At 37.6% G+C, this 121896-nt stretch overlaps 3 protein-coding genes across 6 annotated transcripts; 2 read left to right on the plus strand and 1 right to left on the minus strand.

Moving 5' to 3' along the window:
- Positions 1-12213: 12213 nt before the first annotated feature.
- Positions 12214-43915, plus strand: DYNC1I2 (dynein cytoplasmic 1 intermediate chain 2). Of its 4 annotated transcripts, none has more exons than XM_075093442.1 (17): positions 12214-12347; positions 14064-14181; positions 16133-16247; positions 19729-19819; positions 23399-23458; positions 24644-24759; positions 33162-33251; positions 33513-33675; positions 33768-33867; positions 34404-34529; positions 35531-35677; positions 35989-36102; positions 36475-36608; positions 37625-37769; positions 38617-38757; positions 39781-39906; positions 40620-43915. In XM_075093442.1, the coding sequence occupies exons 2-17, from the start codon at positions 14074-14076 to the stop codon at positions 40731-40733; spliced, it is 1890 nt and encodes a 629-aa protein (XP_074949543.1). In that variant the 5' UTR covers positions 12214-12347; positions 14064-14073; the 3' UTR covers positions 40734-43915. The 4 variants fall into 4 exon arrangements, with proteins under 4 accessions (XP_074949543.1, XP_074949544.1, XP_074949541.1 ...); XM_075093440.1 differs by having other exon boundaries at positions 12293-12422; XM_075093443.1 differs by lacking the exon at positions 23399-23458.
- Positions 43916-44543: 628 nt separating this feature from the next.
- On the minus strand, positions 44544-94055 carry SLC25A12 (solute carrier family 25 member 12). The gene is made up of 18 exons (XM_075093445.1): positions 93938-94055; positions 93351-93404; positions 88303-88445; positions 82982-83097; positions 74004-74143; positions 71130-71276; positions 69940-70078; positions 68503-68596; positions 67793-67877; positions 62534-62618; positions 61997-62155; positions 58740-58792; positions 58470-58550; positions 50036-50176; positions 47946-48084; positions 45546-45704; positions 45262-45352; positions 44544-44749 (listed from the first exon to the last, which is right to left on the minus strand). The coding sequence occupies exons 1-18, from the start codon at positions 93947-93949 to the stop codon at positions 44560-44562; spliced, it is 2028 nt and encodes a 675-aa protein (XP_074949546.1). The 5' UTR covers positions 93950-94055; the 3' UTR covers positions 44544-44559.
- Positions 94056-95759: 1704 nt separating this feature from the next.
- HAT1 (histone acetyltransferase 1) lies at positions 95760-116635 on the plus strand. The gene is made up of 11 exons (XM_075093446.1): positions 95760-95868; positions 96754-96825; positions 99567-99642; positions 101384-101504; positions 107259-107438; positions 107674-107795; positions 108296-108400; positions 108739-108845; positions 110975-111126; positions 112407-112523; positions 116228-116635. Exons 1-11 carry the CDS (start codon positions 95862-95864, stop codon positions 116393-116395), a joined length of 1227 nt encoding a protein of 408 aa, XP_074949547.1. The 5' UTR covers positions 95760-95861; the 3' UTR covers positions 116396-116635.
- The last annotated feature ends 5261 nt before the right edge of the window (positions 116636-121896 follow it).

The following is a 121896-nucleotide window of genomic DNA, read 5'->3' on the forward strand; positions in this document are numbered from 1 at the left end:
AGGAGCAGCGTCCGCAGGGACCCCAGCTGGACGAATCAAGTTGACGGCGGGACCACAGGTTTAATCCCGGGACATCACCTTAATATTACAGGTGAGCGGCTGGGGCAGTAAGCATGGGAGCTAATCTGTCTGCCGAAGAAGAGCAATTGTTAAGTTACTGATTCAGTTATTGAGCAAGCGAGGCATTAAATATGATAATTTTAAAGTAAAGTTATTAATGAAATTCCTGCAAAAGCATGGGGCTCCATCAACAGTCTTAGCAGTGTTTGATGTTAAAACATGTGAAGAAGCAGGGACAACAGTATGGGAGGCCGCCTCCAGGGGGGATGAGACTGCCAAGGAGGTGATGACCACCTGGCGGCTGGTGTTGGAAACGTTAAAGTCCTGGCAAGCAGAGAAAAGGGTGCAAACCATAGCTGCGCAGACGGTGACTGGAGGTGAGGACAAGGGCGGTGGGACTCCCTACGGGAGAAAATGACTTAGTAGATTTAGATGCGGACATGGAGCCCTTGCCGTCGCCCCTGTTAAAGCCGACGGCTCTGCTGTCCATACCGCCCGTGACAGTTGTTTTACAGCTGCCAACGTCCTTTGACCCCCGGGACCGATGGAAACAACTGCAACGAGATGCAATAAAGGAGGAAGGGGCGGCAGGACTAGTCTTTCCAGTATTGATCAGAGATGGAGGACCCAATGAGTGGGGCCCTTTTCAATGGGATCTAATAAAAGAATTAAAAAAAACCGGTAACTACATACAGGCTTGCAGCTCCATTTTCCCAATCTCTGCTTGAAAATGTGATGACAGGGCAGTTATTTTGTCCGTTTGATTTACGAACAATAGCGGCTATGATATTAACCCCAACGCAGAAGTTGTTGTGGGAGCAAAACTGGAGGGAACTTTGTGAACAAGCTGCCCTTCAAAATTTAGAATGACGGCAAGGAGACCCTCTTTTAGGGGCAGGCATATCACAGTTAATGGGCACGGATCCCATAGCGGACCCACGCCTACAGGCACAGTTGGATGAGAATATACTCTGACAGTCTGCCACTCTCGCTCTTCAAGCTATGTTAAAAATTCCAGAAGCCAGAAAGCCGACTCTATCATTTACTTGAGTCCAACAGCAGCCAACTGAACCCTATATGCAGTTTGTGGATCGCTTGCAGGATGCATTAGTCAAGCAGGTAGACAGCAGAGAAGCAAAAGAAGCACTGCTGTGGAACTTAGCCATAGAAAATGCAAATACCGACTGTAAAAAGATATTACAAACACTGCCAATCAATACTAACCTAGTGCAAATGATAGAGACTTGCAACTGTGTAGGCTCTATTGCCCATCAAACGCAGTCCTTAGCATCAGCCTTTGCAGCAGCTTTAACAATGAACAGGGACACGAAGAAGTGGTGCTGCCGCTGTGGAAGCCCAGACCACTTAGTTATTGAGTGCCCTCAACAAAGACAAGGAGGAGGAGCCCCTAGCACACCCGCCACGCTGTCCACACTTTGCCCACGGTGTGGTAAAGGACGCCATTGGGCAAGCCAGTGCAGATCCAAATATGACGCAGATGGACAGCCCCTGCCAGTGCAGCAGGGAAATGGGAGACAGAGCACAGGGCGACGTTGTGCAATGACACAAGCTCCCTCGTCACAAGAACCAAAGCGGGGCCCCCCGATGGGAACAGCATCACATGTGACAGTTGTACAATCTCCAACTCCGCCTGGAATGCAACCACCCCCCTTACCACCGTGGGCACCCTCTCCACCAGCACACGAGGGAGTGCTGGATGTCACCACAGTAGAAGACTCAACTCTCTGGGGCACACACGTACATCGCATTCCATTGAATGTGAAGGGGCCAGTTGGGGGAGGGTGTAGTGCACTGTTGTTAGGTTGTTTCAGTACCACCATGACAGGCCTGTTTGTCCTCCCCAGAGTAATTGACGCTGATTATAGTGGCCAAATACAAGCTATGGTTTGGACACCGGCCCCACCGCTGTCAGTTCCAAAAGGAACACAGATTGCACAATTAATACTTTTTCGAGCAATAGCACCGCTAGCCAGTGAAACAAGCCACGGCTCTGCTGGGTTTTGGATTGACAGGGCAACCAGCTGTTTTTTGGATGTCAGGTATCACAGACATTGTCCAACCATACATGTAACCCTGTGGAATCCTACTGAGCAGCCACAGACGAGCCAATGCAAGATGCTAGTAGATACAGGCACAGATGTTACAGTTATTGTGGCCAAAGATTGGCCTTCCACATGGCCTACAACATCCCCAGCTAGCGGATTAGTAGGAGTCAGAGGCCTGTCCAGCAAATTTCAAAGTTCTACAATCCTCACGATAAAGACCCAAAGGGAATGACATGTACTGTTCGTCCTTATATCACACCGATTCCCATCAGCCTGATGGGATGTGATGTGATGGGACAGTGCAGATTTACCATCTCCACCCCTGAAAATTTTCAGTAGCGGCCATTGAGGTGCAACTGCCACTCCGCCTCAAATGCACAAGAGAGACCCCTGTATGGGTGGATCAATGGCTGCTTACCCAGGAAAATGTCACAGCCCTACAGGAGCTGGTCCAGGACCAGCTTGTGCAAGGACACATAGTACCAACAAACAGTCCATGGAATTCACCAGTATTTGTAATCAAAAAAAGAAGTGGTAAATTGAGATTGTGTTGCATAATTTACGGCAATTAAAAACAGTCATAGAGGATATGGGCTCGTTACAACCCAGCCTACAATCACCTACAATGATTCCATCCAATTGGAATATGATCATTGCCAATCTGAAAGATGGTTTTTTTACCATCCCACTGCACCCAGATGATGCTCCAAAATTTGCTTTTTCAGTGCCAAAACTTAATAAGGGGGAGCCAATGGATCAATATCACTGGACTGTACTCCCTCAGGGAATGAAAAACTCCCCAAAAATGTGTCAGTCATATGTTGCAAAGGCAATTCAGCCAGTTAGACAATGTTATCCAAATATTTACATGTACCATTACATGGACAATCTATTGTTAGTGGGGCCAACTCATACTGTGCTCAAAGAGGCCCTTCAGGCCTTAAAGCAAGCACTGCAGGATGCAGGACTTCCGATAGCCCCTGAAAAGATACAGACAGAACCTCCATGGAAGTATTTAGGATGGAAAATTTTGGAACAAACCATCCAGCCTCAAAACGTGGGAATAACCGCCAATATTCGGACCTTAAATGATGTACAGAAACTATTAGGTAATATTAATTGGATTCAAACCCAATGCGGCATTGACAACGCCACTCTTACTCCCCTGTTTGACCTGTTAAAAGGAGACACCGATATAAACGCACCACGAAGTTGGACACCAGAGGCACAACAAGCACTACAGATAATCAACGACAAACTGTTGAATCAACAATGCCATCGTTGCAGTGAAGACATCCCACTCACACTGTTTGTCTGTAATCAAGAGGAGCAGCCTCTTGCTATAATTGGACAGTGGGATCCATGACATAATGACCCTCTCATTATTCTAGAATGGGTCTTTTTACCCCACCAACCTACCAAGACCATTGCCACACAAATAGAAATGTTTGACGACCTTATAAAAAAGGCATGGGAGAGAATAGTAGAGCTTGCAGGGGAAGAACCAACACTTATTGTGTTACCTATAGTAAAAACATATTACCTGGTGTATTCAAAATAGCCTAGAGTTACAATTAGCCTTAGCAGGCTTTAGTGGAAAGCTAGATACGCATCTTCCCCCACACAAGATGTTTACCTTTTATTATAATGTTAAAATAGAAAATCGACCATTGTGTCAAAGACAGCCAGTTGATGGCCATACAGTATTTACCGATGGATCAGGGAAGTCAGGCAAAGAAGTGGTAACGTGGGACGAGAACGGAGTCTGGAAGCATGATGTCAAGATTCTCCACGGCTCACCACAAATAGTGGAGCTGCATGCAGTCAAAATGGCCTTTCGATTCTGGCCTACCGCCCCTCTTAATATCGTTTCTGACTCCCAATACGTGGTGGGCATGGTTCAACAAATAGAAAGAGCTCATCTTAAACATATAACAAAGCAAACCCTATGTTTAAAATTTAAAGAACTTCTTTTTTTAATCAAACAGCGGAAACACCCCTATTGTATAGTTCACATTCAAAGTCACACACAGTTACCGGGTTTTCTTACACATGGTAATGCCCATGCTGACATTTTAACTAATGTAACCCTTGCTGCTCCCATACCAAATGTATTGGAGCAAGCACAACTCTCTCATGATTTTTTCCACCAATCAGCAAAGGCTTTAGCGAAACAATTCTGTATCACCGTTGCTGACACCAAGTTAATCATGCAAACTTGCCCAGACTGTCAAGCCTGTGTGTCTTCCCCCACCTTAGCGGTGAACCCTCGAGGTTTGAATTCCCTCCACCTGTGGTAAACAAATGTCACTCATATTCCTGAGTTTGGATGACTTAAATATGTTCACGTATCTGTTGATATGTTCTCTCATGCAATATGGGCAATGGCCGCCACTGTACAGACATGTACAGGCCCATTTCTGAGCCGCTTTTGCTGCACTCGGAATCCCAAGTGAAGTTAAAACTGACAATGGCCCAGCCTACAGCAGTAGCTCACTTAAAACCTTTTTTCACAAATGGGGTATTCGCCATGTTACTGGCATTCACCACTCCCCTACCCATCAAGCTATAGTAGAATGAACACACCGCACAGTCAAACAACTGCTCCAGAAACAAAAAAGGGGAGATAGCCAAGAAACCCCGCACAACCAATTAGCAAAAGTATTATATGTGATGAACCATTTGTCACTACCATTCCAAAACGATGATACCCCACCTATAGTAAAACACTATAAATCCATGAGCAAAGCCCTAACGTCTATTGAACATTCAGAACAGCCCTTAGTAATGATAAAAAATCTAAACACGGACCTGTGGGAAGGCCCTCATCCATCAATAACTTGGGGGAGAGGGTATGCTTGTGTCTCCACAGGTTGCGGTCCATGATGGCTTCCGGCAAAAGGAGTGAAACCATGGCTTGTGGCCTCATCACCTTCCTCACCATCATCAGCCTCTGCCATTCATGGGTCTCCATCCAACCACGAAAAAATGTCTGGGTTACCCTCACAAACTTAACGGGACAGGAGTCGATATGCCTGTCCTCAGGCAGCGCAGATAATCCCTTTACAACATGTCTTGTGGGGACTTATGGTTGACTGGATGGGGAATCACAGGATGGTTCAAGGAAATAGTAAAAACAGCTATAGTATTTCTAATAATATTCTTAATTTTGCTTTTAATTTTGCCATTCTTTTGTCAGTGCTTGCAGTGAGTAATAGAGACAACAGTAAAAAATGTCTGGCTAATACAAAATAAAAATGGGGGAGATGTGGGGGATGAATTTGCAAGTAACTTAGCACAGTTAGGCACGTCCTTGAACTGAAGCATCACGGCAGTAAAAAACAGAGACAGGAGTGTGGGAATGCCAAGAATGATTTAAGTAAGCAAAAACAAATGAGATAGTGCAAATAGAACAGCCTATTAGAATGTAGCAGAAGGCACGTGCTTAGAGCTAGCTGACGAATAACAGAAATTGTTTGTGTGCGTGATTGTGCGAGGAATGTGTTGAAAAGATATATAAGCAGTGAAAAGCTGACAATAAAGGTCTTCTGCAAAACATCTGTCAGGAGTCCGTGACATTCATCCCTGCACATACCAGCAAAATATACCTTAATTGCAGGAAATTGTATACTTTGAGCCTTTAAAAACCTGAAATCAGCAGTCATTTAAATTTCTAACATTATATAATGTGTGCGTTTCATTGTCTTATGGTTTTCTTGTGTCTTGAAATCATGTGTCATGGGAAAGATGTACACTTACTTAAGTCTATACAAGTTCACACATATATATTCCATTTACAAGCCTTACAGAGGCCTTTTGCAGTTTGTTCTCTTTTTCTGTCTTAATACAGATGCACTACTGTAATCAAGGGCATTGAATGATATACCATTTAAACCTAAACAGATTACTTTTTTCAAATTTTTTTTAAAAACAAACTACTTGCACAGATCAGACTATTTCACAAGAGAACAAAATCCAAACTACTTGTCAAATAGATTAAATAACAGGATATTATGTGGATTGTTTACTGATATTATATGTGGTTTGAATTTAAAACTTTTTTCTATTATTTTTTCATAGGAATGCACATGAATTTTGTCGATTCTCAGTGACTGATTTTAACATTTTTGAAATGTGACGAAAACGTGAATCAAATTAAAATAGAGTTTAGCTGCAAGTCTTCACTGACAGCCAATCAGATTTTAAAAATAGAAGTTTTCCTGCATAAGAACTGTTGCAAGATCCACAGGAAATCCCCTTACAAACATTCCCAATTATATGAGGCTTAAACACCACTGTTAGCATATTACCTCTGTGAACAAGGAGGATGAAGTTCTGTCATACTCTGGTAAATATTCAGCCAGAGAAGGGCTACTTCCAGTTTGGACTAAGTCTCTATAGATTTGTTTGGGACATGGAACGCACCACTGTTATCTTGTCCCTTCTCACAGCATTTGCTCTGTGACTTGTGATATGTTGCAGCAGGGTGCTTACTATAAACCAGATGGCTGCGGTAAATGTTACAGGAGATTTACTATACCATCTCCTTTCTGCTGAGGTGTTTTATAAATATGGCCTAGGAGCTTGGGTTCTGCTAGTAATAAATACATTTCCAACTATCTACTGCCTTGCAACTTATATTAAAAGATTTATTTAAGGTAAAAAGTAGGAGATACTCTGAGAAAATTTTTATATTAAAAATTGCTGGTTATATGTTTCCTCTATAGTTTAATTCCATGTAAATTTTCACACCTTCTTCCAACACATTAGCAAGATTCTTATTAAAGCTCCAAAAATGGAAGAAACTACTTACATTGCTATTAGTAGTAAAATGACTCCATGGCACCAGTCTTTGCTGAAGAGAACTAACTGATGCTGTGAGTCAGTGACTCAACTAATTCCCAAAAAAATGTAAAAACATGAAAAGTTAACTGTTACAGTTAACAGTTACAGAAGAATAAATATTACTTTGTGGTAAGAATAGAATACCAGAACCTAGGAATCCTAAATTCTGATCCCTGTGGTCTTGCCACTTACTCTTTTTAACTCACCTATTTCATCTGTAAATAATTACCAAGTACTTGATATGAGTAATTATTTAATATTTCTAGATTGAGATAATTTAATGTCACTAGACGAAAAGTGCATTAATTTTCAGTACAACTTAGTATTTTAGTATGCCTTTGTACATATTAATTCTAGTCTAAAATATACTTTAAGATTATATAAGATATGCCATTTGCTTATATACAGAAAAAAAAAATTTGAATTCTTAATGAAAAGTTAAAAAAAGCCCCTGAAAAGAGTGAACACTTTCTCCCTCCTTATTTATCCTATTATCTTTTTGGCTAATAACACTAACATAATACATACAAAAGGAACTCTATTATCATTGTAGCAAATATTGAAACATATTCTTCCTTGAGTGATTATGCAAAACTACCATTGAAGGTTAATGGGAGATAGGTGCACAAACTGAAGGCACACTATAGCCTGGCATACAACATATTTGAAAATAGTTCCTTTTGGCTGATCTCTTGGCAGTTTTCACACCCCCTCTTAAAACCGTTAGAACTAGTGCAGGTTTTGGTGCATTACAGAATGCCTTAAGAAGCTCCCATTATCTCCTCTCCTCTTAACCACATAATAGAAAAAAAATGAGAGTACCATACACAGAACATACTGAGGAAGGAGAACTTACCTTGAAATTTTTCAACTGGTAAACCTATTTTCTATAATGCTTAGCAGTGAATCACTCTGAAGTGCTGGACCATTCACTGGTGTATGTGTTTTGTGCCAAAGGTTACCAGATTGCAAAAGTGTTCTCATCTCAGAAAGGACCCATAATTCACCATCACCTTATTTTGACAAAACAGAAAAAAAAACCCGTCCATCTAGCAGGAACAGGAAAGGGGGGAGAAGGACTGAGAGAAACCTACATTAGCAATGCAGCACGTCTTCCAAGGGAAAAGCACATACTATTAAATGATACTAGAAAAGTTGTATCTTTATAGTATGGGATGAGATATTCCTGATTTTTTAGTCCAGTAAGTTTGTAAGGTGGACTTTTAATTTTCCTGAAATATGAGAAAAATAGAAAATTAAAATTAAGCCTTAATGGAGAAAGGTAGGCCAGCTGCCTTTTCCCAGTCTCTCATATCACTAGAGTGGACAGGCAGCAGTGGCAGTTAGTTTAGGAGACAACTACCCTCTCCAGCATAGATCTTGGCCTCATGGTCCAGAGCAAACGACTCTTCTCCAGCAGCACAACGAGGTGACAAAGCAAGGTGAGGGCCCACTTGCCAACTTCAGCAAAGCTTTTGACACTGTCTCCCATAGCACCCTCACAGGCAAGCTTAGGAAGTGTGAGTTCCATGAGTGGACAGTGAAGTGGATAGAGGACTGGCTCAACCACAGAGCTCAGAGGGTCATGATCAACGGGGCAGAGTCTGGTTGGAGGCTTGTAACTAGTGGTGTTCCCCAGGGGTCTGTGCTGGGCCCAGTCCTGTTCTACATATTCATCAATGACCTGGACGATGGGACAGAGCAAGTTTGCGGATGATACCAAGCTGGGAGGAGTGGCTGATACACCAGAAGGCTGTGCTGCCATCCAATGAGACCTGGACAGGCTGGAGATCTGGGCCCAGGGGAACCTCATGAAGTCCAGCAAAAGCAAATGTAACGTCCTGCACCTGGGGAGGAACAACCCCATGCACCAGTACAGGTTGGGGGTTGATCTGCTGGAAAGTGACTCTGCTGAGAAGGACCTGGGAGTGCTGGTGGACAGCAAGCTGACTCTGAGCCAGCACTGTGCCCTTGTGGCCAAGAAGGCCAACATTACCTGGGCTGCATTAAAAGGAGTGCAGCCAGCAGGTCAGGGAGGTTATCCTCCCCCTCTACTCTGCCCTACTGAGGCCACATTTGGAGTGCTGCATCCAGTTCTGGGCTCCCCAGTTCTAGGAAGACAGGGAACTACTGAAGAGAGTCCAGCAGAGAGCTACAAAGATGGTCAGAGGACTGGAACATCTCTCTTATGAGGAATGGCTGAGAGACCTGGGTTTGTTTAGCCTGGAGAAGACTGAGAGGGGATCTTATCAATGCTTGTAAATAGCTAAAGGGTGGGTGTCAAGAGGGTGGGGCCAGGCTCTTTTCAGTAGCGCCCAGTGACAGGAGAAGGGGCAATGGGCATAAATTGGAACACAGGAATTTCGACCTGAATATGAGGAAAAACTTATTTACTGTGAGGGTGACAGAGCAGTGGAACAGGCTGCCCAGGGAGGTTGTGGAATCTCCTTCCCTGGAGACATTCAAAACCTACCTGGATGCGTTCCTGTGTCCCCTGCTCTAGGTGTCCCTGCTCAAGCAGGGAGGTTGGACAAGATGATCTCTAGAGGTCCCTTCCAAGCCCTACCATTCTGTGATTCTGTGTGAATGATATCTTCTTGTGTTTAGTCTGGATTCCTACCCATCTGCAGCAGAGACCTGATTTATCTTTATCATTGCTTTACATGTCTCAAAATAACTTCTCAGCAATACACTAATTCTGTTTATGTGGGTACACAATCACTGTTAAAGCTGGTGTTCACACCTTAACCAAGCCATGTTCAATCTAGACCCAATGCATCGGATGGGTGCATACAATCCCCTACAAGCAGTTTTCCTGGTCCTAGACAAAGAAAAGGTCGACCTCACAGTATAACTTCCCCACGTTCTTAGAGACCATTATAAAATTGGGGTTCACTATACCAAAAGATACTGTCACCAGGAAGCTGAGGCTAGAAAACACTCACTTGTAAACATCTACAACCAGTATGCTTTCTCAAACTTGTCTGTGCACTATATACCTCAAGAGCCTTCCAGTTGATGAAAAATGTATCAGATTATTTGAATTTAAACTGCTGTTATTTGTGAGATCAATGACTGCTAAAAATCACAAATATATTTGTCTACAGTTAACATTCTGTCAGTGTTTATGTCACTGCTGAACTGACCCAGACAGAGCTATTTGAAAACTACAGCTATCATTTACAAAGAAAAAGGGGTGTGTCAGTTCTGAAGGAAATTAGATGCAGTTACTGTGTTCTAAAATGAAAGCCTAACGTAAAAAATAGTAACATGATGTTCAGCAGGTATATGTAGGTTCAGGACCAAGAAATACACTTCAGTGTTGAAGATCAATTACCAAAAATCAACTGACTAAATTAATTACAAATGTGAAATATCTGGCTCCTACATGCATAATTTTAAATGTAAATTGAAAAATATTACTGGAAAGCTTCAAAAACAAAATTAATATTTTATGGCCAAACAAGAAGCACATGAAAAATACAGAAATAAAACACATAGTCCTGTTCTCAAGTGCACACATTATTTTAAGTGATATTAAAAAATTCTGACAAATAAATTCAAAGACAACAGCTGTTCGTGGAAGTTCATTACTATCATCTTCACATTTCCGTCTGAAGAGAAATGCAACCCTTCTCTTGCACATCATACAATTTTCTTTGACAGTTTCACTTACAGTTTCTGAAAGGTAACACCCATACTCTTATAAAATGCATAGGCGTTATTCAGTGATCAGAAGGCACCTAGACAAGAGTTTTTCTAGTTTTTCTATAAGGTATAGCATGAACCCTGACTCACATGGAAGTCTACGAGAGTAAATAATCAACACCAATTCCTGCAGCAATTGAAGTTCTCCTGGGAGCTACCCCAGCAAAGTACTAGCTAACATGTTCAGTTTATGATACATAACAGGATTGTAGCCTGACAGAGCTTGACTGCAAATGCAGTCTTTTTGCAGTGCTTGTCAGCAGGAGTTCAGAAATATACTTACCAGACATGTTTGTAGATCCAGCGATTTTAAATACATTATACCAATTTGTAATAGCAGAAAATTTAACCCTCTCTGGAGCTGATAGCTACTGCCTCTAAGAACTTCATTTTGTAGTGTTGTGAACACATGCTCCACTTGAACCGTACGAGTAGTCCATATTAACTCTGCTTTGGTAAGCACAGTTTTGGAAGATCAGCAGTCTGAGGAATCAAGCAATTAATTGAGATCATGGTCAGTAGCACTAGCTCAGCAGTTACAAAAAAAAGGTAGAAAAACTTGATATATGTTTCTACAGGATACAAGTGGCAATAACTAATTTAGGACTACAGGGGAACAGCAAAGTCACTACCAGTTGGTACTTGTGTCAAAATGAACTGTGTACCTTCATTCCTGCATTTCCGCACTGACGTGGTTTGGGTTTGGCACTGCTTTACCCTGTTGAGCACACAGTGAACCAGTCTGTTGATGTATAATGCCACATCAACCCGACAACCAAACTCCACTTACTGACATCCACGCAACACAGATTTAGTGGGGGTAATTTTGTCCCTAGCCAGACACTCACAGCAAATCAGGCTTTTATATATTTTATCCTCACGTCACTGAAGTGATGATGGCTACCAGCCTGTCTAGCCTACGATTGAAATCACACAGTTCAATCCGTGTCCGCATCGGGCTGACTGGTCTCGCTGCTTGCCCGCCGGCACGGCGGTGGCCGGCGCGGATCCCCACTCCCCGGGAAGCCTAGCCCAAGGAGGAGGCTAAGGCCCGCCGAGGCGCCCCGCCGGGCCCAGGCCTGCTCTCCTCAGGGCCCTCCTCAGGGCCCCCCGCCAGGCGAGACCGCGAGGCGCCACCTCACGCCCCATCGAACTGCCGCCGCCAGCTGACCGCAGCAGAGCGCGCATCGGCGCGCGCCCGCCGGCCCGCCCCCTGGCGCGCGACGGCGCTCTGTTCCCGGACCCGCGGTCGCCACTGCCCCCAAAGACTACATCTCCCATCATGCAATGCGCGGGTGCGCCCAGCGGGGCGCGGGGCGTGTCGGGTGTCGTGGTTCTCAAGGCGGCCTCCCCGGTGGTCGGCGGGAGGGGTTTTGTGTTCAGTCTCTGGAAGCGCTGCGGTTTCGCGTTGCTCCTCCTGGCAGTGCGAACGGGTGGGGCGTTGGATTCTGAGCGCACCGCGGCTTCGTACAAGCCTTCTTGTTCTTCCGCGGTGCCTGTGAGTTCCTGTGTATCCCGCAACGCTTTCGGAGCTGGTTCGGCCCTCGGCGCCCGCCGTAGGCCGCTGCCTGTCAGCTGTCGGCGCCTTTGTGAGAGGAGCGGCGGAAGCGGAGCGGGGCGCGGCGCGGCGGCCGAGGGTGGCTGGAGCAGGAGGAAGCCCCGCTGCAGGTGCGCGGGGCTCCCGCGGCCGTCTCGCTGTGCCTGGGGCTGCTGTCCTTCCCGGCTGCGTGCCGCTGCCTCCCGGTGGGGACCCTCCTCATTTCGGCCTCGCCCGGTGGAGCGAGGGGCGCGGCGGCGGGGCGGGGTGGGGTCGGGGTCGGCCCGCTGCGGGGAAGAGGGTGCGGGCGGGCTCCGGGGGGCGCTGGCGGCGCTGCCTTTGGCCGGGCCGGGCCGGGGGCGCGGTAGGGCCGTGTCGGGCTGGTGTGCGCTGCCGGGCCCCCTCCCCGCTGTGGCCCGGGCGGGGCTTGCGTCGGGAGCCCGCTGCGGGCCGCACCGGTTCGTACCGCTGTTACCTTAAGGTGGAGTGGGCAGCGCCGGGCCCCCCCTGTGCCTCCCCCGCCCCTCCTCTCTCCTCTGGGACGGCTCGGTTTGTGCCGCTTTGCTTTCCTGGCTCGGCATTGGAAAGGCGGGTGGGGGCGGGAATCCGTGGTGTGGTGACAACGCGCCTCCCTACTGCTCCTTTTAAGTGGCACGGGATTGCCATTTGCAGTCGCCGACAGTAGATGTTTTAAAAATTTATTTACTAGTACGTAAGTGTTTGCAGGCAACATGGAGGAATACACACATTTACGCCAGTATGCATCCTACTAAGTATATTGGGAAAGGTGTATGAGGCTTGCATCATTTTGCATCCTTTTCTGTGCTTAGATGTGCTATGCAAACACTTGCAGTTACTCTTAATTTTGAATTACTGAATAGTTATATTACTAATGCTTAATCTGGTGTCATTGTTATCAAGCATAGTGTAAAAACAGTTAGAGATCCTTTATCTGTTGTAGAATCACTTCTGTACTTTCTTTACTGACTTGCATTTGCTTAAAAAGAGTAAAATTAAGCTTTTCCTCACTCGGCCCATTCACACAGTTTTTCATACCTGTGTCCTGAATCCTTGTTAAGTTCTGAAGTGGTTTTTTTTCCCCACCTTTTGTTTATTGTTGACCTTCTTGTGTGTATTTAACTGAGCTAGCTATGTAGCAAAACTTTTTGTAGAATTTTTTTTCTTCAAAAGATCCAACAATTTCTTAGCAGTGTACAAAAAGTTTGGTGAGAAAAGTTGATAATGCACATATTTTACAAGGTTTTTTGACCATCACAGTTGTACTTATTTTTCCTTACAATTTATATTAATCCTACTAAATCTTCTAATAAATCTGTATTTTTGAATCCTACAACTGTATGTAGAAGCATGTATAGCTTACATAGTGTTAAGTTATAGCATGCCAATATTTAACCTGTTGAAGTGGAAAGTAAAAGATAGCTATTTTGTTGGTACTCTCCTTGCTGTTTTCAGTCTCATAGTTGGCTCTGTAGCTGTACAGAAATCTAGAGAAAGATCAGATAGTCCCATCTTCAGTACCTAACACTTCCTTCAAAACAGTTCTTTCAGACAGTGTCAGAACTACCTTAGGAATGGACACTGTCAGCTTATCAGTTCTGTCTTAAATCAATCCCTTTAGTACTGAGAATGTGTTAAGTGAAAGAAATGTGGAAATAGGAATGCGATTTCTTCTTAATTATTATTTTAAGACTTCTCAGAGTTCTGATTTTGGTAAGCTAGTGTAGTTCCTTTAACAATAGCTTCCTTAAAGGAAATCTGCTATCTTTTAAAAAAAAAAAAAAACAAACAAACAAAAACCAAACAGTAGTATGATTTGTGTTGATCAGTGTTTCAGCCATGTCTGACAAAAGTGAACTGAAGGCGGAGTTGGAGCGCAAGAAGCAACGATTAGCTCAAATCAGAGAGGAGAAGAAAAGAAAGGAGGAAGAAAGAAAGAAAAAAGAAGTAAGAAATAATTTTCTCTTTGACGTTTGACTGTTTGCATATGGAACTTTCCCAAAATTTAAGGGTAGGTTCACTTAATCATTTGCTACGTGTTATTCAGGGAGGGTCTATTTAATGGTCTGTTGCTGATGCAAATGTAGCACTTTTGTTTTCTGACGGGAGCAAACACCTACTGTTTTCTTTAGAATTATCCATATGGTAAGTTAGACTGTAATTTTTTTTTAATCCTACACTCTCATAAAGTTTCGATTTCTAAAGCTACTTGTGTGCATGGGACATTGTTAATCAATTTGCTGTAAAGTATTGCACAAAAGCTCTGCTTAATGAGTTGTGATGGTGTTACTTAGAGAACTCATTTCTGAAGTGCATTTCTGAGGATGTCTGTATGAATTGTCTGACTGTCAGTATTATTATTATTGTACAATGTGCTACATTCTTCTACTCTTTGACTCATCTTTAGCCTGAATTTTAAAATCAGAGCAGCGCTCAGGATGTATATGCTACTCGTGTGTTAGACCTGGTTTGTTAAGTCTTCTGGACTTCTCTCTGCTGAAGTATGTGACAATCAGTGATTTATTACTGTTTTTCTCCTGAATGCAGATTATACCTCATAAAAGAAACTTTTGCTGGAATATTCTGGTGTTAGGGGTACTTTTTCAAAACTTCCTGTGTTTTGGTTATGACCTTGTAGGCGTTCTAATTAGCATATGACCAAAGACTGGGCAGCTGTCAGCTACATGATTCAGGCAAAAAGGAGAGGGAAATACCTCAAATCATGTTCTGATGATCTTGTACACTACGTACTGCCTGTATCTGAGATTCCACATGTGATGCAATAGCTTATCAGTTGAGAACTTGCTCTAAAATTTGGGAATTCCTTTTTTAAAAGGAATTGTGCAGTAGATTAGAATCATAATGTGCAGTTGTGTGAGGAGCACGACTGTGTCTTTAATCATGGCATAGGGATAGAATAGGTTGGTCTATGTTTCGGTCTAGATTTTGCTGCTTATATTAAAGGCTTGTATTTGTATTATTTATATTTATAAAAATAATCATTTGCCAATGACTGGGTTGTGAACATGTTAAGCTGTGAATTATATTTCTGTAATTGGATGAACAGTTAAATGAGTGTGGGAAGATACGGAGTGTTCAGCATCTTTCACAGTAGGGCTTGTGTTATTTCTAAATCATAAGGATGGGGGTGTACTTTTTATTCTTTTTTTTTTTATGAAATCTAGCAGATAACAGAACTTAAAACTACTTAAATGCACTGTAAACTTGAAGTTACTGCAAAGTGTTTTTTTAGACTTCTTCTATTTTTTTGTGAAACCTGAGTTTCAGAAGAAAGCTTTCTCACTAAGCAGCTTGTTGATGCTTTTGTTTTTAAAAGTAGCTTAAAATGCACAGACAATCATCACTTTGACATTTTATAGGTAATTTCTTAATTGCTACACACTTTATGTGCTCTATCTAGTCAAGCGTCCTAATACTTTCTTGACCAAAGAGGGGTGTGTCTTACTGTCATTCTAATTCTACAGTGTTTTATTTGACACAGTTATTGCCATTTCAAAACTGGAACAATATGACTGTGGCTTTAAAATACTTTTTATACACAGGTACATTTTTTCCAGTCTTTGCATTTTACAGTGCTTAGCATTAGTGTAAAAAAAAAAAAGTATCCTTTGTGTCAGCCATTTTGACAAGTGAGAAGACACTTTTATGCATATTATATGTCTTTTAAAGACTGTACCAAAGCTACAAAATTTTGTGATTCCCATCTGTCGTTTAGTTTATCTACAGAAAGGACCATTAGAATTACTAGAGTCAAACATCTAACCTGTGTGGTGATAGGTTTTTTCATGCTACTGAAACCTATGAGATCGCAAAAAACAAATGGAACAGTTTTTAATACCTGTTAAATACTATAACTTAATTATTGAATTATTTTTAGACTGATCAGAAGAAAGACATTCTTCCTGTACAAGAAGAATCTGATCTTGAAAAGAAGAGAAGAGAAGCTGAAGCATTACTTCAGAGCATGGGCTTGACACCAGAGTCTCCTGTTGGTAAGAATGTTAACATTAGTTTGAGATAGATGTTTGGGAGTTTTTTGTTTGTTTGTTTTTGTTTGTTTGTGGTTTAGGTGGTTTTGGGTTTGTGGTTTTTTTTGGTGTGGTGGTTGGTTGGTTTGTTTTTGTTAGGATTATGGTATTTGTATAACTAGCATGAAAATTCTATGGCCCTCTTTTGTGGGGTATACATGTCTGTTATAAATGTCAAGTGATCTGCTTCAGTACACTTTACTAGTACTATTTTGTAAAATATGTGTTTTACACTTAGTGGACTATTTGGAGTCCTTTAGTTAAAATATATAAATACTATGTATTTCTTGTTCTTTTTTCTTTTTTCCGATTTCCCCTGTACGGTATTCTTCTGTTTTTTTTTCCTTTTTCTTTTTCATAATGTCAAATTTTAATTCTGATATTTTTGTACAGAGTTGGCTTGTTTCCTTTCTGCATCTTTTACACCCTAATTTTCTTTATCTCAAGTACCTGACTGACTTTGATGGAGTAATAGCAAGGCTAAGTATAAAATTTAACTATCAAGGATGATAATTCATATATGTGCCACTGTTGGATGGGTTAGCATATTGGTTGTTGCTTTTAAATAGCCACATCTCTCTGGAAGATGAAAGTAGCAATTCAACTCCACTTTCGCCTCTAGCTCTGAAATCTGAGGGATTTAAAACTTATTTTTCAGTTTGGCTCAGTGGTGAGGATCTATTTCAACTGGGTTTGCAAATAAAAAATAATTTTTATAAATGCAGTATAGCTGTGACTGTATTTTCATGGTTGCTTTTGCGTAGTCCTCAAGTGTTCAAAAGTGAACATGTAATAAACACCATTACAGCTTCTCCCATTCCAACAGCCACAGCAGTCATTTTTAGTAGTTTAGTAGTAGTCTCACAGTTTAGAAACAGTGTTTTAAGTAATCAGTTCTTATTCACCAGAGATATTGTTTGGCAGACTAACAGTTCAGTATTTTCTTGTGTGAGGTCTTGTGAAGGCAGGTGATAAGACCCTTGCAGAAATGCAAGTGGTAGTGGTGGCTGGGTTTTTTTAGATCTGTGAGAGAGAATCTAAAAACCACAGGACAGTCAGTCCTCAAAGCAAGTCATTGCATAAACTGTTCTTGAAAAGCTCTTTGAGGTGCTGGTGTGTAAGACTGGGGCACACCCCTGCGAGTGTTGTTTAATTCCATTGAGCACCTACTTAACCACACCCTTCAACATACACAGATTCACAGGAAATCAAGTCTGTTCCCTTTCAAGATAGCTGGATTTGACCTGGATCCTCAATCAAGCTAAAATGTCCTACTCACTACCTCTCAGCGGCATGCCTGAGGCACAGGCTAGCTCTGCTGACTGGATGCTGGCAAAGTATGATAGTACAGTGATCATACGCCTGAACTGAAGGTAACTCACAGCTGACCAGCTTGGTGTGCAGATAGCTTGAGCTCACATTGTCAGTGTAGGTGGATAGCTTGAAATTAGATTCCTTCATAGAAAATTTGTACCAAAAATTCCTAAGGCAATTCCTGTCCCATTAACTGCCAGAAAGAGGTAGCTCTCTTATGGCAGAAGGGACCTTAACAATATAAGTATGCTTTTGATATCTGCCATACTCATTATATAAAAAAGCATACGTTAGTGAACCAAAATAACTTTCAAGAGGTATTACAGATTCATCCTCTATTGGGATAAGTGGAATTTTAGCTGGTCTTTTTCATAAGACTGTTGGTCTTTAAATAGGTTTCACCTCACTAATGGGTAGACTTTCTTGAAAGCAGTGTGCATCACAAGAGGGCACTGTAGCATCAAAACTAAGCTACTGAATTGTTTTGGCCATGCTTGCTGCTAGATAGAGCTGACTGACTTTGTAAATGGTAACGAGGTATGTTTCTAATGTTGCCTCTTCAGTTAAGAAAGGGTGACATTAAGATGTCATTGTTTCTGATAACACTCAAAAAGAATGTAGGAATATAAAGGCCTACGGGTGTTTCCTTTAGAAATTGTTCAGTAGGTGGTGATGATGCCTTGAAGAATATACATGTACACTCTCATATATATATACACACACATATACACCTATATTTATATGGATATATGTATAAAGTGAAAGTATGTGTATGTATGAATTTATGAAGTATAACTCTAGATGTATATAAAAGTCTCTCCTGTAGGAGGAATGAAGTTTTAATAAATTGAAGTATTTGCTGTCATACTTGTAAATTTAGGGTAGAAGTTTTTTTCAACCAGAGTCATGTCTCTCTTTTGGGATGGGATGGAAACATTCTTCAGCATTCACAATATGCTTGTGATTTCAGGAAATTATCTAGAAATGTTGCAGATCTAAATTCAGAATTCTCCCCTGCCTGACCCCTGACAGAGTGGATACCAATTTTTTTATATATATATATATATTAAAAATGTGTTCAATAATAGTTCTAACCATTATAGTATCTAACTATATTAAGTATCTAATCCATATAGTATCTAACTATGAAAGTTCTAATGTTTCATATATATATAAAACTTGTGTTCAGTTGGTTAAAGGTTCTTTTTAAGGGTTGGTAAGGAGTAAATGTGTTCTATGAATTTTTTACATATTGCTGAAAGCTGAGGCATATAAGGACCTTCAACATACACCCTGATCCTTAAGCATAAACCTGAGTTTCACTAAATAACAGGTTTCACTATTTATAGAAAGAAAAGTTGAAAGAAATACTGCAATAGCTTTGTGTTTGTATCGGATTACATTACATCATTCACTGTTATGTATCAGTTCCAAAAACCATGTTGCTTTTTAAACGGTAATTGCAATCTTCATCTACATGCTAAAAATGAACTGACTTTAAGAAGTTTCAATATAACTAGACTGTTTGTCAAGTAAGAAGAAAGGAAACACGAAAATCCTCCTAAACCCAACACTAGAAACTTTGTTGTAATACACAGGATTTATGTTCATTTGATTCAAACTAGAACAAAAATAACAGCATGCTTTATGACAAAACCATTTTATTGGTCCATGCTTCAGTGATTATATATTTTGAAACAAAGTTACCAGTTAAATACATTCAGTGTCTAATTTTCAAGAAAAACTGGTATCAAAGCTATCTTAACAACTGTCTTCCTTTTATGTTTAAGCAATGCCATTTAGTGGAAATCACCCTTTGAAAATTGATGCCATCATTTGTCAGAAGTTCCGTTAAAAATCTATTTTCAATTCATTTTTTCTTAAATGTCTTTCCCTCCATGTCTTTTTGAATGCACCTGATGCATAAATGCCAAACAATTGCATGAAAGTCCAGCATGAATTGTTAACATTGTCTTTTCCCCTCTCTTTCTACTGTTCATTTTCATCCATGTATTTTATGTTTGCCATCACGTTTTTTTTAATACTTCATGTTAAATTAATTTGAAAACATCCTAAGCTGTGCAACCTCTGCGAGTAGTAACAGCGGATACCTGTCTGTTTCACTATTTAGTCCCTCCTCCTACCTCTCCGTCTTCCAAGTCTGTGAGTACGCCAAGTGAGGCTGGAAGCCAGGACTCTGGTGATGGCGCTGTTGGATCTAGGTATGTTGCTTTCCTTGTCATATTCCTTTGCTTAATACTTGTATTCTGAATCATTAAGCTTTACCAGAAATCAAGGTTAATTACTTGATTATAATAGAATAATACAAGGTTACGGTGTTATTGAATCTGTGAACAGGGACTGTTTTACAGAAGTACTTTAAAATTTGAAATGCAGCTACACTTAGTAATTTGAAATTGCCAGCACTAACATGGAGTTGTTTAAACTTGCAAGTTAAAAGTGAAATGAGTCTGAATGTCTTGTGGTAATCTTGCTGTAAGCATGTATGTCTCAGGGCAATAGAAAACTGGAAAAGTCCAACTGGTGGGCTCTTCCCAGCTTTCTCTAAAGGGGGGTGTGTACGGATGATAGGCTGTTTCCTTTTTTGCTCTATTCTAGTTGGTCTAATAAAAGATACTGTCTGTAAACTTTGCCTTGCTTCTGATTTTAACCTTTTTCCTTACTCAGAACAGTATTTCTTGTTATTTCACCTTGCAGTCATCCCTGTAACACAACTACACCACTCACAGTCCCTCTCATTTGGCTAAAACATAGCACCATGTTAGTACACCTGCAGGGTGGGTTGGTTGTTGTTTGTTTTTTTTTTTTCAGTTCCAGTGCTTGCTACATCTATTTGACCATTTTTTTGTGCATGACAATTTGAGGAAATGCTGCTCTAAAGAGAGCCAGATAAATACTTCTGTTAAACTAGGAGTTTAAAGTGGTGATGTAGGGGTGATAAAGTGGGAAGCACTATTTCCAAATGGTATGTCTACTGTTTCCCATGCACAGTCTCCAAATCAGAACAGTATTTGCCTGATTGATAACTCATATTTTCTCAGCAAATTAAGTTAATGTACTTAAATTTTACTGCGTATACGTTGTGAATAAAGTTTAGTTAAAGCACACTTACTAAAGCAGTTATCAGTTACTTTTGTGCTTATATATTTTAGAGAAAGAATGAATACTTAAACTGCTTTGGAACACCTTTTAAAAAAGATTGCAATGACGTCTTGTATGCGTGTGGATTATGCATGCGTATCTACATACAACCTTAATCTGAAAAGACTCAAGATTTTAATTACCTGACCAAAAGCTACAAGCGCTATACCTGGCATTTCATATCAATATGAGACACATTAGAAAGACAAATTCTTCCACTGTGCTTGATAATCTTAAAACAAACCTTTTCATACTGGTATATTATTTCAGTTCTTATTTTTGGTCTGTGGCCATTTGTTCTCTGGTCATGCTGCAACTATACTTTACGAAGGTGATCACCTCAATTAGTTTAGTCTTTTTTTCCTCTGTGATGCAGAATCTTGCCAGTAACTTTACTTATTTAGTAATTAGTAGAGCAGCGTTCAGACTGTGTTCCTGTTGTTACTTCCATCTGTTTTGCTTTATTTTCATCATAAAGAGTTTTGGTTCCCAGTTTGATACTGTTCTTTCTATTTCCTCAGTTAAGAGTATAAATTCAAGACTGGAAGTTAATAGTTATTTTACTTTCAGCTTAGGTGGGTGCTTCATAGAATTGGTTGAAATGCAGAAAATACTTTTAGAGATATAGGAAGCATTAGGAATATGCCTACAGAGAAGTTTGGGCATATGTGAAAGATTAGGAACTTCTGTTCACTGAAGCCTGTAGATAAAGCCATTTAACTTAAGGCATAATAAACATCTGGAAAGCAAAATTAACAGTATTTTACATCATTTTGGTACACATGCAATAGGTGAATGTTATCTCAGACAGTTACCTTTATTTTAAAAGAAAATTTAATTTGAGAAATATTTAACGGTATATCCTGTACTGCTTGTTGACCTGAAGTATTTTAAAAGGCAGACTATCCCTGGTGCCACTGAAGTAACTGCTGAAAGGTAAAAGAACACTTTGAAAGCAGGAAAGCAACCTCAGTAAGGGCTAGGTCTTAAGCAGGCACAAAAGTTGGAGCCTTTTAAGTTTGTAGCTCTTTCCCCAACTTTCTCTCAAGTGGGACTGAAAAAGTTGAGGAAATGTTCGACAAGTATTGTGGTAATGCAGCATTTGGATCTGTAGATAAGCCACCCTTTGTAGAAGCAACATGAAGGTTGGGGTGGTGGTGGTTTGATTTGCCTTTTTGTTTTCTTTTTTAATGCGCAATTGAACGACATATGAGCAATATCCAGCTTGAAGTCTCAGGCACTAAATTAAACTCCAAGCTTAAACCTATTTGGGCAATAAAAATAGCACAGACCTAAAAAATAAGTGTACTCAGAATAATTGGCTTTATGGTGAAATGGTGTATTTTCTGATGCATAACAAATATGGAAAGGTTTTAGAGATCTAGGTATTAAGCTGTTGCTGTGGATGCAGTAGCAGTTATGTAGAATGATTTACTAAATATGAAGACAGTGGATTTGTAATTCTTAATTAAACTATAATTATGCTTCTAATGCATACTTACTACGAGAAGAAGGTAGTGCATGACACACCCATATTTATGAGTGTTTATGGCATCACCTGTACACTTTTGAGATCAACTTTACCTTCAGGAGTTCTGCACCTGGTTTATAAGAACATTTCCATCTAAGGGATGGAAATGGAAAATTAGCTTTTATTGACTTACCACAGTAAAATATTACATATTCTTTATTTTTAATTTGTTTATAAAACATGATTTAAAATAAGAATCTAGGCATCTAAGAATTTCAGAAAAATATTGCATGTTCATCTGTTAATCCCTCTCTTACGAACTTGTTATAAAATTCTGCCTAAGCCTGGTAGAAGGCAGTAGGCTAAATGAAAATTTGTGAAGGGGTGAAGGCTAAAAATGAAGGAAAGGGAAGATTTATTTCCCCCTTCATATTTCTTCTGCTACAAAAGTGACTTGAAATGGATCTGTTCTGTTCATTATTCCCCATGACTTTGAAATGTGTTATTAACATAAAGCCCACTATTTCTAAGAGATTTAAATATCTCAGATGAAGTTGGCTCTAAATCAGATGACACTTACAAGCCCAAGGCAGTGCTTAACCCATAATTACTGCAGTGTCACATCTTGGAAACTCTAGCAGTTCTCTATCCCAGTGGAAATGCATTTTTGCCTCTCTACCAAAAGGCTTATGTGTTGACTCATTTCCTTTACCAGTATGACAGTTTCCTCCACATATTTACTGCTCTGGGCAAGATTGCATTACGTTAACAAATCTGTCTTCGTATGACATGAACAAATCTGAACAGATTTAAAACAGAATTTGAAGTTTTTAATGGTTCTTGTCAGCATTTAAAATATTTTTATTTGCTGCTCATAAAGGCTACATTTGATTGCAGATCCTTAACTTTCAATCTTCAAAATAATTCAGTTCTTTTCTAATAGCTCTGAATGCCATGTTTGCTTTTTAACTTTTGTATTTACTGCATGTATTATTGCACTGAATGGTTGCTAAATTTCCCTTTACGGATGTTACATTGCTTTGTTTCTTGTGAACAATGAAATAACTATAAGCTTACTGTAACTCTAGCATTTCATAGTGTGTTTTTGCTTCACTAATCTCTGGCCTTTTTTGCTAATGCTGCATGATTGTTCAACCTGGGGTATCAGGACGCTGCATTGGGATACTGATCCATCAGTTCTTCAGCTTCACTCTGATTCCGATTTGGGGTATTGCATAGATTTCTTATATTCCCTCTTTCATGTACTTATGGATAATAAGAGTTTATTTTTTCTTTAAGACTTCAAATTGTTGTTAAGAGACTGTTCTGTGAGTAATAGAAATTCACTGTCTCTAGACTTAGTGCAGTTTGCTTGCAATGGGGAATTTTTATATTATTTAATATACGCAAGATGCTTATTTCTAATAAAACTTATTTATGGTTTTTTTGAGTATTTCTTTGGCAAAATATAAACTTTTAAAAGTTATTTTCAAAATAAAAAGCTTAGAATAACTCTATTTAAAAACAGAGTGACTCCCATATTTTCTTATAAATATGTTTATAAAAGCTGTAGCTCATTATAAGCACTTACTAAGGACCATATCATGCTGTAAGAATTATGATTCTGACCACTAAAACCTTTCAAAAGGGATTACTCTCTATTTTGCTTTTGTCTTAGGAGAAGGGTGGATAATAAGAAACAATTTGATATAGGTAAATTGTTTGATCGTTGCAGTATTACTACAATAATTCAGTCACTGTAACTTCCTATAAAAACTAGTTTCAGTATGTAATGTTATGTGGGTTTTGGAAGTATATTATGCATTGTCATTTGTTACTAGCTATATCTGCATTTATAAGATATTCCATAAGCTGAAGTTAGAAAGCTCAGAGGTTTTCAGTATCGTATTCTGGAGTAATGTATTATGGATAAATCACTTGTCAGTGCAGATTTGCTGTTCTTAATTCTAAATAGTATCTTAGAGGTAGACAAAGAAGGGCAGCAAAGTTAAGGACTAGGAAATGCTGTTTTTTAAGCTTCAAAATCCTAGAACCACTGCTGTACAAACATGACTCGTGAACAGATCTGTCCAACTGAAAATATGGATATGTCACATAGCAGTGCCCTAGTCAACCACAAAGAGCAAAACTTTAAAATTGTACCCTGTAATGCAGATATTATATATAAATATTTGCATACCTTCCTTTTTGTTGCAGATGTATAAATAGCTGCTGATTTTAAATAATAATAAATTTTAGTCATAATCATGACTTTTTCAGAGTTAAGTTTCCACTGGATTAAGTTTGTCTAAGCAGTGCTTTGATATGACAAGTTGGGTGTTATTCTAGGCAAAATGTGAAGTAATTAATGAAGTTAAAAAGTTTATCTGATTTCTCTATTAATTTTATTTAGACGTGGACCTGTTAAACTTGGAATGGCCAAAATTACACAAGTTGACTTTCCTCCTCGAGAAATTGTTACGTATACCAAGGAGACCCAAACACCTGTTATGACTCAGCCAAAGGAAGGTGAATGGTTAACTTCTTGCTACCTAAGTTGTTATTCTTTTATTTCATTATGATAATGATGACTGACTGAATTAGAGCAAGCACTTGTGATCTTGAAACTTGATAAAGTAGAATGAACATTGATGTGTGAGATAACTGATGTAAATTCAATTATTAAATTCATACAGGTCTTGCTTAAGAGTGTTACTGTCATTCTGCATCTTGTTTAACAGTACTTTTATTACTAACACATGGTATTCCCTCACTCCCAGTTAATGTTCAGATTAGAAACTGAGTTGCTTAATTAGCTGACAACTGATAAATAAAAGTGGCATTATCTTGCATTTATGACATTTAAGAATCCACACATAACTTATCGAAGGCTGTATATCCTTACAACAAAATTAACAGCTAAACTCCCCACCCCACACTTTAAGAATTTGAATTTTTATACCTGGAGTTTATACATTGAGTTTTAAGAGAAGGAACTAATTTCTTTTTAACCCATGCACTTTCTGTTCTCAGCATTGCACATATGCTTTCCTTCAGTCATGATTTGTTTGCCTTTAAATTGCTGGTGTTTCCAGAAACTGTATAATTTAACTGGAAGTGCAATACAGCTGATATAGAGTGTAAACCATAATACAAGTGATGCAGAAATGTTGTTGCTCCAGTCTACATCAATATGCTGCTGTTGTCTGGAGCATGTCCTGAAGTCACTTTGGAAAGTTTAACTAGATGCAGATGACACTTTGAATGAGATTAAGTGAGGCAGGGAACAGGAGGAGAAAAAAAGGGACGTAAATTGCAACAATACTTTGTGTTGAGAAGTTTCTTCCCTTCTTATCTCTGGGTGTCCGATATAAGCGATCAGTGTGTCTTCAGAACACAAACTACATCTTTCAAATTTCATTATTCAGTGAGCCAGAATAACAGAGGATATGCTTTTTCTCTGTGTTTCTTTTCCATTCTTCATTTTATCTGTAGCCCTGCACGGGTAGGTGTTTTGGGTTTTCCTGTTTTTATTTTTCCCATCCCCTTACCTTTTCCTTTCTCTAATCCCCTCAGGTTTTTTCCTCCCCTCTCAGGTTCATGGAGTCTGAAGACTTCGTTCATAGTTTGTGTGCTTTAAGAGTTTTACTTCTGCTGCCTGCTGTCAGTGGAAATTGCCTAGGACTGTATGATCTTAGTTTCACACTCGGTGGATAGGCAGTAGTTGAGGTTTACTGCAGTGGAGATGGAAAGGTAGGCCATCTGTATTTCTGCATCTACCAGAAAGCTCTTTCAGTACAGATGTTGTCTCCTGCTCCATTCCACCTTAAAAATAATACTGTTTTCTTGAGGGCCACCATCATTATTTTATGTATGTGTACTTCACAACAGTTGCTTACAGATGCTTCTTCATAATTCCAATGTCAGGGATCTTTTTAAGGTCTGTCTTAAGACTGCCTAAATACATTAATTATTAAACTCTATGTTCATAGTTTATGATTATGTCTGAAATAGGAAATGGGTTAAAATCATGCTGCCTCCATAAAGAGAGTCAGTAGGTGAGAGATTTTAATTACGGGAAGAAAATTTTGAAGTCTTTGCTTTTGTCGATTGTTTCAATGTGCTGAATTTTCAGAGTGCAATTAGATAAATTAAAATTAGATGCATTCTGTCTTATTGATTCTTGTTTCTTCTCACAGTCTGAGGGGGGTTTTATTTTATTGAGTATAGTCTAAACTAAAGATAATCTTACAAAATACACTTGAAAGTTGAGCTTGCAGCTGAATTTACACATACAAGTAATCTTCAGTAGCTGCCTCATCTAGCAACAAGTTGCATCTCGGCTAGGTTAGCTCCAATGTTCACACTTTCTATAAAACGAAGTGGACTGGACCTTTCTTAATTATCAAATCTTGAGGTTCTAAAATGGCGTTGGAGCTGTGCTTTTGAACAAAGGAAAATAGAAGCAGGTTTATTAGATGTGTTGTGCAGTCATTCTGCAGGTTTAGGTCCACTTGTGCTGTAGGTTGAATTGTGCTAACACTGATTTGGGGGGGCAGGAAACAACAAAAAAAAACCCCAAAACTAAAAAAACCACTTCCACTTCTGTGTGCCACAATGGTTATGTAGTTATATTGTAACCTGAACTGGGAAACATTCAAGCTACAACTAATCTGTCTGGTGGGACAGATAGGAAGTACAGGAAAAGTAGTGTTGAGCTAAAACAGCTCCTAATTGTCATGGAAATCTACATGGCAACACAAATGAAGTGACGGTTATATGGGGGAGTTTTAAGTCGAGGACATGAAAAGTTGGCCTTTGGAGTTGCCCATTTTGGATTCAGTGTAACAAATAGTTACATTTAAATAATGAGTACCTTTCACCTGACCAGTTCACATTTTAAAACCAGAAGGTCACTCATATCAGAAGCTGATAGACTGTATTCAGTAGTTGAGAAATCTGAAATAGGAAAATCCCATAGTTAGAGAAGGGAGGTAGACTAAGTTTATATGTTCGTGCTTCTGTATAGTGCAGACATGTTGCACCACCCTAGACAACATTCAAATATTAAGTAACTCCCTGCCACTGTATTACAGATGCGAGGCTGCACCTGTTTTGAGCCAATGGTCCTCTCCATTAGTAATGAAAGAATGACCAGTTTGCATGCAGCCCTAGGTGCTAGAGCTAGAATGTGACCTCAGTGCTAGTGGCACTATAGCCTCTTTATGCTAAGACAAAAAGTATCAGTGCTGGAATTACAGGTTTTCCACATTTCTTCACCCCACCCCTTGGAAGTGTTATATCCAAAATAGCAGATAGCCTTGTCTTTCTCTTATACAATGCCCAGCTCTTAATTTTAAATTGTGACAGCTTCCTTAGGAGATGGAGGCATTTAGTGTGCTGACGGTTCTCACAACTTCCATTATTTTACTGCAGTACTAAAAGTTGATTTATGATGACCACAAAGTATTTGAAAACTGCCTGTCTTAGGAAGATTGATTCCTTTTGATTTTATTGTTTTACAATATCATAAAGTGTCTCTCCTAGATATCTCTCTCACTGTAACTAGAGATTGAGACATCTTTAGAACACAAAGTATTTTGTCACAGGAAATCATCTGCTGTATTTTGAACAGTATGGAATATTAAATTTCCCCTTAATTGAAGTGAATAAACAGGTTTCACAGTTGTTATAGGAAGATGCCCACATCCAAAGTAGACTTAGAAGGTAAATCTTCAATACTTGTTTTATGGGCTTTTCATGTGATGTATGTAACCCACAGCTGCTCTTTCCTGAAGGTCCCATGTATACAAGTAAGTGACTAAGGATATAGAAGAGAAACACAGTAAGAAACAGTGTCAGGGGTGGTGGACTTGGTGCTCTCAAACGTCTTGCTTTGATGGAAATACTGACATGTCTGTCTTCAGTACTACTTCTCCCCACCCCCTTTTTGTTTTTTTTGTTTGTTTGTTTGGGGTTTTTTTCCCTCCAGAATTTTCAATAGCCTTAGTTTTCTAACCCTACTGTTTCTGTAGCAGCTGTATGTATTGTGTGAAAGGGACAACATGAAATCATTAAGTGGTTCATTGTTCTGAGGAATATAGCAGACAAAATACACCCTTTTTTTTTTTTTCTCGTTCTCTTGGCATGTCCTGTTTCTGGTTTTGGGGCTTTTGTCATTCTGTGATACAGTAATGATGGCCATCTTTTTTGTTTAGGGACCAAATAAATTTATTTTGGCTTGCTAAACATGTCATGCCATACTTGGTCTGTTCTCCCTTATTTCATAACTAATAAGCCTAACTGTCTACGTCTCTACACCATTATTCACTTCAATAACTTTTGTTACCACCATCCTGTGTTTAGGCTGCTCCATTCCCCAGCATCCTTGTTCTGCCATCCCCTTTTCTAGTATCTAAATCCATTTCTCACTTCCCATGATGCTGTGTGTAACACTGCCTGCTTCCCTCATTGTCCAATTTTGGTGGACATGTTTTTTAGTTAGTGTGGTCAACTCTTTTTAGGGCTGTTACTTAGCCTCTATTTGGCATGCTGTATCAGGCTGCAGATTTTCAGATCTACTCTCTGAAAATACATTTGAAATTACATTCCCTGCATACACTCATTTCTTTCTAGCAGGCAGCTAGATGCAATTCAGATGTGAACTCTGGCATATGTCTTAATGTTCTGCAGGCTCCATCTTGGCTGCCACACAGAGTACTGTAATCATTTGTGCTAAACTTCTTTTTCTTATCTGTTCCTTTGTGGTTTGCTAATATATCGTTTAAATTAGCATGGAAATAAATTTGTCACCGGAACGCCCAATAAAGATGTGTAAGGAGTCCCTGAAGCAGTTAATCCAAAGAAAGATAGGCATGCAGGGGAATATGATTCTGCTCAACTGTTACAATTAAGGCTTTTTCTGGGCTAAGGGGATACTTGTTGTTTAGTGCTGCTGTACAATATTGTGCATGTGCAATCACAACTAATTGTAGACAGTATTATTGCATTAGCTCCACTCTTTGAGGAATTATAGTCTGGTAAAGTCTTCAAGACACAGAATGAAAATATTAAGCATTTTTGTCCTTTTAATTCTGACTTAAGCTGAGTAGTAACAATTTGGTATACAGGATTGGCTTCTTGAATGCTGTTACAGTGAGTGTAGCGTTTTTACATTTTAATATTTTAAATAGTAATGGGCCCTTATATTCATGTATTATCCTGTACATGCCTTAAATGTACAGTGAAAAATATATATAGGAAAACTTGATATGAAGACATTCGGCTTAACAAAAGCCACCCATTTCACAGATGATTTAACTTTGATTAACCTACTCCACAGCGACAGATTACTGAGACAACTGGAACTTCACTCTATAGTGTTATTGCTAGGTGCAGCCTAATTTACAGCACTGCTTTTCTTTCTGGCTTGCCAAAATACATCATAGTTCTGATGTGGACTCGAAGTAAAAATTCAGTGGTTCATTAAACCTGTTTTTAGCATTCATTGACAAGAAATTTGTTGCATAAATATAGCAGCTACTTCAATAGCAATCTTTACTGCTCAGTTTGTAACCTTAAATCCCCTGTTTGCCTGTCAGAAATAACATGGAGTTAATCCCTTAGCATATTAGAATGAATAATCATCAATCTGTTGATGTGACATAGACTCCCATTTCCTGTCTTCATGGCCCTGTGACTTGGGGCCTAGTCTTAGGAGCCTTTTTTAAATGTGGAAATTGTATTTGATAAACTGACAATTGAAGTGGCATAAGATGCCAGTAGGTACAGTCAATAATGAATAAGGAGGATGAAGTTAGGCAGTGGCTTCAAGGTTTTCAAATGAATGTAGCTGACTTGAAATAACGGAGTACACCAGTGTATCATGGGTTCTTGACTTACTAGATGTGGAACTTTTCAGAAATAGTACATCCAATCTTTCAGTGCTTGCTGGGTAATATATTACTGTTATGACAATTCTTTGCATATACCAGCACCTGGCCTGTTATTAAATAAATTTAAGTTAAAGGAGAGACAGGAAGAGTAATAAAACAAAAATTTCTTATTTCTTTTGTTGTCAAACAGCTTCATGCTGCCTTTTTTGATTGCAAGCTTCTGTGAGAAGGCATCCTAACTTTGGGTAGTGAGATCAAGAAACTTTTATATGTGGGGGTTTTTTGTTTTGTGGTGGTGTGGTTTTTTGGGTTTTTTTTCCCCTCCAGATCCTGTAATGAGAAAGTTTGCATATGACTTTTCTTTAGAGAGAAGGCTTTAGATTTATGTAGTTACAGATAAATCACAGTGAGATGACATGTTCAATTTCAAGTCTGATACTTTCAGAATATTAAAGTGCTATATCCTGCATTTAAATGCAGTAATATCAGATGGCTAAATGCAGTAATATCTGCTGGCTGTATGCAGTGAAAGTACTATGAAGGAATTTAGATCTCTGTATAATATATGCCATTTATGTTTCAAACATTAAAAGGCAAGAGCAATCAACTATATGATCTTTTGAATAAAATATGTAGATTAGTAGGTCACTTAGCACTAAGGGGTTGACCATCTGCATTTGACGAGAATTTGACTCCTGTCACTGAAAATGGTACTTAGAATCAGTGTAGTATGACTAAAGGGGGATTGGGCTGAAATTTCTAATTTGGGACTTTGAAAGCTAGGATAATGTATCCAGGGTGACCCAAAACCAAATTTCTGAATTCAAAAGCATCATTTAAATCTGCAGGATTGATTGGCAGAGCGAACAAGAAGGGGATTTTTATCCAAGTGGCTGTAATGTGAATATGTGGTCCTGTGTTTGTTGTTCTCAATCATGTGTTAACTCCTATTACAGTTTTTAATTAATAAGTGTTCACACCTATAGTGATTTGACATTAAGTATTCCATCCTTCAGAATTACTACAAGTTATACAGTTTTCGGATTACTAGTCTGCTGTACATGTGAATCCATCTAAAAAGGAGCAGTGTCTTTCTGTTTCTCTGCGTGATTATTTTTCCCAAAAAAGCTTTCATTTTTTTTAAGTAGCACAAAAGCTGTAATTGGCATGCTTTGTAAGGAAGTGTCAATGTGCAAGAGAGTGGGGATCACTAAGAATTCTTTTACGCGTTCTTTCCCCTTTGCGCCACCGCCTCCTCAGCAGGGTCACTGAGATCACTAGCTTTTCTTGAAATGGCCATTTTCACTGGCAGGTGCATTATACCCTGTATTTTCAGATTGTTTTTCCATTCTGAATGTTTGGCAGGTTGATTGCTCTGGCTGCATTGACGGAGAAAGGGCTGACAAATGCGGTTGGGCTGGCTGAAAAGACAGTGATTACTGTTTTCCTTTGTGGCTGATTGAGGCCCTTGAAAGGAAAGATTTTAACCTTCACCATTTGGTTCAAAAGTATGAGCATATATTGAAATCATTCATGCCATTTATCCTAGTTCTGTAAACTTGTCAGAACGTAAAAATCGCTCAATTTCAAGTAATGTAGGATTGGCATACGTCATTATCATTTTGATTAAGTTGGAGTTTGTATTATTGTGTGCATTATACAGTGTCATTTAAAGCTTTCTTTCCTGCAGGTACAGTTATATTTTTATTGCTTATACTATGGAGTTAGAAAGATTTTCAGACCTCTTTAAACCTATCACTATGTGTGTGGTTTGGCAGCTGGTATGGCCTACAAGCTGTATTTTGTTTGCAGGGTAAAGGCTTGTCTGTAGACCTCCTGGAGTGCTGGTAATTGCACAGGCTTGCCATTGGGGAAAGACATGATTGGAAGCAGTCAGGCAGAAAAATGTTGTGCCATCCCATTGCCACCTCATAGCAGAGAGACAATCCTAGCAGTACCATCTGGTTGTTGCTATCTAGTCAGCTGGCCTGGCTGCTGGGACCATGGCTTGGCAGCTGGTTCCCATCCCTTGACCACCCTTTTTTTTGTGTGTGTGCATGTGTATTTTTTTTTAACTTTTTTTTGTTAAATAACTTTGGGCATGGGTCAGGGAGATGGCTGCAGCAAACAAGCCTAGTCCCTGTTGAATACTGTCTCATTACTTGTGATGAGGCGTGCAGCAGACTCCTGCTGCCATTCCCTTATAGACAGATGACATAGCTGTTTAACCAATAAAAATAGTCTTTTCACAAGCTTATTCTATAAAGGGGAATGAAGAAAAGCCAGGAAATGCATATTCCACAACACTAAGTAATTTAAAGTTATGTTCTGGTTTACACTGTTCACAGAATAAAATGTAGAAATGCAAAAAGTGCTGTAAACCTTGTCAGTATTCCTGAACATTAACTTAAATTGTTATTCATTGCAATTAGGGAAAACACATTTTGCTGTAAAGTTCTCATTGCTAAACATGATACAGATAATGAGACTTGCATTTAGAATGACAGAAAAAATGTAATCTCCCTGCTATTATCTTTAGCAAAATTTGCCTCTCAGAATAGCAACCTGAAAGCTAATGTAAGCCATCTTCATGCCATATGAACACCCATTAGACTCTGATGGTTTCAGATCACAAGTAAGCAGCTGCTCTGTAGACTATTTTAGACATTTGATTTTTCTTTATTCTGCAGCATTAATGTGTCAGTATGTTACGCAGAACATGCATCCACCACATGGTTCTGTGTGGAGTCATAAATGCTTGTAAGAGAGATTTCCACTTTGGATTCTTTACAATTTCTTGTGTATCTTATTTCAGTTTATACAACTACATAATTTAGTATAACTAAAATCCAGTTGTAGACAGCGTACCAATGATCTTTTGGTTTGAGATGATGTTATCCTGGGGAGTATATTTTACAAATATAACCATTTTAAGCTAAATGATACCATTTTACAACAGCTTATTTGAGAGTCATATGGAATGTTACTGTTCCTGTTTAGCAACATTGACAGTCTCACTATAATGTTTCTCCTTAGATGAGGAAGATGAAGATGATGTGGTTGCACCAAAGCCGTTAGTTGAACCTGAGGAAGAAAAAACATTTAAAAAGGAGGAGGAGGAGGAAGGTACAGTTCACCTCAAGATTTCCGAGTGTGCCGTAAAGAATGGCATAAAAAATGTTTTAACTTCTTTCCATTAAGTTGAGATTAATTTGATTTACATTTTAACTGTCAGCTAGCAAAATATAAAATGTAAAAATGTATTTAAAGTCTATGGATGTTAGGAAACAGATTTTCCAACACAGTGATAAATACTCTGTTTTTCTTTCTTGGAAAGAACTGGTGAAAGTACGCAGTCCAGGAAACACATGTATAATTCTTTTCCAGCTGCCCCTCACGAACTGACAGAAGAGGAAAAACAACAAATTTTGCATTCTGAAGAATTTTTAAGTTTCTTTGACCACTCCACAAGGATTGTCGAAAGAGCCCTTTCTGAGCAAATCAACATTTTCTTTGACTACAGTGGAAGAGACTTAGAAGACAAAGAAGGGTAACATGAATGTTGAATACTTTACTGTGAATATGCAATATTTGTAATTGAAAAAGTGATCCAAGCTTAATATCTGCTAATTGCCTTTATAGAGAGATTCAAGCAGGAGCAAAGCTGTCCTTAAATAGGCAGTTTTTTGATGAACGTTGGTCAAAGCATCGTGTTGTCAGTTGTCTGGACTGGTCATCTCAGGTAAAAAAATAATGCTTACGTTAAGCCATTATCTTTATAAATTCGTCTAGTTCTATGCACTTGACCCTTCTATAAGTACAATTGATACAGGCTGTATTTCTGAATGTGTTCCTTACATGCTCCACAGTTTGCAAAAAGTAAACAGAGCTGTTCATCTTTTGTAAAAAAATAGCAAAATGTTTGTATTACGAAGAAAGTCTTTGGTATATTTGTTTGTGGTTTAAGAACTACTTTGTAGAGGTAACTGTTAGCTTTGCTAAAAAAAGCTCACTTGAAAGTACTGGTTTTTACATTTAGAAGCAAGTTATGATGAAAAACATAACAAGACTCTAATATGTATGTCAATGCTGGTTTATGAGCTAAATTTGAAACAATTACACTTAACAGACAATTTCTCATTTATATATAATGTAAGGTGGCTTTTGGTTTTTGGTGGGTTTTTTAAACCTATTTCAGCAAAGAAAAACAAAGATTCTAGGGTTGTCTGGACCATTAGCTAGTTATCCTGCTTTAAGTCTCTTTTACTTACCTTACAGTACCCAGAATTACTTGTAGCCTCTTACAACAACAATGAGGATGCGCCTCATGAGCCAGATGGGGTTGCCCTTGTATGGAATATGAAGTACAAGAAAACTACCCCAGAGTATGTCTTTCACTGCCAGGTATGAGTCTGTCTCAGGAGGCTAAAGACTTCATGTTGATGAACTTGGACAAGTACCTTTCTTATGCTTGTCAACATAATGATTTCATTGGGCTGGCATTCACTTCAACCATATGTATTTGCTAACAGATATCATTTTAGAAACATTATTCCATTTCAGAATTTCTGAGATCATTCAGAATTCAGTCTTTTTTGAGAACTCATTTTCTTATTTTATTATATTTTAAAACAAAAAAAACCTTCTTGTGTAATGGTTGAACCACAAAGACTATTTGTATGTAAGGGGATTGAGTGGGATTGTATACTAGTAGAGCTTAGTTTACTGAATAAAATGGAAATGGCCTGAGGAGATGGAGCAAGGATGAAAACCAGAAACATATGCATCAAGAAGGCAGCAGGCAGAGGTCTTCTAGTAGTTTTCTGAAAGATAAAAACATGCAAATCTCTTCCATTACGCCACGCCTGGGATAGCCACTTTATTTCCAAAATACCATAATTCTGAAAAATTACATAGTTGAATCAAAATTTAATCCCGTGTTGTCAGATTACTGTCAAAGCCCAGATTACAAAAGTAGCTTTATTGTATCAAACCAGATTTGTACATCCTCTAAGAAAGTGACCCACAGGATATGGCAAAACATGATTAAAATCTTGTGCATTTCTGGGCCTTCCCTTTCTAATAAACTATGGTAGAAGGAATAAAAACGTATACATATGAAAGAAAAGAGGAGGAAAACTTCATTTTATGAATACAAATTAGAACTAAAAGACTGTTAGGGGTTCACAAAGGGTTTGTAAATCCTTAAGTAATTGGACAGTGAAATAGTGTATAGAATAAATCTAGGCAAAGAACTTACTCTGATATTTGGCCCCATTTTCATTAGTTTTAGACATTAGCATTGTTGAATGATAGGGAGGTTTTGTGTATTTTGTTGTTTGGGGTTTTTTGTTTGTTTGGTTTTTTTTGTGTTGTTTTTTTGTTGTTGGTTTTTTCCCTTCCAGTCAGCAGTGATGTCAGCCACATTTGCAAAATTTCATCCCAATCTGGTGGTTGGTGGCACGTACTCGGGCCAAATAGTGCTGTGGGATAATCGCAGCAATAAGAGAACCCCAGTGCAGAGAACTCCACTTTCGGCTGCTGCGCACACGGTAGGGGATGAAATATCTTCAAGGACTGTTCCCTATTGAGATGTATTCAATCTCTAGGAAACTCTGTCCAGTGCACTTGATTGATAATGCATAAATGTTTATGTCCACATCTTGCCAATGCTGTCGCTGAAGAACCAAGCTAGTCATAAAAATCAAAGTGTTAGAAAAAAAAGTTTTCTTTGTACTGTACTGTGATCGATCTTTTATGCTTTGTCAAATGGTGAAGTGGTATATTTTACTGTATAGTAATTATACCAGAATTGATTATTGCTTGGAAATTCCTTTTTCTGATGGTACTTTATGTTTTGTAGCACCCAGTGTACTGTGTAAATGTTGTTGGGACCCAGAATGCTCATAATTTGATTAGTATCTCAACTGATGGGAAAATATGCTCTTGGAGTCTGGACATGCTTTCCCAACCGCAGGTAAGATAATTTTGGATATGTATAGTGTCTATTCCAGATGAATATATTGTAAAAACTTAATGAACCTAAAAAGCATTTATTAACACTTTCCCAACACGCAGAATTATACTTGATAAGAATTTGATAAAATATTTCCCCACTCATGAAATTAAATATTGTCTGTTGATCCTTTTGCATATTTTTGTTAGGCTTGTGTTAGTGGTGAAAGCAATTTTAACAAGAAGTAACTTTCTTATTCCTGCCCAATTCTGTGCAAGTAAAATATATTTTAAAAAACCCTCTAGTACTGAAAAATCTAAATTATTTTGTAGATATTAATATTTCAGTGTTGTTTGTTTGTTTTAAAGTAAGTGGCTGATATTTTCACTACAGGATAGCATGGAGCTGGTTCACAAACAGTCCAAGGCTGTGGCCGTTACTTGCATGTCCTTCCCTATTGGAGATGTCAACAACTTTGTTGTTGGCAGTGAAGAAGGCTCTGTGTACACTGCATGCCGTCATGGCAGGTAAATACAAACTTTAATTATTCAAAGGAAATAAAAATGGTGAAAGGATGAGTCCCTGCATGCTTTACACTCCTAAAATTATTTATAGTGTGTGTTTACTCCTTTGTCTCGAAGGAGTTCAAAATAGCTGTATATGAATTCCAGTGCACACTTTTTCCTGAGTTAAAGAGCTTCATTAAACACAGAAGTTGGAATATTCAACTGGTACTGTGCTGCCTTCAGTGACCAGGAGTTGGCTCTGTTGATGAGGGCAGCGTAGGTCACTGCAGTTTCATTCATTTGAATTGTAGCAGAACATCCCAAACTTCCTATCGGTTCTATAGATAATTGTATAGTAACATCACGCACAAATCTCAAATTGGCTAGCTTTTCTCCTGCTGTTCAATCTATTTTGAAATTGTCCGACTGTATCTTATCAGTTGCTTTCTTAAATATAACTGAGTGTCCAGGTTTCATCTCAAATACACATCACCCTTGCTGCACAGCTTTTTCGTTCCAAACTACCCAAAATTGTATCACTTTTGTATAACATCCTTCCCATCTCTTCCCCCCTTCTTTTTCATCGCTTCTGATAGGAGACTGTTAGGGATATATTGTTACTGGTTTATGTCTGAACTCTGTGTCCATAAGGTACATGCAACTGTGTTTAAGTCAGTGGGAGTTTTACACTTGTTCCTGAGGACTGGATTTTGTTCTTTGTACGAAAGGAAGTTTTAGCTATTGCTTGGAAAACAAGGACATTAAATGTGTGGACTGGTACCTGGTGAATGAGTCTCTTCTCCCGTTGGTATATTTTGGCACTTACAGTTATCAGAAAATAGATGTTGAAGTTAAGGTCCATATTCAAGCCTGGTCTTTGTGATCCTGTTGTGATGAAGCCTTTTGCAGTGGGCTAACATCAATGCAAACCAGCAAAATCATCTTGTGGCTACATTTAAACTGCATTTCAGTGCTGTCTCTGTCTGAAGATGTATGGTTTCCACATAAATTAACCTTGGTTATATATTCTAAAACAGCAAAGCTGGAATCAGTGAGATGTTTGAAGGACACCAGGGACCAATCACAGGTATCAACTGCCATGCAGCAGTTGGACCTGTAGACTTCTCACATCTTTTTGTCACCTCTTCTTTTGACTGGACAGTAAAGCTTTGGACAACTAAGGTAACTTAAATAGCTTGTTCAGTGGTTTTCTTCATAGTCCTCGACACAAGGTGGTGCTATAATGTAAGCTACTTAAGAAACCAGTAAACTGAAGTCAAATCATGTGAAGCTGTCTAGGTTCATAGCAGCAATCTTGCAAAGAGGAGGCGGCCACTGAACAAAACTATAGTTAACAACATACAGCTTTGCTTTTAGCTTGTACTTCATTTGTATACTTCTGATCCATTCTGTTCATCCTTTTGCCCTTTGTTATCAACAACTACAATGTAATCAAATGTAAATCATGTTGAAAAATCAGTTACTTCATACATACTTCATATGCATAAGGCAAATGTTTTGCCACAGTTTTGTGGAGGACTAAGGGAGAGCACCAAAACTTATGTCAGTTAAACTCCATGAGGGTCACAGTTGAAGTACCTGTCATTCCCACTGCCAGATTACCTCTTTCTCTGTTAGTTTGATGCCCTGAGAAATGCAAAGCAGAGGAAGCAGAGTTAGAATCTCCCAGTAATAGTCTGAAGTGCTGTCACTGAATTATTGGCTCGATTTACAAGACTGTTAATACATTAAATTTACACGGTCTTACAATATTGCCTTGCTACTGGTTGTTTTATAGTAGCAGCCAGCAAAAAGGCTGCATGGTTTGTAAAGCGTCCCTTTAATAATAGCATTATATCTTTGCTGCTTTTTGCAGAGGCATTTTTTTTTAAAGTAAGTAAAAATGTGAATCACTTTTTAGTTGTTGCTGATAATGCTGTTGAGAAGTTCTGGTTTTTGTTTTACACATTAGCTTTATAATTTTGAAGTGCAGAGTTGGGTATTGCATTGTTTTGTTTTCTTTTTTCAGAATAACAAACCTCTTTACTCCTTTGAAGACAACTCAGATTATGTTTATGATGTGATGTGGTCTCCAACTCACCCTGCCTTGTTTGCCTGTGTGGATGGGATGGGCAGGCTTGACCTGTGGAATCTCAACAATGACACTGAGGTGAGGCAGTCAGGTTAACAGTCAAATGTAGCTGGAAAAGCGTTCATACACTTGGAAAAAAATGTCAGTACTTTACCATAGCATTTTGGTTTGAGTTTTTGTTGTTCGTAAATATTACATAGTTCCAGTAGTTTCTGCTTAATATAGTAGCATTCCTTGATTATGAGGTTGTAACTCAAATGACTCCTCATAATAAAGAACAGCAGCAATTAAATCGTTTAACCTGTAACAAGAGTGCAAAACATCTGTTGGTGTAATGCTGATTGGTGTTGTGAAAGTGATTACAGACCGCCCCCCAGTACGGTCCCGGCAGCCTATTGCTTAACAGTGTGAACAAGCCTGTTCCCTGCACACCACCATTGTTCCCATCACTGTATTACTATTGCCACAGTGATACTGCAGTGAAATTGTGATTTGTTTCTAAACTTAAAGAATTGAATGTTTGGGTATTCTGATGTGAGTTATAAACTTAATCGTAGTATAAATCTTTTCCAAGACTTAAACCTGTTGGAGGTAGATGAGAGCAGTAACCAGACAGATATTCACTACTTATATCTCACCTTCTTAAAGCTGCATATAGAAGAAAGAGCAGTTTTGTAGGAGCATATGCCAGCCTTTGCCTTCAAATTGGAATTATCCAGTTCTAGCCTTTGGACAGGATTTGACCTGCCAAAGGAGCTTGTTTCATCCCTGCCCTCTGTCATAATCTTTCTTAAGATCCCAGGGCTCCTCCTTGCCATCTGACAAGACATGTCTATGCCTCCTGTCTTGTGACAAGAGTGCAGATGTGGTTTTTGATAGAGGATGTTTGTACTTTGGCCAAGGGACAGAAGATGTGTTGCCTGGGTCCTGCCACTGGTGATAGCTTAAAGCCACTGAGAGTCTGAGATCGATGTACCCTGCCTCAGCTGAAATGCTGGGGACTTCTTTTGATACAACAGTGAGGGACTAGGTGTGTTCTGTCATCTGTAGCTTATGGAATCCTCATGCATTTTTTTAACAATGTGTTTTAAATGGATGCAGGTGCCAACGGCAAGCATTACTGTGGAGGGCAATCCTGCTCTGAACCGTGTGAGATGGACACATTCTGGGAGAGAGATTGCTGTAGGTGATTCAGAGGGACAAATAGTTATATATGATGTGGGAGAGGTATGTATGCCGTGCATTGTGCAAAGTACATTGCAAAACACTCAAGTTTCTTTGACTTTTACTCTTATTTAGCAACTCGCTTTTAACTTTTTTCCCCTGTGATTAGAGGAATAAGGTTTAACTTTTATTTTCAAACTAATGTTTCCTTTTTGTGTCTACTTTGGGTATTCTAGCATAACTCGTTAGCACGCTATCTGGCAGCCAATCAAAAAGTAAAAACATTATTGTAAGGGTGGTGAAATAAGATGAAAGAATCAATGGGTTTTTTTGTAGAGATTTTATCTTGTTACTGTGGCACATGTGAATTCTGACCGTAACTTGAAGTACTGAACAAAAAATTTTGCAGTGAAGCAGTCTTGACTTGTTCCTACAGGGAAGTTGTTGCTATTGCAAGTATGTGTGCTGCAGTAGTATATAACAAATTGATCGGATGAGGACATGGCTTTACTATTCCCCTTTAGAGGCAGTCCCCCAGATGGGGACGTATCATGCAAGGTTGTAATAGTATCATTACGTACTCACATACAGGATTTTCAAATTCTGCTTCTTCCATTAGTTAGAGCTTTTGATGTTCAGAATATTTTAAAAGTTATACTGAAAGGTAAGCTTTCCTATCGGAATATCTTCTGAACATTACTTAAGCACTCTGCTGTTTACAATGAGCTCAGTTTTTATGTATCAGTAGGTTTAAATAATGTTCTCTTTGTCAACAGCAAATTGCCGTTCCTCGCAGTGATGAGTGGACTCGATTTGGTCGAACACTGGCAGAAATAAATGCTAACAGAGCTGATGCAGAAGAGGAAGCTGCAACCCGCATACCAGCGTAGTATAAAATAGGCAGCAGTGGTAGACCTGTGAATGATTTGATGCAAATCTTAAAACTAAGCATGTGTCAGTTCAAATAATAGCTTGAGAGAAATATATGGATTCAACTATGGACTTTGAAAACATATTAAGATCACTGAAAATCAGACCTTGCATTGTCACCTTTTATATATGTCAATTGCAAGCACATTCTTGGATTTGTGTAACTTTTAATACAGTTAACTTTGACTTTGCAAGGAACTTCTTTTGCTGAAACACTAACCTGGTGTAAATTTGCTATTGGGCTTCTGAAATTTCCACTTTGTAACAAATAGCATCTCTTTCAGAAAATTAAAAGTTCTGTTTCTAAATTAAACTTTCTATATTACACAGACTAACCTTCATTAAGTAGTAAATCTCTGAAGCGTTCTTTAATTTGAACTCTTCGAATTACCCATGGATATGCATGCATATATTCCAAGTAAGTTTCATTGTTAATATATAGATAAGCCTCAGGCTCTGGTAGTGGGTAATATATGTGGATAAAAATTTGTCTGTAGTTACAAACTTATTTGATAATTGGACCTGAATTAATGAAATACATACTTAACACCAAGCTCTCTTGTTTGAATTGGTGTATTAAAATGTGAGATTTAAATATTGTATCAGCACTTGTCAGCTGCCCTGACCCCTAATCTGTGTCCCTTCAGGAGTCTGAGTGTTGAAAGTTCCTGGGAGCGGCTGCTTTCATTTTACTAAACACATCACAGATTTGTTTTCTACCTGCAACCTCCACGCTTCCTACCATGACAATCAACCAAAAGGAAAAAGGCTACTGTTGTCAGATTTCTGTCTTCCAAAGGATAGGGAACTAGGTTTTGACTTAATTTCTACAGTATAATGATTTGAATTCTGTTAAATATAGACTTGCTATTAATTTTCCGTAAGAAGTTAAAGATGTTTTCATTGCTGCTTAGCATTTTTATTGAAACAAAACCTCTCACTGGCTTGAAACAGAATGGTTGGAATTTCTGGTAAAGGTTATGTTTTCTGAGTACATCTATCTTGGGAGACTTTATAGTTTCCCATCAAGACTGGTTTTGGTTTTTGGTTGGTGGTTTGTTTGGGGGTTTTGGTTTCTTCCCTGCCCCTCCCCCCCCGCCCCCTGTAAATACTCTGACTTGTGCTATTTATGCACTAAACTAAGGACTAACTAACTTGGGACTCTAGGTATGTTTCTGGTATTCTTAATCTGCTACAAGCTTATCGTTTTCCCAGAAGAGCTGTTCTATATGCTTAAAAATAGGAAATAGGTTTATATTCCTTCAGCAGCTTTACGTCCAGAAATATTTTCTTCATTGCTGATGTTTTAAGGTGTTTTTTGGTGGTTGTTTTGTTGTTGGTTTTTTTTTTTTCTGTATCTCTTTGTCTCAGTTCTGTTATGAGCAGCTCAGAGAGACACAGGCAGCAGTAAGAGCAGTTCTCCCTTCCCAAGGTTCTCTCTCAGTGGGTCTGACAGTGAAATGTGCTTAGGCTTCAGTTGGTGTTGGCTTGTCAAAAGTCTCCCCCTTTTCAATGCAAAGTCATGCTGTTCAGTTTGACATTTGCCTTGTATGTTTTCCTCAGCCTTAGGACAGCAGCTATCTGTTCAGTTGAGAAACATGCGAACTATATAAAGAACAGGCACATCATGTGATGACTTTTACCCTTTAGGCACAAGAATTCTTAACAGGCAGAACGTTCTGTTGTCTTGCTGGGGTTTTGGGGTTGTTTTGTTTGTCTTTGGTGTTTTACTGAGATTGTTACTTCTTATTTAATAGTACATTTCCTTGAGACTTAGATTTCCAGAAATCCAGTAGATAAGGCTTTCTTTCAATGGATTGTGGCATAAACATGTAGGTCATATGGCATTAGTTTTATGTAATTTCAACCTTTTAATAATTTTCAACAAAACTATTCTGTATTCATTCCTTCTTGTGTTTTTCTCTCACAAAATAGTTGAATACAGGTTAAATGTTGTAAAACCCATACCTGCAACATTAAGAGACTAACAGTGATGCTAGATACTGTAAATGATCATCCTGGGGGCCACCCTGTCCAGTTTTGGAGCTGTAAGACATACAAATACTCTCTGGCATTGTAAAGTCTCCCAAGGCCTTGATCAAGTCAGTCAACAAGCTGTGACTAAGATTAAATGCCAGTGGGTACCTACCATTTTTATGTCTATTTAGACAAGCACAGAGCAAAATACATAGATGTGGGGGAGAGTTCCTGGGAAGCCTGTCTCCAGAAAACTGCACAGAACAGGTCATTCTTTAAACGGGATGGGGAATAAATAAAGACAGGAAGCCTTCTAATGGGATGATATATATGCATGTTGCAGAAGAGTGATCAAACTCCCAACTTCAATTCTCACTAAATATTATTCAGCACCAAAAGATGTTGCGTCTTGCTTAGAGGCTAGGACTGAAGGAGGGCTTGTCAGTGTTTGGTGTTCGGTTTTTAAGAAGCCATTATTTCTTCATAAGCTGACTAAAACTCTTCATAGTGGCCTGCTGTCACCTGAGCAAGAAAATAACAGAACCTCAAAACAGCGTACACTGCTGGGATATGCTGTACTCCAGGATGTTTAACCCTGAAAGAAACATGTAAAGCTAAAGATTGGAGGTTGTCATGCTTCAGTAAGCAAGGCTGGAAACCCACCCATCTCTTCTCTGGCTGTATGGGTAGTATAACTACCTTTCGTCTTGCACTGTCGAAATCCAGACTCCTCTACTTCCTCTCACATTTTTGCATTTGTAAATTACACCAGATAAGATTTTTGGCAGACATTAAGCCAGAAATAGTTCAAGCCTTTCCTTTCTCCTCTCTTTTTGCTTAGCATTCCACTCAACTGGAAGTCTAAAAAAATCAGTTTTGCATATAAAAAGAATATAAAAGTAAATCTTTCTTTTTTCTAGAATAGCTTAATCTCTCAATTGTAAAACAATCTAAAAATAAAGAGAATGCCTTCAATTTTTGTTTAAATTTTCCATTCTGGGAAAAAAGCACTCTGCGTAATAAATCCAGTAAAAAATCTTGAGTTGGCTAACAACTGGCAGTAGAGGTAAGATCTATTATACATTTAGTATTACTGTGTATTTCGAGGGGAATTCCTTGTTGGAAAGTGGTGCTGCAAAATAAAGTACTGCATGTGCTCATCTAATTACTGTGTTCCCTTACAAGCCAGTGCATTGCATTTTAGTACCTTCGCTGCCACTAGCGGTGAAATGCATTCCTTCGGGGGCTGTGGCCTGTACTGTGCATTCACTAAATGGGTGCATCTAATATTTAGATTCTGATCTGTAATCTGGGGAGAGGAAAAAAGAAAAAAAAAACCACACTGGACAGTTTTTCTATAAACACAAAGAAGTGAACTGACTTTAATGGTTTTAAATATTTTATTGTCACATGATTGTTAACAAAACACCTTCAAAACATTCTGTACATTTCAAACTCTCTTGAACTGCAATACCCATTATATAAATGTACGTGTATAGGTGCCATGATGTCTCTGTACAAAGATGTACAATATGTACAGTAACATTAAATGCGAGCTGTGCAAGGCAAAGTCTGGGCTACAGATTCATGCCACTGGTTAAAACAAGGCATAGAACCACAGCTTCAATCAGTTCCTTGTGTGCAAATAAACAAATAAATGCAGGTATATATTAATATTAGAAAGGAGTAAATAGATATGCAAGCTCAGTTCAGCTAGAACAACATGCAGCTGACTGGAAAAAATACAGTACTACTCTTTTGACCTCTTCCACTCCATCGCTTTGTTGGGTTGAATCATCTTCTGGGGATTCAGCTGCTAGTTTTTGGCTGAGCTGAGGCAATGCCAGGAGATCGAAACTTTGGAAGATATAAACCAAATTTATTTTCTATACCAGCAAATGTAGCTGTAGCAAGTCTGTATCCACCAATGTGCTCAGGGTTAACAGGAGGAAGATCTGAAATTCGAGTTTTTGGGGTAGGTTCTGATCCAGAAGGTTTGCTGTTTGAAAAAAAAGAAGAGAAAAAAGCCTTTCCTTTATTGAAAGTGTTGTCTTAATCCTGAATGACTTCAAAATCTCAACTAAATACTTAAGGCTTTTGTCTGTACTGTTAAAGCTGACCTTAATTCACTTGGGAAGTTGTGAGTTCAGACCACTACTTAGTGGGAAAGCAAGGCCAAGACTGAAGTTACATTTTTACTGATAGCTTTGCAAATTCTTTTAACTTCCAGTGACACGGGGAAAACGGACCCAATTCTTGCTACAACTGATGTACAGATTTTATGTAGTTTATTAAAATAAATATGAAATGGTTCATCTCCTCATCTGTTTAGAATTAGCATGCAAGTTTCTCTCAATTACATAAGGATCAGGGGATTTTTTGCACACTGTAATTTTAAGTACAGATGCTCAGTCACGAAGTTTAAGTGGTCCCATGCACAAAAAAAAGGAAAAAAAAAATCTTAACTTGGAAGGCTTTTTGTGCAAGCTAAGAAGCAGATATTTGACTTACAGGCCTCCAAAATCGACATAAAACCATCTCTGCAGAAGTTCATAAGTGACCAAAGTAACACCAAACTGGGGCGAAGATCTGAACACACGAGCTGTTAAATATTACAAATCATAGTGTCATACAAATAAAAGTTTCTCAGGAGAGAAGCTATAAATATTTTTAACAAAATGTTACGTTTTTCAGATTCAGACCTTGTTAATACTGCTCTAATTTGAGTCCTTAACAAAGCAAGTGCTGATTTTCAGCTTTGGGGTCAGCCTTAATATTCAGAGTGCATTTCTCACCTCCAGCTCCCTTCCAGAAAGCCGAAGGGCCTTCTTCCCTTAGAATCTTTCCAAAGCAGTCAATAACTCCACTGTATGTTGTCTGACCAGCGCGAGCTGCCACTTGCAGTCTTGTCTTGATGACATCAGCAGGGGTTACCAAAGAAGCAGCAGGCACACCTTTTAGAAGAAAAGCACATTTAATTTGCACAAAGAATCTTGTAAAAGATGAAATGCTTCTAACTGAAAAATACAACTGCAAACTTTAATATTTTTTGCAAGAATTGGGCATTACTAAAAGTGCAAGTTCTTGGTATAATCCTTTTGAGTTTCTCCTAAATTTAAAGGCTATAACTGATAGTAAAGACAATAATAAACTACCGAGCAATTCTCTACACCTTCTCATGGTCTGTCATTAACAGTAGTTTCAAACAGATAAAAGAGGGATTTTTTAATTCACACATGCTATGACAAAAATCAGTTGTACAACCTTGCTGTATTCACTAATACTCGACAATATATTTTGCAAATTACATAGATGATTTGTTTGGAAACTTGAATGCTAGACGTCCATTTGTTAAAGGTGTTAATAAGAAAACTACCACTTAAAACACCTGTTCTACAGAAATATGTCTCTGCTGCTGTTTGGACTGTTCTGTAGGAGAATAGATGCTGCTTACTTCAATAGGCAAGCCATAAAAAGACTGAGGACTATGAGGTGTTTTACAAGTCTGCTTAGTACCAACAGTGTGGCATTAGCCAACAGTGATGGAAGAACAAATCTCCGCTTCCAAGGCACCACTCTCGGCTTTCTAGTCAGAGGAAAGGAGAAAGTTTTCAGAAATGTACTCCACAGTATATAACTGTGTTATCTGAGATATTTCTGAATACTGTAAGAATTTCAGCCTCTTAAAAAGAGCAACCATCTTCTGGCTTAGAATTTTGAAATTGGTTTTGTCTTCTGTGGAACTTCTACTGCTTAACATTGAATTAAAAGCTTAACAAGTCACTGCTTTGCTTAGGTGATCATCAACTCTCAAAAGTGTTGCTGGTCAGTTCAGGAGGTTTTAAAGGGAAACAGAAGCAACGCAGTTAAGCCTACAGGCATATGCTGACAGCAACCATGTGCAGATTTTCCTTTCCAGGCAGATATGTTCAGACTGTACTCTTCCCTGCAGCGCATGCATAACAGGAATAGATGGAGCAATCGGGAATTTGAAATTTGCAATTCAGAAAGGCAGATTCCTGTACACGCTATAAAACTAGGCCTGCAAGATTTACACACATTTTTTAATAGGGTTCATCACTTAGTATGAGTGACCCAGAAACACTCATCAGACAAATGAAAAGCTGTGAAGTCTGCAATCCCAAAACATTGAGTCTTTATATGAGACACAAGTTAAATAATAATATTTACATGTGTTTCTATGAGTGCAGTCACCTAAATAATTTTCCATTTCTGGCAGCTCTGCATTACTTGAGAACAAACAGGGCTACAATTCTGTTACTAGTTCCCTAGCTGGTCTCTCCCTTCCCCTCTGGCACAAGGAACATACCAACTGACAAAGAGCAGGTGCAGCCAAGCTCTGTATCAAGTCCAATATGGGAAACTGCTCTTTACACACAAGCAGCTCATGATTGATGTATATGTAGTGATCCTTTACGACTGTTACAAGTAACAAAAGGTCTCTTCAGCCCAATGATATTTCTAAACTGCACAGATTCCATCACTGAATCATTCACAGTTGAGAGGCTGCAGATACCCAGTTGTCAACCTAGTGAACTAATCCTCGGCAGTGCAGAACCTGGCCATCTGTACCCACATTTTTAAATATCCACCACTACAGTTCCCACATCTAGTGTTTTTATACCATTTGCCATTTAGTTAGAAACAACTTTTTATCACAGCTGCCTGTTCCCTTGATACTAAATGTTTTTGAGGAGCCTTAAAATACCATAAATTTCAGAGTATGATACTTTAACTTCAGCTTCTTTACAAACTAACGCCCTATTTTTAGCAATTACATTTAAACTAAGTTTATTCTCAGTTATTCAGGAATCCAAAACTAGATAAGTCATTTTCTTCTTAGCTCTTATGATGTCTCATTTTATGTTCATCAAAGATTCAAATTAGCCTTCAACTCTGAGAGCACAGTTACAAGTAAAACCCCATTGAGACAGACAGATCAAATTTGACTACAAGTTGCTGAGCTGCATTACGCTGTTTATCCACATTATGCAAATGTAATTAGCTCTCATCAAAATTACATCGCCTCCCACTAAGGATAACAGTGATCAAATTTAGATTAAATCAGATACAATGGTACAGTACCCTTCCTTTATATGGGCCTACTGAATGAATATTAAATATTACTCTCTAAAAGAAAAAAATTACTTCTAGAAAACATTCTGCAAAATTACCTGCAATGGCTCCAGCTGCAAGAAGATTAAGCCCTCCCACATGGCCATTTTCATCAGCAAGCATCAGTTTACTATGAGCATAAACAGGAAAGTAGATTGCAGAAAAGGGAATGTCTCTGAGGAAACATGCTTTGGCACCCTGTCACACAGAAAACAGACATAATATAAATAAATCTTGTAAATAAGGTTAAAATTGATACCCAGCAAGCAGCCTGAGCCCTGGAAGTACCAACTCTTGATCTACCAGGTAAATACAACAGAAAATAAAACGTCTCAGGAAACAGAAGGTGTGGAGTTGAACTTGAAAAACAATAAAGCACATCTAAAGTAAGTTTCTAGAACGAGGAAGATTCAAGGTTCATGTCTAACTTTGATAAGCAATATGTGACATCAATCCTGACATCAGTACCTAGGAGAAATACCTTTTACGTATGATGTGTCCAAATGTGATGAAGAAAGTGACAGAGGTCTGTCTTTATGTCTTACCGACAACAACCCACCACTACGGAAACAGCAAGACAAGCCCTTGCATGTTATTATTTCCACCAAACACAAAAGCATTACTAAAATATCAGTGAGGATTGTAAGACCTCACAGTGATCTCCACTGACCACCAGCTGGTTGACTGAAGAAGCTGCACAGGAAGGCTAGCAAAAAGAGGGAAACTCGCAAAATGGGAGTCTTCTAGTCAAGGGAGACAAAACTAATGGCCTATGATAATACTGCAAGGAGTAGCTCCTGGCCACAACCCAGTGTTAAAGAGTTCCTTAGCAGAACTCTGCATGTTGTAAAAATAGTGGAATACTCATAATAAATCTCATCTAATCTTCTTCTACTAACTTCAGTCATCAGTCTGTTATCTACTAAAATAACTCCTTCTGTACAAAGCTCAAATAAGCACTTATATGTCCAAAAATCTTATTTGCATCCCCTGAAAGCTTGCATGTTACAAAAACACCACTCCTGGCCTAAGTACCCAACCAATGTACGCCAGCGGCCCCACCTGAGGCCAGTCACCCTGTAGTTATAACAGTGCACGTTACAAACCCTACGTGGCTGAAGCAGAAGACCTAATAAAAAGAAACTTGTCCCTTCAATGACTTTCATGCAGACACTTCATGCTTTAAAATGAGTATACAGTTATTCACAAATGATAATGCAATTCTAAAGGACAACAGAATTTTTAGTAAGCTCAATTGTTTAATTACTGCAAACAGAAATGGTAATTTTGTCCCATGTACCAAAACACCTGTGATCTTTAGGAAATGTAATGGCCACGAATCTGATCCACCAAATTCAAAACAAAAGCTTCAGCTCTATAAGTTAATTTGCACACGTTTATAGTATTATTGCAGATCTATGGACAAATCACGTAAAACAATGTTTTGTAAGTGCACAGCTAATATAGCTGCTGAATTTACGTATTACCCCATGCTCTGGCAGAAAATACAGGAAGAAATACTCTTCCTTGTTTAAGAAAACTAATAGCTTCTGCTCCATTACATCTGATCTGTAATGATGGTCGTAAGGGTACCTGCAGGGAAGGAATCTGTTTGACTGGCATTCTGCTGAGGTACAGTACACTATAGGCTTTTTTTTAGTGGAATTTGTTATTGACAAATCCCACCACTTAACTTCTTAAAAATCTGAATCCTACTAAACTCCACTACTGTTTCACTGCTGTCAAATTATTAAGACAAAGAAAATATCCTGCGGCAAATATAACAATAGAGATAACAAAGATTCAAAATAAACATAAGAAAAACACACAGGGAAAGCTAAAGAAACTTTTCACAAAACCCCACCAAATGAAATGATCAGTGCCAGAAGCCAGCAGGTCTGCAATACAGGACTCCCTGTAGCTTGGCATAAAAGCCCAAAGGATAGACTGGGGGAGTATTTTTTTGTATCCCACTGCCATTAATATAGAAGTGGGTTTTCTTCAGTTTTCCACTGTGGGGCTGCCCTGCAGGAAGAAATTGGTTTTAAATTCAGAAGGTTTCTTTGTTTTTAACAGTTTTTGCTTCAACAATGTAAAAGTTTAGCATAAAACATAAAACGATGAAGCCCCTCAAAGCGGAAAAACATACCTTATAAAGACCAAGAAGGCCTAAATCTTTTATGACAGAGAGGGCACTGACTCTGGGTCCTGTAGTAATTTCTCCTGCTACCTGCAAACGAATCTTTACAATCTCCAGTGGATTAGTGAAGATGACCTGGGAAGCTCCTGCCTGCAAACCCAAAGAAAAAGAAAGTAAATTGCGTTACCAGAGCATGTGGCGACAGGTTGACCTTTGTGAGGTACTGAGTGCCTTCACTTCTCACTGCATTGGCTGATATTCTCATGTAAAAACATATGAGAAATATTTAATAAAGCACCTGTCTGGAAGGTAAAAGCCCCAAATCAGAAATAATGGATTTGTATGAAACAAATTTTTACATCTCTACGCTTACAGTCCACAGAGGTGGACTCCTTGACATCACTTTCTAGAAGTCATGGCTGTGTTTAAAAGTCTTTCAGATATTACACAAAATACTAAACTAAAAAACATCATTAGACTTGTGCTACTAAAGCATCAAACACATATAAAGAAGACCTTATGTTTATTCAATAATAATCCATCACCAATGTGTAGACATGTTATTTGCATTTAGTGGTGATGCTGTTTAAAAGGTACATTTGCATTTAATGGTGTAATTTTAAATTATTAGAAAAGGGGTTTGGAGTTCTGTTTAGCAGCCTTTAATTGTCCTAAGTGGAAACAAAATATAAAATTTAAATAGGAAGAGTAACATTTCAAAATACGATACTAGACAGAAACAGGAGCCATATCTTTCTCGGAGCTGAGCATGACAGGTTTTACATGCAGGAAATATTCTGTTAGCAGTGCTGAAGGAATACCTTGCATACTTCCTAGCAAGTGTTGCAGAGCTGCTTCAGGTTCTGCAGTTTAACCAAAGACTTTCAAAGAACTATGTTTCAGATTTGAGAGAGATTCAGTCTGCCAGTTCAGTTTCAGAGGCATGTAAACCTATTTAAAATTACATGTTTAGATTTCTCCCTGGTTTGCTGTAGGTACTACCATTCACGTCTGGGGAAGTGTGTGGTTCATTGTAAAACAGCTAAATTTTACTAAGCTTTCTTTTCCCCACTTCCTAAGCCAACTTTCTTCATTTAAAAATTAAAATCCTTCCTGAAAATTTATGGCATATAGCCACTTGAACACAGCCAACTTTAAAAAGCATTTCTTCCACAATCTAAAAGCTCCTCTTAATGCTGATCTATTCCTCCAACCCACCAATTCTTAGTGAAGGAAAAAGATGCAGAACATCTGCAATTAAAGATTTTTTCCACTTCTAAATTGCCCAGGAAATAAACTCTTTGTGATGCTGGAGGTGGGTGTGTGTGTGTCAAGGAAAATCAATAGTCTGCTACAGCACCTCCTGGACAGCACGCATGGTGTTCTTTGCTAATTGATTCAGAATGAACGAATGCTAATCCTTTCTGCCCGTAGTACAATCTCCCTCTCTCCAGCAGCAAGCAGAATAAACTTGAGATTGGCCGTGAAGCATGTCTTAGAAGTTGGTAACTTGAATTATTCTAGACCTGAGACAAAAGAGCACTGCAAACCTCAACGGCTCTTCCTGAGAATGACCAAGCACTTGGGTAGTATCTGTGGGATGGGGAGCATGAAGTGTCTAAATCTTCACTGACCAAGCACCTGATACTTCACTGAACCTTTACTGAGCATACTGCTACCCTTTTATTGCTTCACTTAATATTGACATTTAAAATCATCATCGTTATGGCTTTACCACAGCACCTTGACTCAAACAGTGGGAGATCAACCCCTGCTTTTGATTAATTACCTCCACTGTAGTAGTTACTGTCTTTAACACTCTCCACACAAATAATCAGTCTAGGTTGTTAATCTTCATTTTATTCCCTCTCTTCTTCACCCCTCTGACAGAAAATCAAAGCCTACATTTTTGTGGACATTTATTGCAACCATTAGGAAGATCACTGGCACTTCCAGACCAGCCAAATTGATCCCATCTTCTGTTCCTTGAACTGAATGCATTGTGTTTACCCAGCAACCTGACACCACTCATGTCCAAAGTCATTCTTCAGGCTCTCCTTACTTCTCATCTCACCTTTTACTTCACAGTTCATACACACCTATGCATGCAAGATGAAATGGCTGTCCTGCCAGGTGAAGTTCCAATCTAAATAAAACTTATCAAATTCTCTTCTGTCAAGTTCTGTTAAACAATAATAACCGATTTTTTTGTTTGTATTGCATTAAACAGAAAACAATTTCAGATGTTTATGATTTCCTACGTAATTTTTAAAACTAATTTTGGTAGATAAAACATTAAGCAGAATGCTCTTGCTACATAATACAATGCACCACACAAAAAATTAAAATAACTTTAAATTTAGACGCTAAGCTAGAAATTCACTCCTTCTAGGCAATTACCTGCTACCTGCCTATTAAATATGCATTCTTTGTTTACACATATGTGAAATTCCATTTTTTATTTTTAATGTTATAAATTAGCACATCCTGCAGAGCAGCCAAAATAACTCTTCCTATTTGTCTTACACCCACCACAGAAACACAAATAGGCCAATTCATAAACATTTCTATTTTCTACCCCGAATTCAATTTTCCTGCAATTAACATTCTCCTCTCCTAGGTGGACAACTGCCTACCTTTCTGTTAAAATCAGCGACAGCCCTCTTCCAATAGAGAAATGAAAAGAAAGGCCTTTAAACACAACACACTTTAATAATTTAATAGCAATACTGATTGTATATACATTACAAATTGCAGATTTTAAATACATAATTATATTACAATATTAATATGAAAATATGACTTGATGATTGGGTTAATGAACAAACTAAAATATAAGGAACACCCTAACATATTATTAGTAGAAAACCATTTAAAAAGCTCTTTAATTACATTAAGATTTTGAACATTGGGTATTTACAGTGGTGACAAACTTCTCAACAGGCAGTTTTCTCAAAAAGAGCATAACTGTCAAGATACCCAGTTAAATACTCCCTATTAGAAATATGTACTTCTACCCAAGCCTTGACTTTTCATACAGTTATGCTTGGAGCTCGGCAAACTTTTCTGCACAGCAATGATTTGATTCACATGAAGAAGGGTACTGAATTCACTGGAGTTGCATGAATGAGTTAGGTCCTTAGACATATCACAAGTCCAGATAAGACAAGCATTGACTTCAATACAGAACATGTAACACAAGAAAACTCACTTTTTCATTGTGTATTTTCTAAAAAATGAATGTGAGGGTTGGTTTTTGTTGTTTGTTCTTTTTAAGTAAATTGTTGCCTAACTATCTGAGGAAGAATATGTGAGGCAGAGGAGGGTGCTGCCTGGGGAGCAGATGAAGAGCACTCCACAGAAGAGGGTGTGGAGGAGAATGACACAAAGAATCTCCACATAAAAATGAACTGGCAGCATGCAGGGTTGCAATACAAATCTCCGTGCTTCTGTGCAAATCATTGGCAATCATTGTCATTTTCAAAGCATCTTACTTCGGCCATTAGCTATGTATGTTAAATACACGTGTACACGTATACACACACAGAGGTATACGTTGCAGTCCTTGAATTTTTTTTTGAGAACGTGCAGTAAACCTAGATTTTCCCCCTATAAAAACCTCTCTTCACACATAAATTACAACAGACACTTTAAAAAAGGTTGACAAATTTGTTTCTGAATGGAGGTTATTCATACACATCAAAAATACCAGTAATAAAAGCTTCTACTTAACCTTAATGTCATGTAAAATAACTCTACAAGGAGCAAATAAAGGAACTAAATCTGACAGCAAAGGTTATGAGAGAAAAGATGTAGTTTGAGATCCCACAGCAAACGCCCCATGACATGCCAAAGGCTGAAGGAAATACACAAATGACCCTGCAACATGAGACCTCTTGTCCTTTCCAATTCCACCCGAGAGGCATATGCTACAAAGGGGGAGAGGCCTATTTCAAGCCCTTCCTTCCTTCCTTTTTGAAACCACCACATCCTGGACCACAACTATGTCCTATACAAGCAGCTAAAATAAGATGTTACTTAAAACAGTCCGGTTTTAAAACATAAAAAGAACTTGCACTTCTTTCTCAAGGCAAAGCTGTCCTTCACGCACCTACAGTAAACTTATTGTCTCTTTTAATAAACAATAAATTTCTCCCTAACTTTAAATGTCCACAACAGAGATCAAGATAAAGCAGTAAAATTTAAGTAGATAAAGTTAAATCAGAACTAAAGTATATTAAAAGAAGTAGAGTATCTTCAGGATTTTGAAGGAAAAGTAGTCTGACAGCTGTAATTCTACATTTTTCTGTTTGTTAAAATAAAACAGTAACATTTAAAATTATTTTTCAAAAAGAAATATTTGACACATTCCTATTTGCCTGATAAGCCTGCAAACATCTTTGTGTGTATGTATGTATAAATGTCTAAATACATATGAAAATTATTTTTACAAGTATACCAAAATATTTAGACTAAATGTTAGACTTAATGTTTAAATATCTAAGTTTTTAAATCAGTGGTAAATTTGGATCTCTATGTGTATGTATGTGCAAACACACACACACACACACCCCCCAACCTCTAATCATCAACTGATGCATTGCCTACATCTCCAAGAAGGGTTCTTATACCCTTTCTGTCTGGCACCCCACATTCTCCTCCTCCCTGCAGCACAAATCGGAAATGTCTTTTAGATGAAACAGGATTCATCCATTCAAAATGCTAAGCACCATGCACATTGCATTGATGGGAAGAATCCATTTCTTCCTGTGTAACTCATAGGAACTACAGCTTAATATCACAGCATCTTTGTTTACTGTAACAGTACTTATGAATCATTTACATAGCATTAGATGTCTACTTCAACATCACTTCTCAACTGAGGATGAACAGTTGCCTTATAGCACTCTGCCCTTCGTGATGTATTCACATGCGTCATGCATGTAAGTTTCTTTGAGAAGCACTGTCCGTATCAGTTATGCACTCTCTGCTTCCCCAGCCGCTGTCGGGATGCAGGAAAGCATTGACATAGCCTCACTCAGTCCCCGTGCAACTCAAAGTTAATGGTAGCTGAAAACTCCAATGGCAGAAATGCAGGCTAATCACTGAATTACAATGAAATGTAATTCAATTAATTACAGCAACAGTAGGAAAATAAATTGTTTTCCCTGAACATGTGTGAGGATAGTGCTGTTGATGAATAACAAACCAGCCTACTCTCAGGAAGGTAGGAGATGGGATATCAGTTTCATCCATCAGGGACCAGAGCCCTTTCATTGACAGGTATGACCTGACCGCTGTAAATGAGCTGCCCCGTGTAGCTGTTCTGCAGATTTCAAATAGAGCTACAGCTTGGGAGCAGCTGGGAATATTTGGGCTCTGACAGAGCAGACCCTGCACTTCCCAATGACATTTACATTGCCCAGCGGCTAGCAGGTAGGTTTCAAGGAGCACAGGGCACAGGCTGCCTGCGGGAGGTCCCTGCCCTGCAGTAAGGAAGGAAAGACAACAGACAGGCAGCTGACCATACAAACAGGCCACTGTGTGAGCAGATGTCTTTGTTAATGGCTATGTTTATTCCATAACCTTACAGGAGCTGAGAATAATTGGAGCCTGAGAAGCAAGATTTTGGCCAAAGAGATCCAGTCTCATGGAGTTACCCATTTCTGGAGGAGGCAGACACCTTTGCTGGGTGGTATAGTGCTTCTTGCACACTCCAGAGCAATACAGCCTACACTCACTACAGTCTTAATGTCAAAGGTTTCACCAGTCCTCATGTGTGGCTCTTAGAAGACTGTAATGTCATACGTAGGCTTTGATACAGCACTGCCATCCAGAGAGGAGAATTTGCTAGGTCTGCTGGAGCCTTTCCCAAGGTGCCTCCACTTCCTCACAAGAATTTTTTTTTGTTCCTGGTTGAGGACTGTGGCATGTACAATGTGCTTTTGAATGGCTCGCAAGAGGGTGGGCCTTCAAAGGTCAGGAGAGCCTCTGCTGTAAACTTGATAACACAGCTGAAAATATGGCTTGCTAATCTTGTTCATCCACTATCAGTTCCATACCAGAAATGATTAAGAAGTGCATTTTCTCAATCAGGAGAACGTTCAACACTAAACGCAGGCAAGTGATGGTCAGAGACCGTAAAAAGTACATCTCTGAGAACTACATATACGTATAATGCTGTTTCTTCTGATGTTATGACAAGAGGAAAAGCATGTTTTGAGTTTAGTCTATATTTATAGTGTACTACTAGCAAAATATTTAAGTGTTGAACAATAAAGAAAAGCCACAAAAACCCAAGTTATCCAAATCCAGATGCTGAAAATAATTTGGGCATATATGAAACCCAGACAGTCTTACAGTAACCCATCATTTTGTATTAACAGAGAGAAAAGGAACAGAATAAAGGAAAAACTAAGAAAAAAGGTAGCATCACCCAAGAATAGTTTTGCATGCCCCTGCACATAGAAATGGGCTGAGCTTACTTGTGGCACTTCCTTGGATGTAACCATTGGCTATGTCTCATAATATTTTGTAGAAAACAGTATACAATGAACACTGGAAGGGCAAAGATCAACACTATTTCCAAGCAAGTCATCATAAGAAAGAGCTGTCACAATGAGGATGAAAAGGACTGAGGATGAGAAAAAGAAAGACTAACATATCAACTTGCTACTCCTTTAGTCAACTGATACTTTCAGGCTTTTAGAATAAACTTTATAGGCTTGCTAATAAAGATTCTGGCATTTAGGAAGAAGTGAAATTGCTAAAATGGAACTAAGCAGCAGTACAGACAGAAAAGTCATCAACTGGTAAGTTATCAGATGATCCAGAGGAGGCTACAAAGAAATTAACATCCCTGAGGTTGCTAACCTGTGGCCAACTCCTCTCCTACAAAGGCCAACTTTGTTTAAAATTCTCCCCGATTGAGTGAGATAAGTATTATCTTGAAAAAGATGAGAATATCAGCTAAGACAGTCAGCTAGAAGAAAGGGTTGTGTTTGGACAGATTATAAATCTGCTCAACTTCACAGAAACATTAAAATTTCTGAAAGCTTATTTGAAACTCAGATTTCTCCCCAATTTTTGCATGTTAACTATAGTAAGACAATAAAGTTATTTGGAAAAAGAAGTACCTACCAGGAAGTGGGAAAGCCTCTAATGTAGATTGAATTTAATATTATACATTTCAGTACAAACGAATGTAAAATAATAAAACTTATTATCGGATGTTTGATTTTAATTATGAATTGAACCACAATGCAGAAAAAAACACTAATGAATTATATTCACTTCTGTTACAAATGACCTGTATGTGCTTTCTGTGTTATTGAGCTTTCCAGAAAAAGGTTAGTCTTTTGCTAGCTATACATCACAGCTGCTTTCTCACATTTCTCAGAAAATAAACTTTGTACACTGACAGGTGAAGACTCAAGCATGTACCAGGCTGCCAAATTAAATCAGGCAGAACTATAAGCAGCGTCCCTTCAGGGCTGCTTCTTTGAATTAAAAGTTTGCAGAGGTCAACAACCTTTCTGCCCCAGGTTTTGTTGTAAGCTGAGGAGGTTTTATACCAGCCTGTCAGCCTACTCAACTGGAAGTTATTAGTGTTCACCGCTACAAAAGAAATCTAACTCAAGCCTTAAACATTTTATAGGGTTAACAACTGTTAGGGAATCCCACAAATTAAACTAGCCACAGTGCAAAAACAAAAAAAAATCTATCATCAATATAAATTCAAACCACTTACACATTGCTAAGAGATCCACTAAATTACGGCCCCAGTCTCAACAAAAACACAACTTGTTTTTGAACTGTATTTAGATGATGGTGGCAGTTAGCATCCGGAATAATGTAGCTACATTTCATACAAAGTCATTTAAACAAAAAATTCCTTCATACCTGTTATCTGAAAGATAATACTACTGTTCAATTTTCCCACATTTTCACAAACAGAAAAATTTCACATATAGCAAGTTGAAGAGTGTATTTCTTTTCCTTCCTAAAATGTTCAGCAAGAAATGGATTTTTTTAAAACTGTTCAAACTCCCTCCACCACTCGAACATGATCAATATAAGACATCCTCCTCAAGGACTACCTGTATCTTTCCAGACTAACTGTGAGCACCAACCCAAGCGAAAGTATGGAAAGGGACAAAAGGTACCCTCTCTTTATCCTGTTTTGAATAAAACCACTGCTGAAACTGGAAGTTAGAAACTGGGCCAAAAGAAGTTGTTTAAGCACTTAATTCCAAGGGAACTCAACTCAGAAGTATGCAAAGCTTTCCAAATAGAAAAAGTACTTTCTTTTAGTACTCTTGACTAGAAGAAAAAAAGGACAGTTCTGTTCAAATCAACAAAGCACACCCGTTAACTGTCATTTCAACTATACTGTATGTGACTGAGAATCAATTTTTCCTAGGAATGCAGGACAGATACTTACACAGCCTCCAGCAAGGACCTCCGCGGGGAGTGGAATGGAACCATCTTTCTTAGTAAATTTGTCTCTGACAAAGTCATTAACCTAATAAAGATAAAATATATTACACAGAATTTTAAGTTACTTTTCCTCCTTATTAACCTATATCAAGTACATCTGTAACCACACATATTAGAGGGCTTGTAAGTGGTCATCTTTCACAAATTTTAGGAAATAAATCCTGTGTATGTTAACAAACAAAAGGATGCCAGGAAAAAAAAAAAAGATACGTACAGTTAGCTTAATAGCCTTTTCTGGAGCAACACCTATCAGCTGTGGTAACAAGCCTATAGAAACAAAGACATCATAAGGCAACATTATCTTCCTAATACAGAAACTAGTATTTTATAAGAGCTCTACAGAAATGCCTTTCTGCACATGGGATATCCTTTGAGGTAGATGACATTTATGTATGTGGTGCTGCTAGAGCACTGCATATTCATACCAATACAATTTTATGTTAAGATTTCTGTTGAAAATGTGTGACCAGATCTGCCTTCCACAAACAAGTCAAGCCTGATGCTGTTGCTGTACAGAAGGAAAAAAAAAGGGTAACGACTGAACATACACCTTGGATATGTCTACTACATAAGAGTTATTTTGATTGTTTTAGCCCTGAATATCATTTTCCCATAAAGCTTGCAATTACTATTTAAAATAGGAGCGTAATTGTGAGGTATACAGATGACTATGATAAATCATCAACTCACTTTACTTGACTCACAAACCTGAGTTTTCTGAAGGCTCCAGTCAACTAAGGATATGAAGGATTTTCTCTTGTTCAGTCCAACAGGGTAGCATGAACTTCTTTAAACCCTATTACTATTAAGTATTTTTTATCTCACCAAGAGGAAGCATTAGTGGACAGAAACTGATTTTGAAAAGGCCCTTGCTCCTGGAAAATAGCTACTATCAAAATGAACTGCCATTTGACATAAGCACATACACTTTTCTAGGAACTAATAGGTTTAAGAAAAAAATCAGTAGATGGCAGTCTTAACTTCCTAACATACAAGATTATATTAGCTTCTCTTATTTTTAAATCCATTTTCTCCACAGTCGTTTTGGCATATGTATAGATTATAAAACTTAAAAGGCTTATTTTTCTGAGAAGTGTTCATTTCCTGATGTTATTCCATGGTTAGGGCATATCAGTTTGTCAAAAGTGTTTGCCAATTAGCTAACAAAAAACCCATGCTAATTAAATCAATTATCAGATAACAGCAACAAAACTGTATTGATGCAGTTTTCCACTATCCGTTAAGTGAAAAGAATACTGGCTAAAAATTCATTTAAAATGTTCCAAATTACTAAAAGTAACTGAAGAATTTTGATACTAATTCCTTAAAAGGAAGGTCAGAGCAAACACACCTAAATAGAAAATGTAGCAGTTAATACATGCAGTGTAGTATTTTTCTTCCACATAGTACTTCCTCTGTGATTTACAGACATACTATGCTGAGGAAAGGTAGTTATTAAACACAAAGAAAGGTTGACAATAACAAAAAGAAATGTTGCCCTCCCAGCCTGAATCTCTGATCTACCATGAAAAGAAAATCCATCTCTGCAGGGCCTACACTTTAAAAATCCAAAACTACCAGACAAAACACCACAAGACAGTCCTCCCCACCCCTCCTCCCATGTAGCTGAACTCGTTGGGCACACACATTCATTGTGCCAGAGAACCTGGGACGCTGCATGGTCTAGTGAGGGACCTTAGAAACACTTCATTAGTTCTGAAGTTGGATGCCAGGATTCAAACATGTCATAATTTTCTTGACCAAAAATTGTAAGGTTTTTTTTTAAAATAAGAACTTTCCAGTAGACATTCAGATCTATTTTTTCAACTGCAGTAAATGACTACATTGTACCATTATATTACAATACAATTAGGATAATCCAGCTCAGGAATACAAGAACACAGTAACAGACCCACAGTCAGCTCCATAAATGTTTCTGTTATTTAGTTCAATATACTTTCACAGATCATCTAATTCTATGAGTCCAAGACTTTAGTAACATGCTGACCATTAACTGTAACATTTTCAAAACAACTACATGAACTTCTTATACTAAACAATCTTAAAGAAAATTATTAGACTATTAAGAAGTTTAACAAGCTGACATTCTTTTAAACAAGCACATTTTTCTCAAGTGTAAAGCATTGTTTTTAACTCATCAGTGGAATCGTCCTTGCTTTCAGAGTGTTTGAGAAAGGTTAGAAAACAAAAATAAAAATAACAAATGCTAGAAGCTGCTGTGCAAAGCCATGTGGTTGGGGAGGGGGAGCAGGAAGAGAAAGAAAACAGTACTGTAGAACAGCACTGTAGAAGTAGTCTCATAAATGTAACTCAAGGAGTGTTTGCTTTGCGAAAGATTTAGCAACAAAAAAGGAAAACAATTTACCAGTAAGACGTAATTTATGAAGATTACAGCTATTTAATTAACATTTTCATTGACATATTCCTCCCTCTACTCACTTGCATAGCAAAATCCTGTAAGATTACAAAAAACTCTTTAGCCAGAATCCAGACTTTCACATGCAAAAACTTTTCATATGCTGTCCTTAAAGGACACTGTCCAGTGTCTTCATTGACAGAACACATTGCAAAGCAGAAAAAAAGGCTGTGACCATCACAGAAGTGAGTGACTTTTCTCCCACAAAAAAGAACCTGTGCCAATTAATGACCTTACTGATCCTTATGAAAATTGTGTGCTTCATTAAGTTATGTGAAATGACAACTAAAAATAGAGAATTCAACTAAAATCAGTTTCAGAGGACTGACTAGCATGGACCCTCTATGTAAGTCATCTTACTGATGTGATAAAAACCCAATCAGAATCATCTTCTTAACTAAAAGTAGATGTAAGATAGTTTTCAGTCTAACTGATAAAACTGACAAAAAGTCGCTTTGAATTCTCTACCTGTATTTTAGAGGATTTTTTTTAATTACAACTTTTATGAGTTACACTGTTGATATTTTAAAGTATATAGGGCAATGTATTACAACAGCAGGATGAAATTTCTTATTCGCAGGATAAAATCATAAAACAAGTCCCACTACCTGCAAAAGTATGAGGCATAAGATTTGGCATCCAGTTTAACAGGTACATTTCAAAATTACTGTCTTTTGCCTCTTTTAACAGAAATATTTGCAGTAAAATGGATCTTTATTCCTCAGATGCTACTCTGCTCCTGATGTTTGCCACTATCCAAAAGTTACAATCTGCCACGACCACAACACTCACACCCCAGAAATTAGGACTTTAAACAACCTAAACAGCAAGAAGCAAATCAGTAACAACAAAAACATGCCCAGTTTTCCCCAGCAATTGTTTATGATGAACAGTGCTCAGGGTAACAAATATTCAGCTCTATGAAACGATCATACAAAAAAACTGTACATGATATCAATTTTCCTGGTTTTCCCATAAGAAACTAGCTGTTGAGGTCTTAAAAAAAATATTATATATATTTTTTGTTCACTTACCTCTGTAAAGACCAAAAAAGCCTTCAAAACGCAAAACCTTTTTAAAGCAGTCAAAGCTGTTTTTATACATCAACTCTCCTACAACTGAACCAGAGGAGCGCTGATTCTGCATACGAGTTTTCACCAGGTCTATGGGATATACTGCAGTAGCACCAACAGCTGTAGAAAAGGATTTGGAGTATTATTTCTGCAACACCATTACCGGTGTAGTATATAATTCTTATAAATATATAAGCTGGTAAGATCTCTGATATGTTGGAAGTAAGAAAAAATTCTCAGGGAGAATGGATTACACTATTACCTAAAATAAGGTGCATAGGAAAAAGAAAAACAATCTGAATTACCAGTAAGGAAATTCATTACTGGAGTAGAGTTTCACAGTACTGTGGAGGGATACTAGAACAGAAGCAATAAGGGAAGAAAGGGAATGGCACAACCAAAAGTGCCATCCACCACCCAGTTCTTCACGTGTATTACCAGGAAATGCACCTTGCACCTTAGATGAGACCAAGTACTCTGGCCAAAAATATTACTCACCTCCAGCAATTGAGCCCAAAGTGAACCTGTAAGCTGACTCAGCTACCTGGAGCCAGATAGGCCTGCCTAACTCTCCAAAAGATTGCTGCGTGTGGGAAAGAAAAGAAAAAGAAATGCTTGAAAATCTGCATGGGAAAACAACGATGCCTGTGAATTGGCTTTTATAGCATTACAGAAGGAATCTGATACAAATTGGTAGCTTTATGTTATGGAGGAAAAAAACCCAAAATTACTAGAAATTACTACACAATTTCTATTATGCCTAATGAATGAAACACATTTTTCAGTTATTCTTTTCAGAAAACATTCTTCCTTACATATTCGTAGTATAACTGAAACAACCATGGTCAAGAAAAAGTAGACAGAAAGTCAAATCAACTTTGCTACTTAAGGCACTGAATTACCTCTTGGCTCAAAAAAATTTCAATATCTCAAAAGGAATTCAGTATCTCACAAACATAATTTATCAGCATGGGATATATTTTAAGATTACATATACATCAATACATAGCATAAACATGAGATTTCATGTCTTCAAAACAAGCAAAAAGTCAATTATTCCCCAAAGTATTTTCCACAAGACTTTTTCAGGCCGTTGATACAGACACAATGATGACCTCACTTCCTTCAATCACATACGCTACTATAAACGCATTAGTGTTTTAAATATAAACAAGTCTGCGCAGAAAATATTTGCAGAGACTCATAATCTCATTATTAGATGGTTATTAGAAACAAGGTAACTGGTAAACAAGATGTAAGTGTTCACAAACTTGCACTATAAAGTATGTAAGATGGGCCAAATTTTCTTCCAAACATAAACAAGGGGATTAGAGAATAATTTATATTATGCAGTATAACTTGCCTGGGTTACATAAATGGCAAGATATTAACTGTTAAATTCCATATTAAAGCAGATACTAAAGCCCATCTCCCAGACACAAACCTGTTTTTCTTAAAAGCATCCTCTACCGTTAGCAGATGCACTCCTGACAGCACAGCTGGAATGTACACAGACCTCAGACTGCTACAGGAGGCTTTGCTCTGATGCATGTTATGAATTCTCCACAAAAGATTATCACATGCACATTTCACAACTAACTCACCAAGGCTACTTAACTAAGTTATATTAAGCTTACTGAAGCTCTGAAAGTGGAATTTCCACAGAAAGACAGCATGTACCTCAGCGTAAGCTGCTCTTTTTGGACTGGTATTACATTGGATGTGCAAAAACCTGCCTTTTCTGCATACTGTTACACTCTATGTACACAATGTAGGACAAAAGCCTATGAGATTAAGATGGGATCATTAACTGTAAAAAATATATGGTTTATATGTTTTTTCCACAGAAGAAGAAGATACTGCTACTACCGTTTCCTTCCACAAGACATTCTCCTCCCCCAACAATATAGCTTAACAGAGAAGAGCAGAGAAATTCTGGGTAGCACTAAAATTACAAAATGCACAGGTGGACCACCATAAAAAAGTATAAATCAAGCGTATTGCCTTTACAAGCAAAAAAAAAGCAATAAATCTGAAGAATGTCCTCACTAGTCTCAAAAGAATGAATTTTCCTGATCTGAAAAAAAAATCACAATAAAAACAAATTAGCCACAAAAATACAGAGATAGCTCTTGATTCATGTAAATAAAAGACACATGAAATAATACTACCCCAAAAAGGCCTAGAAACAGGACTGGTTCTTCATTCCACAAAATTTTTTTCCTAGTTTAGCACACCTGCTTCCTTTTAGCTGTTTTAAGGTTATTCTTTTTCTTCTAAGCTCCACAGAGTTCTCATCAAAATCCAGTCATTACATTCAGACATTATTCTTAATGAATATGTCACTGGATGTTAAAAATCAAATTCTTTGTGAAGGAAACAGCACTTTTATATTATTAAATAAGTGTCCACCAAGTTTGCAGTTTACTTGTGTGTTCAGATGGATATGTAAATGAATGTAATTAATGCTATAGCTTTCAAATCATGAATATTTATAAACAGAAAATTACGGTAGCTGTCATCCTCATAGGATATTCAGCTGCTAGGCTTTAAGAAAATCTTTCACAATGAAAAATTGACAATAAAGTAAACATGGTTGAAAGCAGGCTAATTTCCATTTCTACCACATCTACAAAGATAGAGTTTATGTAAAAATTTAGATTTTCCTTTAAGAAGGAATTTTAAAATCACATAAAAGTGATTACAGACTTGTTTTCTTTTTCCAAGGACAGCTGGACCTCACTGGAATGATATTCTCTCTTCCAAAAAGGGATATCTTACATTTTACTGATACAGTTAAATAAGGTAATGTAAGGTTAACTTAGGATAAGGTTTAATAAAAGACTGTTCCTTATAAAACACAGAAAAAATCACTTTGCTTTCTGCTGTGCTCTCTTAACACCGAATGCAGAATATGATGAAAATGTAATGTATTACTCCAGGAGTGTGAAAAGAATATATGCTGTTCTAGTGATGAGTGAAACTTTAATCAATCAGCTCATTTTATAACAGTACCAAGCTACAAAGGTAATTCTGAAGCGTAAAACAAAACAGGTTAGTATTTTATCTACTCAGAAAGGTGAGTGCCACAGACACCTATTAAAACCAAAGTTGGCAGCTCGGAATGTAATTACAAAACTTCATCAAAAATATTTCTCACTAGTCTGGATAAACATTGCATACATATGTCTGCATAAATCCATTCCATCATTCTTGTCTTGAGGAATCCATATGAAGGTTGTTACCATTAATAGGTTTTGGACACTTATTTCATTGGTTCAGATATGTCTAATCACCTAAGGACAACAGAGTGGTAACATTAAGAACAGACCAGATACTGCGTTTCAGACCAGTTTGTTTGAAAGAGAACTGAATGATCAAATCCACCTATAACAACAGTAACCAAAATACACTGAAAGTCCCACATATGGAAGACTTGCTATAGTCAATATAGGACAATTTTTCAACCATAGCAGCTGAACTAATTTAAGATTTTCCTGCCACTGATACATATCCTAGATTTTGTAGTGGATATAACTGCTTAAATGAACCTGTTTGCAAAATGCATAAAAAGTGATCTGAGAAATAAAAGGCTTTATAAACACAAGCTTTCAGTTTCAGACAGAGTCCTGGACCCCTCATCCACTAGCAAATACAGGACATTCACATGGTGAACAAGACACCGGTGATTTTGTCACTGTGCTGCTGCTTTATCGCAGACCACCCTGCAGCAGTACTGTCACTGGCATCACCAGGGTAGAGAATCTGAATTCCACTTTATGGGAGACTGTGTAGCTTGGAATGTCTACCAAAAGTATTGTTGCCAGCTGCATGTCCTCCTGCCCCAACAGCCCTGATGGCTGAGCTACTTGGGAATCAGTTGCTGAATCACTGCAATTCAGGAGCAGCATTTTAACTCATCACCAGCATCATATTGCCATAAATGCTGAGCTGCAAGATGTGGCCGTTCAGCAGCTGATTCATAAGAAGCTCAGCTGCCTGTGTACCAAGTGAGGCGTGGGCAGCTGGGAGCAGAGCACAGCCCAAGCCAGGCTATGCCCACTTGGGAATGAGAGCCCTTGGATGTCTTGATAGGCACCACATAAATTTAATGCAGACTGCAAGGGAGAGAATTGGAGTTGTGTAGACATTGTAAAAAAAATGGGAACCTTCAGGACAAAAAATTTTATTTATCTACTGAGTACCCAAAGATGTATTTAGCCAGAACTATGGGATATGCTCATACAAGATCTTAAGAATTTCCCTTTGTATATTACAGAGAGAAAGGGCATGTGGAGACATCCTTGGGGCAAAATGCACTGTTGCAGATGAACACTACTGTATTTTCATGTAAAGCTTACTCGAGAACGTGCAGCTCCATGGAACTGCAATTTCTCATTAAGTTCTAACAGGGAAAATAAATAAAAGATTGTGCATCAGAAACTTTTAAGATCAGATCCTATTTTTTTTGTTTTGCATAATAAACACCAATGTGCAACCGGCCTATGTATTTTATGATTCTGCAATCATGTAATTCACCACGTATGTATGTCTTCCTTTCTGAATCTGCTGTATAACTATTTCAAGGATTTTCTTGAGTGCATTATTATCTCTACATTACTAAGAGTTAATTCCCCTGAACTACTCTCATGAGAGCAGTCACCTACAAAATGCTCCAGAAAAATTATTTCCCTATAATATATCTGGAATGGAATGGAATGGAATATTTCTGTTAGCAGCACAGCAGATGCCCTATTACGTTGTGAGTTTCAGTATCAGCAGTACTTCAGGTTCAACCTTAGATGGAGGTTATGGTAAAATTTAATTCACAACTTAACTAGCGTTACACAGACTGTTTGCAAAAGAAAACCTCTCCGATTATATGTTGAGCCAAAAATATAGTGAAGATAAGCCCCCAAAACCTAGATTTATTTTTAAAACAACCTTGCAAGCTACACTCCTGAAAGTGAGCAGTATGGTACCCAGTAACTGTGGTGGAAAGTCTAAACATAAGCTAAACACCTGCATAGTGTTTGGTCCTAAATCTTTGGTTCTTACAGTTGTAAAAGAGCCATCGAAGCAAGAAACAATTTATATTCAAAATCCTACTGCACAGCCTGGGACTGGTGCTGTACTATACACATATATGTTTAATAAGGAAACTGTGAGAAAAGCAAAGCTAGCAAACAGGAATGTAAAGGTCTGGTGAAATAGAGGTTTAACATTCTACTGCAATATTTTTTATCTCCTAATTCTACCCTTTTCATCAGTCCCAATAAATTTGATTTCTCCTCCTACTGTCTAGATCAGATAGCTAACAAGTACACTAAAATTCAATTATCATTTTAGATAAATGGTTAAGCCAATAATGTAATCCATTTAAAAAAAAAAATAACAAATTTATAAGCCTTGCATTTAATAATATTTTTTACTATCTAAAACTAATTTTATAACTACACAGAGTATTTAGTGAAGTGAAAGGCCTCTTCAGGAGCAAACAAATATATTCACAGTAAGGAATCCAAGTATCTATACATGCTCATATCTAAACAGGCCATCCTTCAATATGATATGTAATTCCTTGTTTAGACACATACTCACCAGTCTGCCCCATTTCTAGCCTTATAGCAATACATACAGCGTGTTTCACTTCATAGGAATCTGTTTAAAGTGTATTATTCTTATTTTTCACATGCAAGTACATGTAAACATTCACTTAACTTCAACAATTTTATTGTATATATCACTTCTGCCTACCTGCCTCTGGAGTTCTGCCAAGTTGTAAGGCAACGCCCCTTCAGCCAGTGGTGCTATTCTCTCAATATCTGCCAAAGTTAGGCGCCTTTACACAAGGCAGAGAAAAGCAAATTACTGTTAGATAGAACATCAAACATATTCAATACAGTACTCCTTGCCACACCCCACAGAACACATCCTGAGTTTAAAAAAAAAACCTGTCATATTTGAATGCACGTCTAAGAAGTCTGCTATGCTGCAATAAAGAATCCTTGAAGTTAGAAGGGCATTATCTTCTTGCGGCTCACAAGTGGAGATAAAGGGAGCTTGGATTATTCAGAAGCAAGTTCTTGATTACTAGTAATAAAGGATATAATACACAAATTAAACTATTTCTAGGTATTCCTACCTATGATTTCACATGCGTTAAAGACCCCTGCAAAACATCATCAGTACTTAATAATACCAGTGTATTGTAGCCTTTTGGGACTACTGTAATGTGTTTTGTTATTTTATATGTATACCTACAATATGACAATTAATAATTGTGTTTGATGTACACAATTCACTTATAAAACGCATGCATACACCAAAGTCAGTTTACACTGAATAAATTACTATAATGAAATAAAATGGAACACACAACTTTTTAAAATGAAGACAAAAATTAATAGTTTTCACACAGAAAACAGCAAAATAACAATTGTAAAATGATAAAATTATTATGTTACCCAGTAACACTGTATAAATCTGCAAGTTGGTAGAGAATATCTATTTCCAGTGGTGTAACTTGTCCAAATCGGATTGCAGAGTGGGTAAATTCCTCTGGATTTAAAACGGAAAGAGAAATAAAGCAATTGTGTGTATTAATTGTCAAATTTCCTCTTTAAATGCTCACAAATAACTTTAATATCATAAAAATGAAATATATCGCCAAGAAGAAAAATCTAATGCAAAGGAAAAAGATATCTTTAGAAGAACATCTATCTTGAAACTGGCCTTTTCAACACAAAGCAAGTCTGACTCCACAACTCTGATTTACAGTAAGAATTTATCAAAGTCAAAAAAAATCCTAATATTAGCAACCTTAGTAAAACCACGCCCAAAATTTGTCACTCTTGTTTTGAAGTTCTGCAAAACAGAACAGAACAGAATAATTGTCTATTATTCACAGCTTTAAGGGCAACTGACTCATCTATTGCCATCATGTCCAGATTTCTTTCGCTGTTAGCTCTGAGTGACCCCAAGTTTAGGTATCTGTCTAGCCAAATTACATGACATGTTCATGCATAATTGGCAAACTACAGTAAACAAGTCTGAGCAGTGAAAACACAGCAGGTTTTTTTCACAACATAAATACAAGCAAGATGTATTTATGCATCTGCACCAAAAAACATTGCTCGGCAATTTGTTAGCACAATTTGGAGGATGAGGACAGGCATTTTATGGTTCCCTTTAGGGACAATGGTATGCAGAGCATGTGAAAATAAGCCAAACAAAGGAAAAACAAAGCAACTTGGCATGCTTTTTACCACACAGGCTTTGCTGGTCCCATCCATACAGGTAATAAAATCAGTGATAAAATCTGTCATAAAATTACTACAAAAGCAATGCACTCATGCCTGCAGCAAGACGGAAGTAAGGCAACCTTTCATATGCACAGGGACTAGTTATATCATAACAGACATAAACTATACATAAAACCACTCAGGCAAGTAAGCACTAAGAAGTTACAAATTATTACCATTTTTCTAAAAAAGATTTAATCATGCATAGAGTAACTAGAGCTAAAAAAAATGGAGATTACTGATAATGGATTTTCAAACTTAACCCATTCTATCACATTCCCTAGGAACTTTCTAGCTCTAAGCAACCACGGATCCCTTTCAAGGAGTGGTAAAATCCTCAATAATATACGGATGCGCAGTTATCCATTCAAACTAATAAGGCCAACACAGCTCCTGCCAGAATAACAATTCTTCTCCTTAATGAGCTAGCTGAAAATCATTACCAACCTGTGAGGATGAAAATCACCCTTTAACCACTTTCACAGTAGCCCTAACCTTGCACATTATTGCAGCTTCTGACTTGCCTTAACCCATACACAACACCAGATTACAAACTGGACAGGATTAAAAAATTAATAAAATGTAGGAAATATACTTTACCTTTTGTGACTTCAACATCTTTTCTTGTACCTGCTATGTTACTGTATATCTTCCTAACAAGATCCATGTTATTCAAAAGGCCATTAAATGCATTGAAATAGGAGAAGCTGACCTGATGTGAAACAGTTCCACCAGCTACCTTTAAAAATTAAAAAAATGTAGTTAAGTGCCTTAAACAATTTTACATCTTATTACAAGAAACATCCATTTCAGCAAATGAGGAAAGAAATAAAGATATCTTTCTATTCCTGTAACTTTAATATATTTTCAATAGAAACATGAGGGGAGCATTATTAGACAGGATAGTATTTTTTGGTAAAAATTGAACATTAGGAAACAATCAGGAAATAATAATATAAGTAGATTATTATTCAGTTTATCTGATACACTCAGTAAATGTGTCACTGAGTATTCTTCTAATACTCTCTATTTCTAAAAGAGAAACGCATGTAAATGCTACTTCAGATAAAGGCACTAACTGACCTCTTGCATCACATCCAGCAGTGACCATTTATTTCAAAGTCTAAAGTTAGTAGATACTATAAATTTTATAGAAGACAGTATGCCTTATTAGTTAGGCCCGGCAAGATTTGTAGGTAAAATAGTAAGATAAAAGTTATTACTTTGTATTTTATATAATTTTCATTCTTACATACTTTTTATACTCTATACTTTTAGTTATAACTTTATGTCATTATTTTACCTACAGATCTTGCCAGACTGTCACAGCTGTAACCATTCTACCTCTAGAATCTACATATTGATTTTCCAATTCTGATCTGAAAAAGAAAAGAATGTAAGAATACCTGAAAGGACAAAACTGTAAGTAGTCTCGACCTTTTGAGATCTGTCATACATTCAAATATAAAAATTAGATGTTTTTGTACTAAATGAATGTTCTTTCTGTGCCAAGTACAGTTTTGCCCTGCTTTAGTGGAAAGTATAGTAGACCAACTCAAACTCTTTCCAATGGCACTTCAAGCATGTAAGCCAGACTGCCTAACTTCCACTACTACAGCCAAGGAGAGCTGCCATGTTTCACCCTGCCCATTCTATTATGAAGGTGATAATCTCTAGCACCAAGGCAGTGATAAACAGGTAGGATAAGACCACCTGGGAGAAAAGCAGTAACCTCTGAAAACATTACAGCTATTCAACGCTGAATTCAAGGCACTTTTCTTTACACTCACTGAAACTAAATTTTCTTCCACAAATGGAGTCAGCATATGCGAGCGAAGGGTAACCATGATGTCATTGAAGTCCAGGCCAGTTATCATACCACTTTTATTTTTGTCCTTCAATGCAAAGGCTTGTCTTGCATGTTCTGACTGCAGCTCCTAGAATGAACATTCAGAAACAGCAGGTTAGAAGCAAATTCTGTAACTCACTGTTCACAAAACTCTCACTAATTTCATATTCTTACAGCATGCCTCAATACACCTGTGCATGTAGACCACAGCACAACTGCAGTTTAAACTTAAAGGCCAGATCAACTAAAACAGTAAGTCTGCATCCTGATTCTATCTACAGATTCATTCCTCTGTCAAAGAAAAGCTTCAATTCAACTGTAAGGAAATATGCACTTTCACTAAATGATTTGAGAAATAAACTTCACATACCCATGTCCTGTCTGCTATCTATTCCTTTATTAAATACTTAACTGCTAGAAAAACTTCTGATATTGATCTTAAAGACTCAAAGTGAGCTGAACTCTTACACATACAAGATGAAATATGACTGGGCTATTATAAACTCACTGAAAAGTACTTGAAAATAAACAGGAGGACAGTGAAAATTATATAATATAGATTTAGATTGCCCCCAACAGCTACCTCCCATAATGTCAGAAATGGTCACTCATTTCAGGCACTTTAAAACTCCTATACAATCTGTAAAAACCTTCATATAAAGCACACTGCAGTAACCTAACCTCAAGATAATAATGATGGTTGTAAATTCTATGTCCAGAAAAAGTTGTTTCCTTCTATTCAAGCAAACAATAAACACATTCAGCTGTCATTCAGACCTCTAGAAGCAGCTAAAATAATAACCATGTTCTCACAGACAATAAGAAGAGGGCAAACTATCTAGCTTATATCACCTTTACAGTAATTTTTCAAGTCTTATAACCTCAAGATCAAGGTTTTCTAGATCAGGGTGCAACAAGCCTGCTCTGATCCAAGGCCCAAACCCCACAAGATGCTGTTAGGCCAAATAAGAAAACCAGCCTGATCTAAAAGGAGGGACAACAATATCCAGCTTGTCTACATATTGAAACTACCGCAGCTCATACTACCCTCCCCTACTAAGGGTTTTTATTATATGATGACTGTAAGAGGTTAATGTACTTTACACAACAGTATCTTGGAACATAAACATAAAAACAGAACAGGTATTTATTACTTTGCTCTAGGTTCCCAACAAAAATATTCTGGTTTTTTTTCTGCACTAGTGTCCTGAATTTGTGCCTGGGATCACTTAAAATATGTAGTATCAAACGCAGGACACAGCTTATTCCTTGAAAGTATCATAAAGTTATACCACAGCCTTGAAAGACAGCACCAAACTCCAGTATCTCAATTTACAATACACACCTCAGATGCTATCTAGTTAGACATATTTTTCTGGAATCTGCTCTAGATCTAGATACAGCTCGGTACAGGAAAGACATGGGCCTGTTGGAGCAGGTCCAGAGGAGCGGCACAAAAATGATCAGAGGGATGGAGCACCTCTCCTATGAGACAGGCTGCGAGAGTTGGGGTTGTGCAGCCTAGAGAAGAGAAGGCTTGGGGGAGACCTTATTGTAGCCTTTCAGTACTTAAAGGGGACTTACAGGAAAGATGGGGACAGACTTTTTAGTAGGGCCTGTTGCAATAGGACAAGGGGTGATGGTTTATAAACTAGAGGGTAGATTTAAACTAGATATAAAGAAGAAATTTTTTACAATGAGGGTGAAGGAACCCAGGAACAGGTTGCCCAGAGAGGTGGTAGATGCCCCATACCTGGAAACATTCAAGGTCAGGTTGGACAGGGCTCTGAGCAACCTGATCTAGTTGAAGGTGTCCCTGCTCACTGAAGGGGGATTGGACTAGATGACCTCTAAAAGGCCCCTTCCAACCCAAACTATTCTATTATCCTATGATCTGTTTTTATCCTGGACAATAATTACAGATTATTCCAAAGCACATTTATCACTCTCTACTTTTAAGATAGTATGTCCAAAACTATTCTGTACCAAAGGCCAGATCTGGAAGTACATAATCTATTTTTCTTCAAGTCTATGAGACAGAAAACTTTAAGTAATATCATGAGGTCATCACTCCATGTTAGTTTATGGAATTCAGTGCAATTACCTACAATTCTGCAAACTCCTTTCTCATGAATTATTATGCACATTTCTCCTACTTTCATCTTCCTCCATCCTTTACTTCCTTATAGTATAATGTTCAATTCATATGTTTTTACTGTAACTTTTTGGAGAGATCCTTTGAAGCCTCATCCCTAGAGGGTGCTTCAGCAACATCTCAGGAAAGCAGATTTGCCTCCTGCAATGTTTGACTGTGTTTAAGACCAAACTCCCAAAGTATGTGTGGTAGTATGCATGCCAGTGAGAGAAAATAAGGGTAAGTATTAGGATAATGTTTATAAAACTAAAAGAAATGTTAAAGAAGCTAAAACCTTTATATGGGAGGTTACGTGCTAAATAACAACTGGTTATATTAAGGATGCAGTCTTTCCCTGGTAGAGGTCAGTTTGCTATTAAATTCCTATGACAAAAAAAGTAGACCCTCAATCCAGTTTAACAACATTCAGAAAATGGATAATTTCATAAATAGTATATTAGTCCCATTCTTTTATAGGATGGTATTCAAGTTAAAGCACAATGAGTACACACTTTTTACAGAACTGGTATGGAGAAATAACAGTTCATCATAACTGTCAGGATTAGTATCAAATAATGATTATCACTACCAGAATAGGCTCAAAATTTATAATGGTATTAGTGTATTATTAGAAGTGAAAATGAATTTCAGTTCTACTTTGGAAGAAGGTTAATAACTGACCTGAAGAAATTGAGTGAACTCTGAATAGTTAAGATGCTTCTTCCTGTTATGTCCAAAATGCAGTCGAATGAACTCACAGTCCCAGTTGAAGGGGATTTGAAGATGAATAATAGTTTGTTCAAATATTTCTTTGACATTTGCTTTGGGGGAGGGAAAAAGAACAAGTGAGCTTTGGGGTACAGTAAATCTACAAACATTCCAGGAAGGATACAAACAAATTTTGTTCTAAGCAGCTGTTTAAGCAGTGTTTTAGTTTGTTAAGAATAATTGCTAACCAAACCTTTACAGACCTGTATACGAACACATTTGTGACACAATGTGATACGTTTTGTATTACTACATAAAACCTTGGAGTAAGTGTTTTATTTAGTTTTAATTAAGAAGCAATTTCCCTCATACATGGCAAATAAGAGCTATTTTGCATTCTGATGTAAAAATCAATAGTGGTTCCCCGTCTCTGCTAGGAGTCAAATTAAGCCCTTTATCAAGAGCACGAATACCTGCATTACAATCTCATACAATATTTGTCATACTAAGTATGGTTTGATTGAAACTTGATTATTACAATCACACTGTCTGAATGTCTATTGAAGATAGGTATAAGAAATGCCATCTAAAACATGTCATTAACTCAGCAGAAAGCACCTTATTAAAAGCTTTTGATAAGGCCTTAGCACAAAAATCAAATCCTATAAAACATAATTGGTAGTCTTAGTTATTAAAATGTTTTAAGATATGTGAAGATAGAGATGTCTTCTTTTAAATGAAGAAAAAACCCTGTCATTTCAGAATATGGAATTCTCCATGTGTATACTGTACAACTGAAACGTCAATGCCAAATGTATTATCTGAATTCAGTCAAAAACCTCATCTGAAAAAAAAAGCATGCATTATTCATACACATGCTGCAAAACAAGCCCGTTTTTCTGCAGATTATCCAACCACATAAACAGTAAAACTGGACATCTACCTATACCACATGAACACTTTTCAAAATCTACTTCAAAGCCCTTGAATTGATTTGGTTTTATCAACTAACCTAGAACCTCCTAACAACCAAAATTAAGGAAGTAACTCTATCCCAGCCAGAAGCAGGACAGGCATATAGCCTGAATTTAAAACAAAGTACAAATACTTTAGCTGAAAACACACCTCCTCTTTTATCTGTTTAGAGTAAACAGTTCTGCTAAAAGACAAAATGCAGCGAGAAGAACTTTTATATAATAGCTCCATCAAGAGCTATTTACTTGTAGTAAATGTGTTGCTTTCTCTATGCTAAAGGACTCCTTAAATCATTCATTTTTGCAGTTCTATAGCCATTCTACTAGTTCTAGATCAAATCTAGGCAAATCACTGTATGGTTTTCTTTTCAGTGAGGAAAGGAAGGGGAACCTTCAGTACAAATCTGTCTCAGAAGGGGGACATACAAAGTAGGATTCCTTGGCTAGATCATGTGCTTCACAGTTTGAGATTACATATTCAAAGGGCAGATTATGGCTAGTAAGTGATTAAACTGTAATCTAGCTCTTATTTAAAGGTCAAACACAGACTATAGTCAAAAAACTGCAATTTAAACCATAGTTTCCACTGCAAGGCAGGCTGAAAAGTTGTTCAGGTAAGCAAAAAACTTAAAAAACTACCCTGACTACTTGTAACTGTCCTTGTACTTGTAACAGGTTTATTCACTGGTATCAATATTATATATATGATATATATATATATTTTGATATATGGTATATCAATATTATATCAATATAATATGCAAGGTAAGGGTTAATAAAATGAGAAATAAAGCACTCAACATGTAGTTCTAAACTATTTTATTTTGCCATACTTCCATTTAAAGTTTTGTCTGCAGCAGATTTATTCATCATTGCTAGAGATCAAGGAACCAAGAGAGGTAAATCTGAATTCCCCACCTACCACTGATTCACTGCAACTGCTGAACAAACTACCTCGAGCCTTCAGGTACTACAAACACAAACAGATCAGTGCAGCTCACTGTTGAACCTGCAAAACGGCACTGAACTGTCAGTGGAACAGAAGACAGGCCTGCTTAATTGGATCTATTGGCTTGGCTACTAATGTACAAACAGGGTGCCAACTTGTGACCACCTACACATCTGTAAAATTGACTTCTAATACACACTGAGGTCTCCTAATGAAAACTTAGGAAAAAACATGCTGAAGCAGCCAGAAAATTTGAATTTTATTTTAATTGCTTCCAATGATTGCTTCTTTTAACCTTACAGAAAGGTTAAAAAGTGTCATTTTTTTCTTAAATTATTCATGCCTGCTCATATAGACAAATCTTACAATTACTTTTAATGAGACTAAAGCCCCGTGTCTTTTCATAAAGCATTTAATTGTATAGTGCTTAAACAATCAGGAATCAGTTTCCTGAACTATTGATTTTTCATTCTCAAAAACATTTAAAACTAGTCATCAACACATCACAAGTCAAGATTCTTCAGCACATAAAAATAATACTGTTAAATGAATCAATAAATTTCTATTCAACAGTTGAGTGTATTGGTACTTGAAGAATCTCAGTAGTGGCTAACTAGCTTTAAAAAATGGTATCCAAAGTAGTCTGCTATAATTGAGGTGCCTTATGCATTTTACTTCCACAGGCTATCACCCACAATCAGTACTGTATACTGCATGTATTACAGTAGTCTGGGTTTAAAGATATGCAGTTGTACCTGATGCTTAATTAATTCCATGTTGGTTTTGTTTATGAAACATTCGGTGTACAGGAGCAAAGCCATGTACCTGTTGTGAATAACTGACACAGTTTAAACCATTGAAACTCTAAATACAATTTTCCAAAGCCATTTGGGATTCCCAAACATCTGTAGATAAGCACTAAAATTTACTACTTCTACCCAAGAGTAGCAATGCTTTCTTCACAATATATCAAGAGTACCTTTTTAATCCAATTTTGTTGGCTATTCTCTTATATTAAAGAAAACAGCTGTTACCACAACTAAGGACTCCTGTGATAAGAAGCAGCAAACGGACAATCACATTTCAGAAATTATACATAATGTGATCATCACCTACACTTTCACCACTATGAATTATGATCAAATATCTTCTTTTTATTTTTTTCACAGCAGAAGCAAAGCACTGACAATGAAGAAAACAGGTAACACTAAGGTACAGATGCTGGGGTTTTTTGCTTTTTTTTTTAATCTCCCTCAGTCAAAACCCAGTAATGCTTCTAAATTAAGACAAACTACAAGTACTTCAAATTTCCAACAGAGCTATTCTGCAGGGGGCAAACAGCAAATTATTTTTAAACCCTTTCATTTTAGTATGACATTTTACAGAATGCATTCATTGTCCCTGTCAATACATGTTGCTCATTTACTAATGTCTTCTCCTACTCTTTGCTCACCCTTCTGCAGTGGAATTCCTTTCCTACTGAGCTGATAACTTTCTTTCCAGGCTTATAGCAATGCATTTTCGTCTCAGATAGGCATACAAGTCAGCAGCCTGATGACATACTCAACTTACCATCAGGCCCAGGAACAATAAACCTACTACTCTAGTGCACTAGTACATTACCTCCAAGGCGACATGCATTCTCTCAAGATTGCTTCAGAATTTCCCCACCCAATCATTTTATACAAATTACAGATGCCTGGAGCGGCTATCTGCAGGCAGCATACACACGACTGGCTCAACTTCCATCAAGCACCATTACCTATCGGGCTCAGAAAAATGATATAAGAAAAACAAAGTTTTAGGCAATACTGAGTTTCATAGAAGGAGGAAGAATCCTTTAAGTTATAAACACTATGACGTCTTGTTGATGGCCTATGGTGGCGATGAGCTCAGTAGTCCAAGTAAGCCTTGAGGTAGTACCTATTATTTATTTTGACTTAGCAGGTCCCCAGGAAGCAGAGTGGAAACCTCACACAATTCTAGTGCCACCAACCAGTTAACAGAGTTTGTCATTCCCTCTCACCAGTGATGGAACATCAGTCATGCTTGTTAGAGACACAAAAATATAAATGTGATATTTTTAAGTACTAGCAGAAGTATACTAAAGGCTTGGGTTTTAATAGGTTTGTTTGGTTGTTTTGGTTTTTTTTTTAATGTCTACTCAGTCATCTACAGTCCCATTTGTATATATTTCAGCCTTAATGTACATAATGCATTTTAACATACACTATGTTGCTATTTTCCACTATTTCTGTAACAGCAAATTTTACATATTTTCACTTTCAAGCATATTTAAAAAATCACAGTTAAAGGCAAAAAGATGTTTTTTGTAGCACCTAATGCAACAGAAGTATATTAAGAGTGATTCAAATGTAGATAATACAATACGCACTTTGACCTGAGACTAAAATGACAAGTGGCAGGAAAAGTGAGAAAGCTAAACTAGAAATAGTTACATTGTATTTCTACTCTTATTTTAAAACCTTACTGGTTCTGTTTAAGATTATTGGCAGCCATAACAACAAATTGTCAATATATCTAATTTTAATGTGGAGTTCTCCTTTTCTGTTCCCTCTTTATGAAATTTAGTTTTGATCTGAACACTTTATTATTATTATAAAAAATGAGGGGCTCCCATCCTGCACTGCTCACAAGGCTTTAAAACTGGTTTAAACCTGAAAGAATCATACAACAGGAAAGAAAACATCAAAAAAAAACAAAACCAAAAAAACCACCATGGGGACAAAAGGCAGTCATAACATAGAGTGATGTTTCCTACATTTTCTGCATGTGTTAAGCAAAAGACATCTTGTAAACAGGCAACTCATGTATGGCTACCAGGAAGCCAAGAAAAATAGCACTTCCAGTTCACAGCACACTTGATAAAAACATGGTATTTTTCTTATATCCTCAGATCTGTAGCCACGTGACTATGAGATTTTTTTTCTGTTTACATTTTAGAAGCTTTCCAGCCTTTATGGTTGCAAATATTATTTTATAAAAAAAGAACTCTTAAGATTAAATCCAAATCCTAGCATTTTCAATCCAATTGCTCTTTTGGAAATGGTTGAGGAGTGAGTACTAGGAGTGATCTGTGCTTCCTGAAAAATAACACTCAAACCAAAGAACGATAACAACATATATTCAACTCCTTTCTCTTCTTCTCACTCACCTTCTTCCAGTGCTCCCAAACTTTATGCCCTGAGTAAGTAAAATCTGAACTTTATCTCCCAGATTAAAATTTGTTTAAGAAAACAGATGGACAAGATTTCAGTATCACTGTATACCCAACTTCTGAAACTCTTACACTGATGTTTATTGTTTCATTTCACCAATATCATGGTAATTTTCATAGTTGCATTACTAGGTATCCAATCCCCTTAACTCCCCCAGTGCCTTTAAAGAAGAGGGCATTATACTCTGCAAAATATTTTTAACTAGATTTTGAGCTGCAAGATGTTTTTAAAAGCCTTACATTCAGTTCCAAAAAATATTTTCCAATTATCTCCAAAATAATGTAAAAATTCTGAGTACAGAAGAATCACAAACATAAAGGCAGTAAAAATATTTCAAAATCTCATTATTTTAGCTCTATATTTCTATCCATACCAGCATGGGTATTTAACAAAAAAAGTGTCTCTGAAATTCTCTATCAGAGTGGCTTTCTTTGTAGTGACTCTACAAGGAAGAACAGCTGGAAAAAGCATTGAAATTGTACATTCCAATTAAAAGTGATACAGTCCAGATCACTGTATGGTTTGCCAAAGGGATAAATTACAAAGAATCCTTTCACTTCCAGTTAGACAGTTTAGTTTTGAGAGAAGTTTCAGTGATAGTCATGGACTTCACCTTTTAACCACAGCAAGGGTTATCTGCTTCAACATGAAAGCAAACCAAATATCTTGAGCAGATTTAATATTCAGGTTTGCTTTAACCTGAATTCAGGTCAAAAGACCTGCACAGAACAGAAATAAAAAGAAGCTTCCTTAGTACAACAGCATTAATTTTATGGAGTTTTTTAAAATATTTCACACATTAAGTAGCTTAGTCAGTTACATCCCATGATTTCCCATATAATATTCACCTAGGAATCATTTATGAAGACATAGAAGCATTTGATCAGGAAAATAAATGCTTTTTTTCTGCTTCTCCATGAATAAAAAGTCATTTAAACTACACTGTCACTTGCATCAATGGGTTATTAAAACAGTCCTTTTACTGCCTTTTATTCACCAAGCTGACAGCAAGTCCAGTGCAGCTGAAACATGTAAAGGGTACTGAGTACGCTGTACAGTTTGCTCATGCAAAGTAGGTCCAATTTCACGTTCTTGCAATGGACCTACTATACAAATATTGCAGCATACTATCTGCATTTATGGCAGTCATTCATACAGGATTTCTGGATGTCCAAAACTCCTGGATATATGTCCCAAAGCAATAAGAAAGTAAATGACATTGAAGTGACAGAATGCTTCCTGTTTCAACAATCCCAATTAACATATGATATTGCACAGAGAGAGACATTGATTAGCACAGCACAGCTTACAAGTATTTCTACCAAACAGTTTCTAAAGAATCATAAACTCTTTGTCCTCCTCCATTTCTCAACTCACAAGACAGAGGTTCTTCTGTAATACAATTTAATTAATAGTAACCTCATTGGAGAATTGGAAGCTAAACTTTTGAAGAGACAAGTGGCAGATTGAGGCTAAAGAGGGCTGCAAGAAGCTAAAGTACTCAAGTATGGTCTGAGTCCATGTCAGTAAATAAATCCTAAAACGGAGATGTGAACTCAACTGGTGCAGCTTGCTTTCAAATACAGAACCAGCCCTAAAAATCAACAAGTATACTTTACTTTCTGCAAATAACTGAAAATTTGAGTAGATCAGGATATTTTTGAAAATGCCATACAGTCATACCCAAATGATTCTGAGACATTATCTTGCATCCAGCAAAGCCAGTGTTCAGTTCAAGTTACTGTCCTAACAGACCAAAGTTGATTCTGTGTTCCACTCCCCAGCACCTCCACCCCTTGTTCCAGGTGCACAGTGCAGAAAAATCTCAGTAAATCCATGTCACTTCTGGCAAGATTTACTGGCTTGAGTTACCTTTGGAATCAATGCAATCACATCCACGTAGCATTGTATCTGAGCTAGAAAAGCTTGACTCATGTTTGCTCCCATAACCAGCACGGTTCATCTGCAGACTGGATACACTACACACTGATAAGAGAGTGCTGACTTGTCTGATAGCAACTCACACCAATTGGCTAAACTGACTCAATTTCAGTTTATTTCTAATAATTTATTACAACTTTTCACTTGTAAAGACCTGGTTTTATATATTCTCTTGTTTTTACATGAAACTAAACTCTGTGCCTTTCTGTTTATGTGGTGCGAAAATGAAAGAGTGCAGGACTCATTTATAAAATGGTCTCTACAGGCCACGAGACTGACTTGGAAATTGACTGCAGAGTTACCAAAGTCTGAAGATGTCATATACCATCATTCACATTTTTCCCACATCCATTAATTTTTATTATATGCCTGTAAGTAGCCCATGTTATAAAAATCAACAACAAAAAAAGAACATGTACCACTGATCTGTTTCAAAATACCATTAAATATAGTAATAATTGCAATATAATTAATTTTGTAAAAACAAGAAACCAATTGTAAATTTTAAATTCTGTAAAAATTTTCCTATTCAAGATTTATCAGCCTTATAATAAAAAATTCAGTGACAAAGATATGGAAAAAAATTGTGCCATTTCCTGTTTTACATTTTCTCGTTTGTGTTGTTCTTTTAGACTTTATATAATGACGTGCTCATACAAATAACAAGCCTCAGTCTGAGGAAATCTGTATACAATCTGAAATTATTTTTTGTTCATTTACAGAACCAGCTATATCAAGTGTGTTCATGAGAGCTACAAAGTGCGTATCCCTGTTTTGTGAGAGTATTAAAAATACCATTATTAACATGGCCACTCTGATTGTAGTAGTTTGTCTACTTCCTAATGACTGCATTTACTGACTTCACCTTTACTTAAGTTCTAAAAGATTTTAAAGACGTGTGTCCAAATCTCTTAGTATTTGACCCTTCAGTTAATGATGTAATTTAACAGACATCATAAGTCAAGCAGTTTGTTTCCATAAAAAGACCCTTGCAATTCTTTTTTTCAACAAGTTGCAACAATTTTCGTAAGAATGAAATAGTACAAACAGCAAGTGGTTACAAATCCAAGCATAGTTTGTATTTTCTTTATTGAGAGCTTTATTCTTTTGGATAGAAATAACATTTAATTCTCATTCCATTTTATTAGACTTTTTAGCATTGATTTATCTCATTTTCATAAACATCTGAAGTTTTAAAAATAAAACCTAGTCCTTAAACTGCAATGTCAATAACAGTTATTTAGCAACATCAGAAAGCAGTATAGTCAGCATAAAGAATTTTGTCCAATTACTAATTTATGTGATTAGGGAAAAAAAAAAGTAACAAAACTCAAAGGCCGTATTTTCTTCCTAATTTTTCCAACATATGATCTATTTGGAACTTACACTCATAACATTCCTCAAGAAAAGAAACACTAAACCAGGAATTCAAAAGACTAGACCTCCTTCATTTCTGTACTGAGCTCTTCCTGTATCTAATGACAATTCTTCAAAGATATGTGGAGATCCAGAATGTATTTTAAGAATCCCTCATCACTGAAGAAGTTCGAAGTCCACGACACAGAATTTTACTTAGGATGACACCGAACATAACCAGCATTGTATTAACTACTTTAGGAACATGAAAAATCTTGATTCAAGAAGACCGAGCAAAATATATTTTGTTTCTGTGTATTTCTTAAGCTTCTATCAATTGAAAGAAAAAAATGTTTTACTCATGCAAACTATTAGGAAATCAGTGCTGTACTGCACAATATGCATTTCTATGCACCAATGGTGATGAACCATTATTACAATTTATACTATTATAATCACTTGCTTAAACTGTTTTTCTTTAGATATTCTTACCAAATGTTACTTCTCCATTGCCACTCTTGTCAAATAACTGAAAAGCAACAATGAATATTGCATCTGGAGTACACAGAACAGATTCAAATGCCAAAAATTCTTGATAGGAAATCAACCTACAAAGGAAAGCACAGAAGTTATAAATATTTCAAAAAATTATTCACAATACCAATGATATTTTGTGTTTGATGCTCTAGAAAACTGCATGATCCAATTATTAAAATAACATTCTAATATTAAACAGTTAAGACTACTCTAGAAACTGAGAAAGTGTTTGTTATATTTAGGTAGTTACTTAACCTTTATGCAACTCAGTTTCTTCTTCTATAAAAGGACCAAATGCTTCATGTCCATCAACAACAAAATATAACTAATTCTCAGTGCATACCTACAATTTATTAACTTGCAATTATAAATGTAAGCAGACAGCACTTAAAAATTAAGACATAAAAAACCCACAGAAATTCTACCACCATGAAACTTACAGAGTTGTCATTGTATTACTAATTTACATATATGTATTTCTACTGAGAAATTATAGTTTAATGCAAGTATAGGAATATACTATATATGTATTTTCCTAAAACAACATATAACATTCATTAAAAAAAAAACAGCTTCAGAAAAAGTTATACTTTACTATGTATATAGAAAAAATATTACACTTCAAATATAACATGAACTGCAAAGTCATGTATTTGAGGACAAGAAAGAAAGAAGGAAACAACATTTGGACAGAAGGACATTAGACATGACCAAGGCAGGGAAGGATTTGAGTGTAACATTCTAAGCTGTGTATACAAAGACAGCCATCCTGTAGAAAAATGCAAGTAAGGATGCATTAGGAAAGCTGTTTCTGTGCGAGATAAGGAAGCAGCTGTACCCCCAGATAGGGTTCCTGCAACATTTCTGGAATGCTGCATAGAAATCCAAGTCCTTATGTAACTTATTAGGATAATCATAAATAAGTTTTCTAGAGGAATGCAGCTTATTCTGACCAACAGAAAAAACATTTCGAAGGGATCCTAATGCTGTATGTAAGAACAGCTGCAGAAAGATGAGCCCTAAGCCAGGGAAAGATAAAGGATAATGTTGGCACAAGAACAAAATCACATATCCATAAGGAACTTTAGAGCAGGCATATACTGTGGCCTTTCTAGAATATGGCAAGCAAAAGCCTTAGGTTTTAACAGCAAACCGGGTTTATTAAACCTACTGCATGCTTTCATCCTTGTAAAAACAGGGGACTTGGCTTGATGACTTAGAATATTCCATCCAGATACAAGTTCCTGAGCTCAGTTTATAGAAATAAATATCTATTGCAGCATCAAATAAATTATCAATGGGAGTAAGAATCTTAATTACATTTTTTGAATTAAAAAAAAAAATTACTATTTCAGTAGGTGCTGTTAAATCATAGAATATCACTGTAGATGGTACATTTTCCTAGAAAATGTACATAATTGATCTGAATTTAGTACTTTTCATAGGAGATCATTAGCTCATAGTGATAACTTCACACATATACCGCTTACTGCTAAAGAGCCAAGTATAAAATCTGTTCCCTGCAGAAAAAAAAAAAAGAAATCAAACCACACTATTTATTACTTTATCTAGTCTTTCTCTGTCAAAGTACACATAAAGCAGAACTGAGATACTTTAAACAAGGTTACATATATTAACATTCTCACATATATCCATCATACAGAAAATACAGAAAAAAAAAAAGTAGTGATTTTGAAAGGAATTAAGATATGGCATATACAGAATTATGATATTAATTTGTCACACTTAGCCACAAAAATCAAAGACGTGAGAATGGTTCTTCAGATGTAAAGTCAATTTAATCCAAAGGAGGATCTTGATAAATACGGATTTAGTATCGGAGAAACAGAATAACCTTTAAAATAATTGTAAATACTATCATTTAAAAATACACCTCACATACAAGCATAAACCTGACATACAAATTAATTCCTAACCAGGAAGCTTTATAACTGACAGAATCAAGTGACGATCTCTGTAGAATGCATTTGTAGAAGCCTGAACCTGAAAGAAGCCGTCTTCAGAGGTCTCACTTTAACAGTGCCTACAGCAAAAGGAGATAGACACATTCAATTTCCTTTCCATATGTTCAATTTGCAATGCCTAAGAGCAGGGATATCCCCCGTGATCCTCCTTATCCATTAGGGTGGAGATAACAGGAGCTGGATTAAACAGAATGATGGAGCTTCCCACCCAATCGCTACTCAAGTATCATTCAGTGAACCCGGTGCATTGCAGAGTCCATAACAATATCAAATCACTCACCTTTCATTTTATCTGTAACATTATTTTAAAATATCCTTTCCTCATATTTCTTCTGTACCGTTACTTTTCACACACACACAAAGTAAGCCTTGCGTTCACAATTCTTCTCTGTCTTTCCTTTTTTCCTACTACAACTCTCTGCTCTTTTTTTCCCCACACAACATAGCTTTTAGACATTATGTACAGCTCTGTTGTGACTCTCCATTATGTGAAACATCAACTCTTTCTTCAGGACTTAGCTTAAGAAGAACACATTTCCAAATTTTAAAAACGATATGCTGATAAGCCAAGTAGCCAGAAAAAAGCAATTAAAATGAAGAATTTTAAATGACTGCTGTGAAAATTTGAAGGTTTGAAGGGAGAAGAAAATCTTTGATTTTAAAACTGCAATGCCCACTAATGTTAATTGCCTTCTGTAATCAGGAAGCTGGTTTTGGCACACGTATATAAGTACATTATTCAGAGTGAATATCTATCCTAATTTCAAAAGTAGTGCCTGCAGTCTGATGATATAGGAATGCTTACCTACAGCATCAGTGAAATCCCATTGTATTAAACAGACAGCACACAGGGCAGTTTAGGCCAAATTCTAGTTTAGACATCATCACATTAATTTCTCAGAACATGCATTTGTAACAACGAGGAAGAAACACTTTGAAAGTGAAAAGTCATCAGTTTTAAGGACTACCTTAGAGTTCCACTAAAGCAAACCAGTCTTGTACTGTAGTAACCAGAGAAGGCAACAGTACTCTGGAACAGTTAAGTAAGTATCAAGTTACCATCAGGAAAAAGTAAAAATACATTTATTTTAAAGATATGCCTACAGACAGCAGTTCCAAAATGTGTGTTTTTTTCTAAAGTGCCATACTTAAAACTAAAATAAATAAAAAATTATTAACGCAGAAAAGTTACCAAAAACACTTTGCATATTTATTTGAAGAGCAAGCAAGGCTAGAAGAATATGATAGTGGATAAAGGAATGAAATTTCGTAACAGAACCCAAAGCTTTTCAATGACTTGCTGAGTGACTTTGTGCTGTCATTTAATTTACAAATATCTGTATGGAATAGGACTACTGATACTTCCTCAGACTTCATAAAGTAACTTTAAGTCCTTGGAAAGATGTAATATATTCCGGAATTCAGTTGAAGATTACAGTAATTATTCATGCTACAGATTAAACTCTCTGTGCAGATTACATAGTTATTAAAGTCTGGATTTTGATATATTACAGCTCACTACAAAAGGAAGAATGTGAATGTAAAAATAAATAAATAATCCAAAGATGATAATGGGGATATAACAAATTCTTTACATGAAATACAGAGTAGAGATAAATATAGACTAAAACATTTATGAAAATAAGTTTCAGACAAGTATCAACAGCTACTCAGACAGACAAGCATTTTGTATTGCAGACCATATGGTAATAATTCCCATTCCCACTGTTCCCATACAGAAGTAGATAAAGCATACTTACCCATATTTGATTACCTCACTTCAAACATTAGCCAGATTTAAAACAAAAAAAAAACACCAACCAAACAAAACCCCCCCTTATATACACAGAGAAAGCAACAAAAAGTGATGTCTCAACATAAAGTTCTGCTGTACCAATAAAATAAATTATTGATTTCTTAATGTGAGAAAGATCCTTTTATAAAACATTTTCTGAAGAAATGCACACCACAAAAGATAACTAAAAGCTTTCAGAGAAACAGGATACTGAGCATGTTAGTTTACTAGTCATCAGTTAGACTATTATTTCAATGGATAAATATAAAACAGCATTTTCAATCCATAACAATGCAAAAAACTGCACCCATGTACTGCAAACAGAGACAGGTTATTTAGATTTATCAAATGTATGCATATATCAAATGTATTATAAAAATGCTGCAGCTTTATAAAATTTTAAAAAATCATTTAAAAAGATTCTACATTTATCGTTTAGTGTAAAATGTATATAGCATATACAATTTTATTTGTAAAGCATAGATACTGTGCAAGCTGCTCAGGATACTATGCAAACTAATAAAATATTCTAAAGCAGAACACAAGAAAATAAAAACATTCAAGTGATGTCAAAGGTCAGATTTAGACTCACAAATCCAAGGAAGTTAAGGGGCTTTCATATTTAAAATAAGTTACAGCTATATATTTACAAATGTATACTATTTTAACAGCAACTTTCACTCTTTGCAAAATACCCACTTCCTTCTGCATTCTTGACCTCTTCTCTGTTCCATCTTAAGCTTTTCACTTTATTTCAGTGATGTCCACATTTCCTGCTACAATCCAAGGTTCCCTACTACCATTTCCTACTACAGTCCAAAACTAGAAGCCTACATAAAGCAAGAGAAAAGGCTCATTTGAAGACAAGTGGGTTAGAGGGTACTACCTCAGTGGACTGGACATTTTGTAAATTAGTCTCAGAGACTGTCTAAAAGCAAGTAATATCATCTGTAAGCAGAGTTGGAAAAGTTTCATGTGGTGTGACCTTATCTTGAATTGGCAAACACCTTCTTCCTTCATAGGGTCATTAGTGTCTCTCTTTCCTAGTAGCCAGCACTTTAAAAAACACCTCAGTGGTTCGATTTGAATTGCACACTACAGAAGTAAGAAAGCTTTTCCATGTTTCCATGTTTAATTACAGGTACTAAAGACTCCACATAATATCTATTCATGGACATAAGTATACAGAACTTTTCCAAGGCAATCATACTCCATTAAACTTAATTTGCAGTTCAACTTCCTCCACATTTGTAGTAATTGTTAAAAGTCCATTAAAACAAATCTTAACTTAAAAAATGCATTGAACTCTTCACTGTTAAACACTGTATTTTTTCCCCAATTTCCACATATTTATAGTCTCTTGTACTTGAAAAAAAAAAATCCAAACAAGCTTGAATAAAATCAATAATGTATTTTAGAAGATGAAATTATCAAGCTCATTCACTCACGCGTTTACCAATGCATTACAAGCTTCTAATGGAAAGCAAAATTCTCACCCATCCTTTGTTTGATCTGCCACTCCAGCCAACAGCTGTACTGTTTTAGGATTGTAACGCGGATCTGTATGAAGTCCTAGGTATTTCTGCACAAAATCTTCTGGGGTCATGTAATGCTCACCATCTTTCTCGACACTGGCATACTAGAGTGAAAATGAAAAACAAAATCACACAAACAAAAATTAATCCATTTAAATGCTAATTACCAGTGATTACCTAACTAGTATCTTTACTGAGTATCACTTAAAATGGTGCACAACTGTCTGCACGTAACTCCTCTGAAATTAAAGGGCTTGATTAAACTAATAGCGCTCCTGTACTAGTTGCGTACCACAACAGATTACCCCAGCAGAATAGATGTGTTCACCTAATGACCAATATATTCTAATAAAAAGACAATTATGTATTTTCAGAAACTGTCAGGTAATTGCATAAATTTATAAAAATTACAGCCATGCCGTAGCTTTCCATTTGCATCTACACTGTGAAAACACCCACATAAATTTTCTTACAATTTCTAGTACCAGATATCTTCTGAATAATTGTTCATGATCATTCTTACAGTTAGCTTGGAAAATTTCTCTTTCTGTGAGAGGCAATTTATCAGACTAATTTTTATCCTGAAACTAATGGTTTTGGCATTTTTCATTTAAGTAAAATTTGACACAGAGACAAAAGGATTTGGGTCAACTGAAATGTTTCACTTTCATTTTGAGTTTTAATTTGATTAACAATAAATTTTCAATAAAAATCACAGGCAAATTTTATAATTTATATTTATATAGTTATATAATATATATACTGTCACCCAGTCCAGTTTGATGTGAGCTTGTTTCTCAGCATTTTTGCTCACAAAACCTGTAAGCAAGCTTATTTAATAGTTTAAAATCCATCTCTTCTGTTCACTCGCTACTGTACAGTCTTACTTGCACACACAATGACTTAGATGTCAACCTTCGAATATATGCATGGAACTGTCTTCGTTCTGAGAAAGTCAAGTTACAATACTACACAGCTGTTTCATGAGAATTTTGTTTTGCAATGAAAGTAGTGATTTTTAATTAATTTGTAAAAATGTGATTCATCTTTCTAGGTTCTAGTCATTAAAAGATGACTACATAAGCGGTCTCTGTAGAAAAAGAAATGGCAATGTCCCCCAAGACCTATAGTGCAACACGTATGCTAGTGAATTCAAACTTCAATTAATGGCTTTATCTGTCATTTTTAACTTTTCCACTATATACTGCAGTATCTTGATTCAGTTGACCCAGCTTTATGTGAAAGAGTAACAAAATGGGACCTTACTCTGCCAGGGACCCACAGGAGTTAGAATATTAACTATAAGACCTACACACAATACCTGTTAAGGTGTAACACTCCATTATAATAAAGGGGATCATTCACGTTTCATGCTTGTTTCAGCTGTATGCAACCCAGCCCATTCAGTCAGGACAGTATTTCAGCATAAAGGAGCTTGTATCAGCATCAATGACTGCTTAAGCATCTCCCATATGTCTTCCACAATATCAGCCCCTCACATCACCTCATCACCTCTCCCACCCTATGGCTGTGATGACAGCCATTTACAAGACTATACTGTAAACCAGACTATTGAACTAATAGATGATTTCCACAAACATAGGAACACAAAGCAGTGGACAGGAATCCTTTAATTCAGCACTGCTGCCAACATGACAATACAATGAAACTGTGGCTTCATTCAATTGACTCAGAAAGGTTCTCTTCTCGGTCGTATACACAAGTGACTAAAAAATGCATTATGAAGCACAATTCTGCTGCAAGACATACAATCCAAAGAAAGTTTTATGTATGAAGGACCATCAAACATGCAGAGTACTGAGTGTACCTTCAAGAATAACAGAATTCAAGTCTATGACAGTACACTGCTTATCAGTCATCTAAACATCATCATCTTTTTTTCTTCAGACACCAATTTAAGTGAGTTTACTAAAAACAGTGAATTGTTCTACAATAAAAACTGTGTATGGGAAGCTTTGTTAAGAAAATTTTGAGACAAAAATAATTAACTGACAGAAACATTTTGCTCCATATGAGGAGGTCATGGTATTTTGACAGAGCTTGTCAGCAAGCCAGTAAATTAAGGCCTGACAAAGTAACTAGGCTATGCCCTTTCAGTAGTTATTTACATTTGTGCTCAAGTTACCTTTTCACCATAGAACTTAAGAATTTTTTAGTACAAAATAGGCAACTGTAAATTATATCTTAATTTGTGTATAAAACATAACACAACGATTAAATCTGCATTTTCCTCAGTCTTGAATTATATGACTTCTTAACACAAAATTCTTACCATATATATACAGACTGTCTCAGGTAAGCACTTGATAAATTTGCATGAGACTTCTTTAAAAACGTCATCATATAACATGAACACAGAAAAACCCTACTCTATCCATACAATATAGTGCTAGATATCTCCACATTTTCAGAAACAATGCTTTCTTTGAAAAATCGGCTAGTTTTCAATTTAAAGGGGTTTACTATCCAAATTATCTTTTCTGAGCAGAGGAGGAATAAGTTCCAAAACAAAAGAGACCTTTCGGTAGTCTTAACTGTTTTTTTTTTTAATTAAGCTAGGCTATGAGCAAGATATTCAGGACATTTTTAAGTGTGTGTGTGGGAGTTTTCTGTATTAAAATTGGAAGTTTGGTTTTCTTTCTTCCTCTACCTTGCTGGAACAGGTGCCACTTGTATTCAGCAGGTAGGGAATAATTCAACTATATTCCCTGAGGGCTGACTCTGTCTTGCCTAAGAAAAAAGAATGAAGTCTCGCTAAGAAATCTGATAACTGTTGTTTTACACAACTCTTTTATCCTGCAGTGATGGTTGTTACTGAAGTCGGTGGTTAGCAAACACCTGAGAGGTAACTTACTTGATGGTGTATAAACTTGAAATTTCAATGCCTGCATTTCATAGTTACAGTATTACAGAGAAAAAATAGCACATCTTTTTAATACAAGTCAAACTTAAGACTTTTAAACAGTTTAAGATAATAAAAAGAAATACATAGCAAGCTTCAGAAATTCTAAGAAAAAGGTATATATAAAGCATCCATTAAGATACAACTTAAACTGGATGGACGGAGGACCCGTATCACATTAAAGGATACACATGAACAGAAGGAAATTTAAGTACACTCTCTATGAGTAAGGTGGATGACGAAGAGGCCTAGAGTTCACATCTTCCCTTGCACACATTTCCAAGGGAAGCCAAATTTAGGAAGGAATGCACGCCCTTTAGCTGAAGCTCACAGAACAGGCCAGCACACTCAGCAAAGAGGACAACATATCTGACCCCTGATGTGTGCAACACTAGCAGTATTTCATGACAAGTTTCTCTACAACATAGTCTTCAACAGAGTGGGTTAGAATTAGAATCCAATACAATCCAAAATAAATGTAAACTCTCTTTCTATGTCAGAGATGTCTGTGTTGTCTTTTTTTACAGCAAATCTCAGATACTCAAGAGGAAATAGGAGAGCTTTTGTATTTTTCATTCCTCAGAGCACAAAACAATCCACAGCTTAATTTGCATGTTTCTTCGAAGGTTATAAGACAGACATGGAAAAGACCAAAAAGCTGTTTTAAACCCAGTAGACTGTCTGCTTTTTAGGTCAATAAAACGTGTTGTCACAGAGACAATTTCAAGAACGAGTTGTACAATCTTCTTCCCCTCCACTTTTCCCTGTATGACCAAAATCAAGGCCTTTAAGCAATTTCCTTATTACCAGAAGCAAGCACTTCTACTAACTGGAAGTCAAGGATCATAAAAAGTCCATATTTCCAAGTTGGATGGAGTATTCTGACACATCAAATTTTTTTTGCAAGCACACAAAAGTGTCTTGCAAAAAAGTTGGAACAGCTGTGTGATGTTCTGGAACACACATTTTTGTATTTTATTAATACATATTTTTAAAAATCATATCTATATGTTGGTTATTTTATTCACATACTCTACTGTATTTCTTATCTACACAAGCTAAATGTCATGTCAACAATAAATTAAGCTGTAATGGAAGACTTTTTACTAGAAACTAAATGCTGGGCTTTCACAGTTTGGTTGCAACACTCTAAGTTTTAGCACTCAAGCAATGTCACCAGTGCAATCCAGTATGCAAAAGCAAAAATCTGCCAAAGTTCTGGCTGAGATATAACTTCTCCCTCTCAGGCAAAAAGGTATCTCTGCCTACTAATCGTATGTGGAATCTGTTAGATAATATGGTAGGACCAACAGATACATGTCAAAGATGAAATAATAGATTTTATTTACGGTGTTAGCTCTAACATTTAATTTTATATTATTTCCCTTTTCATAGAGTAAACCTTCTGGGATGTACTGTATAACACCCAACATAAAGGGAAAGAAAAAAGGTGTTTTAGTGATTCTGGAGATATCAGCAATCCAACTATGGACCTAAAATGTAGCTGTTCTTCGAATTCCATCTGTCTGATTCAAACCTGATTATCAAAGTTTTAGGACTGACTGGATTTTCCTTTTAGATCCTGCGTCACCATAACGAAGGGGAATGGAGAAAGCTTCATGCTGTTATTTAGGTATGTTAATTCTAATGCCCTGTGAGAGACAGTATTATGAAATACACCAATCTTACGAAATCCATTTTAACTTCTAAAAACATTGCCAGTCATCCATGCATTTGTAAGAGGAACACATACAAACCCCAAGGGCAGAACATACAGCCATGGAAGAACGTTTTAGAATCTTGCAAAAGTGTATTTAAAAAAATAACAGTACCTAGTTATGGTTATAATATTTGCTTTACAGAAAATTAGAAAATACCTCATTAAATTATTTAAGATTATAATCTGGAAATGATTGCCAGGAGCAGTTTCTCCTCAACACCTGATGGCCCTTACAATACACTGCGTCTACAAAGTGAACTTTTAAGTGTCCCACAAGCACGACACACGTACGATGCCATGGCAAACGGCTGAAAGGCCAAAAAATAAAAGTCTGTGAATCAAACAACATCAGACAGATCTTTTTACCTGCAAAAAAATATTTCGTAGTTCAGCAGGATCTGCTCTTTTGGCTGATTGCACCTGTAAATACAAGGAAGTTAATGCCTCGCCAGCCGGGCTACTGAAGGAGAGCAGATAAAACCCGCCGATAAGGGCAGCGATGCCGGGTGTCCCTTATCGAACCGGCAGGCGAATCCCAAGCACGGCCGTGCCCCGCGGGACTCCCGTGCCGATGACAGCTGTCAAACTCCGGGCTGCCGGGAGAGGTGCGGCACCCCGGCCCCGGGCGACGCCCGCCCGCCGGGCCCAGCCGTCACCACCCGCGCGCGCCGGCTAACGGCCCTCCGCCCGCCCCGGGGCGCCCCGCGCAAGCTGGCCCCGCGGCCTCGCCGCTTCCCCTCCGGAGGCTGAGGCAGGGCAAGCTGCGCTGCCCCTTCTCCGGGGCCGCCCCGCCATCACCGCCCCCGCCGGCGCCTTCCCCTGGCGCCCCGCGAGGCTCCCGCAGCCGTGGCTGCCTCCTCCCGCCACCCGCCGCCCGCCCGGCCGCCCCGCGCGGGCAGGCGGCGGATCCGCCCGTCTCCTCCTGCCACAACCAACGGAAGGGGAAGAGTCACCTTGACCGCCATGCTGCGCCGGGCGAGAAGGAGGAGGAGCCGCCCGCCGCTACCCACCCGCCGCGCCGCCGCAACAGCCGCCGCCTCGGCGCAGCGCTGTGGTGATGAGCGCCGTGCCCTGCCCTGCCCCGCCCGGCGCGACGCGACGCGGCTCGCTCCCCGCGGCGGGCTCCCCTCAGCGGCCGCAGCGCCCGCCGCAGGTCTCCAGGGATGGGGGGAGCGGAGCGGAGCCCACCGGCACCGCCGCGGCTCCGGAGCCGTGACCCCGCCGGGCGAGGAGGCAGCCGTGGCCCTCCCCCTGCCCCACCTGCCCCGGGCAGGAGCGGCGCCGCTGCCCCCTCCCCGCTTCACGGCCCCGCCGCGAGCCGTGTTGATCAGCCCCGTGTTGGTTCGCGCGGTGTGGGCGGCGTGTGCCCCCTCTGTCAAAGGCACCGGGATCACGGCGGCGGGTCCCCGCCGCGGGGCTGCTGGTCACACCTCCACAGGGCAAGAGTGGACTTACTGAAATGCTGCTGAAACTCATGTCTGGCTTAACAGATGCAGACGTGGAGGGTCAGCAAAGCTGTACCTGTTGATACCAAGCACTGAGAGTGTTTATAGACTGCAAAGTGTTAGTAGCCCCATATTTCTAACAAACAGAGACACAAAGTAATCAATTCTGGCTGCAATTCAGTAGCTTCTGACAGGCGGGTAATACTGCAGCAGTAGAGCACACTGACTTGGTTTAGACTTCAAAATTGAAAACATCAGGCCACAGCCTCAAGTAAGGAGAAATTCATAATCTGTTTGGACTGTCCAATCACAGTAAGAGCTTATAAAACCTGTCTTAAATAGTAATGCATGTTTTATCTTGCCATACTGTTTCACAGGCCCAACAAGATCTCTTTGATTACATGTCACTGGCAAAGATAAAAAAAGGACAGCTTCTGTTATACCGCAGGTAACACAGTGAGGTAAGAAACTACAATATAGTAGTTGGGAGTTTATGATGGTGTTATGAAACTATGACTCACTTCTGTAAGTTTAAGACAACTGACTTTAGAAAGCAGAACTTTTTTTGGCTACAGGTCAACAAAAACTTCCTGAAGATAGCTTGGAGTTCACATACTATGTATGTGCCTACCTGCCAGCAGAAATAGTTTTGCTGGAAATCTACCCATTGGGTAGGTATTTGACCACTGAAGTGTCTTGTTTGGCAAGTGCATGTATACGCTAGGTGCAGAGTAACAGCATGCCTCAGAACACCGACCCTTAGAGAATTGCAGGGATCTCTGTGGTGTTTCCAGCAGCGGCTCTAACAGGCAGTTCAGCACATGGCTTCTTCACTAACAATAGATGTTTTTTCCCTCTGTTGAGGTCGAACAGTGGCACTCAGCCATGTGATCCGTATGTGAAGAAAGAACGGAATTACAAGGCTGCCCTGCCCACCCCCAGAACTGGAAAGGGAGATAGTGTATTTGAGGCCTTTTTGCAAAAGGTTCGTTTTAGCCCACGGGTTAAACGGCCCACGGCCGAGGCACTCGGCCACCCAAGGGAAAGCAGCCTCATGCCTGAGGCGGGAGCGGTAGCACGCCAACCAACCCTCACGACCACCCTCACAACGCTGCCGCAAGAGGTGCGAAGCCGCGGCCGGTAGCACCGCGCAGGTCCATTGGCCAGGCCCGGTCGGCCCCGGCTCCTGGGGGTAGCTCCCTGAGGGCGGGGCTATGTGACCGAGCAATCGCCCCGCTGCGCTTCTTACAGGCTCCCGCGGGACGGCGCCGCGCATGCGCACGGGCTAGACGCCTCGCACAGGGCAGCTATTGGTTCTCCGCTGTGTTTCGGCGGCCGGAAGCGGAAGTGTGCGTTCTCTTTTCCGGTGAGTGGGCGCGCGGGTTGATTCGTTCTGGTCGGGTGACTTGGTCGCCGCTGCCGTTCTTCGGACATGGCGGGTGAGTCCTGGGGCCGGGCCGGGCCGGGTCGGGTCGGGTCGGGTCGGGTCGGGTCGGGTCTGACCGTACCGCGGGGGGGGGGCGGTGGCTTAATCCCTTGCGGGCTCTTGGGTGCTCTGGGACGGCAGGCATGAGGGGGCGTGGGGCCCCAGGGGAGGCGGGCGCCGCTCCCTTCGGCCGGCCGGGCCCCCGTGTTGCCCGCCGCGGGAGGCTGTGGCCCGGGCATGTGGCAGGGAAGTGGGGGGCGAGCTCGGGGCGGCGGTGGTAGGGCCAGTGGGCAGGATGTCGCCGAGGGTTGGCGGCGGTGAGCCCGGGGGGCCGGGGGTCGGTCTCGGGAAGCGCGGTCGGCCTCACTTCCCGCTGCTCACCTCCCGTTGCACGGTCCCCGCGCTCAGTGGTGGTGGTGAGCCAGGGCGTACCTCCGTGTCAGCTTGTTCGCTGCGGGGAATCACAACCCCAAGCGTGTTTTTCCTTAAAGCTTACTATCTAAGGTGAGACGAAGAACTTTCTGATGAGATTTCTGTAATGAAGGGAGGGTTGGGATTTGTAAAGTACTTGAAAAACACCATGTCACGCAAGTGACACATGTCTTCTGTGCTGGATTATGCTTTGGAAAACAAGACTAGATACAATTTGTTTGTTATTCCCTTCCGCATCTGCTCTGGGAGAGAAGTTGATAACTAGATAATTGATGGTGGTATACATGCCACTGTAGTTCATGGCCATCTGTTTCTTTTAAATATTATAGCTTTTTATTACCTACTTGTTCAGTATTTCTGGCGGGTCTGTGTGTTTTTTCTGACTTTGAGAACCTTTTTCTAAATATGTTCCTTCAATAATAGTGACATGTAGATTGTAGACCTCTTAAAAAATCTTTTTCTTCAGGACTTACTGCTATGGAGAAGAAGCTGGCTGAATACAAGTGTAACACAAATGAAGCAATTCAGCTGAAACTAGGTAATGTCACTTTTTAAATGTTGTGCATCTGATACTGGAATATTTTAGTACCTTCTTAAGAAGCTTCTTTATACTTAGATCCAGGTTTTGATATGAGCTTATTAATGTAAATATAGGAATGCATAGTCAAATTTTGCTGAGATTACTACAATTAAAGTACAGCTATGGAAAGTCAGTCCTGTCTCTGTGTAATAATGTCATCAGCAATTTATTAGCATGTAACCAGAGTGCACTGGAATTACATCTTGTCTTAGTTTCCTGAAGTATTCATTATGTTCTTTCAGTTTGATTTTTCTCTAATCCTTATGCTATGGTACAGTCCTAAGTATGTTTTCTTCATGGTGACCATAGCAACAGAATTCCTTTCTTTAGGGTTACAAATATCTAATTATATATTCTATATTTTTTAATATCGTTCCCTTTCCTCTTTTTTTTTGGGGGGGCGGGGGGGAATAAAAGCAAGAAAGGAGACAGAAAAGCGTTGTCAGGTTGGGCTTTTTGCTGCCCTTCCTCCCCAACATCTGGATTACACAAGATGTTTTTAATTAAAATTGTTTAAAATCTGAATAGAAAAAATGCCTCTCAAGAACTGCTTATTGCTGTCTACAGCTAATTTAGTTACTGGAATAGATATTGAATTATTGACCTCTTAGTGGGCTTGCTTATATCTCAAACTTATGTGCAGCAGTAATAACTTGAAGAATAAGGCATACCTGTCTAATTTTTAATCTTTCCAGCCCTTCAGTAGTTTGTTCCCTTGAGCAGTACAAATACTAAAATTTATTAAGAAAATAGAAGTAATGAACCTGTTAGGCACTTCTCAGAACTACTACTAGCAATCTTTTCTGTATAGTCTAGTAGTGTTTTTAATACACAATCACCTTTGGCTTGTGAGCAAAAATGTCATTATAACCAAAACACTTTTAAGTCTTTAAGTCATTGTAATTATGAAGTATTTCTCTTCCTCTTAAACATTATTTTAAATAATGGTTTTATGACTAGATCTAACATTTCACTTTTCTCTGCCACCTTTTAAAACCAAAGGAAAGAATGAGAGATCATTATCTCTGAGTGAATTTTGTCTAGAAATCCAGGGAGCTGCTATATCAGGTTTCAGAGAGACTGCTAGAGGGTTTATAATCAAGGTACCCATTGCCCATCTCAGCTAATATTCTTAGATTCTTTTTTTTTTTATTTCAGAGAGTATAAATGTTCCACATACAAATTATATTGAGAGAAAATATGAGAAGCTACAAAGTGGTACCGTTAAAAAGAAAAAAGCATGTAGTTGCCATGTGCATATAAAGGCAATAATACACTAGCCTCTTCAGGGTCCTTATTTCTTCCATGGCGACAATGCAGAATTGCTCTTTGTTTTTTTGTTGTTGTTTTGTTTTCTGTTTTGGTTTTTTTTAACTCTGCTACTTTGCCTCAAATCTGTTGCTTTCTGAATTAAACCTGACAAGACAAGAGCAACCACTCTCTTTTGAGAGGGCCAAACTTCTATCTTGTCGCTAGAATGCTCCTCATTTGCATCTTTCTCTTTGAATAATTCCTTTTTAATATTATCAGAGAGAACTTTTTTTATCTTCAGTTTCACTGGAGTAAAGCAGCAGTGAAGCTGTAGTTCAGTATCCGCGTGCTTTAAAAAAAACTTTAATAGCAATATGAACTCCTACAGCATTGCATGCTCATGCCAATGCAATATTGACTTAACATTAAAAATGTGTAACTGTTGTCTTGAGCTGCCTGTGCCTCATTGATGTGGCTGAACTCTCCCTTTAATGCTTAAGTTAAGAGTTATATTCCTTCCAATTTTAGGTCACTTTTAAACTGCAAATACACAGAGGATGTTTGGGAATCAAGTATCTCAGTTATCTAAAATTTTTCCTAAAAAATCCTACTTTAATCTCATAATTTCATCCACTAATCTTAAATCATATTTTATGATGAAAGGACTCCTGTCACAATTACTGTGGAGCAACTGCTGTAACTCCATAAGCATGAATAAAATGCTTCTTCAGTAAGTTACTGAGCTTGAGTAGGTGTCATTATAGCAAATATTTGTACACTACCAGAAAATACCTTATTTAACACTAGGCTTTGAGGAAAAGTAAACAGTCAAGAAATCACTAATTATTTTGGTAATATTTGTACAAGTATACAACAATACAAATATTATATTGGTGCAGCTGTTTTGTATGTATCCATGCTGAATCTCCAAAACTTTGACACGAAAATAAATGCACAGAAACATTTCTTTCCATTCGCCACTCCATGAAAACCCCCTACAGTGAAGTGTTCCCTTCTGCATGTAGGAGAAGAATGGCAGAAGGAGAAGGCAATATTGATTACGTGTTCTGGTTTACTGTCGGAATATCCAGCTGGGCAGTGTCCTCAGTGTTCAAGATGAAGTTAAAGGCAGTAGCATTCAAGAGATGTATACCTGTATATATTATGTATAGAAAAATATCTATCTATCTGTGTCAATGTCTTGGTTTTATTCTGCTTAATTATTTGGTATCCTCACATCAAGTAACATGCATCTAAATTGCACAAGGTGTCTTTATTTCATTTGTATGCCAGCCTAATGTAGATAGGTTCATGATTGAAGTTGTCTGACTCTGTAGTGGAAGAATGCATGAACATCTAGTGTGGCATTGGTGGATAAACAAACTGATGCTAATGACTTGGTCCTGCTCCTTTTTTTATTGTTTGTTTGGGGTTTTTTCTTTTCTCAGTTCGCTTTCCTGAGGATTTGGAGGATGATAACACGACGTTTAATCCAGAGTATAGCCATCAAGTGTTCGGAGATGAGTAAGTTAAAGTATCAAGAGTCAAATTAATAGGTCTGGAAAGGGAAAGTTGTTTCCAAAGCATTAGGAAACAAGAAATCCTGCTATACTAAGCTATTTTAAATGACACAGCAATACTTGCATTTTATGACTGTATAGTTAAACAGTGGCCTTGGTGCCTAGCTCAGAGTTTGGGCCTGTAGTGATTTTTATATGCCATTTTTAAGGTAAATTAGCAAAGAATGAAATACCTGATTTTGTAGTCAGAATTACTTGTTTAAGTGAGAATTGTGTTTGTGGCAGTCTTCTAAGAATAGGAAAGAACTTTCAATTCTCGCTTAAAAACTTCCACAGTAATGTGTACCAAACAACAGTATGTCAGTTTGGGTTTTTACTACTCTGTGAGATTTTTAGTGAAAAAAACACAAAAGTTAAGTGTTAAACTCATATTGGTGGCTGTTCTAGATCATCGAATGTTAACTGTGTTGAATTCAGGGGTTTATTGTATCTAATATGTACACTTGTGAACAGCTAGACATGCAGGGGTACAGAAATGATAGAAAAGTATTTTCTTCTTTTTAGGTGTGCTGACTTTCATTAATATTGTAGGGAAGCTAGCTACTATGTTCCTTGTGCTAAAGTGTCATTTAATACTTTCAGCAGAGTGATATTCAACAATCTGGCCATAGTTTAATCAAAAAAACCAAAACACAACAACAAAAACCACACACTAAGTAAAATCCACGTGCATGTATCTGGACTTCTTGAAGTAGTCAAGTTTCTTAATTTCCCATTCCTTTAAAAAGCATTCTGCATACCCCAAGTATGATGAACTACCTATATTAACTGTAATAAAATTAGTCATGCTATTACACATCTACTGCAGCTATCATTGACAATAATTATGCTTCTAGTAATGGGAGAACTCTCCAATATGTCAGTATAACTAACAAGCAAATTCTTGTTCTGGCACTTAGACTTCAAATTTTAAATTATAAATGTGCTACCATCAAAGAAAAACCTCAGTAAAAAAATTAACTGTGCATTAAAATAACAAAAAAAGGAAACTGTTTCTTTGTGAACATTACTATTTTCTGCAGTTCAGTTTTTTGCCTGAAAATAAATTCTCTATACTTCACAACAGTATAGCGTTTATGTTCAGGGAACTCATATTTTCAAAGTGTAAAAAAGGCTTTTTATTATTCTATACCTTTCCTTTTTGCATTTACTTGGTTCTGGTTAGATTGGATAAGTATACAGAAACTGTCCAGCAAAAACACACTTACTGCTATGACTGGTTATCTGTTTTATACAATATAAATTGCAGTAGTGTATTCCAAAATATTATACTACACTGCAAAGTATTAGTAAGTGTTATTGATCAATTAATATAAATGTTAATGAGTTTAAGAAACTGAGAAATGTAAATGCATATTAGCTATTTCACTTATTCTTTCTTGAGCTGTCGCAGTAAGTGCACAGACACTGCCATACTGAGTTCAGGAGCACATTGTCTCTCCACTAGAGAAGCAAAATAACTAGTAGAAATAGTGTAAGGCATTATCTCTGACTAGAAAGTGCATACCCAGTTTGATTCCCTCTTCCTATTTTACTAGTTATCCCCTATGCTAAGGGAAGCTTAGTATATCTCACTGGGAAAGATGATGTAAAATTCAAAGCTTAGTAAATGAAAGCTCTGTGATGGGAATGTTTTGCTGTGAAACTTTTATAGAGTTCCTGATTGTTCTTTTCTCTCTCCTCAGTGAAGTTGCTTTTGGCTACAAGGGACTGAAGATCCTCTTGTACTATATCGCTGGTAACCTGTCAACACTCTTCCGCATCGAATATACATCTAAAGTTAATGAAAAATTTGACTGTGTGGAGGTAAAGACAGAACCAGATGTGCACTTGAAATGTTGAGAAAGTTTAGTTGGGATACAGACAAGAATGCTAGGTTTAGTAGCTGCCCACCCAAACATGATTTACGTTAAAAGCAAACAAAGCTTCCTGTGCTGAAAAAAAGCTTTGAACTTCTATACATTTTCCCATTGTTCCTCCTTTGACTGTACTGCTATCAAAATCTTGTCAAACAGTACAGTCAAACATGAGGTGCTAAAAACAAGGCCAGTTCCACAAAAAAAACCACAACAACTTAGCAACTCTATTTTTATGTTAACTGTCTCCAGGAGGAGGACTGGCATTGGTGGGTTTTTTATAATGAAGAGAATTCAGTAAGAGGGAAAAGGAGGTCTCTGTAAACACTGTATGAAGCAGGATACTTGACTGTGTCTCTTTAAGTGGCAAATGTGGAGAACAAGTAAGGCAGAAATGAGATTAGAAAGTTCTGGTTGGGTATCATGTGTGCTTTACATATTACTTAAAGGAATACTATTACCTGCAGGATATTTTGTTTAGTTTTGGGTTTGGGGTTTTTTTTTTTACTACTTGCTTTTTTTGCCTACAGGTTTTCCAAGCTTATAGGACACTTGTAGAAAAGCTTTCTTTTTAATCCTTCTGCCTATATGCTTTCAGAATATTTTTCAGATAATCACACAAAATGAGCTAATCAGTCTTTCAGCCAACTGAAGAAAGGTGTATTGAACTTAAAGAAATTGTTAAGAAGATATTTTATTCCTATTTGCAACTCTTTATAAGTACCTATACAGTTATTTAGAAAAAAGTTGATTTTTCAGGGTGGTCTCTGGATTAAGAAAACTGAATATCTGAGTTTTACTTAGTTATAGGGAAGAAAAAATTGAGTTGACTTTTCCAAAGGAGGTACTGATACAGTTATTGATGAATATTCATAATACTCTGTAGTCTGAAATGGCTGTACACTTGCACTGACTTCAAATTCCTGTGCCTGAGAAACTTTTTTTAAAAAAAGTAAACATCTTTTTTATGTTCCTAATTTCAAATTCATCAGAATTTATTTAAATATTTTCAAGGAAAGGCCTATTCTAAACAAAAATAATTGAATTACTTTGTTACATGAATTTTAAAGATTTGCCCTCCCTTGTTCTGGAATTTTATTAGAATATACTTAGTTCAACAGGCTAAGTGCCTGGACATGTCTGAAATACTTTTGAGGCTAGGGTAACATCTTAGGAGTGAAAGGTCATGCTCTTCATTCTTTACAAGGTTTTTAGAAATAAGGGAAAAAGGAAGGCCTGTTGGCAAAGTAGTATTCATTAAAATAAAACAGTCCAACCTTTCACCAATATAATTTCAAAATCATGTCACAACAGGAATCCACACCATAGCATCTTTTTACTCACAGTCTGTTTTCTGTACAAATAACAAAGCCACTTTACTTTTCTGGAGGTAGGAGCAAGGTAAGCAAGGTCTGTGACTGTCACAGCACACTTTTTTGATCACTCAGAATCCTTGCTTCTTTCAAGCCCTTCTTCCTCTACTGAATTATTTCTCCAGTTGCTTAAGGGTTTGAGATGCGGACAAAAAAGATCTTTTTGAATGAGGCTTCTGTATACTTTTCAGAGTATTTACAAGCTTTGACTGAATTGGAACAACATGGTAGCTTACCCTGGGCTTCCCTTGGTATTCTTAGCACTGTGCTTCCAAATAGGCTGCTCATATGGCTGTATCTAAACCTTAGTAGGAAAAAAAGATGAAGTGGTCATTGGTCTTGTTCCGCATTTGTATTTGCGATTAGTTTAACCACCTTAAGATATGAATCCATTTGCAGAGCTTAAAGCATAAACTGTCGTTACAGCAGGATGTTAATTTAGATGCATATAACATTTACTTTTCTAACTGTTTGGTTGCTGATCTCAGCTCCTTCAGGATAATCCTACTAAGATTTAGACTATCTGCCATATGTGACAGGTAGTCTTTGTGCTGTGAATAGATGATGTTTAGGAAATGACAGCAGTCTCTGCCTTTAATGTAACTTATAACAAGTGAGAAGCTAGTTCTAATGCTCTGCAAAGTTTTTCACATCTTAGGATTTTGTATCTAAATACCTGTGCAAGCCCATTCAACAGCAAGTGGTTTTATTCTGTGATATTAAGTTTGGTTCCATTATTGCTAAAGCAGCTGCTACAGTCTCTGCTAGGGACTGGCAGAAATATTACACCCAATACCATTATTATTTTTTTCCAAGATTTTTTTAAACATGAAGGAAAATATAAGATCCTGAAATGTCAAGAGCCAGTCATATTTCTGCATCTTAATATCATCTCCCTAAAGATGGATCTAAACCGTCTTAGTGGGGAAGGCTCAGCAAAGTATGATCATGTTTTAAATACAAGTTGGCACTTCATTTAGTGAAAATAGACAGAATTTATCCCTTGGGTGGCATTGCTTCTTTCAAATATCTGAAGGGAGGCTGCTTTCTTCTAGTGTAAATATGAATAGTGCTGACCTCCGAATTGCTTGCTGCTTTGAGATTTGCAGCTGTTCAAGTATCTTCCTTTCCATCTGGATTTTATGATGGGGTGGGGGAAAGTATTCTACTAACCTCTGAAATGGTCTTTACTATAAATGTATTTATCTTGCTTTGCAGCTGGTCTAACACACTTCCTTTATACAAAAGTTAATGAAAAAGTGTAATTTTAATATTGGGCATCCTTGTTTTAAGTAATACTACTGATCACTCCATTGCTGCCCACTGGAATTAACATATATAATTGTTAGAAATTCAGCTTTCAAATATGTTTCTATAATTCTTTTAAATAAAGCCACTTTGTTGTAACTGCTTGTTAGTACAAGAATAATCTCTATATTAAAATTATCCAGAGTCAAACGCAATATAGAAAGAAACACTGCCCACGTAAGTAGTTCTACTACAAGTCAAGTTTAGTTACAAGTCTATACCAAATTCCCCATCACCACCTCACATGATTCTGATTATGAAGGTAAAACATTTGAGGCAGTCCTTCCATGAACCATAAACTCAACAACTCTTGGCTGACTTCAATGTAAGTGGCTTTGCCTATGTTTAACACTGCTGAAGTAGTCAACTGGATTGTTTTTCTGAACAGAAACTTGTGTGCCATTGTGTACATCTGTGCCAGTTGGTAAGATAGGAGTGCCTTGTTCTGATTAAAGAAATTAACCTCTCACCAATATCAAAGAAATACACAAGGAAAAGGCAGTAAACATTTTTGCTAACTCCTTGGGATTATGAGCACCTCAGAGGAGTGTTTGGAAAATGCCTACTGTGTAATGGATGTTTCCATTAAAAAGTACAAGTATTAGTGAAACAAACTACTTGTATACTGTTGGTATTTCTAGATTCCAGTATTCCAGGACTTACTAACTGAAAATTGGATCACTTGAACTTATGCCGTCACTCAAACTTAGGATTCTGCGATTTCCTCTGTCAGAAAGGGACATCCTGTTAACCCTAAAAGTAACTGAAGAATACAGCTTATTTTCTTAAATTATGTCAGGGCCCACTTCAAGGGAAGAGAAATTTTTTGAGGCAGTACATGAAAATATGTTGTGGTCATACAGAACTAAGCACATAAAGCAGTAGATAATCCTTCTAAGCCTATGTTCTCATGATTTAATTCTTTCCGTTTTATTAATGGATGCATTATCTTATATGCTTTCAGCCCGTGAAAGTTTGTCTTCCACCTTATACTAATAAACTTTAAAATGTGAGGAGAGAAAAATTACTTTCTATAACTATATAAAACTTCATACTGCAAATTCACCCCTTTTTAGGTATCTTTCATATAGGCTGAGTTACTGAACTGATGGTTGGAAGTCTTATTTTAATTCTGGATTACTTTTACATATCTCTTTCAGATATATAAAATGAAAGGTGCTACAGTTTATTTGTGGTTTCCTGTAGCTTTGTCAGCAGTGCAGACTTAGGATGTGTGTAAACAATGCACTTGCACAGTTTAAAAAAAAAAAAGGTACTTCTAAGATTTGTTGCATACAAATACTTTTTCTTTATTGATTCTGGGGAAAAAATTGCTGATTTTATATAATGCAGTTTAATCAGTAAGTATAAAGAAAATGTTTAATATTGCTTTAAGAATAGCAAAGGTTACAATAAATGAATCTCCTTTGTTCTGAGAATAAAATGGATGTAAAGATTGTACACGGTTTAACTGGGTTCTTAAACTAAGTATTGTAGAGCTATATTTTTAACTGCTTAATAGCTCTCTCTACAAATATAAATATAAATGTTGGTAGTACCAAACCATTAAGAATAAAACTTGTTTGTGCTGAACTACATCCATCTTGCTCTACACTAAAAATGTAGCTGAATGATAAAGTGCTATTCATTTGCAGGTGCATTGCTTCTACTTAAGGGACTATGGTTGAAAGGACAGGAATTAGTAGCATGTTGTATTAGCCTTTTGTAGTGTATTTTGTTCTAAGCATCTTAATTTCCCTGTTTTGAATGCTAAGTAGCAAGGGTCTTGGTTTTGAACTAATACCCATCATGCATGTAAACGGTGTGAAAGAGCTGCTTAGTAAGTTAACACAAAGTGTTCTTGTGTCAGTCCTTGTGGAAATAGATACAATACAAACATTACAGCTGAACTCACGGCAAACTCCATTAAGTAAAAACCTGGATTCATTGTCCAGAGGAAAGTTTGAATTGAATGTAAGCTCATTTTGTTGAATGTAATGTCAGGCTTTTAGGGGTTGTATTGAGGAGTAAGGTTTTGTTAAGTTGAGACCAATTCATTAAGTTTTATTGCCTGGTGAGAAGCAGTAATACGTTATTGTGAAACTCCATCAAATATTCATGGTTAAAAAGAAGTAGTAAATGTATTCAATCAAGTGGTCTTTTTGGGGTCTGAAAAGGATTATGAAGTCTGCTCAGCTGATAGTCTCTAACTTTCACTTTGGTTATCTGAAAACAGTAATTTTAATCTCTAAATTTAATTTTGGTATCAGAATATTTCTTCTTCCCCGGTATGTTAGACTACAGGTCAGAGTTGCTGACACTACCGTTAATAATAATAATAATAATAATATAATAATTATTATTATTTATTTCAAACTTTGTTTTCAAAATGTTCTTTGATTTGAATGTGGGACGCTGTCTTCTGTAATGTGTTTGTAATGTGTTTTGCAGCTGATCCTGTAGGCAGACATTTCAAGCAGGGAGACATAAGAATGCAAGGGTGCGCTAGCTGTCACTTATGTTTGGGAGCTACCATTTTTGGGTTGTGTCCCTTTTCCTCCACTTAGTTCTGCACCATCTAATACCTCTTGTAAGCTGCTTGTCTGGGGACCTGAGTTCCACAAGACCGTGTAGGACAGTCTTGGAGAATTGCTGGTTAGAAAGTCTTAGCTTCTGAATACACTGTACTTCCAAAATAGCTATCTACACTCTTGAGTTTTATTTGGACAAATGTAACAGTCTTTAAACATATAAATGTTCTTGAATTTATGCTGTACCTACGAGGTTTTCAGTGCTTACAGTGGCTGGATTGTGACCTTTCTGGATCTTGTCCGTGCAGCTCCTTTACTTCCTAGAAGGTCACTACCGAACAATAAGAACACCTTTTTTATCTTTTTAAACTTTTTTTAATTACTGTTAGGCCATAGAACCTCTTTTATATTCGTTTCTTATAGCACAATAGTGACATCAATGCTGTCTCTTTCAAATCTTCCACTCTTCCTGCCTCCTTTTATAATCTCCAGGCAGACGATGTTGAAAGTAAAATTAGAGAAATCATTCCTCCTGGTTTTTGCACAAACACAGATGACTTTGTGTCCCTTCTGGAGAAGGAGGTCAACTTTAAGCCCTTTGGAATGCTGCTACACACATACTCTATCCATAACGAGGAAGCTGGTGAAGATATAACATATCAGATATACAAGGTATGAAAAATAAGTGAAACTTCTGCTTTTGAGCAACCAAATTGAAGTTTATTTTGCAATGATGCACTTTCAGTAACGTTTCAACTATAGGAGATAAATACTGTTGTTTTACTGGTTTATTAGTAATTATAAATATGATTTTTTGTATGGGAGAATTTAATTAGGTTTTGTGTATTTTTTTCCCCTCTTACATCTGTGATGGGTTTCACCTGACTTCTCCTGGCTTTTTCCCTAGGCTGACATGACATGTCCAGGCTTTCGAGAATATCATGAAAGGCTTCAGACGTTCTTGATGTGGTTTATTGAAACTGCTAGCTTTATTGATGTAGATGATGAAAGATGGAACTACTTTCTAGTGTAAGTACAGTTCTAAAGCAACAGTGAACCTTATTACCTCCACAAAGCCTGCATTTTAATTGTGGCTGGCCAATTATTGGAGCAGTATAATGATATTTTTCCCAGGAAAGAAAAACCATTGTTTATGAGGCTTGAGTTTTCCTCCATTATGCTTTGGGAAACCTTGAGAATAGAGCTGAATTAAATGCTGTTGTCCGTTAGAGCCCTGAATGTAGGCTTAAACAGTAAAATGAGCTTTGCCTGTGTTTTCTTTTACTTGCCACCTATTCATCTTTATAATAGGCAAGTGCACTGAAGTGCTGTAAAGAGGCCTGATTTATCCAAGTTGCTGCACACCAATTAAGTGAATTGTACATTCAGAACATAGCAGGTGTACCCATTGGGCCCTCACAGAGTAGCTTGCTGACACTGAAAATTCAGTTGGAGAATGGAAAAGAAAATGGACACTGCATGGGAGCGCGACTGTAATTGACCTGCTTGGCTTTCTGTTTTATCTGCAGATTTGAGAAGTATAATAAGGATGGAGCTACGCTCTTTGCGACCGTAGGCTACATGACAGTCTATAATTACTATGTGTACCCAGACAAAACCCGGCCACGTGTAAGGTAATTGGCGGCGTAACTCGTGCCTTGCCTTTTATTTCAGAAGAGGGAACTGCTGAAGTTCCCAATACTTGTTTATAATGGTGTTGATTTGTTTAAAAAAATCCCCATTATTGGCTGGCTATGCACTGATTTATTTCATTGTTCCTTTCTTGAAGCAGAGGGAATCTCAAACAAGTTTCGAATATTTAGCAATTTTAAGACTCCGTTAAAAATTATATTTTAACATGAAGATTGCTACACATACTTTAAAATGCAATACCATTTTGTTCTTAAGCCTTTATGTGATAATGTTAGCAAATGTGTGCATTTAAACTGAAAAGACATTCCTTTGTCTGTAGCCAGATGCTGATCTTGCCACCATTCCAAGGAGAAGGCCATGGTGCTCAGCTTCTTGAAACAGTTCATAGATATTATATGTCTTCTCCTACAGTACTTGATATAACAGGTTTGTGTTAAATTTTAAACTCTGTTCACCTGTTTAATAAGCAACTCGTAGCATTCACAGGTTGTCAGCCTGTAAACTAACTTTCATTTGTCAGAATTAAATGGTCTTTTGAAGATTTAACTTCAGCTTGGTTCAGGATTAATGGTACCCTGGTTTATAGAAGAACTGGATATAATGTAGCTCCTTAAATCCTTTACTTAGAGAACAGCACACCAGGAAAATTCAATCCCTAGCATGAACGGATTACTGGCTAATTAGCCATTTTATTGTGAGATACACAGCTGAGTTTGCCAAGAGATCAAGCTCTGTCAAATTCCTTGTTCAACTTACTCCTGTTAGCCAAAACTGAAAATTGGGGGAGGGGGACCAAACTAAAATAGTGTATTAATATTAGTGTGCAAGCCAAAATTTTGCAGACAATAAAAATCTGTAGAGAATTATTGCTCCAGGAGCATGTATTGCTGGCTGAAGGCACCCATGATATTAGAGGTGTGTGCACAAATGCATAAAAATAAGAAGTTATTGAGGAAAGGGTGGGGGGGAAAGGTGTATGTGCATAAAAATATAACATAAAGAACGGCTACAAACTTGACATCTGTTCGGTGGTTTCAAGACCAATATAGGAAGAAATGCAGTTCAAACGCATGACATGACTATTCAATTCTAGGTGCTATCTCAGACATCATCTTAGGAATAACTTCCCTGTTCTAATGAAAATACAATAGAACACTTGCTTTCATAATGCATTGCTGCAGGATAATCCTAACAAAGTAATCCACGTCATCATTTTATCCAGTCTGTAGGAACCTAAGGAAGTATAATTTCATTTATGCAACAGGACATCATGTGCATCATGCATTTACTCTTTTATTTTTCATTTTAGTAGTGCAAAGCTTTACATAGTTTTCATAGCTGAGAATAAACAAAGTCTTGACATGCTGCTGCATAAATCACGTGACATGTTCTGGCTCAGTGCCTTAAATGAAGGGTTGCAGCAAACAGTAAATGTGTACTAAAATGGGTTTTGTTTATGGAATAAAGCAGGAGAGAGCTTGCAATATTCTACATGGCACTCAAGTTATGGGAGTTAAGGCTTTTACAAAATTATTTGATGCTCTTTTTGAGGAGAGAATTGGGCTGGACAATCTTGATGTGGCCAGGATATTTAGTTATGTAGCATCTAAAATTGTGAAGTAAAGTCTTTAACCTTTCTGGAAAGAGGAGATGAAGATGTAATCTCTTTCAAAGAAGTTGAGAATGCTTTTTTAAAAAAAATTACTTTGGAGTTTCACATTTATAACAAATATTTTCTTCTGCTTATAATGTCATCCTAACTGACAAAGTGAAATGTATGCTGATAGTGCTTACAGAAACTGCTGCCTCTTTCTTTTAACTAATCTGAGCAAAAAGGCGTGGAATCCATTAATTTTAGTACAGCTTCTCCAATCTCTCCTGTAAAGTGCTATAAGACTTGCCGTGCGAGATCAGGCCACTCGTGCACAAAACATTTGAACTGATACAATCATCATAAGCATTCTCCAACCCAAAAAATAAATTGCCAGTTGTGCAGTGCTGCATATACACAGAAAAAACTTCTATCCCAGTCCTTTTTCTTGGTAGCTTATTAGCTTTTCATTGTCTTCCTTGCTAATAAAGACTATAACTCACGGTCAATATGTGTCTTCGGCTAGTTTAGTTGTATATAGTAGGATGGTTTCACCAGTCTTTTTCCACATAATTAGTTTGTGTTCTAGTAGTTCTACTACTCTGTCAAATATAGAATAGATGGAACATTAAAGAAAAAGGGTTTATACATAGAGTAATTTTCTTTTCCCAAGGAGTTAAAAGGGATTAAGGGTGTGTATTGTCAGTCTCTTAGAAACACGTATATAATACTGTACAGTACTGCATACACAAAACATTATTTTTTCTTTCTGCAGTTTCTTTTTAACGCCTACTGTCAAACATCTAACTTTGGTAGCAGTGCTTACGATGAAGCACAGTTGTTTATATACTGATGAATACTGTATCTGCTTTTGTTTTCCATAGTTCTTTGTAATTACATACCAGAGATGGGGAAACAAATAATGCTGATACTAACCACAGGCTCTTTATTTAATTCTTTCTAGCTGAAGATCCATCTGAAAACTATGTGAAGCTAAGAGACTTTGTTCTTGTAAAGCTCTGTCAAGGTTTGCTTTGCTTTTCCCCAGGAAAGTTAATGCAAGGTTTCAGTCAAGAAATGGTGATGGAAGCTCAACAAAAACTGAAAATAAATAAGGTATTAAATCAGAACGGTTGTAGTTGGACATATTCTACCAGTTTGATAAGAATAACAATTCAAACATAGAGGTGGAAACTTGGAATTTACATTCTAGCTTATTTCAGCAGATTTTTTTGATGTATCTGGGAGATACCTAGCTTGTGGTTTTAGACAAACAGAATTAGTAGGTAAAAAAAGCATTTATGTAATGGAATTTTCCATTTCTTTCAAGTATATACAAATAACAAGTGGTATTTGGGAATGCAGAACACTAAAGTAGCAAAGAACTGCTACTAAAGCAGCTCTAAACACTTGAACTAAACAATTAAACAGGTACATTTGTTGGTAACTTCCTCAGTGAGATTAAACTCCATTGGTGAGTATGGTAGTGAAAAGGCAGAGGTGCTTAATTAAATGTATTCAAATGTGGTTTAATGAGAACTTTGAGGGGTGAGGGGTGTGACATTTTCAAATGTGTTCATGAAAAATGGTATAGTTTGTATAAGGAAACTACATCTGCAGCTTTCTATGTCTGATATCTTATACCTGAAAGGATAAGTAACTTGTTTGGGGTTTGTTAACAGTATCTGAATGTGTGCTAGTGTAGCAAACCACCCATCCTGTTTTTGTTCTGTTGCTCAGCAAAAGAATACTTGGTCTTAAATTCTATTTTCTCATACAGATGCAACAGTTAATAGTAATATAGTAGCAACATGATTATTTTTTTTTTTTACTTCCCAGATGTGATACTAGCTGATCCTGGTTCCAAAAGCACTTAAGTAAACTTTCCATTTACTAATTCTTTCATTTTCTTCCCTACTAAACGGAAAGCTATAAATATTTTTCTTTCATTCTTGTATTTGGAACTTGCAGGGGGCCTTGTGAAGGGCAGTAGGTATATGGAGATAGTTAAAATTAGCAAAGTAGATACTGTTTAGTAAAATACTGCTTACTGTCACTCTAGTTCCACTCCTTCAGTTCTTTGAAGTATTTTTGGACTCTGGCTTCTGGACTTTCTGCTGCTCATTTACAGCAGGTCCTTGAAGCACCTCTACAGCTGCTGTAACACTTTGAGAGATCAGATGCTGCGTGGAAGAAAATGGTTTTGAAGGAAAACCAAGAATGTTTATTCATTTAACTTACAAGATAGAAGGATGGGTTTGACAGAGGCTTTGTCCATGCTTCTGACTGTCTTCTGATAAGCTGAGAAACTAATATTTCAGTATTTCTCCCCTTTGAGTTCTACTGAGTGACCTCTTTATTCAAACATGGTTTTTATTCTCCTTTCTGTTTATTAGCAACACACAAGACGAGTTTATGAAATTCTCCGATTGCGTGCAACAGATATGGGTGATGCAGAACAGTCCAGAAGCTATCGGTTGGACGTTAAAAGAAGACTGATTGGCCCCTATAAGGTGTATATGACTTAAGTATTTTAAGGCTAATTATACTTGATTTTACTTTCATTTCCATAAATGTAGTTGATGCCAATTATGTTGCCAATCAACTACTATTAGTTATGCAGCATTCAACTGACACATATAAAGATGCAGAGAACATTCATACATAGCGGTGCTGAAGATCCTGTGTTTGGCTCCTGACTGTTTCCTGCCCAATTCCAGCAGGAAGTTACTACTAAGCTTATGTTATCTAGCTAAAAGTGGCATTATGCCCAGGTAGGCTTAAGAGGGTGGGGAAAGTAAATTTCTTGAAAAGGTTAAAAATACCTTAGACGAGCCAAAAATTTGAAGAGGTAAATGGTGCAGTAAGTTTACACTGCAGACTAGGTATAGTTTAGATTCCTGTTCTACTCATTAGCTAGGTTTTTACAAAACAACTTGCTAGAAGTGATCTAGCCATGTCAACATAGAACTCCATGCAGATGGAATATAAAATAATTTCAGCAGCAAAGTATAGGCAAGTACTAAACTTAGTGCAAAGTAACTTTCCTAGTTCCTATTAAGTATGCTTCTCAGGATCTTCAATATAGTTGGTCCGTGTTGCATAAACTGACCTTTTGAGATAGATTAAAAAACAAAAATCCCAGTTGCTAATGGCATCAGTCTTTGTATTAAGATTCAAAAGACGACAAATCTAGGTTTATTGCTGTAACTATCACGTTAGCTCCTCTCTTCAGTTAAGTACTTGCTAAGCAAGCTAAAACCCTGTTGGAAAAGTTTCACAAAGTATGAGAAGTACCTTGATTAGCTTGCAAGCCTTCTTAAAGCAGCGCTTACCCTGTTATACTAAAGCAGGAAAACTTTGATTGTGCTCGTGTTGGACTTAGGGGGGCTATTAGCAGAAATGACAACCCAGCACTGTATTAAATACTTGCCTGATCTGGAGATAATACCATGTCATGCTGAGCGGCAGGACCTTAATCAAAACGCTTTCTGTTCTTTTTCATGAGTGTCTTGTCTCATTTGCTAAATTTCAGTCAGTGTCCACTACAAATAAGGCTGTGATTTTTCAGCTTAACAGGACTGTTACATGGTTTCAATTCATTCACTCAGCACTGAAGTCCTATGGGGGAAATGCAAAATTCCATAAACAGCTTCAATTCTAGTGCCTCTAGCAATTGTTTCCACTTCAGTCTTTGCATGCAATAAATGCATTAATAATGAATGGATTTTGTATTGCTAGATATGTAATATTGCTACTTCAGAATATTGCATTTTTAATTTTTCAGTTATTTCAATGAGTGTTCAAAAGAATCCTTGAAGCAGCCAACACCTTTTCCTTGATTTTAGGTTTCATCTGCTGAAATACAACCATCTTGTGTATGGTAGTTCTGCCTAGTAAACAGCTTACTCATGCACTTGTTTTAATGTTTCCAGCAAATTTTAGTCACGGTGCTGTTTTCACAAACTTTTCAGAACTGCAATTAAACTATTAATATATATAATAATTTGGAGGAGGGAAGCAAATTTTCATGAAGAGTCAGGAATATTGCTGCATACTCTAATGCTGCTACATTTTTCATATGAAGCATCTGATAGCTTCATTTGAACAGTGCTCTACAGATGTAGAGCAATTCTAAATTGCCACTACCTTAATTTAGTAAAAATGGTATTGTATCTTACAGCTATTTCCTGGCTAACAGTAGCAGAAATAAAACTTAATGCAGAAACCCCAGATGAAAAAAATCTGTAATAGATCTGTTCCCCTTCAAGTCTTCACATTAGCAAGGAGGCTGTTGCTAAAAGTACAGAGATTTTTATGTATACAGCACCACTAGATTGGAATGGATTGGATCCAGCCAACTATGTTGCTCTCTGTATAAGTACTTTTATTTTCCTGTATTAGTAGATCTGGTATTTTAGTGAACAGGGCATCACTCTAAGGTAGTTCAGAGGATAAGCAGCTTGTCAAATTTCAGCTTCACTGTGGCTTCTCCGTTTCTGAAGAACTCTGCTTTTTACACTCATTAGCAGGCTGTCCTTGATCTCATCTGACTTCATGTCATCCCTTTTGGAAGTAAACACCACTGCTATGTTGCTTTTATTCATCATAATGCTTTGTTCAGGTCTGTTACCTGAACAAAATATACTTTTCTGCCCAGCCCAAGAACTTGCTCCCAAATAATCCTCTTGAAACTACCCAGGTAAAATGTCAGTGACTACAGGTTTCAGAACCTCATGCACCTGGATATTCTGGTAGTATATTTGGAGGGAAATGGAAACTGAAACAACTGGTTATCTGAAACATGCAGAGGGAGTTTGCTTTTTCCTGGAATCTGGAGCTTAAAGATGACCTAAAGCTATAGTATCAGATGTAAGGGGCATTTGAAAATTGGCACCTTTTTTTTCAGAGCTAGTATCTGTAGTCTTAACAGATATTCCTGTTAGTTAAACAGACTTTGAATTAATTCTAAAATAAGGAGGTTTAAGTTTTTCTACTGACAGAAGCTTGCTCAGAAGATTCTCATCTCTGTTTTCATTTGTGCAACTTATCACATGTTAGCTCTGTCTAGTCAAAATGAGTAAGATACTCAAAACATTAATCAAAAATTTGAAGGGCTATGCTGCTTTTGACATCCTTTCTACAAGGAAATGTTTCTTGAGCATTGGCCAGAAACGTTCCTGGAGGCCTCATCGGGACTGTGATACAGAACCTCCTTTTCTGAACTGAATTTTGCTGATCTGTGGGAGATTATCGAAGTTTTTTTTTAAATCTTACTAATTTACAGCGTACTGTGGTCTCCACTCCCTCCTCCTGATCCTCAGAATCAATCATAGAAAAAAATGAATTTTTCATTCGAGAGTTAAGTATAAAATCAGAGTACAGAAGGGCTTTGATTTTGAGACTGATGGTAGAAGTAGAATTGTTTGGGAAAAATTTGTCGTTTTAACAAACACTGATTCCACAGGCATTGCAAAGACTTTATTAATAAAAAGATGCCAGGCATACATAATGCATATATTTCTTTCTTTAATGAAATGTTGAATGACATTCTGCTTTTACAAAGTGAGGGAAGACTGGAGAATGGAAAGTCACTAAGGAACTGGGCAGTTCAGAAATATATGGGGATTGGAACAACACCTCAAAATACTTTTGTATTTAAGAAACAGGTGAAAATACCACAGGTGACACAGCAAGGGGAACTTCTCTTCTTGCTGTATGAATGTTTATGCTTGTAAATAATCTTACTGCATTTCAGTGCTGTAACTGCTAATCCCCGGTAACTTTTGGATAATCCATAACAATTCCTGAAATGTTTTCCGTGTATGGGAGGCTTCAAATTAATTTTGATAGTCAGTTACGGAGAAGTTAGTTGGCTGAACAGTGTGATTAATGTCAGCATAGAACTAAATAGCCTGGTCAATTTTCTACAGTCTAGTTTTCCATATTATACATCTTCACCAGTAGAAGTACCATTAGACCTAATCTACTTGGTTAAGGAAAAACTTTGAAACCACTTTTAACTTCACTGGTTCATTGGTAATACAGGAACTGTGAGGCTTTAACAGAAATTATGTCCTGATCAAACACTGTTAATGTTGTTCTTATGATTAGGGGCATCTTAGAGAACTAGATAGTGGAATTGAATAAATTTAAAGAAATACCATATTCTTGATTTTTTGGTTGTGTTCAAACTACTGTTTGTTTGGTTGCTTAGAAAAAGCAGAGGGAACTTGCCAAGATGAGAAGGTGTCTAAGACCAGAGGAGCTGACGAATCAGTTGAACCAAATAGACCTAAACATGCAACATGAACAGTTAGAAGAGAGCTTCCAACAACTTGTTTCAGATTACCGAAGAGTCCTAGAACGACTTGCACAAGCATGAAGATCCTGCCTGTACAGGAAACATGCAGACTTCTATACAGTGTTGTAAAGCACATCCTTAATTGCCACTTAACTGCAAAAACAAAAAAATCTCGTGACGTTTTAATCACATTAAAGGTGACTTGTGTTTCTGTGCATTTTGAATATTTTCTATTTTTGTGTTGTAGATTTTTAAATGTTGTACTTTAGGTTTGGGGGCACTTATTGCTGAAATAAACAATGTAGATTCTCAGATACAGTATCACTTAAATTGTATGAATTTTCTTTTACCCTTCTGTTTTGCCTCAAGACTTAATAGCTATCTGAATAGCAAGTTAGTATGTTAAACAACATAAATATTGCATCCTTCTTAAATTTCTCCTACCTTGATCCTCCTCAGGCTGTTCCACTTGGATCCTGTTTTACTGTGTAGGGCCTGTGCCCTCTTTGGTTAATGTCACGTGAGCAGGTTACAAGACCAGTTCTGTGTCCTGGCTGGCTCGCTTCCTGCAGACAGGCTCTTTACCCTTTCTTAGCTTATGGGAGCAGGATCCACTTCCATCAGATTTATTCTACTTATGCTCAAGGCCCTTTAGAGACTTGTTTGTTTTCAAACCCCCAAGTTTGCAGGTTCACGATTTCAAGAAAATGACTCGCATCTGTGGAAACAGCCATGGCTTTGTAAGGACTCCAAAAGCTCTTTTACTTTAGCTAATGTAAGAAACATATAAATCTGTAGGAAGTAAGTGTCTTTATGTAATTCCTTGACTCTCTTCTGTTGTCCATTGCTTCTCAGGCTTGAGCTCCTCCTGTCTCTCTTCCCTCAAAGGAATAAATTATGATATCTTTGCTTGTAGTTCAGACTTTAGAACTGATTGTCTTGGCCTGTAATCAAGAGGAATGAAAAGGATCATTGAAACTTATTAACCATTTTTCAAGGTCCCGATGGGATCCAGGTCCATCTTTCAAAACTGGAGTTTGTAGATTGACTGTTCTCTACTACCATCTGATACAATGTGGAGAAAAAGTGTAGTGTTTTCCAAATGTTTAAAATCTCCTGTGGATTTTTTTGTATTTTCTGTTAAATTATTTTTAGAAATCTTAATTCTGGCTAGGGTATCTTGTCTGTACGATACTATGTCATTCATCTACTGTAGTATCCAAACTTTTTGTACTCATTAATAATAACAGTTTTAAAAAAGACCTTTCCTGATCATAGTAGTAAGCCTTGAAGGTAGGTTTTGGGATTTGTGGGGCTGAAGTGGATTTTTTTTTTGGTTGGTTTTGGTTTCTTGTAGAACATGTTCAGGTGTTGGTGATAAGCTGAAGTGAACTGTGGTTTACTTTGGTTTCTGCATAGAGGTCCAGGATACCTCTTGTGCTTCTGGAGAAGTCTATGCTAACGCTGCCTGAGCTTTTGTGTTATGAAGGCAGAAGCCACTCACAAAGAAGCTTAAGACTCTTAAACTGCAGGACTACAAGGAAAAAAACACTGCCTGATGGTCTGTTTGCCCATTTAGAGAGGTTGAACATTGTTTCCCTCTTTATAAGTTACTTTTCTTGGCCTGGTGGGGAAGGGTCTGGCATATCTGTTCCTTTCATCCTTCTAGTGCCTGATGTGGGAAGGGAAAGGAGGTTTGTCTGCTATCACCCCCAGGTTATATGGATGTTCCAAAAGGACTGAGAAATGTCATGAAATGTTGGCTTGATGCTAGAGGTAGTGAGGGTTGACTTATTCACTTGATGTTGTGGGATGGATATAAAAGAAACTACTGAGCTAAATGGACAAAATTGCTTTCCTTAGACAATGTGTGAAACTTCTTTCACACAGTGATTAGGGCGGATTAGTCTGCTCATAACCTATTGGAATATTTTTCCCTTTTTATGTTGACACTTGGAAGAGGCGAGCTAGTGCCTCCAGTTCCCTTAGTGGTGAAGGTGCAGCCTTACGTTGAGCATTTCTCATTCCAGTATGGGCTGGGAACATTCTACACTGTTGGGATGTGCCTGTGGACAGCAAAACTTGTGACCAGGTTTACAGGAACTATCTTATTAACAATTCTTGGTACCAAATATATGAATAAACAGCCTCATAGAGATCTAGAAACTTTGAATCCTGCCATCCTGCAGCAGATTACAGCTTCTGCAGCACTGCTGCCAGGAAAGACCATGCGAGTGCTCCCTAATCCGTTACAGTTAATTAAGCCAATTATCTGAAACAACCTTCTTCAGCAAATTGAACGAGCCCTTCTGACTTTGCCTGAAGTGGTCTAAGAAGTGTCTGGACTACCCTTTCTCTTGGCAGAGAGAAAGAGGCCATCATCTCCTGTATAACAGCTAGAGAACAGTGATAGTTCCACTGACACTGCTGCTTGGGGAGCATATGCCAGTTCAGCCTGGCAGGCTTTTGGGGCGAGTCGGTTCGAACTAACATTTTAGAAACAGCTTTAATGGTGAAGTTGACTAAACACTCAGGTTCCACTGGAAGCTGTCAGACAACAAACTCCTAACTTTCTGACTTGCCAGTCTGGATATTTTGTTCCATGGTTTTCAAGAGGCTAACAAATTTAACCTACAAGTGAGCTGCAGGATTCTTGTCTCTGAAGTACACACAGCAGTAACTCCAGCTATTCAGTGAGTCATGTTTATGAAAACAAGTTTAATACTGTTTACAAAACTTTAAGTTTTGTGTAACTCTTATTTCTATTTCTGTATTAACATAATTACAAACATGGACCTCCCACTATATTTAAACGAATACTTATCAGTTTATAGAAAATAGCATAGCTATCACTAGTATTGTCTGACTTGCATGCTAAGAGAGGACCTGTGAACTAATAACAGCTGTCTATATAGAATTGCTGTAGTTAGATAGTCAATAACAATTCACTAGACTAGCCAGAAGCATTAGCAATAGTTAGATACCGGAGGGATCCCATTTTGTGGGTTTGTGAGCTGACAAATGAACACTGATGCTTAGTAGCAAGTTTTCAGCTCTAGATGTTAGGGGTGTAGGAATTGGATAGCTGAAGATGAATGCTATTAGAGCCCTCTCCTATGCTGGGCACAATATGACACTAAAGTAAATAATTATTTTTGTTCAAACATATAACCTGTTATCCTAGGTTTCTTATCTTAAACTGCCCTTGTCCTGCTTTTGAGTTATTGCATACTAACAGGAACTTAGAGCAAACACTAATAATAAGTTTATGTGATTTAATTTATTACTTTTTTCCTGCATTTTTATTAAATCTAGAGTCTTCAGTTACTTCACTCAAACAACGAAACTTTGCACAACATACTGATACAGCATTTGAAAGAGTTTTGTGCATTTGAATATTCAGAATGTACCTAAGATCTGTAAGTATATTTAAAGTTTTTCAAGTCAACAGCACTGCTGGCATGAGGCTGCTGGTTTGCCCTTCCATCACTTAAAAATCCAGTCATAGCAACAGCGAATCTACCTTAAGAAAATTCAGTGGAGCATATAACATGGTGAATCTAGTTCAACTACAGACAAATTTTCTTTCCACGCAAAGCTACTGTCAGTGGTGCTAATCCAAGATTTTGTCCTAAGAGGTAAATCAAGCTTTGAAAAATATTTCTGTTTAGAAACCTGGGTCAAACTGTTCCCTTTCATGTATTTTGAAACATAAAAGTTACCTACTACAGATACTAAGAAACAACTTCTAGCTCAACAACTAATAACTGAAGAAATACAGCAGAAGACCTATAGTTTCAGAGCTGAGAAAGCAAGCTACCAGGAGCTGCAGGATTTGAAGGACACTTCAGCTGCTGTAGCAGGGGGAATAAAGGTCTATGTAGCTGAAACAGTATCTTGGGCAGCAAATGTCCGTGCCTCCTATGAACAAACACACAAAGCTACTATGTGGCAGTTTAGGCAATTCAAGACTGACCTATTGTCTCCCTCTGCAATGTCAGCAGGAGGGTAAGCAGCCCATGTCTATACGAAGGATTTACGTCTGCTTATATGGATCATTTTTTCAATTCCTTTTTGTCTCTCACTGAGACTTTGTTGCTCTTTATGTTTTTCCTTTATCATATTGTATGACTGTCACACACTAGCAAGCTTGAAAGTCTTATGTTGTATGTTTTGCCATTTCACTGTTTTTCCCAGTGTCAGTTCTGACCTGATTTCATCAGTATCAAACTGCTAGAGCTAGAAATACCTGTTATATTCATAAGCCTCTCACCTAAAAGCTTGGAATCTCAGCTTTCAAATTGAAGAAATGGGAAAAAATATTTTCTAATGCTACTGCTTTGTGAAACATTGGACTTCAAGTTGACAAAAAGACAGCATGGTAAAATATTAAAATCTGTATCTCATAAGCAAGTACGTGTTTCAGACATTTCAGTTTTCTCAAAAATACCAACTTAATATCATGGGGAACATTCTTCCCCACGCCATCAGTATTTCCAGCCATTTTACACTGCTAGTTCTTTCTCCAACGCTCAGAAAGATTTCAGTCAAACGCTGAGGTCTACCTATTAAAATGTTTCATTTACAAAAGGTTATTAACCACACCGGTGGTAGCATTTGGAATTGTGAGGTTAAAAATTTAGTGCAACCAGTAAAAATGGAAGGCTATTACACAAAGCAAGAAAAATAGATGCAAGCACTGCTCAGGCAAGGCATGCTATCTGCCATCATACTGACTCATATCTGTGGAGGGAAAATTGCAGGAATGGGCTTGCCTCCCTATCACTCAAATCTTTTTTACAATATAAAAAGAAAGATAATGCAAATACCAGTTTCCACTCAAAACTACTCATTCAGATACATGCTTACTAGGTTCTTTTTCCTTGCACTAAAGCCTTCAGTAACAGGCATTGCAAGAAACAAGACTACAGACTCTGTATCTGAGCTTCCTTTTAGACCTATAACAGTACAAGCAAGTGTAAAAAGGATCATTAATCTAACAATTTCCAGACTTCCATATTAATTTTTTTTATTCTCCAGACAAGAGAAGCAATGAGAAAAGGGGGAAAAAAAGTCCTCCTTCTGCTCTTCAAAGCTCATTTCAGATATAAGGCTCCCACCAAAATTGAAGGAATCTCAGGTAATGACATGATGAAGACAAAGCCTTGAGAAGAGCATTTCAGAATCCCCTCTTTGCCATTGCAAAAAAAAAATCTATATAGCAGGAGCAGTACTGTGCACTGTTTTTTTCTGAGTGTAGCACTAGCTTCTTTCTTTAGTAAATAAAGAACATGTAATGCTGTAAACATCCCTCATATAGGAGGTATGTGCTCCATTTACAGTTGTTGCACAGTTTGAGCTGAAGAGGTAAAACATAAAGGAAATCTAGATCAATGGGAAGAGCTTGACATCCCCTTTTTGTTTCTAAATGGTACAGCAATAAGGGAGGTGTTCCATGTTCAATAGCTGCTATTTTTAGATGCCTGCCAGTCTTCCAGTTAAGTCTTCCTCAGAGGTGTATGGGATGTTAATCTTATTAAAACTTCCACAGTTTCATGGAAAAGTGTCATGGTGTAACCCAA

Source organism: Phalacrocorax aristotelis, chromosome 5, assembly GCF_949628215.1.
Source record: "Phalacrocorax aristotelis chromosome 5, bGulAri2.1, whole genome shotgun sequence".
NCBI lineage: Eukaryota > Metazoa > Chordata > Aves > Suliformes > Phalacrocoracidae > Phalacrocorax > Phalacrocorax aristotelis.

What these genes read in the sequence shown, in the direction of transcription:
- DYNC1I2 (XM_075093442.1), top strand. Translation starts at nt 14,074, where the DNA reads ATGTCTGACAAAAGTGAACTGAAGGCGGAGTTGGAGCGCAAGAAGCAA. An exon ending in AAGAAAGAAAGAAAAAAGAA is followed by an intron (nt 14,182 to 16,132) that starts GTAAGAAATAAT and finishes AATTATTTTTAG; the next exon opens with ACTGATCAGAAGAAAGACAT. An exon ending in ACATGCTTTCCCAACCGCAG is followed by an intron (nt 36,103 to 36,474) that starts GTAAGATAATTT and finishes TTTTCACTACAG; the next exon opens with GATAGCATGGAGCTGGTTCA.
- SLC25A12 (XM_075093445.1), bottom strand. An exon ending in AGATGTTGAAGTCACAAAAG is followed by an intron (nt 68,597 to 69,939) that starts GTAAAGTATATT and finishes TTTTAAATCCAG; the next exon opens with AGGAATTTACCCACTCTGCA. An exon ending in TGGCAGAACTCCAGAGGCAG is followed by an intron (nt 62,619 to 67,792) that starts GTAGGCAGAAGT and finishes TCCCACACGCAG; the next exon opens with CAATCTTTTGGAGAGTTAGG.
- HAT1 (XM_075093446.1), top strand. An exon ending in AAAAATTTGACTGTGTGGAG is followed by an intron (nt 101,505 to 107,258) that starts GTAAAGACAGAA and finishes TATAATCTCCAG; the next exon opens with GCAGACGATGTTGAAAGTAA. An exon ending in GACTGATTGGCCCCTATAAG is followed by an intron (nt 112,524 to 116,227) that starts GTGTATATGACT and finishes TTGGTTGCTTAG; the next exon opens with AAAAAGCAGAGGGAACTTGC.